General features: G+C 35.6%; 1 long non-coding RNA gene across 1 annotated transcript; it reads left to right on the forward strand.

Moving 5' to 3' along the window:
• The first annotated feature begins 21554 nt into the window (after positions 1–21554).
• LOC123573892 (uncharacterized) lies at positions 21555–101053 on the forward strand. The gene is made up of 3 exons (XR_006698599.2): positions 21555–21704; positions 98047–98224; positions 100953–101053. It is a non-coding gene; the product is annotated as an uncharacterized lncRNA (long non-coding RNA).
• The last annotated feature ends 43126 nt before the right edge of the window (positions 101054–144179 follow it).

Consider the following 144179-nt stretch of genomic DNA (forward strand, 5'->3'; position numbering starts at 1 on the left):
CCCCAAAGTCTTAACTCATTTCAGCATTAACTCAAAAGTCCGTAGTGCAAAGTCTCATCGAGACAAGGCAAGTCTTTTCTGCCTATAAGTCTGTAATTTTTTTTTTAAACCTCATTACTTCCTAGATACAATGGGGGTATAGGCATCAGGTAAACACAGCTGTTCCAAATGGGAGAAATTGGCTAAATTAAAGGGGCAATAGGCCCCATGCAGGTCCAAAATCCAGTGAGGCAGTCAAATCTTAAATCTCCAAAATGATCTCTGACTCCATGTCTCACGCTGATGCAAGAGGCAGATTCCCATGGTCTTGGGCAGCTCCACCCCTGTGGCTTTGCAGGGTATAGCCTCCTTCCTGGCTGCTTTAACAGGATCACACTGAGTGTCTGTGGCTTTTCCAGGCACATATTACAAGCTCTCAGTGGGTCTACCACTGACCTGTCGGTAGTCTGGAGGATGGTGGCCCTCTCCTCACAGCTCCACTAGGTGCTGCCCCAGTAGGGACTCTGTATGTGGGCTCCAACCCCACATTTCCCTTCTGCACTTCCCTAGCAGAAGTTCTCCATGAGGGCCCTGCCCCTGCAGAAAACTTTTTTCTGGACGTCTAGATGTTTCCATACATCTTCTGAAATCTAGGTGGAGGTTCCCAAACCTCAGTTCTTGACTTATGGGCACCCACAGGCTCAACACCATGTGAAAGCTGCCAGAGCTTGGGGCTCCCATCCTTTGAAGCAACAGGCCAAGCTGTACCTTGGCCCCTTTTAGTCATAGCTGGAGTGGCTTGAGCACAGGGCACCAAGTCTCTAGACTGCGTGCAGCACGGGAACTCTGGGCCCAGCCCAGGAAACCATTTTCTCCTGGACCCCTGGGCCTGTGATGGGATGGGCTGCCATGAAGACCTCTGACATGCCCTAGAGACATTCTTCCCATTGTCTTGGGGAATAACATTTGGCTCCTTGTTACTTATACAAACTTCTGCAGTTTGAATTTCTCCTCAGAAAATAGGTTTTTCTTTTCTATCACATTGGTAGGCTGCAAATTTTCTGAACTTTTATGCTCTGATTCCCTTATAAAAGTGAATGCCTTTAACAGCACCCAAGTTATCTCTTGAATGCTTTGCTGCTAAGAAATTTATTCCACAAGATACCCTAAATCATCTCTCTCAAGTTCAAAGTTCCACAAATCTCTAGGGCAGGGGCAAAATGCCACCAGTCTGTTTGCTAAACCATAACAAGAGTCACCTTTGCTCCAGTTCCCAACAAGTTCCTTATCTGCATCTGAGACCACCTCAGCCTGGACTTTTATTGTCCATATCACTATCCGGCTTTTGGTCAAAGCCATTCAACAAGTCTCTAGGAAGTTCCAAGCTTCCCTACATTTTCCTGTCCTCTTCTGAGCCCTCCAAAGTGTCCCAACCTCTGCCTGTTATCCAGTTCCAAAGTTGCTTCCACAGTTTTGGGTATCTTTTCAGCAGTCCCCACTCTACTGTGGGGGGACTTACTATATTACCAACTTACTATATTAATTCGTTTTCATGCTGCTGATAAAGACATACCCAAGACTGGGCAATTTACATAAGAGGTTTAATTGGACTTACAGTTCCACGTGGGTGGGGAAGTCTCACAATCATGGTGGAAGGCAAAGAGAAGCATCTTACATAGATGGCAGCAAGCAAAAACTGCGTGTGCAGGAAAACTCCCCCTTATAATAACCATCAGATCGCATGAGACTTACTATCATGAGAACAGCATGGGAAAGACCTGCCCCCATGATACAATTTCCTCCCACCAGGTTCCTCCCACAACATGTGAGAATTCAAGATGAGATTTGGGTGGGGACACAGCCAAATTGTATCAGTCAGAAATACCTTTCCAGGGAAGTGCTTTGTGCCTAGCTCTTGGCAACTGGGTTTAAGTTTGTGCTAGGAAAGGATCATAATCCCCAAAGATGTAATATGTGTCCAAACAATTCATAATAGGATTATTTTAGAATTTTCATTTATTCTGCTTATATCATATGCTGACTGACTTCTGCATCCTATCTATATTTTATCATGTGTCATTCATCCTTCCTTGCCTCTCGAATTTCAAAGTTGCCTTATTGTCTAATAAACTCCTGAATTTAGCTTGCAAGGTTCTCCACAATCTCATACTAACTCACAAATCTTAAAATTCAATAAAAGGAAAGCACACATAGACATTGTAGTTTTTTAGCTTTTGTGTATATGAGTTTTGGTCTTCACCTATCTTTGCCCATAAAAAATAATTTAAGACATAACTAAAATCCCATTTTCTTCAATAAGTTCTCTGATTCCACTCCTTGGGAAAAGCACTTACTTTCGAGAACTAAGAGGTTTATTTTTGTTTGTTTGTTTATAAAGTTAATTTGGCCCTTACCCTGAATATATTTCCTGAGAAGATTTCACTGACAGAATATATTTAATGTATAAAGTTATTTACCTGAAAAGAAAATAAGACTGCTTGAAAAATAAGTGAAAAAGTTATTTCATGTGCCACAATTACATTTTGAGCTCATTAGTGTTGGTGGTACAAAATTCAAACATATACTTTAACTCAGCTCTATCTCAAAAATTAAGTAACTCATTTTGAAGAATATAATGCACTATTTAATAGTATGGAAGTTTTATAACAGTTCTGTTTCAAAAATGATAAAAATTATGCTTTATGAAACTGTATTTTTCTATACATTTATTTTTTGGCTTCCCAGTTAAATTTTAATAAGCCCTGTGAAATAGGGACCTTTCTTCTTACTTCTCTTTCTTCCTCCTCTTTTTCCTTAGCTTTTTCCCCTCCCTCCCTCCCTCCCTGCCTTCCCTCCTTCCCTCCTTCCTTCCCATGTTTATTCAGTAAACATGTTTAAACTACAGATTCATTTAGGGAGCATTTGGATGCCTGAAAGAGGATGCTTTAAATTAAGGAGTCTAAGGAAAAGAACTACCAGGGCATGTCATGGAACCCAAGGGGAGGAAGTACAGCTAGATTTCGAGAGGTGCTAGAATTAGAAACTGGAAAATAGTTACTAGTATTAGTCCATTTTCATGCTGCTGATAAATACATACCTGAAACTGGGCAATTTACTAAAGAAAGAGGTTGAATGGACTTACAGTTCCACATGGCTAGGGAGCTCTCACAATCATGGCGGAAGGTGAAAGGCACTTCTTACATGGCAGTGGAAAGAGAGAGAATGACAGCCAAGTGAAACGGATTTCCCCTTATCAAACCATCAGATCTTGTGAGACTTATTTACTACCAAGAGAACAGTATGGGACAAACTGTCCCCATGATTCAGTTATCTCCCACCAGGTCCCTCCCACAACACTTGGGAATTATGGGAGTACAATTCAAGATGAGATTTGGGTAGGGACACGGAGCCAAAGATACCATTACTAAAACAGCTATTTGATCTCTTTTTTTCTCTCTAAGGGAACATAATTCTCTTACCTCTGGTTTTCTCTTTGTGTTTCCTCTGTTGTCTTCATTTTCCCTGTAAACGTGTCTTAACTAGCTTTTCGGCATACATGACTCAAGACCCCACTCTCTGACAAATATGACTTTTCTGATGCAGGACCACCACCAAATAAATGACTCCTAGGCTTTGTATCTCACAATTCAAATTCTGCAAAGAATCTAATCTGCTCAGCCCATTGTTCAGGTCCAAACAAGGGAGGTGAAGGATCACGGTTGTACGAACCTGGCAAGTGAAGCCGCCTCTTCTTGCTAGAATCATTGCTGCAGGAGGATAGGCCATCAAATGAGAGAATGGTCCAAACATGCCTGTTACATTTATTATGTATTAAGCACCCTGATAGGTATTATGAATGGCAAAGGATGCTATTTAGGAAGACAAAACTCAAACTAGAATTAACGAATGAGATTCAAAAAGAAATAATGAGCATAAAAATTAGTAAATTCATCAATAAATTTAAAGTCTTATTGAGACATTAAACAAAAATATGTAATTTGAGGAAAATAAAAGTAACATGAAATATATTTCTTTTATATTATTACTTGTAAGATAATATTGAAGAGTCTAAAGATGATTTGATGAATTTGATTATGAATAAAAATATGTACATCACCTAGCACATGTATATAATTATAATAAAGATTTCTTTGAGAAATTTAAAGACCATTGTAAGGAGAAAATCAGTAATCAGAAAATTACAGTGCAATATACCAAATTATGTGTAAGGGCAGGTTGATTATGAGATAATTTGTGAAGCAGCTATCTCCAACATTAGAGTCTGGGAAAGCTTTCTGAAGAGTATTCCATGTAAGTCGAGGCTTGAAGAATGTGTAGGAATTAATCAGAGAAGAGGCGGGGAAAGGAATTCCAGGCAAAGGACCTGCAAGTGTAAAAATCCTAGAGATTAAAGGGCCCATGATTGGCTTAGAAAACTTGATGAAGTTCACTAAGTCTGAAACACTGAGTGTGGAAAAGTAACAAGTTATATACAGAAAAGGGAAAGAAGAGCAGATCAGGCAGAGTCTTGTAAGACATATTAAAGTTAATATTAAAAACAATGTGGAGTCTTATGGCATCTTAATTAGGGGACGACACGGTTAGATTTGACTTTTCTGAAGAGCACTCGGTGCAGTCGCTTTGTCGCCCAGGCTGTAGTGCAGTGGGGTGATTTCAGCTCACTGTAGTCTCTGCCACCCAGATTCAAGCAATTCTCCTTCCTCAGCCTCCCGGGTAGCTGAGATTACAGGTTTGTGTCACCATGCCACACTAATTTTTGTATTTTTTGTAGAGACAGGTTTTGCCATGTTGCCCAGGCTGGTCTGAAGAAGTAAGTCTTGAGTCTTGAGAGTATTGCAGTCATTCTGGTGTGATGTGATTGGAGTTTATTAAAATAGTTGGCAGTGGGAATGGGGAAAGTAAGATGGAGTCAAGAGTATTTTGGAAGTAGAACCCACAGAGATTGCTGTTTGTAGGAAGTAAAGTATGTAACATAGTCAAGTATGACTCTCAGGTTTCCATCTTAGACTACTGTCTGGACTGTGGTATTATTCACCGATGCAGACACAGAAAGAAGAAAAGCAGGCTTGTGGGTGGGAAGAGGAAGACAATAATTTCAGTACTGAATAGATAATGTTTAAATAACCAGAAAAGCATTCAGATAGGTGTCTCCTTAGTTCTTGGCAAGTCATTGTTACCAACATTTAGTAGCAATTTCTCATTTTGAAGAAATAGTTCAGTGTTGACAAAGAAACATTAAATACCTTTTAACATTCTAATTTTAGTTAAACCACATACCACTCTTCAACTGATTTTTTCGAAAACCTATTTCTGATTATACTACTCACCAGTTCGAGATTTTAAATATTTAATACAGATTGTTGCCAAATGGAAATTGTTTATTCTTCTACTATTTTGTTGTACATAGAGGACACTCAGGTTTTTTTTAGAAGTTCATATTTGTTATGTAATTAAATTCACTTAATAAATATCTGCAACTTGCAACCCACTGTTGAGACACAAAAGCAAATCAGACATGGCAATGATCTTCAACAGGTTTTGAATCTGTAAAACATTCACTTGAACTTTATGTAGCTCTGTAACACAAGAGGGGAAGTAGGAATAATCGAAAGAAAGAGTGACAAGGTTTTGACTGCTTTAAAAAGAACCAAGATTTAGTACATCCTCAGAAACCTGGAAATGTTAGGGAATACATAAAGGAATAAAGATTAACCATGTGGGCATTGAGAAGATACTAAAAATATGAAATAATATAGATTCTCATTTATCTAGTGATGAAAAGGTCATTCATTACTTTTCTGAGGGCAATTTCAGGTGAACAGTGAGGACCTAAGTCAATCATAAGAGTATCACAGAGAGAACAACCATAGTCTACATTCAATTAGATTTTATATAAATGGGTAAAGTTGATGGATAAAAGCTGGAACTAACACTGTGATTCAGATCACAGTGTATGTGTGTGAGAGAGTATCCATATGTATGTGTGTATATATGTATATGTGTATTTATATATTTGTAAGTGTTTATGAAGAATTGAGGTAACTGTAGTCTCTAGAGATACTATTGTGGCAAGGTCTATCAATTTTCAAAAGGTATTTAGTCATATATACAAATAATAAATAAATATTATCTGTATGTGATTAGACAAGGGGTAATGAAAAATAAATTGCTGCATGGTTAAGTTAACCTAGAGGAGAAGAAAGGCAGAGATAATTGATAATTGATGATATTCTGTTTTTCTTGTGAAGATGCTTTCAAGAGTCTGATGAGGGATTGGAATCCAGTAAAAGACTGAGAATGCCATGACAAGCAGAAAATTTGAGTTTTTGATAACCCCATATCTGGAAACACAACACAATAGGGCTCAGGGCTGCCAAAGCAATCAGAACTTGAGAGAGCATGATCCTGGATAAATGGCAAGTACAAAAGAATGTCCAATGCTCATAATCTTCTCTCTTGAGGTAACTGATGAATTCTTAAATTCCTCAAGCTAAGAGGTATGCATAAAGATTCTGAAAAGCAGAGAGAGGTTTTTGGAAACTTCAAAATGCTGAGAAGACAAAAAATTATATAGATTAGGAATTGCCAAGGAAGAAGGGCCTTACTAAATGACCCATGCTTTTGGACCTGAAGGGTTATGTCCTAGTTGCAATATTATAAGCAATATGGAGCCCTTATGGCATTTTAATTAGGGGGTGACATGATTAGATTTGCCTTGTCTAAAAAGCATTCTGTACAGTGTGGCAAACTGGAAGAAGCAAGTCTTGAGTCTTGAAAGTATTGCAATAATTCTGGCATGATGTGATTAGAGCTCATAAAAATGTTGGCAGTGGGACTGGTGAGAGGAAATTAAATGAATCAAAAGTAGAGAATCAACCTTAAAAAAACTGCAACCTAACCTTGGGTCAGCATAGCTTCTGACTGATCCAAGAAGAAAACAGATACCCATATAAAAAGAATAAAAAGTTATAGGCCTGAAATATAAAACAACTGAATTGAATAACTCAATTTTTGTGTTTAATATAAAATGAACATGTCATAAAAGATGGCTAGTGTCAGCTGAAATGTCAGTTGTTATCCAGGATGAAGAAGAGGGAAAAATTACTGAAAAACCAGGAAAGAGGAAGAAACAACAGGCCACGGTTGGAGTATCTAACATATATTTAATTGGAGTCCTGTAAGAAGAGAACAGGATGTGGCAGATGTAATATTTAAAGATATAAAAACAGATGCTAAGCCCATCACACTAAAACACATTGAAAGGCAAAGACAAGGAAGAACACTCTTGATAGCAGACCGAAAGAAAAAACACATAAACTTCACAGGAGCAAAACTAAGAATTGCTTTTTTATTTTTAGAGATAGGGTCTTTCTCTGTGGCCCAGTGGCATGATATCATAGCTGATTGCAGCATCAAACTTCTGGGCTCAAGGGATCCTCTCTCCTCAGCCTCCTAACTAGCTGGGACTACAGGTGCATGCCGAAATGCTTGGCTAATTTAAAAAATTGTTTTTGTACACAGGGGTCTTGCTGTGTTGTCCAGTCTGGTCTTGAACTCCTGGCCTCAAGTGATCATCCTGCCATTGCTTCTCAAAGCCAAGTATTACAGGCATGAGCCACCATCCCTGGTCAGGACTTCCTTTTGAGTAGAAATGAAGAAAACCAGAAAACAATGGAACTGCATCTTTCAAGTGTTGAAAGAAGACAACTAACTACTTCAAATTTTATAAATGAGCACAACTATCCTTCAAAGATGAAGATGCAATGAAATATTTCCTGACAAAAAAGAGAGAATTATTTAACACCAGTTAAATCATATATATTAAAAATACTCAGTTGCATTCCTCAGGTTACAGAAAATCCATAAACCTTAGGATAAAAAACTAATATTTTTCAGGTTTTAGGGAACTTCTGCATCATAATTATTGTATATATAGTTCATGATACACTAGTATAATCAGCAAATTGTAAATACATCAGTTCAGTAATAATTGTAAACACTCTTTTTAGTAGAGAATATTTTCTTTTGGATTTCTTTTGGGCCATTTTATTAGTTGATTGTTTTTGTGTTATTTCCCTTTCTCAGAAAATATATCAAATGCAAGCCAACAGTGTGGGTAGAAAAATCTTTATTATTATTATTTTTTAAATCATAATTTATTTTGGCCTTATGTTTAGCAGTTAAATACAAAGTCTACAACATCTAACAAGATGTAGTATGTGACATACAGTATTACTATGGTCTGAGTGTTTGTGTCATCCCAAAATTCATATACTGAGATCCTAATGCCTAAGGGGTGGTATTGAGGTGAGGCCTTGGGAGGTGAATGCCTCATACTGCCCTCATAAAAGAGGCCCAGGGGAGCTCATTTGCCCCTTGTACTATATGATGACTCAATGAGACGATGCCTTCCATGAACCAGAAAATGAACTCTTACCAGACACGAAATCTACTGGTGCCTGAACCTTGAACTTCCTAGTCTTCAGAACTGTGTTAAATACATTTCTCTTACTTTTACACCACCCCATGCATAATACTTTGTTAAAGTAGCTCAGACTGACTAACCTAGGCATGTACAAGAATAGTTTTTCTTCCTACTTAATAATTTTTTAGTCAACCCTTCTTTAAAAACAAACAAGCTTAGCTTACTTTTCTTAAAATTGACATTTAAAAAAAATTTTAATCACTTTTTATAAATTTAAAATGTAGTTTTACACTATATGGTTTATAAACATATGCTATATACATATAATTTTATTTATGTATACACAATTATATATAATTATATACACATATACAATAGTTTAAAATCAGTTAAGAGAATAAGAAGAATAAATATGGATTTATACTATCTTTTATAATTATAGAATTACCTTTACTGGTGCTCTTTGTTTTTTGCATGGATTTGAACCTCCACCCAGGGTTACTTGTTCTCAGTCTGAAGAACTTTCATTAGTATTTCTTATAAAGTGATTCTACTAACAATGAATTCTCTCATTTTGTTTACCTGAATGTCTTTATTTCATCTTCAGTCTTCAGTTTTGAATGACAGTATTGCTGGATCTGGGATTTTTTTTTTTTTTTTTTTTGAGACAGTCTCGCTCTGTCACCCTGGCTGGAGTGCAATGGCATGATCTTGGCCCACTGCAACCTCTGCCTCTCGGGTTCAAACGATTCCCCTGCTTCAGGCTCCCGAGTAGCTGGGACTACAGGTGTGCACCACCACACCCAGCTAAATTTTGTATTTTTAGTAGAGACAGGGTTTCACCATGTTGAGCAGGCTGGTTTTAAACTCCTGACCTCAGATGATCTGCCCACCTTGGCCTCCCAAAGTGCTGGGATTACAGGCATGAGTCACTGCACCTGGCCACGATCTAAGATTCTTAGTGGAAATTTTATTTTTCTTTCAGCACTTGAATATGTCATCCTATTGCCTTTTGGCCTCCATGTTTTCTGATTACAAGTCAGCTGTTAATTTTATTGGTGTTCCCTTGTATATGATGAGTCATTGTTTTGCTTGCTGCTTTCAAATTTTCTATTTGGATTTTGCTGAGTTTCTTTTATGTGTGAATTAATGTTTTTCAGCCAATTTGAGAAATATTCAGCCATTATTTCTTCAAATGTTTTTCTGTTCCCTTTTCTTTCTCTCTTCTCCTTCTGTTCTTCCCACTATGTGTATGCTAGTGCTCCTTCAAGGAGTCCTCCATTTCTCTGAGATTCTATTCATTTGTCTTTATTCTATTTTTCTCTGTTCTTTAGATTTCATATCTGTCAGTACTAATATGTATGTACAATTTTCTGTTTCTTTTTCATGTCTCATATATTTTTGTTAAAACTTGGACATCTTAGGTAATGTAGCAACTCTAGACACTGATTCCCTTCCTTTCTTTTTGGGGCTGGTTTCAGTTCTTGTTTTCTTAGACTAATGTAGTAAAGTCTAGTTCCTCCACAGTGTGAAGCCTTTGGTGTTGCTACTCAGAAGGTGCAGTCTTGGGGTTTTGCACAGGCTAAGACAGTGGTTTTCATGGGTCTTTCTTCTACCGGTTTTTTGCTTACTCTGTCTTTTTTAAGGTGTCTGACTCATGTGGTATTATGCCCAGTACTCAGTCTCCACTAATTACAGGCTGATTATTTCATTGTTTTTGATAATGTCCTGGAACATAAATTGCTTGGTAGTTTGATCCAATTAAATTCTGGCAGAGGTAGTTTTTGAGGCCAGTCTTTGAGCTTTGCTTTTGTTAGCTTTCCTTGTTTCTCCTGGTGAACTGGCTGGTCTATGATTAAGCTTATTGCTCTTAGTCAAGTGAATCTATTGTTATCTACAGTACCCTTTAGCCTAACTTTCCTCATGCCATTTCAAATAAAATCAGTTCCTTTGGGGCACTCTATTTTTTTTATGGACTGCTTCTTCCCCTGATTAAAGTATCTAAGTCATTACTCTGGGCACTGGTGGTAGCCTCTGGTCTTCTTGACTTCTCTTTCTTGCATGCAGCTTCTGCTCTATAAAGGAGTTAGGGTGAGGGTGATCAGGTCCCCAGGGTTTCTTGGCATGCAATTCTTAGGGTAGAGCCTCTGTCTTATGGGTGGGGGCCTGGGTGGAGGAAGGGAGTCTTCATCCTCTTACCTGTACTCAGCAACTCAACGTGGAGCTGACTGAGGTGAGAAATGCTGGCTGCCTGGCCCTCCCAGTACGATAGGATAGTCTTTGATTAAGAACTGAGAGGAGATGGAGCTCTTTCTTCTTAGCCACACCTGCCCAGAGTGGGGTTTCATAGAAACTGATATGGGGCAAGTCAGATAGGGGATATGGAGAAAGTGCATTGTGGCTAAAAAATGGGAACATATTTAAAACCCATAAAATTACAATTTTATAGATTTTATTGGATAAATGTTTCTTGATTTGCCATAAGCTCTTAGGACAATTTCCTGATAATTTAAATACTTTTTAAAAATAGTTTTTGCCAACTTTGCTTGTTTAGCTGGGGAGCAGTCTACAGCACTCCTCATATTCCCATCCCAGGAGTGGAACTCCCGGAAGTACAGTTTTTGTAGGTATCATATAGCTGGGTCAGCTATATGACCCAGTCTTATATTATCCAGTCTTATAATTTCCACCTTTTAAATGGGCTTTTAATATTATTTTTATTTAATGTGATTAGTGATACGATTGAGTTTTATTATATTTTTATTTCTTTTCTATTTGTCCCATATGTTCTTTGTTTTTTCTTTCCTTGTTTTCTGTCTTATTTTGCATTAAGTATCTTTTCTGATTTATTTTATCCTCTTTTTGGCTTATTTCAGTAAACCAATATTTTATTTACTGACTATACTAAAATAATCACTCAACATAACAAACAGTTTCAGCACGATTGATTGTATATTTTAGTGATTGCTTTAATATTTATCGTGTTCATCTTTAGTTTATCACATTCTACCTCCAAGTAATATTACAGTATTTTAGGTTTAGAAAATAAAACCTTAAAAGAATATGCATTCATTTTTCCTCTCCTGGACTTTGTGCTGTTGTTGTTATGCATTTTATATCTATACATGTTATTAAAATCCAAGTGCATTGTTCCCATTTTTTATTTAAAGAGTCAATTCTATTCGAAAGAAATTTAAGTACTTGAAAAAAATCTTTATATGTATCCAGTTACCATTTCTGTTGATGTCATTTTTTTATGTTGATTTAGATTTCAATTTCACATTTTCTTCTGTTTAAAGGACTTTTTAAAGTATTTCTTACAGTGCAAATCTGTAATGAAGAGCTCTTACAAATATTATATATCTGAAAAAGTCATTCTTTCACCTTCATATTTGAAAGATATTTTGACTGGTTAAAAAAATTACAGGCCAAATTTCAACTCCTTTCCCTGCCCTGTACTTAAAGATGTTCCAGTGTCTTTTGTTTCTGACCAGAAATATGTTACAATCCTTATGTTTGTTTTTCTATATGTAACGTGTCTTTTGCTACAGCTATTTTTAAGATTTTTCTCTTTATCACTGGTTTTAAGCAATTTGAAGATGATGAGTTTCAGTGTAGTTTTCTTTTCATCTTTAATGTACTTGGGATTCGCTGAGTATTTTAGCCTAGTACTTTATAATTTTTATCACGTTTAGAAAAATTTCAGCCATTATTACTTCACATATTTTTTCCACCCTTTAACTTCCTATGTATTGTTTGAGAGATTCCAGTTACATGTATCTTTATCTCCTTGAAGTTGCAGCCTGGGAACTTTTTTCAGGAAATAAGTGAGGGGAATATAGAGCTTATCCCCACTTTTCATCATTTTTTACAATTCACTGTTCTTTTTGACTTGAGTTCTGATGTCTTAAGTGCCATTACTTCATATATTTTGTCTATAATTTTGTCATTTCATATGGAGTAAATCCAGTCCCTGTTACATCATCTTTATTAGAAACAAGCCTCTCGGTCTCTTAATTTTTAGTGAGAAAAATGTGTTGGATAGTTTCATGAGCCCCAAAGTTAGTTCTCTGTTTGAAGGCCAAACATGTGAGTCAAAATAATAACAATGTTGCTTGGTGACTGTGGATGCAGATCAAAGGGAAATCTCTATAAGTTTTAAATGTATAAAGACTGAAGACCTTGACAATTTCAACATTATATTACACAAAGAAAGGGAAATAGGAAACAAAAGAGCAAAAATATGGCACTTAACTTGTATATATAATTAGGGGAAACATCTGATTAATAGTCCCATCTAAAGAATTTGGAAGTGATTTCTTTTTCACAATACATAGGTACACTATCAGGGTAAGGGACAAGGGACACATACAACATTGTACATATATTTGTATGATAAAATTCCATAAAATAATGAAAATGAATGAAGCATATGTAGACATATACATATGGATGATTGATATTTTCAGAAATAAGTCTTTGAGTAGACAAAATACACAAGGCAGAATCAACAAGACCTAGAAATAGTGCAATGGTATAAAATATTTATTACAATGAGGAGAGTGACTTTTCACAGATCAAGATTTCTGACATAATAGGCAAATAAGAGATGGGTTGTACCTGTGGATCCTGAATTTGCCATGACTAATGATGGACCTAGAACGAAAGATTTAGATAGTTTATCAAATAAAGACATCTTCAATAAATTGGGGGAGTTGGGTGGAAGTAATGCCATGTTGAGTGACATAGGCTTATTACAGATGCTTTAGGAGATCTATACATTTTTGAGAGAAAAAGGTAGACTACGTTGTCAAAGTTATAGTAGAGGGATGAGGATGAAGGTTTGGTGGGTGATATAGGTAAGACCTGGGAGCACCAGAGGGAAATGAAATAGAGTCACATTAGCAAAGAAGTAGGACATTGAGATTATAATCCCCGACTCCATCTCCAAAGCACACACCATTTTAATGCAGAACTCATCAACTTTAATCAGCAGACTTCAGCAGAGGGTCACAGCACGGATTCTCAACAATAAGCAGGATCAGTGGTATTTTAGCAGGTGCCAGCATCTGTACTTGGACTGAATCAAATACCAAAACTCTAGAAACCACAGAAGGACCAGAAGTCATATCAGAAAATATCTTTAATATTTTCTATGAGGGAGGATGCACCTGATAGGTACCTTCCAGAGAAAAATATCAAAGATAGGTGTATTAGGCCATTCTTGCATGCTATAAATAAATACCTGATTCTGGGTAATTCATAGAGAAAAGAGTTTTAATTGACTCATAGTTCTGCAGGCTGTACAAGCACAGTGCTGGTATTTGCTTGGCTTCTGGGGAAATCCTCAGGGAGATTATACTCATGTTGGAAAGTAAAGCAGGATCGAGCCCTTCACATGGTGAAAGCAGAAGCAAGAGAAAGGTGGAGGGAGGTGACACACTTTTAAACAACCAGATTTTACAATAACTCCCTCACTGTCATTAGGACAGCACCAAGCTGTGAGGGCTCAGTACCCATGACCAAAATAACCTCCCACTAGGCCCTGCCTCCAACATTAGGGATTAGAATTCAACATGAGATTTGGTGGGGGGCATCTATTCAAACTATATCAGTAGGCAAGAAAGGTAATTCAGAAAATATTAAGCATTTAAACTATCTGACACTGAAAGAGACTTGGTTTTTTAATTAGAAAAAACTGTCTCAGCTTCATACTTCTCCTGTCTATACTCCCTCCCCCAAACAGTACAATAGGCTTTGATGACATTCAAATTCATTTGAGAAAATTTAGAAACTATATGTAAAACACTGCAAATATATGTTAATTATTTATCCCACACAAGTTATACACACACACACACACACAGAGAAAAATATGGTATTTCTCTCTCTCTTTCCCCACCTTCTTTTATTCATCATTGCATTCTAGTTACTTAAACAATTTGTGGTTCATCCAGATATATATTTGTTAATTAAATGAATATATGCATGAACTTAATATATAATAAAAGAAAATCACAAAACAAAATAAGGAGTTATGATGGCAAAATAATCAGGGATTTTCCTCTACTCTATACTGATATATTTCTGTATCTGGATGATTTTCTGGGAAAATAAAATTTTCTGGGAAAATAAAAATTTTCAAAATTTATAGCAAAAGAGACTTAAAACTCAAAAAGGGAAATTATATAAGATCAGAGACAACACTTTCAAAAGAGCTACTCCCACCCCAAAAGCATTACACCAAGATATTCCTACAGATTAATTCTACCAAAACTTAAAGTAACACATAATTTCTTCACTATTTAAAATCTTCCAGAATTTTTATAGTTCCAGGTCTTAGATTTAAGTCCTTGATCCATCTTGAGTTGATTTTTGTATAAGGTGAGAGATGAGGATCCAGTTTCATTCTCCTACATGTGGCTTGCCAATTATCCCAGCACCATTTGTTGAATAGGGTGTCCTTTCCCCACTTTATGTTTTTGTTTGCTTTGCCAAAGATCAGTTGGTTGTTAAGTATTTGGGTTTATTTCTGGGTTCTCTATTCTGTTCCATTGGTCTGTGTGCCTATTTTTATACCAGCAGCATGCTGTTTTGGTGATTATGGCCTTATAGTATAGTTTGAAATCAGGTAATGTTATGCCACCAGATTTGTTCTTTTTGCTTAGTCTTACATTGGCTACGAGGGCTCTTTTTTGGGTCCATATGAATTTTGGAATAGTTTTTTCTAGTTCTGTGAAGAATGATCATGGTATTTTGATAGGAATTGCATTGAATTTGTAGATTTCTTTTGGTAGTATGATCATTTTCACAATATTGATTCTACCCACCCATGAGCATGGGGTATGTTTCCATTTGTGTTGTCTGTGATTTCTTTCAGCAGTGTTTTGTAGTTTTCCTTGTAGAGTTTTTTTTACTTCCTTGGTTAGGTATATTCCCCAGTATTTTATTTTATTTTATTGCAGCTATTGTAAGGGGGTTGACTTCTTCATGTGATTCTCAGCTTGGTCATTGCTGGTGCATAGCACAGCTACTGATTCGTGTACATTAGTTTTGCATCCGGAAACTTTGCTGAATTCTTTTGTAGTTCTAGAAGCTTTTGGAGGATTCTTTAGGGTTTTGTAGATATCATATCATCAGAAAACAGTGACAGTTTGACTTCCTCTTTACTGATTTGGATGCCCTTTATTTCTTTCTTTGTCTGATTGTTCTGGCTAGGACTTCCAGTACTATGTTGAAGAGAAGTGGTGAAAGTGGACATCCTCTTGTTCCAGTTCTCAGAGAGAATGCTTTCAACTTTTCCCCATTCAGTATTATGTTGGCGGTGGGTTTGTCATAGATGGCCTTTATTATATTGAGGTATGTCCCTTGTATGCCAATTTTGCTGAGAGTTTTAACCATAAAAGGATACTGGATTTTGTCTAATGCTTTTACTGTGTCTATTGACATGATAATGTGATTTTTGTTTTTAATTCTGTTTATGTGGTATATCACATTTATTGACTTGCATATGTTAAACCATCCCTGCAACCCTGGTATGAAACCCACTCAATCATGGTGGATTCTAGAAGATAACGTCAGAAAAACCTTTCTATTTAATTTAATTTAATTTAATTTAATTTAATTTAATTTTATTTTATTTTTTGAGACAGAGTCTCGCTCTGTCACCCAGACTGGAGTTCAGTGGTGTGATCTTGGCTCAGTACAAGCTCTGCTTCCCAGGTTCTCCTGCCTCAGCCTCCCGAGTAGCTGGGACTACAGGGGCCCACCACCATACCTGGCTAATTTTTTGTATTTTTAGTAGAGATGGGGTTTCACCACATTAGCCAGGATGATCTCGATCTCCTGACCTCGTGATCCACCCATCTCAGCCTCCCTAAGTGCTGGGATTACAGGCGTGAGCCACTGCGCCCAGCCAAAAAACCTTTGTAGACACTGGCTTAGGCAAGGATTTCATGATCAAGAACCCAAAAGCAAATGCAATGAAAACAAAATTAAGTAGCCGGGACTTAATTAAACTAAAGCGCTTTTGCACAGCAAAAGAAACAGTCAGCAAAGTAAACATACAGCCCACAGAGTGGGAGGAAATCTTCAAAACCTATACATCTAACCAAAGATTAACATCCAGAATCTACAATGAACTCAAACAGATTAGCAAGAAAAAAACAAATAATCCCATTAGAAAGCGGGCTAAGGACATGAATAGACAATTCTCAAAAGAAGATATACAAATGGCCAACAAACTTATGAAAAAATGCTCAACATCACTAATGATCAGTGAAATGCAAATCAAAATCACAGTACAATACCATCTTACTCCTACAAGAATGGCTATAATCAAAAAATAGTAGATGTTGGCATGGATGCAGTGAACGGGGAACACTTTATACTGCTGGTGGCAATGGTACAACCACTATAGAAAACAATGTGGAGATTCCTTAAAGAACTAAAAGTAGAACTACCATGTGATCCAGTAATCCCACTACTGGATATCTACCCAGAGTAAATGAAGTTGTTATACAAAAAAAATACTTGCACACACGTTTATAGCAGCACAATTCACAATCACAAAAATGTGGAACCAACCCAAATGCCCATTATCAATGAGTGGATAAAGAAGCTAGTATTCATATATGATGGAATACGACTTGGCCATAAAAAGGAATGAATTAATGGCATTTGCAGCAACCTGGATGAGACTGGAAACTATTATTCTAAGTGAAGTAACTCAGGAATGGAAAACCAAACATCTTATGTTCTCGCTCATACACGGGAGCTAAACTGTGAGGATGCGAAGGCATAAGAATAACACAATGGACTTTGGGGACTCGGGGGTAAGGTGGGAAGGGAGTGAGGTATAAAAGACTACAAATTGAGTGTAGTGTATACTGCTCAGGTGATGGGTGCACCAAAACCTCACAAATCACCACTAAAGAACTTACTCATGTAGCCAAACACTACCTTTTTCCCAATAACCAATGGAAATTTAAAAAAATTTTTTAAATGTAGAATTTTTATCTCAAAAAAATAAACAAAATCTTCCAAACAGACTTAAAGCAAATAGTACTTCAAATTTCTTTGACAAAGTCTGCAAAGCCTTGATAAGAAAACCAGAAAAAAATAGCACAGAAAAGAATATAATGAACTAATAAATGTCAATTAAAATAGCCTTAATAAAGTATTAGCAAATAGAATACAGAAGCATGTTAAAAATACATGAAAAAACAGCCATCTGGGATCCACAGCAGAAATACAAAGATGGTTTAAGAGTAGAAATTCCATTAATATAATTTAACATATGAAGATGAATCGTTATCATTTTTCATAGATGCTAAAAATTCAGCATCAATTATTAATTAAAATTATTATTTATTTGTTCTTTATTTACTTTTTATTTATATAAACCTAAGGGATATAAGTACAGTTTTGTTAAATGGTTATATTGTGTAGTGGTAAAGTCTGGGCTTTTAGTGTATCTGTTATAAAGTAATAGTAAGTTGATAGCATGTAAAACATGTACATATCAACCCAAACTCAGAATTATGACTGATACGGTAATACAAGGAACATTTCTACTGAAGTCAAGTACAAGACATAGCTATCCAAATTACTGCTGTTTAACATTTTTCTGGGAGGACTAGTCAAAGCAATTGAAAAAGAGGAAAAAATTGATGTTAAATGTTCATAGGTCATAAATTGAAAAAACAAAACTAATACACTTGGTTGGGATTTCTAGAAAAGATTATTTGTACTCTGGTTCAAATGGTTGTGTAATCTAGAAAAAGTTACTTATTTGCAACTAATTTTTTTTTCATATAATGAGGTGACTGAGAGAGGAAGTAGTGGCATACATTTCTGAAATGACAGATTTTTTTTTGTAAGTAGCAAATGAATTTCTCTACCAGCCTTCCTCTTCCCCTCTTACTCCATTTGAAAACCATGGCTTAAATAATACATGGTATTTCCACTGGCTTTATATTATTTTTTTCTGTTTTATATTTGTATCTTAATAAAAATGGATCTCAAATGGTGGTGCTAGTTGGAGAATTCAGCTATTATTTGATATTAGTCTTAAGACATTTTCTTGTCAATTTGTAGAGGGAAATTTCCATTTAAGGGCACATTCTCAGAAGGGATAAAACATGGAGTGGTGGTGAAAGGAGAAAATTGCCTGACCAGCTAGACTGGCTTGTTTAATCTAATGGCAATAAATAACACTATCTATTTTTAAAAAAGAAATTTTAAGGACCATTCTCCAAATTTGAAGAGACTTAGAAAAATGATATTTTTAGCAGTTTAGAAAAATGATTTTTTCAATATAATCTAATATTTTGCCAACTTTTCATTTAAAAAGTCATATTTTTAATTTAGTGAATTTGAGAGTTGGTTTTCTCAAAACCTATATAAAATGCTTTATGAGTGTGAAAGAGAAAATAGATAAACTAAGACTTGTTGAACTTTAGCTAAGAAGATTAATTATTTTTCACTTTCAATTTAAGAGAAACAGCTCATTTGTTGCTTTGTTTTACTTCTAGAATGTAATTTATCTTGTGCCAAAGAGGCAAGAATGAATCCAAATTAGAAATCCAAATGTAGAACACATGTTTTTTTACTCAAATACCATTAAAATGATGGCATAAATAAAAAATATTAAGAAATATATAAGGCAAAAGAAAATAGTCAAGGACAAGAGGACAGAAAACATCATGTAATAAAGATCAACATAATATTTTAAAGTATATGTAAAATGGACAAGTGACAACTCACTAAGACTAGAAAAATCTGAATTTTAGTTCTGTTTTCATGCTGAGGATCAATCAACAAACAATTTGATTTATTCCAAGGATTTGGGGATTGGCAACAGCTGCATGTTGGATATGATGGTGGCAGGACAAAAGCAGGAAGAATGTTGAAAGCTGGTAACACAAAGCAATTAAGCCACTTACTCTACCTGCACTCCAAATCACCAGCAGAAGACTCCCTCCTCAACTCCAGCAGAGGTCTGGATGTTTATTTTTCTGGGAGGACAAACCAGAAGGACTCTGGGTTCAGGAACAATGGGCACGTTTGAACATGGTGGATCTGTACTCAACTCCTAGGTTTATATCTCCTAGTGTGTAGACTGGAAGGTTCCTCAGGGAGAAACTGGAAGAACCAAGAGGAGAGCTATTTAGATATTGCTCTCCAGTAATCCTGCACACTGAGGCTCTTCAGCTGATAAGCCCCTTCCCACCTAGAGTCATTTCCCTGATGAGTACTAGCTAGTAGGCCTATGAAAAATTGCTCAACTTCATTAGTCCCGAAGGAAATGAAATTTAAAGCCACAGTGATATATCACTACACACTTGCCAGAATATGAAAATGAAAGCAACAGGGAGGAGAAAGGGAGGAACAGAATTCTTACGTATTGTTGGTAGGTGTTACAAATTGGTACACTTGCTTTGGAAAACTGATAGTACTCCTATACCTAAATGCCCTATGATCTACCCTGGATGAAAAGGCAGTGAAAATGAGGACATATATTCACCAAAAGACATGTACAGTAAAGTTTATAGCAGTTTGCTTAATAATAGCCCAAGAAATAACATAAATGCCCAAAAACAGTTCAATGGATGAAGAGTGCTCTTTTCATATAACCAAATTGCTACACTATGATAAAGAAAACCATTCTGTTATTTGCAATATTAATGATGAATCTCACAGATATGTGGTTGAATGAAAGACATCAGATGCAAAAGAGTACATAATACATGATTCTATTTGTATGTTGTTCAAAAACAGGCATAGTTAATCTTTGATGATAGAGGTCAAATTGTTGGTTACCTATGAAGATGTTGACTGAGAGAAGGCAGCAGGAAGTCTTTGAGGTGTTGGAAATATTTTTTATCTTGATTTGGGTTATAGTACACAGTGTTTACATATGCAAACATTTATCAAGATATATAATTAAGTTTTATGCAGTTCACTGCTTATAAACTAAGTCTCCATAATAAGTAAAAAGGAGAAAATAAAAAGTAAATTACAGTATCCTTCCAAGAAATTGTTACAGTTCTCAAGGCTGTTAATCAAGATTCTGGCTGTCCTTTCAGGGACCTAGTGTGACTGCACCTCCTCTCTTTTTTGCAGATAAGCATGGGCCTGTGACTTTCTGTGACTGATAAAATGTGAGTAAAAGTGACATGAGTTCTTTCTGGGTGGAAGTTTTGAAGTAGCCAGAGTGTGGCTTGCCATGTTGCCTTTCCCCTACTTCAGTCCTGAGATCCTTCGGAGGGTGGAGACTCAGTTGCCTTAGCCTCTGAGTAAGAATGATGTGGAGCTGAGTACTTAGTCTCTTTGACTCATAGTATCAGTGAGAAATAAACATCTGCTGTATTAAACTACTGATATTTGGGATTGCTTTCTACTCCAACACAATACAATTCATTTTGACGGATTCTAGAGTCTAGCTTCCAAAAGGAGAGAAAGGAGATAAAAAGGAGTGAGAAAAATGTCAAAGAAATAAGGTAAAAACATTTCCCAGAAAGGAGTGGCGGGGGCGGGAAGGGGTGGGACGGGGGACTTTAATTTCGAGACTGAAAGACCCTCCCAGTGTTGAGTATAAGGAATGAATGGAACAAAACCCACATAAAACATGTTATTGTGGCACTGTAGAATACTGAAGTGAAGAGATTATACTAAAAGCTCATAGACAGGGGTACAAACAGATCACAAACAAAGAATTAAGAATCAGAACAGACTTGGACTTCCTGCAATAAATTCTGGAAGCTAGAAGGCAATGAAATACCTTTTAAAATTCTACAAAACATATACAATCTGGTTTTAAATCCCAGCCAATCTTTCAATCAGATGTGAGTGTGAAAATAAAGACATTTTAAGAGGCAATGCTTCAAGATATATATCTCTAGCTTACCTTTTCTCCCAAAGCTCTTTTAATATATGCTGCACTAAAATAATCTAGAAAGATGATATAGTATGATACAGTATCTCACAATATTGCCCACTCTCCTTTCTTAGCAACAGAATAACTGAAATAAAGACAAATTTCCTATCATGCCTTCCTTGAAGGTAGGCATGGCCATTTGAGGTAGTGAGTTTGACTTGCTTTTCCTTTCTTTTCCGTAGTATACACGTAGTGGCTGAAGCTCCGTCAGACATCTTGTATCACAACCTGGTGTCCCAGGAAATAAAAAGCAAGCACAGCAAAGCAACGCAATCTTAGGGTTCTTATTTCCTAACAATATAGTTTCCATTCTACTGCAGGACCATTCTTTTGTCCATGGTAAGTAGACTCCTGTTTCATTTAATCCTTTGTGTTGTTTTTCTGTTTTTCAGAGACGAGGGAAATTCTAACTCAAAGGGATTCTCTGAAAGGCGATTGAACACAGGGGAATGGCAGAGGAAATCCCCAGGAATGACAACAAAGGGAAATCTTAAGTTTTGAAGCAACAGTGTTCCAAAAGGGCTATATCTTATTTTTCTTATTATAGAAAGTCAATATATAATATCCAAAATTTAAAAATTGAGATTTAATAATATAAACATGTTATTTGGGAATATAAGCTAAATATCAGGGGAAACATTGAAGAGAACCAAAATAAGTTTCCTCTGGGGAATGACAAGCAAGAGTGAAAAGGGGTGAGAATGGGTGGCATAGGATAACACCGTTTTCTATTATGAGCTTTGGTGAATTATTAGATCCATTAAACTCTGGAAATGTCTTTATTATTTGCTGTATTTATAGTGATAAATGATATAAATAACTTTTTAAAGAAACTGAATATTTGTAACTGCAATTTGCATTTTCAGCTGCATGTGAACCAGAATGGTAAGGAAATTCTATTATTTGTGCTAGTTGACTTACTGGAAGGTGGTTGAAAGAAATGGCATTCTTAAATTGAGAGACAAAGGTCAAAGACAAGCAATGACTTCGCTGTTAAAACGTATATCATGAAGCACAACTCCTTAACGGCATACAGTGGCAGTCCATGGGGAGTGAGGAGCAGTGCCTTTGGTTTGTATCTGTGACTTATTGCTATGACATGATACTATTACATTTTGGTTTTTAGCATTTTTAAAGAGGAAGTAATAGTTATGAGAGATGAAGAACTCAGAATTAAGTACTGTAGTTATACACAGAAGGGTAATTTGGTTTTGATGTATTGGCCTGGGCCTGTTAACTAATAATACCAAATTTTAAGTAGCATCTCACCAGTATGAAAAAAAGGTTGCATCATTATTTATGTCTAAACTATAGTGTGTTTCACACAGGATTATGGTAAAGGTCAGGCCATGTTTCTCTGAATTAAAAGCTATTCTGAGCTATCGCATTCCTAATCAACTCAGACCTAAAGGTGCATAGCTCAGTTATAATGAGGCACAATAAATTTAAATAAACTGCAAGATACTGTATAGTGATTTATATGAGCACTGTGGTATCCTTTTAACTCATTAGCAATGAATGATACTATGTGTTTGCAACTGTTTTTTTGCTGTATAACTATTTTTTAATCACAATATTTCTTAGGAAAAGTGCCTTATGCTCCCATTTTCTTTCTGTATGTGTAAAGTAAAAGGCAAAGGGTGCTCCTGGCATGTACTCAAACATGAGTCACAGCAGAAAGAAACTGTCAAATATCCATGCAAATAAATTTCGTAAATTAACAATTTGTAACTGGGCTCACATGTTTATAGTTTCACAGTATAGAATTGCCATGGGACTTGGGAAAAGAAATTGAAGGTTATGTGCAGGTTTCTGAATTATACTTCAGATTTATCCTTGTGGAGGAATTTTTAAAAATCTATTGAACACATTTGGGCATTTATTAAGAAACAAAAATAAAACACCAATATTTAGCTAGAAACTATTCTGATTAACACATGAAAGGAGTTTTATTTACCATCTTTCGTTCTCTTATGTTCACCCAATAATTTTTATAAACAGCATATCACTATAGTTTGCTCATATGGCAAATTTACACAAAGCACAGAGATTTAATTTCATTTAGTAAAACTCTTTTAAAAAATTTCTGGATTGGGAACATCTCATGTATGCATGATCAAACATTCATTTAGAAAGGGAGTAATAGAATTGGTCAAATTCCTTTAATGGATGACTCAAATAACATTCACTTTTTGTGGTGATCAGAGGAGACTGGCTTAATATCCTGAGACCTGTGCCTCCTAATGCTTAAGAAATGTATCCAGATGTTACATTTGTCTTAAGTCCCACTCTTCATACTTGAAATGGTCTCACTATTGCTGGAATTGAGTTTCTTTTAAGCAGGGCTTTGTATTGAAGCTGGATTTCTTTCTTGGGGCCCAGCAAAAAATTTCTTCCTCCAAGGCCCTGACCTGGGGATTTCATCTGCCATTCTCTTTTGTTCAATCCCCTTCATTGCTTTTGGGTTTTATTATCAATTACATATCCTTCCCAATTTTTTTTTTTTTTTGGTTGGTGAGTTTTTACTGGATATAAACTTGGTCTTGTACTTATTAATTCTGTAATAATGTGACAGATGCTGCTAAATATCCCCCAATGTTTAGTTTTGTCTTCCTCCTTTTAGCAGTGGAATGGAAGTTTTATCTAGCTGAGTGACCATTCAACTACTAACTAATTTCTCAGCCTCCTTTGATGTTAGGTTTTATGGACTGAATTGTGTCCCCACAAAATTCACATGTTGAAGTCCTGATCCCCATTCCCTTAGAATGTGACTGTATTTGCAGATAGGGTCTTTAAAGAGGTAATTAAGATTAAATGCGGTCATTAGCATGAGTCCTAATCCAATATAACTGGTGTTCTTATAAGGATACTAGGACACAGACACACACAGAGGAAAGACCATGTGAAGATGAAGGAACAAGACAGACATCTCTAGGCCAAGGAGAGAGGCTTCAGAAAAAATAAACCCTGCAAATACTATGATCTCAAATGTCTAGCCTCTAGAATTGTGAGAAAATAAATTTCTGTTATTGAAGTCATCCAGTCTGTGGTACTTTGCTGTGGAACTCTACAAACTAGTATTCTAGGTGTGGCCATGACATTGAGTTTGCATTAATGAGGTATAAGCAGAAGTGATGTGTGTAGATTCCAGGTCATTTTCTTAAAAGCTAAGTCAAAATATGCTAGGTTGTCTCTTTACTTTCTTACAGGCTGGAACATAGATGTTGTGGGGGCTCAGCTTTGAGTTTTCAAATAAGGACAATACCTGGGGCAACAGGATAGAAGAAACCTGGGCCCCTGAATGACTTCATGGAGAAGAGCCATTCAGCTAGCCAGGACTACTTACATCTGGATTATTATGTAGGAGATACACAAACTTTTATCTTACTTAAGCTACTGAATTTTTTTGTGGGGGTGAAGGAGGGTCTTTGTTACTATAGCTTAGCCTTTCCCCTAACAACAACAAAAAAACATTTTATAGAGTATCAGACAAAGGACTCCTACTCTATTTCCATTTTAATTTTCACTTATATTCTACGCATAACGTAATACAGTTACACATCATAAGCTATAAACATTTATAATGTAAATATGTAAAAGTGATAGTATCTATATACTTTTTGATTGCATATTACATTGTGACACAACTGCCATTTTTATTACAATTCCATTTCCATTACAGATGTAGCAGTAATATGTTTAAAGAATGCTTCTGTCTTTCCTTTTATTAGTCATTATCAACAGGTCTTAATGATCATAAATAAACTCAATTTCATCCTTCCTGAAGATCATCTGACCACAGGTGTCACCTAATGGTCCTTGTAAATAAAAGAGATGGTGTCAACCCACAGTCTGGCCCCATACACCTGGTCGCCATTCAAGACCTTCTCTAAGGGCTTTCTGATTACATTTTGTTATTATTGTTACTTGTTAACCTTTTACTAAACTATGAGGCTGGAACATATGGAATTATTTTTCACAGGCTTATTGATTTTCTACCAGTTCCTTTATGATCATATGAAGTGATTTTTTACATTCACTGATGTTCATTGGATGTGAGTTTGGTGGACATCATACCCACCCTTCCATCTCCTACTCGTTTCTGGTCATTTCAGATGACTTCTACATTTTAGAGCATCAGTGTACAATGTTCTTTCTAAAATTGTTTTTGTAATCAGAAAGTCCAACCTTCTTTCTAATCTAACTTTATATAATCTTGCTGCTCTTTTTTGGTAATCTGTTACGTGTTGAATGGGTGTGTTTTAATGCTCAAAACCTAATAATTGCAGCAAATAGAAAGATAATGCCCCCTAAGTGAACTGGTGCATCAAATGGCACTAGTAGCCACTTGGAACTTCTTTCCATTTTGACTTATATGAAATAACTTGTAAGCAGAACAGCTTCACAGACGTGTTCAACTAGAGTACTGTTGGGAACTAAAAGATGGGCATTTTCTTGCTATCTCCCAAGAAAAGGATAAGTTTAGCTTGACTGAATGGTGGTAATTCCGTCTACCCACTCTTGCATTGAGTGATTAACCCACTGGAAGTCTGTGATCTTCTTTGAAGTCCCTAGCTTCAAAAGACTCCCCACATGAGGCCTATTCATATAAACTTGAGTTCCTCTAAGTAGTAAAAAAAAAAAAAAAAAAAAACTTCTGCATTTTACTCTTAATTTTCTTTTTCAGTTGATGAAATATCTTTGAGCATCAATAGGATTTTGAGATTATCATAATTTGTTCTCAGATGCACTACTGGGAGGGTAAAACTCAATGGTCCTGGCACGCAGTATTCTGTTCCATGTAAATCAGGCAGGAAAGTGACTCTACATTACTCTTTGGGTTTTGTTGAAGCAATAACTCTGTCTTGCCATCAGGTTATTGTTTTATTCTAAAGAACAATAAATTGAGATTGTGAGAGCATTTTAAATGCCAAAATAAACATTTATTCTTTGAATTTTTGAAGAGGAAATGCAAATTATTGCATTTTATTGACTTTCTGGACCCTGGAGAGTGTACTCTATTTGGTAATTTGAGATTTCATTAAGTAACCGGGCATAGTTCTCAGTGGAGAAGGGCAAATAAAATACTTAGATTGAGTGGTCACTTTAAAAAAGTAAGTTTCTTCCCCTCCATTAATTTTTGTAGAAAATAATTCATTTCAAATGAGAATTGAAATTATCCTAGTCCTAAAACATCTCATAATTGGCTGCCATGCCAAAAAAAAAAAAAAAAAGAAAAAAAAGAAAATTAACCCAGTAAGATAACGGAAAACATGAGGCCTAAATATAAAAATTTAAGCCCAATAGACAACACATATGTATTTAAGCTATTAATTACCATCAATATATTATATGCTGAGCATTATAATAAACAGAATAAAGTGGTGTGAAAGATTTAGATTTTACAGAATTCATAAGGTAAGGGCATGTTAAAATAATGACTTATTCAGATATGTTGTGGTTAGAAGTTTTCAAAGTCTGACTAGAGTCCTAAAATATTTAGGAGGTGTATTCGTTCATTTATTCAGCAAATATTTATTGAGAAAGTACTACATTTTAACCAAGATGGCCTTAAGATTCCTCTTCATTTCACTTAACTTTAGACAGGTTTCTTCCTGACTATAGATTCCTAAACATCTTTTTCCTGGAGCACGTACTTTAGGAAATTTGCAATTGTAAATTTTTTCTCTTTGATATATAAATCCTCTCCTAACTTCTTGCCAGTTTTACAACCGAGGAATGTCTTTCTCAAGGACCTGGAAGCCATCCCTTTGAAATGTAATTATCAGGAAAGAGCACCCGGTCTCTCAGTCTCTGTGGGACTGGAGGAGCCTTACTTAAATAAATGCCAATTAGCAAATATGAATGGCTTAATCACCATGGTCAGTCACCTCCCTAACATCCGCCAGTATTTTTCCATTAGCTCACTCTGCTGCTTAAAGTTTCTCCCCTCTTTGGTTTCAGGGTCTCAGCAGATGTGAGTTCAATCTCTCTTCCCTATTTTAATAGTCTTGATTAAATTTTTCTTTACCTATTTACCTTGTCCAGTGGAACCTTTCTTTAACAATTCCAAATGCTATTTTATTGGGGAATGTATGACACGATTGGGATAGGTATTGTCCTTGCCCTCAAAGAGCTTAAAACTATTAAGGTTATAAAAATTCCTTCCTTGTAAAGTCAAGTTCAAATCTACATCATAGATCCATTTAATTCATGTATTAGGCCATTCTCACATTGCTATAAAAAATACCTAAGACTGGGTAATTTATAAGAAAAGAGATTTAATTTGCTTACAGCTCTGCAGGCTGTACAGGACATGTGCTTCTGAGGAGGCCACAGGAAGCTTCCAATCATGGCAGAAGGCAAAAGCACATCACATGGCAGAAGTGGGAAGGTCGGGGGGAGGTGCCACACACTTATAAACCACCAGATCTTACTAGAACTTACTATCACCAGGAAAATACCAAGAGGATGGTCCTAAGTCATTCCTGAGTAATCCACCCCCATCTTCCAATCACCTCCAGGTTCCACCTCCAACACCGGTAATTAAAATTCATATCTACAAACTTGGCCAATTGAGAGGTCCTCTAGACTGAGGATGCTTATCTGAAAGCTTCTGGATCAGAGCTCATCTCAATTTCTACCCAAAGTCATGCTTATATGCAGGTTGAATAATGGTGTGATTTGAAGGGCAGTAGCATGATATTTTACTTAGAAATATCTTTTCTGTCAGGGTTGCTGGATGTTTGAAATACCTTATGTAAACATATGTTACTTTGTATTGACAATTACCTTTTCTCTCACTTTCTTTTCAAATATGATAAATAAACTGCTAACATCCCAGTATGAAGTAATACATCATATAGTCCTCCTCTGTGACATGAAAGAGGCAGAGTATCATAACTTTGGGAGGTTGATTTAGAGAGGAGCAGAGGGAATGAAGGAGAATGTTGAGAGTACAGTTCTTGGATAATTTTTGCAGAGCTAGTAAGTGTTGTCAGGGTGGGTTTTATTAAATAACTCACATAAAATAACTCGTAGAAATCAAACACATAAACATTACTTGGGAAAATAGAGAATGATCATGGTTAAAAAAAATGGCTGAGTGATTTGGGGTCAGAACTAAAGCTTCCAAAAGTAAATAAGTACATGTGCTATTTATCTTGATTTTTTCCTTAGGTATATATAGTTCTTTTTTTTTTTTTTTTTTTTTTTCCTGAGACAGAGTCTCTCTCTGTCACCCAGGCTGGAGTTCAGTGGCATGATCTCGGCTCACTGCAACCTCCACCTTTCCAGGTTCATGCCATTCTCCTGCCTCAGTTTCCTGAATAGCTGGGACTACAGGCACCCGCCACCGCACCCGGCTAATTTTTTTGTATTTTTAGTAGAGATGGGGTTTCACCGTGTTAGCCAGGATGGTCTTGATCTCCTGACCTTGTGATCTGCCCGCCTCGGCCTCCCAAAGTGCTGGGATTACAGGCGTGAGCCACCACGCCCTGCCAGGTATATATAGTTCTTAATATCTATCAGGGCAAACATGTTTTTGACACACCTAAAATAGCTACTAGGTATTTTCCTTTGTATTTCTCTCCTCGTTCTTACTTACCCTGTGTCCAACTGCTTTTCCAAAGATGAAATATTTTTAAAGTAATGTAAATATGTGGTCTGAAGAAATTCCATCTGATGGAAAAATTAGGCTAAAAAGGGACTTTGCATGTGTGATCATGTGGATCTGGCGTGCTCTGCTCACAGATCTACCTGTGATTTCTTTCTTGTTCATGACTCAATGCACATCATCTCTTTTTGAAACCCTCCCTGGCCATCAAAAATAAAGTAGCTCCCCCGCACACCCTGCCACTAGCACAGATAGATTCTGTCCCATGACTCTATTTTATATTTGTCATAACATTTATTACTACCTAGAATCATTATTTCTTCAGTTTATTTACTTATTTATTAACTGTTTTCTCCCATTAGGAAATAAGCTCCATGTAATAATGAATATTGTCTACATTGTTCAGTGTTATTTCTGCAGAGCCTCAATTATGACTGATGCATGGTGCACTCTCTAATGAAGAAAACTTCATATTACATTTATTTTTTTACCTAAGTATATTAACTCATCTCTTCCTCCTTTTGCCATGAATTAATTTTGCTGTTATTTGCTTTCCATATATTATATTTACAACAAAAATTACTCTTCGTACTTTGCCAATTAATTCCCTTAAATTCTAGTTGAGGAATGAATGTTTGTTCGCAATTGCGTTTATTTTCTATTTTGTATTTGTGTCCTATACTATTGGGAAAATATATGAAAACTAGAATGTGTCTTATTATGTACAATTTATTTCAAACACATGAAGGTTATATAAGGAAGAAGGCTTTATCAAAACTTAATTTGTAGGATGAAAGGAGTTGACAAGTTCCATCACCGGCTCATATATGCAATATACAAAGATTAGCCCCCATGAGAAGCCCTTCAAAGACATACTTTCTGGTTTTGTTTACTACAATCACAAGTATTCTCTTTGCTTTGTTCTGGAGGTTGCTTAATATATCATTTGGTTCTACATGTTTCTTTCTCCTGATTTTTTTTATACTGTCAGATTCTGCCATGTCCATTCAAATCTAAAATTGTCTGAAACTATCTAAGTCACAACAAATCTGCTGTGTGAATAAAATCTTTATGGAGAGCTGTGAGGTTTCCAAGGCACATGCATAATAGAAATTCAATATCACTTCATTTGAGTTCAGGCAGAACTACCAATAGCTGCATTTCACAGAGACCCACAAATTGTGCTATGAAAAGAATGATTACGACAGAATGCCAAGCCTGTGTATGGGGGCCTGGTAAATGTATTCCAGGGTCAGTGTGTGGATCACCTCAGGGTGGTGCTGATAGGGAGAGGGGTGCTCTCAAGTTCAAAATTATATTAGGAGCATCTAATAGTAACCAATTTTGATTGTTAATACACATTCTTTTTAGTATAAAAACTAAATTCAAGTAGGAAAAATGGCAATCTGCACAAGCTGTTTTAAAATGGAGAATTTGGCATTAGGCTATTTAACTTTAGTGCCAACAAAGCAGTTAGCCAAAAAAAAAAAAAAAAAAAAAAAAAAGCTCGTAAGTACAAAATTTATTTTTTTAATGCTTAAAGAGTTAATAAGAAGTAATTCTCTTTAGGACAAAAATTAAAGTATAAAGAATTTCTGTGTGTTCCTGAGTAAGAGAGGAAGAAAGAGAGAGGAGAATTCAAATAGAATTAGAGTAAATATTAGCAGGGAAACAGTTAAAAGAGAATTAAAATTATTTTAGGGACTATTTTAGACCAGCATATGATTAACTTTACCTATGTAGATTCTAACCTCTAAGGATATGAATAATATAAAATTAAATGTGCTGAATTATGTTTCCATCAATATTTTTCATTTTGGGCCTTTTTTTTTTTCAACTAACTTTTTACCTAATACCTATATTTAAACATACTTTAACATCAAAAAATCTAAATTTAATATTTTAGCATACAACTTATTTGTGAAAAAATAGTTGTCTAATAATACTCATTAGTTGGTTCACACATTATTTTCTAAAGAGTTAACTGAACAACTAAAATATGCCCCGTGCAATTTATAGTTCTTAAAATCAAATTAGAGCTCAAGAGTTAGGTCATTATTACAATTAATCTTAATTTAGCATGAAAATGTGTGTCTATGTAATGCTGTATTTTGATAGCTAGAGCATCTTTAGATGACTTAGGCATAATTAATATTTCTTTATAACTTCTAAAAGAAAAATTACTCATAATAATATATGGTCATAAACTAATAAGTAGAATATCTGTTAAGTGAAACATCCAAAATAAATTTTATCTACTGATCATTTTGAAATAGCCACAATTTCTATGAGATTACATACATTCAAGATGATTTTAGAAAGAAATAAATATACAATAGAGATGTTATTTTTTCATTATTAAAACATGATTGAGTCAACAGAGTGTATACAGATAACTAGAAAAAACTATTTTTGTTATGTTCACCTGATCTCTCCTGATGTCCTCCCAAAATCCATATGTTGAAACCCTAACTCCCAAGGTGATAGTGTTAAGAGACTGGGCTTTTTGACAGGCTGTGGCCTGATGAATAGCTTTAGTGCTCCTTTAAAACAGGACCAAAGGAACTCATTGGCCCCTTCACCATGGGAGGTCTCAAGGAGAAGGCACCACCTATGGACCAGAAAATGGGCCCACACCAGACACTATATCTGCTGGCGCATTGATTTTACGCTTCCCAGCCTCTAAAACTGTAAGAAATAAATTTCTGTTGTGTATAAGCTACTCAGTTTATGGTATTTTGTTATAGTAGCCTGAATGGACAAAGACTGACTACACATGAAAACAAAGCTGATCCTGAGTAGTACTATTGAAATTTTGTTTAAACAAACACTGAGAAAAAATTTCTGTGATGCGTTATCAAATATTTTTAAAATGTCAACCGTGAATGGAATATTTTGAGTACATATGAAATAAGTTGGCTTATAAAGCACAATACTTTATTCTAATTCAGTACTTTTTATTTGTTGACAAGTATTTCTGAACATCTATAGAATAATCAGGATATGCTAAGACCCAAACAATAATGACAGCTGCTGTTTACTGAACACCTACAGTTTTCCAAACATTGAGAGGTGGTATTGTATGGCATTTAAGGCTGTTTACTTTTTAACCAGAAGCTCTATTCAAATCCTGCTTTAGTCTCTTACTAGTTGTGAGGCCTTTGGAAGGTGATTTGCACCTCTGTTACCATTTCTGTAAAACAGAGACGATAGCAGTACCTACTTCATAATGTTCCTTTGAGGAAAGATTATGTGAATTCATGAATTAAACCCCTTGAACCAATGTTTGGTACACAATAAGTACTTACAAAATTTTGATTAGTATTACTTGTTTCATTATTTTATCATGGCTTTCCTTAATAATTCTTGGGGAAAAGATGTATTATGATTATTTTATAGATGAGACAACTGAGATTAAAGTGTTATATGCAAGTTTTCCCAATTCACATAGACAGTAATAGAGTTGTAAACTCCCAAGTTCATGCTCCTTCCACTCTATTGCTTTGTCTCCAAAAGTACTGGAGACCCAAAATTACTGGAGAAACAATGTAAACAATAGCTGTAGCAATAAAAATGGATAATAGATGTGAGTTCTTGGCAAGTATATTAAAACAATCCTCAAATCAACAACAACAATAATATTATTATTGTGGTTTTTTTTTTTTTTTTTTTTTTTGAGATGGAGTCTTGCTCTGTCACCCAGGATAGAGTGCACTGGCACAATCTTGACTCACTGTAGCCTCCACCTCCCAGGTTCAAGTGATTCTCGTGCCTCAGCCTCCCGAGTAGCTGGGACAACAGGTGCATGCCACCACACCCAACTAATTTTTGTATTTTTAGTGGAGATGGGGTTTCACCATGTTGTCCAGGCTGGTCTTGAACTCCTGACCCCAAGTGATTGGCCTGCCTCAGCCTCCCAAAATGCTGGGATTACAGTCATGAGCCACTGCATCTGGCCAACATTATTATTATCTCTATTTTATAGATGAGGAAACTGAGACATAGAAGAGATTCCTAACCTGCTCAAAGTCCTACTGCTAGTAAGTGGCAGAAGTGCAAATGCTCCTTGAATATCTCGTATGTCCCCAAGTGAAGCTCATATTTGCTCAGAAATGGATGAATTTCTCAGGTCTCCAGGTACTTACCCAGCACTGATGTGCTCTATTGCTGAACCACAGCTCCATGAGGCAACAGCAGTTCTGTTCTTTGCATCCCTTACAAACCCTGCTGCTACCCCACATTACACTGCACAGCACAAGTCTATGCTTCCTCTGCTTCACTGAGGTGCTTACAGCAGTCCTTTCCACTGTTGACTACCTTGGACCCAAACTCAGAGGTGATCTATGGTGGAATTGAGAGGACTTTCTTTATATTTTTCTGATGGTACTGTTAAGGAACCTGAGGGAATGATCCTGTGTTCCCAAAGTGTTACAGGTTTCCAATTTTTATTTTAGTCTTCTTTTGTTGGTCATGCATCCAGAAACTCTACTAGCAATGGATCAATTATGAGTGACCATCTTGTACTGAGTGCCTTCTTATCTGGCATGACTGGCGATATGATGCTGACTTGAATTTATCATGTCTGGTTCCCTAAAACTTTTCTCCATCCATCCCCAGTTTGTCAGACATGTAGCAGACATATAGCAGAACATGCCAGACATATAGCAGAACCCCAGAATGGGCACACTTTAAATTGTGTCCCAGGATTCTCCTGTGCATGCTTGCAAATAAAACGTTCCCAGTCTATAAATTTATCTATGCATGCTTGGATCTTGGAAGTGGCCAACAGAGGGCAATGATTCAAGGTGAGGACTTCACCAACCAAACATAAAGAAATTAATGATAATGTTATTTTAAAGATCCTCTTTTCTCCTTTTCTTTTCTTTTCTTCTCTTCCTTTCTTTCTTTCTTCTTTTTTTTTTTTTTTTGGTTGGAGTTTCGCTTTTGTTGCCCAGGCTGGAGTGCAATGGTGTGATCTCGTCTCATTGCAACCTCCGCCTCATGGGTTCAAGTGATTCTCCTGCCTCAGCCTTCTGAGTAGTTGGGATTACAGGCATTTATCACCACACCCGGCTAATTTTATATTTTTAGTAGAGACAAGGTTTCTCCATGTTGGTCAGGCTGGTCTCAATCTCCCGACCTCAGGTGATCTGCCCGCCTTGGCCTCCCGAAGTGTTGGAATTATAGGCATGAGCCACCGTGCCCGACAAGATCCTCATTTCTTAACCATGTCCAATAACAGACTAGACTATATTTTATTTTTTTGGTCAATACTCCTAAATTATATTCAGAACTTAGTAAGCTTATGATATTAATACATAGCCAAATGTAATATGGAAACAAAAATACTATTAATATGTTTAATATATTTAGGAAAGTGGGTACAGTCTTAGGTATTTTATGAAATGTAATGTTTATTTTCATTAAACAATTATGTATGTGCATAATCACCAAACAAAATATATAAACATCTATCTATCTGTAATATATATTTGATAAATATATATAGTTTGGTATCAATGTGTGTATATATACCTTGTGAGTGTGTATGTCTGTGTGTGTGTGTGTGTGTGTGTGTATGTATAAGCATGAGTCATATTAAGATAAAAGGTGCAGGTAAAACAAATTGGAAGTAAAACATCAAGGCTAACTTTTAAATTGGGAATTCAAGCTTCCCAATTTGTATATATGTATATACACAACTATCAATTTCCATGTGTTTTTAGAAATTATTTCTCTCTTATGTTCATCTTATTGGTGGTAATGTTTCTTTAGGTGGATCAAACTGATTTCATATGGTTGAGACAGGGCTGACCCTAGCCCCTGCTTGCAGACTGGTGAAATTCTCAGACCTGTCCAGTGGATATATTGTGTTACCCTCGGCACCACTTTGATTGGTTCAGGACTGGGTATGTGACACAAACTGTAAACAGTCAGAACTCTAGAACTTTTGCCTGAGCTACTTAGAGTACTAGTAAGTTCAATAAAGCCACTGTTGCCCATATTTGCCACCACAGAATAAGTGATGAATATCTTGAGTACACTGAGTTCCAGAGTTCTTATCTACCAGGGAACTTTTAATAATAAATCAACACCTTGTCTTTTTGCCTAGTCCAATTGTGTTGCAGCTTTTTCAGTCATGTTGTTTGGCTGTTGGGAGGGAGTGTTACAGCTCTTTAACTCCCACCAATGGTAAGCTCCGGGTTCTTGTCCCACAACCAAGAAGAAAAAGGTGCATGGACACCAGAGAGTAAGGCAGAGTCAGATTTATTAAGTGACAGAAAAGCTCTCGGCAAAGAGAGAGGACCCTAAAGAGGTTTGCTGGCTATGAAGCTGAGTCCAGGGTTTTCATGGACTGGGAAGGGGGAGGAGTGTGCTGATTGGTCTGCAGGCTGTCATGGAGAAAGCACTACTCAGAAAGAGGTATAATAGTGTAAAAAACCAATTGGAGGCAGAGATGAAGGCTTAACCTGGGACCTTGGCCCAGGACAAATCAGGGGCTGAAGCAATGATTCACCCTGTGTAAGTGAAAACTTCCCAGTTTCATGGTTCCCAGTCACATGGTTATTTAAAAAAAAAAAGAAAGAAAAGAAAACTCAGACTGCGGCCAATCACAAAAAGGTAGATATATGTAAAATACATGAAAAGTAAAAGACTAAGGCACACCAAGGAGATTGAACTGCATCCAAAAAGGAGTGGAATTTGTTCATCTGGGTTCACAGAGTAGATGTTTCCATTCAAGGACAAGGGCTTTTTCTTATCTGGGGCCTGCAGTTTGATTTTCAGGCTGTTTTTGGTTTGAAGGAGTTTTGCTAAGGACTCCCCTAACTGCCTGCCTGACTGGTTTATTCCTTCCTTCTCTGTTAATTGAATCGAATAATTTTAAAATCTCATCTTAGTCAGAAAAGTCCTAAGAGGATGGAATAGTTTGGAAAATTAAAATAAATTTAAGTCATGCACACTTAAAGGAAAAGCTGGCATTCTCAATTTAAATGTTAGACTTGATGTTTTATCTTAAAATATTTTTAATCTGTAGCTTTTGACTTAATATTAATCATGCTAATGATAACTTTTTAATTACATTTAATAAAACTTTTTAATTACACTTAAAAAGAAAAGGCAAAACAATTGATAACTTTTTAATTGTGTAATTATTTTGCCTTTTTTAATCTGCTAAATCTTCTTTTTTCATACAGGGAAAGTTAGGTTAACCTTCATGAATAATAAGGGCTATCTTATACTTTCATTTTAAAGAAAAATTCGATGTTTTAGCAAGTTATTCAGGCAAAATAAAAGCACTCTACCAAAATGCTTTTTTCATTATTTTCTCATTACTTTTGTTGTTGTTCACGTTGGACTGCTACTTACTTGTCTAATAAAGCATTATTTGCCAAAACTCTTGACATGAAAGCAGCCAACCTCAGGTTAGTCTTACCTCTTGAGACATACTTCATTGCTTACTACTTATGCCTGGCTTTTGAAGACTCAGGAATTTAGAAATAGACTGAGCCATATTAAATAACCTACAATTATGACACGCAATATTTGAGTACACAATTTGACATACAATTGTTTCAGAAGCTTCCTGATTGTGTTATTGTATTCTTGATTTCTATTGTGTCCTTTGAAAGTGTTGTATTCAGAAGTGTCTGATTTTGTCTCCTATTGTTAAGACAGTAAACATTTGTAAACATTCCAAGTCATCTGAGCTGAAAAAGTCATTTTATGTTTTTCTTGTAAAATATTTAATTGAAAGAGTTGAATACAGGTGTACTCCACTTTTAAAATGTTAAAATTACATAACAGTAATTACATAATAAAAGTAACTTGTAATGTAGCTGTTTGACTTCCAAATAAAATTTCTTAAGAATTTATTGAAATGGCAAGTTTTTGAAGAACAAAACATTTTACAGTAATACTTTGCTTTATTTTTCTCTCTATAATAGTTTTGTCTAGTCTTGCAAAAAATAACAGAACAAAAGGGAAATTTTGTTTTATTTAATTTTCAAACAGAAGCTCATGTATGTTGATTTTGAGCCAGAAATTATGCTAAGCATTGTATCATTCCTTAAGGTACTCACAGTGTAGATGAGGATACAGATAAATACATATCAATCACAATGTCCATGGTGTTTCTGATATATGAAGAAAAATAAATCTTAGTATCATCTCCCAAGAAACTCGTGATGTAGTATGGGGGAGAACTTATGCAAACAGTAAACTGTAACAAACAATGCTATAGGGTAAATTATAAACACTAATATATGGTGCTTGCAATGCTATAAGAAACCAGAGAAAGAAAATATCATTTTCAATTGAGGATTTCACAATTAGTAAAACTGTATATGCAGGTAGCAAATGGCAGAGTATTCAGAACTAGAGCAAATGTATATTAAAAGCCTCAGTGATGTAGGAAACCTAGAAAAAAAAATTTAAGAGAGAGTGTTTTTAGCTGACTGGAGGATGAAACAATTGGCAAATCACATGGAAAGTTGGAAGCGTTGGCCAGGTGTGGTGGCAGGCACCTGTAGTCCCAGCTACTTGGGAGGCTGAGGCAGGACAATGGCGAGAATCTGGAATGTGGAACTTGCAGTCAGCCAAGATCGCACCACTGCACTCCAGCCTGGGTGACAGAGGGAGACTCTGTCTCAAAAAAAGAAAAAAAAAAAAAAAAAAAAAAAAGTTGGGAGTGTTTCTGAGATGGGAAGTTGCAGGATGATCATGGTATTAAAAAAAAAATCCAGTAGTGGGTATATATACATAGAAATACAGAGAAACTGCCTAGAGGCAGGATGTTTTCTTTGAAGGCTATTTTAGTAACATTAAGGGATAACAATATGAAATAGGACAGGAGTAAGTGAGAGAAATACAGAAAATTGACAGTGGAATTATTATTATGCTACAGTTTATGTGCTTCTCTGGCTAACTCAGTATGAAAGAGAAATAGTAGAAATTATATTCCAAAGTCATGTTCAATATTACCAAGTTTAGTGTGTTATAGAATGGCAGTTATAAAGCTATGGCTGGGGTTAACGTCACACTCTTTAAAACTTCCACAATTACTGCTTATACTTCTAGGTTTAGGTGGTTGTCATCTAAACAGAAGCCATTTCTCTGAGTAGGAATCCATAGTATAGATAGGTCTAGGCAAAAGTGCTAGAATAAATGTGACATTTGGACAATAGAAAAAGATTGTTCACATATGAAGAATTATATAGTTTGTTTACATCACGATTTAAGGAATTATCAAAAAATAAGAAGGATATTAGTGTTTCTTTGATAGTGGGAGTGTAATTATTATACCAATCTGTAATTAAGAATTAATGAACTATTAACAAATTATGAAATATTTATGTGGTTCTTAGAAGTCTGCCTCTGTAAAATATTTTAGCCCTATTTTGCAATATTTATTTTTCTTTTATTGTATAACATGGTAATCATATACTTATTATTAAAGAGTTGGTTCATTTTAAAGCATGAAAGAGTTAAACTCTTAAAAACACCGGGTTGAATTTTCATAGCGATATTCTGATCGCACAAGAGTACTTTCTAACAAAACTTGAGAAATTCCTCTTGGGGTCTTTTTACACCCAAAGCAAAATTATTTTTCTCATTTGAATTTTTTTCCAATCTTTTTTTAACTCTTGAAAAACTTATCTAATGACTTTAATTTAAAAATGGTGACTTCCTATTGGTTTTTAATGACAATGTCAGTTTTAGAATAGTTCCTGGTTTCTTAGAAGAAGACAAAGGTTAATGAATCCTGTAAGAGCCAAGTAAATGAGTTTTGCTAATTTTTTAAAGAGAGAGTCTCTGAACTGTAGAATATATATATATGTATATAAAATGTGTGTGTGTATAAGTAATATGCATATATATGTGCACACACACTGTGTTTGTGTTGTGGGTGTGTTGTGTGTGTGTGTGTGTGTGTGTATGTGTTCTTGAAAGGCCACGTGTATCTGGAGCTATTCCATATAGGGAAGCAAGTAAAGCTTTGTGGGATGTGTATATAAACTCACTTTATATTTAGGTGACTCATGCATGCATACTTTTATTTCAATGTGTGATTATTTGAATTTCAATTCACACATTGAAGACTTTCTCTTTTAAATACATGAAATAAAATCCAGTGCCAGGAAGAATCTACTTTTACAATCTTAACATTTTCTATTTCAAATACCTTCCAAAATATTGTAATCAGATATTAATTACCCTGGGTAAATTTTTTTTGTCTTTGGATCAGGTTATCAACTCATATTAAAACTATTGCACTGCTATGTAATACAGAATATGCTGTTTGTGAAGAATTGCAGTCTTGATTTCCTCTTTGAGTTTAACTCTGAGATAGCTCTGATTAGATTAGGAACATAAATTAACTTCTGCCCTTACCCCAGTTTCCACTAAGCAGGTACACAGGTGAGGGAGCATTAGAAGTACCCTGGCCTTAGACATAGAGTAAGAATGCAGTGGAGGAGAAATGGACAAGAGGAAGGTAATTTTTTTCCCAAGCCAACTAGATTCTGGGTGTATTGTGAGAACCAGGGTGAGGAAGATTATTTGATAGTGACAGAGGGGTTCACTTGCAGAGAATAAAATATTTACCTTGCATAGATTCAATCATGGACAATTGTGAATTTCTAGGATGTGGCCACTTTGCTCTAAGCCCTTGGGAGACCACAATGAGCCAAACCAACGAAGTAGACTTAAATTTTATTGAGGGGTCCAATTTAAACAGGTGTTTTACATCTGATAGGGAAAGCACAAATCACCTTTGTCACTTACTGACTATGATGTGACTAGTACTCATATGAAATTGGTACTCTGTGTCCAATTTATAAATGAAAAAGAACCCAGGAAATTCAAGTAGATCACCAAAATCATGTAATTGTAAGTGATAGATTTAACACATCAGTCAGTTTCAAAAAGCGGGTATCCTTTTTACCATAGCACACATGCATTGAGAGGTTCATGGAAGATTATGAGCAGATGTAGTTCACCAAATCTGGAAACATGGACTTTAGAGGGGAACTCTCGTGACCCTGAACTTTGCCCTTTAACAGACCTGTGACCTTAGAATGGTTACTTAAAGCCGGAAGCCTTAGTGGGATAATTATATATCTGTCTCATCAGATTATTGGGTAATTATATATCTGTCTCATCAGATTATTGTGAGGATTAGGATAATAAATAGTAAACATTTAGCATAGTGACTGGAACATAATAAGTGTTAAAACATTATCTCTTATTATCATCATCATTATTATTTATGATATTTTATTATTCTTTCCTGACAAGGGAAACTATTTGCCCTTTTAAAATCTGTACCTAGAATGAAGGATTATGGCTGAAAATGGTAAGAAAAAATATGTATGAATTTAAAGGTATAAAATTTAGGAGACACAAGGTATATAAAGACTATTCTATTGGTTTCAACCTTATTTTAAAATTGAACTGAATTGTCTCCAGATACTTGGATCATTTTGGTGTTTTCCAACATTACGCATTTAAATTAGAGGTATATTTTCACTACTGAATTTTTATATGAAAAAAGTACATTTGATGGAATTACTAGAAACACAGGACATTTAACTGAAAACACAAATGCGTTATTTATTATATTTGCATAAATATATTTGTGCCATATACATTCCCTTTTTCTAGGTTCTAAATAGTGCTGCCTTGCAATTGCATATTAAGTTTACAATTATACACAAACTATGCAATTAAATGCTTACTTGGAATTAGGAATTATAAACTTTCCTGCATATATAGTAGCTCCTAAAGAATGTAATGTACTTGTAGTAATATCCACTATATTGTGTGTTGCTTTTCTGCTGTTAAGCAAAGGGATAGAGTGGGGAAATAATTTCACACTGCATATAATGCATCTGATATGAAGGAAACTTGAAAATTATTTAGTTACAGATTTCTCTGACCAGGCTTGCAAAGTGGCATATATTATGTTAATGGGCAAGCATTTGAAAATGAATTTGAATATTAAATGCACTAAGTTTGGGTTCTGACATGAAGGAAGGCATAGCTGGTATACAATTTACAAACAGGTTCTTGTTAACTCTTTCATTACTGTTGCTCACAATCATGCTTTGTGCTTAAAAATTGAAGAGTCATATTTTTCACTGAAAATTTATAAGAATGAAAATGATTATGGTATACAAGTGAAGTTCTGTTACGATATTAGATTGTAAACCATATTCTGTGTTCAGTTGTATTCTATGGAAAATAGTTGCTTATTCATTGAAAGTTTATAAGTAGAAACGAAATGAGCAACATCAATCACTGTATTAATGGCATACTATATTTTGCAGCTTTCATTTGTAAAGTAACACATTTGAGTTGGCATATACTGGAAGTATACTACCAAGCCACCATTGTACATTCAACCCAAATATCTTGTTCTCAGGTCCAAGCAGAGACCACAAATGTACTATTAGTGGATTCATAGTGTTTAAATTTACGGAAAATGAATAGTTAATAGTAAGTCTTCCAACCAAAGCATATTTTTATTGAAAGAGCAAAGCATTATAGTACACCGGATGTTTTAGGTCATTTATTTTGTTTTTGCTCTGGGTCATTTTACAAAAGCACTTCTGCTCTCTAGCGTTAAAATGAGAGCCACTCTACTCCCCAGATATTACCCAGCAGCACTTGGGGGCTCTTAATGATTAATACCATCACCGTCCAGCCACAAACCTTTCTGCCGCAGATAATGCCAGGCAGCAAGCGCGCTTGACACTTTTAATGTATAATTAAGTAGGAAAAGTCAGCACTCAGTATGCAAATTTTTCAAAATGATAAATGATGCCATACAGCAGTAGGGATTGATTTGGTGTAAATGAAACTAATTAAGGAAATGTCAAACATAATTAATAAAACAGGTTTAAGCTGCAAAACATTGTCAATTGAATGAATGAGGAGGCATTGGCTCCCATTGTTTCGGCTTTATTTAGGGCTTGTGTTTAGCTTGTACTCTGTTCCTAAATGCACTTTCGCTACCTCACACCCTCCACTACCAATTCCCAGAGAGGGGGAAAATAAATTTGCTTGTCTCTCCACTGACTGCAGAAATTAATTGCAGAAATCTTGTCCCATCCAAGTGTTACATTCACTCACAGGACATTAACATAACTAATTTGAAAGAGCCCAAATGACTGCATAATAGAGCACTGTCAGTATGCCTGACAGTCTTTGGTCATACCAAATTAGCTTGGTTTTCTAATTGAAATTTTTTCCCTTAGACTCTCTTTATAATTTTTTCCTCAGCTATTCATTTTTGATAAGAACAAAGGTTTTATAATTTACAAAAGAGTGCTTGACCTATAATTACTAGGAGGAAATTAGGGGAGGTAGAAAAGTCAGATTTAGTCCTGGTAATGATGCTAGAGACCTTGCTCCCTCTAGGGAGCCTGAAGAATAATGGAATCTTCTATTTTTACGGGCGACCTGTGCACTGGTGCTGACTCTAACTGTGAATCCACTTTACTTTGCAGATCACTTGCTTAACACTAAAAGTGCCAGCAGAATGGCAGGCCATTACTCCAAATGTCATTCAAATCAGTGCCATTTCCACATGCCCTTCCTTCTCAAAGAGTGAACTGAAGAGCACTGCCAGTCCTCTTATCACGCCTTTGTAAATCTTCCACGTAGAGTTCTGTGCAACTTGATTTGCGAACCATTTGGGTAAATAAGGGTGAGAGGAGGGTAAGGAGTTTGTTGAGAGTAAGAAATGTAAAGAATGATAAATTGATTCATTTGGAAAAGAATCCAATAGGCCCTGATTTTACAATCATGTCACCTGCATGCTATGGATGTAATCTTATCCTACCTGCTATGGTTTTCTAAGAAAGGAGTCCACTAATTATATCCTCAGTTTAGAGGTCTTTTCTCAGTAGCACTGCTTTTCTTTTGAGTATGTCATGAAATAACACTTAAGAATGGAGAAGTCAATTTTTTATACTTTATGAGTTATGTACTTAATGTGGCATTTCAGATTAACCGGGGAATTGGATGGAACTGAAGGCATAGAATCATGAGAAGGCAAGTGGGAGATATACACACGCTTCTTAATTCATGTGGTTTCTGCTGAATAGATGGGTGGAGGTATAAGTGCAAGGGCATGGTGGTGTTTGCTTAAAGTCTTGCTTCTGTAAAACCTCAATTTGTATGGCTTCTTCTTTAATTTGGTTCAGAAACAGAAGTTTATTTATTTACTTACATCCTAGGTGAGATTGTGAAGATACTTGATTTTGAGCTAAGTCATTTTGGGCTCATTTGTAGGTGCCGCCTGGCATATTATCTCTAGTTACTGAATATTGCGCATATAGTTGCCTATTGGTTGGATTGGTTGATTGCATTGTTCTTTATTGGTACCCTTGATATGGGATGTCTTGCAACATCTTGTGTGTTGTATACAACTTAAGATAAAGATGAGGTTGTTATACTCCACTTTTAAATGGAATGGATATGGAATAAATCAAGTGTATTCAAAATAAATTATTACTTCATCTCTTGTCTAAAAACGGACACAACTACCTTAGGTTTATTTTACATGGTATGTTAGCATCGATAATTTAAAGAACATTTGCTGATACAGATTGCATGTAGCCTAACTTCAGTCCCACCAAAAATTATAAAATGAGAATACACAAATTGGTCATCTTATAAAATGGAAAAGTCTGGGGTCAGTTTTCCAGAAGGATGATTATCTTAAGACATAGCTAAATGAACTGGCTTTAAAAATCTCATCAAGACCAGGTATTTCTTTCTTTCCCATTCATTTCTTCCCTTGGCTCTGCTTTCCACTGTGTTGATTTCATCTCCAGACTCCATCCTGTGGGCTCAAATAACTCCATGAGTAAGATTTTATCAATCCTCTAATAATAGTTCAGTAGAATGAGATGTAGTTGTTTTTCAGGCCCTTAAAAAATGTCCTAGGATTGGCCTTGGCTGAACCACCAAAAGTGATGTGCTCATCCTAGAATCCTGTCTAGCCCTGATTGATCCTGCCTCATGCAAAATCAAATGAACTGAGCATGAGAGGAATTATCTAAGAAAAATCAATGTGTTTTTATCAAAGTAAAGGAAAACTGGGAAAACATTGACAAAAACGATAAATATATTCTCCAAGAGTATACCCTAAAATCTCTAATGCAAGAACATACAGCAGTCGCCCCTTCCCCACACTTTCACTTTCCGCAATTTCTGTTACCTGCAGTACTATACTACTGTTCCGTAAGGTATTTTGAAAGAGAAAGAAAAAGACCATATTCACATAACTTTTATTATAGTATATTGTTATAATACTTCTCTTTCATTATTAGTTATTGCTGTTAATGTCATACTATGCTTAATTTACAAACTAAACTTAATCACAGGTATGTATGTATAGAAAGAAACAGTATATATAGGTTTCAGGACTATCTGTGGTTTCATTCCACTGTGAGCTTTGGAATGCATTTCATGTGGATAAGAACATTTCATACTGTATATGCAATACAAAATTCTTAGTCACTGTGGGATGCTACTAACTTAATTAAAATGGAAACATTTTAGTTTTATCTAAGGATTGTGTTTTACTTATAATTAACTCCTTTGATGGAGAATATAAGCAAAGAGAATTTTTTTTTGCTTTAATGCTTTATTATTTATAACTTAGAAAGGGAAATGTGGTTTCTTAGTCTTTTATTTTGAAATAATTTTAGATGTACACATTTACAAACATGGTACAAAGAATTAATGTATGCTCTCCATAAATCTTCCCAATTGTTAACAACATACATAACCATGGTGTATTTCTTAAAACTAAGAAATTAACATTGGTACAATCATATTAATTAAACTAGAGATTTTATTTGGTTTCTTCCAGTTTTTCTACTGATTTTTTATTCCCTGATTTAATGCAAGGTACCACGTCACATTTAGTCTTCCTATCTCTGTAGTCGCCCCAAATCTATGACACGTCCTTAATCTTTCCTTGTCTTTCAATGATCTTCACATTTTATGAGTAATGATCAGTATTTTGTAGCCATTTGGGTTTGTGTGACATTTTCTCATGATTAGTTTGAGGTTATGCATTATTGGAAAGAATCCCACAGATATGGTGGCCCTTTTCACTGCATCATATTAGGTACCTAATGTCACATGCCTTATTACTGGTAATGTTAACCATAAGCACTTGGTGAAAGTGCTGCCAGCCAGGTTTCTCTACTGTAAAATTATTATTATTTTTAAAACTTTCCATATTCTATTAAAAAGCGAGTCATGAAATCCAGCCAGCCCACACTTGAGAGGAGAATTGAATTTCACCTCCTGCAGGAAGGAGTATAAATATTTTTGAAAATATATATTAAGGCCACCATAATAACTTATAAATATTCTGAAAAGACACCTAGAAGTTGTGGAACTATCCTGTTTCTCCTTAAAGTTTCACCCAATAAAAATTATAGCATTCATTAGTGGATATTGCCTAACTAATGGTGATCTTAAATTTTACTCATTTCTTGTATCTCTATTAATTCTTCTGAAAAAAAAGGCTTATTTATTTATTTATTTAAACATTTATTTATACCAGTCAGGACATTGGTATTGTAAATCTTAAAATTAAAATTACTATAGCATTATAGTAAATCTTTTTAAAATTTTGTTATTATACTTTAAGTTCTGGGATACATGTGCAGAATGTGCAGGTTGTTATGTAGGTATACATGTGCCGTGGTGGTTTGCTGCACCCATCAACCCATCATGTACATTAGGTATTTCTCCTAATACTATTCCTTCCCTTACCCCCACCCCCTGACAGGCCCCGTTGTGTGATATTCCCCTCCCTGTGCCTACATGTTCTCATTGTTCAACTCCCACTTATGAGTGAGAACATGCAGTGTTTGGTTTTCTGTTCCTGTTGAATGATGATTTCCAGCTTCGTCCATATCCCTGTAAAGGACATGAACTCATCCTTTTTTATGGTGTATAGTATTCCATGGTGTATATGTGCCACATTTTCTTTATCCAGTCTATCATTGATGGGCATTTGGGTTGGTTCTAAGTCTTTGCTATTGTGAATAGTGCTGCAGTAAACATACTTGTGCATGTATCTTTGTAGTAGAATGATTTATATTCCTTTGGGTTTGTACCCAGTAATGAGATTGCTGAGTCAAATGGTATTTCTAGTTCTAGATCCTTGAGGAATCGCCACACTGTCTTCCAAAATGGTTGATCTAATTTACACTCCCTCCAATAGTGTAAAAGCATTCCTGTTTCTCCATGTCCTCTCCAGCATCTGTTGTTTCCTGACTTTTTAATGATTGCCATTCTAACTGGCATGAGATGGTTTCTGATTGTGGTTTTGATTTGCGTTTCTCTGATGACCAGTGATGATGAGCTTTTTTTCATATGTTTGTTGGCCACATAAATGTCTTCTTTTGAAAAGTGTCTGTTCATATCCTTCACTTACTTTTTGATAGGGTTGTTTGTTTTTCTTTTCTTGTAAATTTGTTTAAGTTCTTTGTAGATTCTGGATATTAGCCCTTTGTCAGATGGATAGATTGCAAGAATTCTCTCCCATTCTGTAGGTTGCCTGTTCACCCTGATGATAGTTTCTCTTGCAATGCAGAAGCTCTTTAGTTTAATTAGATACTGTTTGTCAATTTGGCTTTTGTTGCAATTACTTTTGGTGTTTTAGTCATGAAGTCTCTGCCCATTGCCTACGTCCTGAATGGTATTGTTTAGGTTTTTTTCTAGGATTTTTATGGTTTTAGGTCTTACATTTAAATCTTTAATCCATATTTAATTTTTGTATGAGATATAAGGAAGGTGTCCAGTTTCAGTTTTCTGCATATGTCTAGCCAGTTTTCCCAACACCATTGATTAAATAGGAAATTCTATCCCCATTGCTTGTTTTTGTCATGTTTGTCAAAGGTCAGATGGTTGTAGATGTGTGGTGGTATTTCTGAGGCCTCTGTTCTGTTCCATTGGTCTATATATCTGTTTTGGTACTGCTACCATGTTGTTTTGGTTACTGTAGCCTTATAGTATAGTTTCAAGTCAGGTAGCATGTTGCTTTCAGCTTTGTTCTTTTTGCTTAGGATTGTCTTGGCTATACTGGCTCTTTTTTGGTTCCATATGAAATTTAAAGTAGTTTTTTTCTAATTATCTGAAGGAAGTCTTTGGTAGCTTGATGGGAATAGCATTGAATCTATAAATTACTTTGGGCAGCATGGCCATTTTCACAATATTGATCCTTCCTATCCATGAGCATAGAATGTTTTTCCATTTGTTTGTGTCCTTTTTTATTTCACTGAGCAGTGGTTTGTAGTTCTCCTTGAAGAGGTCCTTCACATCCCTTGTAAATTGTATTCCTAGGTATTTTATTCTCTTTGTAGCAATTGTGAATGGGAGTTTGCTCATGTTTTGGCTTGCTGTTTGTCTATTACTGATGTATATGAATGCTTGTAATTTTTGCACATTGATTTTGTATCCTGAGACTTTGCTGAAGTTGCTTATCAGCTGAACGAGTTTTTGGCCTGAGACAATGGGGTTTCCTAAATATACAATCATGTCATCTTCAAACAGAGATAATTTGACTTCCTGTCTTCCTATTTGAATACCTTTATTTCTTTCTCTTGCCTGATTGCCCTGGCCAGAACTTCCAATACTATATTGAATAGGAGTGGTGAGAGAAGGCAAGCTTGTCTTGTGCCAGTTTTCAAAGGGAATGCTTCCAGCTTTTGCCCCTTCAGTATGATATTGGCTGTAGGTTTGTCATACATTGCTTTTATTATTTTGAAATATCTTCCATCAATACCTAGTTTATTTAGTGTTTTTAGCATAATGTGGTGTTGAATTTTATCGTAGGCCTTTTCTGCATCTGTTGAGATAATCATGTGGTTTTTGTCATTGGTTCTGTTTATGTGATGGATTATGTTGATTGATTTGTGTATTTAGAAACAACCTTGGATCCCAGGGATAAAGCTGAATTGGTCTTGGTGGATAAGCTTTTTAATGTGCTGCTGGGTTCAGTTTGCAGGATTTTATTGAGGATTTTCACATCGATGTTCATCAGTGATATAGGCCTGAAATTTTCTTTTTTTGTTGTGTCTCTGACAGGTTTTGGTATCAGGATGATGCTGACCTTGTAAAACGAGTTAGTGAGGAGTCTGTCTTTTTTTATTGTTTGGAATAATTTCAGAAGGAATGGTACCAGCTCCTCTTTGTACTTCTGATAGAGTTCGGCTGTGAATCTGTCTGGTCCTGGGCTTTTTTTTTTTTTTTTTTTTTTTTTGTTGGTAGACTATTAATTACTGCCTTAATTACAGAACTTGTTGTTGGTCTATTCAGAGATTCAATATTTTCCTTGTTTAGTCTTGGGAGGGTGTATGTGTCCAGGAATTTATCCATTTCTTTTAGATTTTCTAATTTAATTGTGTAGAGGTGTTTATAGTATTCTGTGATGGTAGTTTGTATTTCTGTGGGATCAGTGGTGATCTCCTCTTTATCATTTTTTATTGTGTCTATTTGATTCTTCTCTCTTTCTTCTTTATTAGTCTGGCTAGTGTTTTATCTATTTTGTGAATCATTTGAAAAAACTATCTCCCGGTTTTTTCAAATGATTTTTGAAGGGTTTTTCATGTCTCTATCTCCTTCAGTTCTGCTCTGATCTTAGTTATTTTTTGTCTTCTGTTAGCTTTTGAATTTGTTTGCTCTTGCTTCTCTAGTTCTTTTAATTGTGATGTTAGGGTGTCCATTTTATATCTTTCCTGCTTTCTCCTGTTGGCATTTAGTGTTATAAATTTCTCTCTAAACACTGCTTTAGCTGTGTCCCAGAGATTCTGGCACGTTGTGTCTTTGTTGTCATTGGTTTCAAAGAACATATTTATTTCTTCCTTAATTTTGTTATTTACCCAGTAGTCATTCAGGAGCAGGTTGTTCAGTTTCCATGTAGTTGTGTGGTTTTGAGTGAGTTTCTTAATCCTGAGTTCTAATTTGATTGCTCTGTAGTCTGAGAGACTGTTTGTTACGATTTCCATTCTTTTGCATTTGCTGAAAAGTGTTTTACTTCCAAGTATGTGGTTGGTTTTATAATAAGTGCTATGTGCTGCTGAGAAGAATATGTATTCTATCGATTTGGGGTGAAGACATCCGTAGATATCTATTAGGTGTGCTTGGTCCAGAGCTGAGTTCAAGTCCTGAATATCCTTGTTAACTTTCTGTCTTATTGATACATCTAATATTGACAGTGAGGTGTTAAAGTCTCCCATTGTTATTGTGTGGGAGTCTAAGTCTCTTTTTAAGTCTCTAAGAACTTGCTTTATGAATCTGGGTGGTCCTGTACTGGGTGCATAGATGTTTAGGAGAGTTAGCTCTTCTTGTTACATTGATCCTTTTACTATTATTTAATGTCCTTTGTCTTTTTTTGATCTATGTTGGTTTAAGTCTGTTTTATAAGAGACTAGGATTGTAACCTCTGCTTTATTTGCTTTTCATTTGCTTGGTAAATCTTCCTCTATCCTTTTGTTTTAAGCCTATGTGTGTCTTTGCACATGAGATGGGTCTCCTAATAACAGCACACCGATGGGTCTTGACTCTTTATCCAATTTGCCAGTCTGTGCCTTTTAATTGGGGCATTTAGCCCATTTACATTTAAGGTTAATATTGTTATGTGTAAATTTGATCCTGTCATTATGACAGTAGCTGGTTATTTTGCCCAATAGTTGATGCAGTTTCTTCATAGTGTCGATGGTCTTTACATTTTGGTTTTCTTATGCAGTGCCTGGTACTATTTTTTCCTTTCCATATTTAGTGATTCCTTCAGGAGCTCTTGTAAGGCAGGCCTGGTGGTGACAGAATCTCTCAGCATTTTCTTGTCTGGAAAGGATTTTATTTTTCCTTCACTTATGAAGCATAGTTTGCCTGGATATGAAATTCTGGGTTGAAAATTCTTTTTTTTAAGGATGTTGAATATCGGCCCCCACCCTCTTCTGGCTTGTAGGGTTTCTGCAGAGAGATCCGCTGTTAGTCTGATGGGCTTCCCTTTGTGGGTAACCCGACCTTTCTCTCTGGCTGCCCTTAACATTTTTTCCTTCATTTCAACCTTGGTGAATCTGACAATTATGTGTCTTGGGGTTGCTCTTCTCAAGGAGTATCTTTGTGGTGTTCTTTGTATTTCCTGAATTTGAATGTTAGCCTGTCTTGCTAGGTTGGGGAAGTTCTCCTGGATAATATCCTGAAGAGTGTTTTCCAACTTGGTTCTATTCTCCTGGTCACTTTCAGGTACACCAGTCAAATGTAGGTTTGTTCTTTTCACACAGTTCCATATTTCTTAGAGGCTTTGTTTCTTCCCTTTCCTTCTTTTTTCTCTAATCTTGTCTTCTCACTTTATTTCATTAAGTTGATCTTTAATCTCTGATACCCTTTCTTCTGCTTGATCAATTCAGCTATTGATACTTGTGTACGCTTCATGAAATTCTCTTGCTGTGTTTTTCAGTTCCGCCAAGTCATTTATCTTCTTCTCCAAACTGGTTATGCTAGTTAGCAGTTCCTCTAAACTTCTATCAAGGTTCTTAGTTTCCTTGCACTGGATTATAACATTCTCCTTTAGCTCAGAGGAGTTTGTTATTACCCACCTTCTGAAGCCTACTTCTGTCAATTCTTCAAACTCATTCTCAGTCCCGTTTTGTTCCTTTGCTGGCAAGGGGTTGTGAACCTTTACAGGAGAAGAGGCATTATGGTTTTTGGAATTTTCAGCCTTTTTGTGCTGGTTTTTTCTTGTCTTTGTAGATTTATCTACCTTTGGTCTTTGCTGTTGGTGACCTTCGGATGGAGTTTTTGCATTGTCATCCTTTTTCTTGATGTTGATGCTATTGCCTTCTGTTTGTTAGTTTTCCTTCTAACAGGCCCCTCATCTGCAAGTTTGTTGGAGTCTGCTGGAGGTCCACTCCAGACCCTGTTTGCCTGGGTGTCACCAATGGGGGCTGCAGAATGGCAAATATTGCTGCCCGTTCCTTCCTCTGGAAGCTTTGTTCTAGAAGGGCTTCCACCAGATGCCAGCCAGAGCTCTCCTGTATAAGGTGTCTGTCGACTCCTGCTGGATGGTGTCTATGGTGTCTCCCAGTCAGGAGGCAGGGGGGTCAGGGCACACTTGAGGAGGCAGTCTGTGCCTTAGCAGAGCTTGAGCACTGTGCTGGGAGACCTACCGCTCTCTTCAGAGCCAGTGGGCAGGAATGTTTAAGTCTGCTGAAGCTGCACCCTCAGCTGCCTCTTCCCCCAGGTGCTCTCTCCCAGGGAGATGGGAGTTTTATCTATAAGACCCTGACTGGGGCTGCTGCCTTTCTTTCAGAGATTCCCTAGCCGGAGAGAAGGAATCTAAAGAAGCAGTTTGGCTATAGCAGCTTTGCAGTGCTGACTGCAAAGTCACCCAGTCTGACTTCCAGGAGGCTTTGTTTACACTGTGAGGGGAACACCACCTACTCAAGCCTCAGTAATGGTGGACGCCCCTCCCCCCAAAAAGCTAGAGGGTCCCAGGTTGACTTAAGACTGCTGTGCTGGCAGCAAGAATTTCAAGGCAGTAGATCTTAGCTTGCTGGGCTCTGTGGGGGTGCGATCCGCTGAGCAAGACCACTTGGCTCCCGGGCTTCAGCCCCCTTTCCAGGGGAGTGAATGGTTCTGTCTCGCTGGCATTCCAGGCACCACTGGGGTACAAAAGAAAAAAAAACACTTGCAGCTAGCTCTGTGTCTGCTCAAATGGCTATCTGTTATTATTGTCATCAATAAGATTTTAACTTTAACTGAAAGGTCAAGAAAGGAGAATAAACTATATAATTATTCATTGGAAAATAATTAAATTTTTTAAATTTTTAATCCTACTGGAGACGGCATCTGGCTGGTTTCAGATTAGCTTGTAATAGGTTTGTTTCTATGACATTCTTTCTTGCCAACTTGTGAGCTTCTGCTTTGTAACAATTAATTTATATTTTCCATTTCAAGCTAATATATATGTTGATTTGTACAGTTTTCTACTTTAGCCTTATAGGATTGCCTTTTAAGTGATTTTTCCCTACTTACTACTCTATATAGTTAGATGCTTGTTTGAGATCCAAAGAAATATGTTACGACAACTACTTAATATTATTTGATTAACTTATAAAAAGCGGAAAATGTCTTTCTGCCAGGAATTGATACAATATTTTAAAGCATAACTAAGGACTACATAATTTATGTGGTTAGCATTAATTTGGATAATGAAATAATTTCTTTTACTTAGTAAGTGGAATACTAAATGATGTACCTACTAAATGATTGTGGTATAAAGTAATATTTATAAGTAAAACACTTAACATATTTAACAAAATGTTATGTGAGATAATATTTATAGAAGGATAATAAAACCTCTTGTGCTCCTGGGACACTATCCTCTTGAAAATAATGTCAACAATTCTAGGTATGATCAAAATATATTTCGGATTTGCAAATAGATTTTCATTGCCTTTCTTTAAGAATGTAAGTTAATTAGTGTTTAATACCTATTGGTTTTTTAGGAAAAAAAAAAAAAGAAAAACATTCATGGGTATGTGTGAGAGAAAATGTGTGTGTGTGTGTGTGTGTGTGTGTGTGTGTGTGTGTGTGTGTGTTTTGAAAACATGCAGGTCCCTTCTGTGGTGAACTTGTATGGCTTAGCTGCTACATCTTTTGGACATTTAGAAACATTGTTATTTGTGAGAGAACATGGTAGGATTGCTACAGACTATGGGCAAAACAAACATAAATAGTTTAATTGATGTTAACAATAATAATAGATTGTCTCTAAGACCACAGGAAAACATAGGGGCAGAGGTTCAATTTTTCCGTACAATTATGAACATGTTTTAAGATTTTCATGCTTTGATTTTTTTTTTTTTAGAAACAGTAGGAGTAACAGCTGTAAACAATAGTAATAACAACTGTAACAAGCATTAACCGAATCACTTCTTACCCTTCCTCTCCTCTCTAGCATTACCATCTTGATTCAAAGAGACATTGTTAATTGCAGTGTAAAAGTTTATTTCCCCAATGATCTGGCATGAATAAAAATCGACAATACCAAATTATTGGTCTCTCTTCAACCCAGTCTTCCCAACTCTAAAATAATGCCCAAGAAATTTTGTCTGTAATTATCTTAGGAAAATACTTTGAACATGGCATAGCTCTTACCAGAGATTTGAAAATCCTCTTGGAGTAATTTTGTTAGAGACTAAGATAAATGACAGAAGACTAGAAATAGATGAGAGACCAACATAAAAATGTTGTTTCGTAAGAATCTCAGGACTATCCCATAGTGAAGACCTTCTAGAGCAGCTGCAGTCTGGACTGTGCAAGGCTGAACTGTCCAACCTGGATTTATGCCCCAGGAGTAGCTCTCCAAGTGGCCCATTTTCTTTAGAAATCATCATTCAACTTACTTTTCACTTGTGTGTTGTGGGTCTACATGGACTTGCCAATAAGGGCAGTTCCTGGTGATTTTTCAAAGTTACAAAGAGTTGAAAGACACCATCCAGACTGACACCGACACTAACAAGATATCACATATAAAGGAATAAAAACTTTATATAATAAGACTGTAAAAAAAAAACCCATTATATATTTTCCAAATTGGAGAGAGGCAACAAAATCCATTTGTTTTTTCAAACATCATCAATAAACATCTCTTGAACAATTAATGCCTATGTATCAGGGATAATGCACAGTGAGTACAAATACTCTAGCAGACTCTCCAGCCAGTATACAAACACTGACTTTTAGGAATTAATTGGTCAAGCAGTTTCTGGTCTTTTTGATTTCCAGAGGTTGGAGCACATCAACTGATTTCCCAAACTCACTGAGTCAAATGAGATACTAGAATTAATAAAACACAGTCTCTGACCTCAAGTAAACTGACAAAATATTATAGCAGGACTAAAATTTTATGGTAGCTATAAATGCAAACACTAAAAATGTTACATAAGAGTAAAAATGAACTTTGTTGAGATTTAGCACATATTCTTTCATAAAAGACACATACCAACCTTGTGAGGGAAATGGCAGTATTCCATTTAGCAAATGAGAGAACAGAGGTGCAAAAATCCTCAGTTCAGACTCACACTGCAAATACGTAGCAGACTTAGGATTTCAATATGTTTTTTTGTCCCCTCAGCTCTTAAACCTATGTATTTCCATTATACCTACTAGAAATAAATATATACATATTTGAAAGTGAAAAAGGGACCAAACACTTCCTACATGGTTGCGGGTAGAATCAAGAAAGGTTTTGCATTTTAAAATACTTCAGGGCCAGGGGTGGTGGCTCATACCTGTAATCCCAGCACTTTGGAAGCCCAAGGCAGGTGGATCACTTGAGGTCAGGAGTTCGAGACCAGCCTGGCTAACATGGCGAAACCCTGTCTCTACTAAAAATAGAAAAATTAGCCAGGCGTGGTGGCATGTTCCTGTAGTCCCGGATACCCTGAAGGCTGAGGCAGGAGAATCCCTTGAACCCAGGAGATGGAGGTTGCAGTGAGCTGAGATTGCGCTGCTACACTCCAGCCTGGGTGACAGAGCAAGACTCCGTCTCTAAAATAAAATGAAATAAAATATAAAAATGTTTCAAAGTCTGAATAGGAGTTGAAGACAATGACAAGATGAGAAGCACTTTATTTTCAGGGCTCAGAGGGCACGCTCACACATTTTACAGTGATCCAAAATATGTTTTTTTCTATATTATGAAATATTCAGAGAATGAATCAATAATTAAATATACAAATAAGAAACAAATAATTTACCATCTAAAGAACGAGCTACTTCAAATAATTTCATAAGCAGGAAATGAATTACAATAAAATAAAATCATAAATGAAATGCCTTATTCCAAGAGCATTATTTTGTTTATTGTCAATAAGAGCGAAGAAAATAGTATTCTGCCTCCAAAGAATTCACTGTGTGTGTTTATTACTGGCAATTGCAGAGTCATTTGAAAATATCCTGGTGGTTATATTTATCCTCTCATAATTTTACACAAAATATGATGCAACTATTTTTCTTTTCTTTTTTTACTGTTAAGGACACTTAACATGAGATTACCTTTGTACCAAATTTTAAACTGCACAGTACAATATTGTTCAGTAGAGGCACAGGGTTGTACAGCAGATCTCCAGAACATATTCATCTTGCATAACAAAAACTTATCCTCATTAACCAGCAACTTTCCATTTTTCCTTTCCCTCAGCTCCTCGCAACTACCATTCTGTTCTCTGTTTCTATGAATTGGATTATTATACATACATTATATGAGTGGAATCAAGCAGTATTAATCTTTCTATGACTGGGATTATGTAACTTAGAATAATGTCCTTCAAGCTCATCTGTGTTGTCACAGATGGCAGAATATCCTTCTTTTTAAAGGCTGAATTATATTTTCTTGTAAATATACACCACATTTTGTTCATCTGTTCATCTGTGGATGGACATTTAGGTTGTTTCTAATCTTGGCTATTGTGGATAATGCTGCAATGAACACAAAATCTTCAAGATCCTGATTTCACTACTTTTGGATGTGTACCCAGAAGTAAGATTGCCGGATCACGTGGTAATTCCGTTTTTATTTTTTGAGGAGCCATCATACTGTTTTTTATAGTGGCTACACCAGTTGCCTTTCCTACAAGAATGCATGAAGCTTCCAATTTCTCCACATTCTTGCCAAAACTTGTTATCTTTTGTTTTTTGATAATTGCCATTCTCACAGGTGTTAGGTGCTATTATATGGTAGTTTCAATTTGCGTTTCCCTGAAGACTAGTGATGTTGAGCATTTTTTCACATACTTGTTGGCATTTTTATGTCATCTTTAGAGAAATATCTATTCAAGTCCTTTGCCCAGTTTGTAATTAGATTATTTGTCTTTTGGCTGTTGAGTTGTACCTTGCATATTTTGAATATTAACCCCTCATCAGATATATGGCTTTCAAATATTTTGTCTCATTCTGTATGCTGCCTTTTTACTCTGTTGATTGTTTTATTTGCTGTGCAGCAGCTTTTAGTTTGATATAGTCTCCCTTTATTTTTTCCTTTTCTTTTATTTTAAATGTAGGGGTACATGTGCAGGTTTGTTATATAGGTAAACTTGTGTCATGGTTGTTTGTTGCACAGGTAATTTCATCACCACCCGCTACCCTCCAATAACTGTGTGTTGTTCTCCTCTATGTGTCCATATGTTCTTATCATTTAGCTTTTCTGTTGCCTGTGCTTTTGATGTCATACCCAAGAAATAACTGCCAGGCATGATGTCGTGAAGGTTTTCTCCTATGTTTTCTTCTCAGAGTTTTACATTTTCACTTTTTACATTGTTGTTAAGCTTTTTTGAGACCGTTTTTCTTTTTGTGTAGTGTAAGGGCCATATTTCATTCTTTTGCATATGAATATCCAGTTTCCACAACAATATATGTGAAATTTCCCCATTGTGTGTTTTCTTCCCCTTTGTGTATTCTTGGCATTCTTGTCAAAGATCAGTTGACTATATACACATAGATTTATTTCAGGGCTGTCAATTCTATCTTATGTGTCTGTTTTGTCTTTTTATATCAGAACCACACTGTTTTAATTAGCATAGCTTTGTAATATATTATGAAATCATTAACTGTTATGTCTCCTGTTATGTGTTTTTTTCTCCAGATTGCTTTGGTTATTCAGTCTTCTCTGGTTCTATAAAAATATTAAGATTTTTTTTTCTATTTCTGCAAAAAGTGTCATTGGGAATTTGATAGGGATTGCATTGAATCAGTCGATTGCTTTGGGTAGTATGGACATTGAAACATTATTAAGTCTTCCAATTGATGAGCAAGATATCTTTCCATGTATTTGCATCAATTTAAATTTCTTGCATCATTGATTGTAGTTTTTAATATACCAGTCTTTTACCTTCTTAGTTGAGTGTACTCCTAAGAATTTTATTCTTTTTTACGCTATTATAAATGTGATGTTTTTCTTAATTACTTTTTGGATGGTTTGTTGCTGGTATATATAAATGCTACTGATTTTTGTGTGTTGATTTTGTATTTTGCAACTTTCCTGTATTGGTTTATTAGTGTTAACTTTTTGTGTGTGTGTGGAGTCTTTGGGACTTCCAATATTTAAGATCATGCTGTATGCAAACAAGGTAATTTTACTTCTTCCTTTCTGATTTGAAATGACTTTAATTGCCTAACTGCTCTTGCTAGAACTTCCAGTACAATGTGAATAGAAGTGGTGAGAGTGAACATACTTGCCTTGTTTTTGAAGCTAGAGAAATACTTTTCATTTTTTCACTATTGAGAATGATGTTAACTATGGGCTTCTCATATATGATCTTTATTGTGTTGAAGTAAATTCCTGCTATATATAGTTTGTTGAAAATTTTCATTAGGAAATTGTGTTAAATTTTGTCAAATGGCCTTTCTGCATTCATCAAAATGATCATGTTATTTTCATCCTTCAGTCACATTAATTGATTTGCATATGTTTAACCATCTTTGCATCCCAGATGTAAGTCCCACTTGATCATGCTGTATGATTTTTTTTTAAGTGCTATTGGATTTAGTTTTATATTATTTTGTTGAGGATTTGTGCATCTATATTCATCTGGGATATTGGCCTGTAGTTTTCTTTTCTTACATTGTCTTGGACTTTGGTATCAGGATAATGCTGGCTTCATAAAACAAGTTTGGAAGTTTCTCTCTTCTTCAATTTTTTGAAAGGGTTTAAGAAGGATTGGTGTTTGCTTTTCTTTAAATGTTTCATAGAATTTACCAGTGAAGCCATCTGGTTCTGGGATTTTCTTTGTTAGGAGGTTTTTATTTATGTTTTCAATCTTACTCATTATTGGCCTGTTCAAGTTTTCCATTTCTTCATGATTAAGTTTTGGTATGTTGTATGTTTCCAGGAATTTATCCATTTCTTCTAAGTTATCCAATTTGTTGGTATATAATTTTTTATAATAGTCCCTTATTATGCTTTTTATTTCTGTTGCATCAGTTATAATGTCTCTTCTTTAATTTCTGATTTTATTTTCAATTTTGTTGATTTTTAAAAAATTCCAGCTGTTTCACTGATTCTTAAATTGTTTTTCTGTTTTGTTTAATTTTGTTTTGATCTTTGTTATTTCCTCTCTTCTGCTAACTTTGAGCTTAGTTTGTTCTTTTTTTTTTTCCGTTCCTGAAGGTATAGTTAGGTTATTTTATTTGAGATATTTCTAATTTTTGAATGTGGATGTTTCTCACTGTAAATTTCCATGTTAATGCTGGTTTTGCATATATTTCAAATTAAGAGATAAGAGACGGAAATAACATTTTTCCATAACTGTTCTAAATATACTTATGTAGTAATTGTGTCTTAATATTTTTCCTCAGAAAGTTTACATTATCATATAACAAGAGTTGGTATGTAATTATTATTTTAGTTCTTTACCTTCTGTTCCACTCAGTGTTTAAAATGTTGCACAAATTGTGTAGTGTTTTATGTTTTTATTCTAAATAATATGTTCTGCTGTCTGACAGGAGCAGGTCTCTTTTTATTCAGTAATACTGCATATGTTCTTCTAAATAAACATTTTTCAAGTTTATTTTAAATCAAGAATTATATTATTAAGTTCAAGTTTTGATTTAAAGATTTAGATTAGAATGGTTTATATAAGATACTTGGAACTGGACATAGAGATATACACTGTGATTCATGCATAGATGTTGCTACTGAATGTAATACTGGCTTTCTGTTTAGCAAAGAAAAACTATTTTATTTCATATAATAAAATCCATTTAGTAGGATTTGGTTCTAAGTTTTAGCAATTACTTTTAGACATGCAGTAAATTATTTCTGTTATTTTCTTATTTAACTTTTTACCTTAATATTATGTTAAAAGAGTCTCTGATATTAATAATGATCTTTGGATTTCTAAAGGGGAGAAAATAATCAGTATTCGTTCATAATGTTAATAATATTCTTTTAGTAGAGTACTGCATTCAGATTCCTAGTACTTTATATAATTGCCAGTTATCTTTCTCAGTGAGATGAGTAAGAAGTTTGTTCTGTCAAAATAATGGACAAGAATGTGTTCATGTAGGGTGAGCAACTAGACTCATCAAGTAATGGTTTTAAAGAAAGACAGACAGGAAACTTGTCAAAGGAAAAAAGATAATGGTTCCAAAAGGCTAACATAATACATAAGAATTTTGCTTAGTGCAAGTCCAGTGAAAAATAGTCACAATATAATATACAGTCAACTGATTTTCAAAAAGAGTGCCAAGATACACAATGGGGAGAAGATAGTCTCTTCAACAGATGGTATTATGAAAACATAAACAAAATAAAATAAGATAATGATAGGTGCATTCAATAGTTAAAAATGAGCATTAAACAAGAGAAAAATTAGCAAGTAATGGGGTACAGAAATTAAAAATACTTTGGCAGAACAATTTTTTGTTTTGAATTAGGAGAAATTATGATGAAATATATATGCACATTCATTTTCTGGGAAATAAGAAATATGTAACCTAAATATTATTATTTTATAATAACATTGAATAATAATAATGTTTGTTGCATGTTATAGATATTTTCCTCAATATAAGGATAATATGTATTCAAATTAGTAGAAAAAATTCAAGATCCCAAGTAAATTAATGGGCAGACAATATCATAGTTTATACATGGGAAATACAATGGATAAATAAATGGGACAAATTTCTAGCTTCTTTAGTTATCAAAGAAATATAAAATAAGGCAATCTTAAGATTTTTTTTCCCACAGTAAGGATAGTAAATAAACAAACAAAAACCAAAACATTCAATGTTGGCAATACCGCAAAGAAATTGCCATATTTGTTTATTACTGCCAACTCTGTAATTTCATACAGAGTTTCTGAAAAGTAATATGGCAGAGAAGTTAAATTGCTTGAGACTTGAATATCATATTTTCATTCCTAATTTTATCCCACATAAGCAATCTAACAGAAGCTTAAATACACTTAAATATGCTCACTGTTGCTCTAGTAATGATAACAAAATATGAACAAAATAAAATATTTTACTAACATATAGTACAATCTATTAGAATATACATGCATACATATATTTGTGTTTACGTGTGTGTTGTATATCCATTACTATAAATATGAAGGACCTGTAGAGAAACCAAAATGTTTATGACATAATTCTAAGTGAAAAACAGTATATAATGCATTACATTAATATTGCAAATAAATAAATATAGGTGCCACTGATCATTAACAGTGGATAGTGACAGGTTAATCACATAAATTAACCAATTCATTGGCTTGCTAATGTTAACATTACAAGACAATACGTTTCTTTGACTTGTAGATCTCTTTGCCTTTTTGTGTACCTAACCTATTTGCTAGATAAACAGGTATCATTTATGTCCCGATTACTTACAAAAGGAATATATTGACCTAAATACTGAGTCAACAGATTTTGAAAAATAAAGATTAAGTTGAAAATTGTAGTAACGATTCTGGATGTATTTCCAATCTGATGAGCTTTTCTTTACACTGAAATGTTATGCTGGAACTTTGGTAAATTCAACCTGCATACAGGGCCAATTCTCATTAAAATGACAGTGAATTTACAGTAGGTAAAAGCATGATTGCTAATGCCATTGATTCAATTATTTATTCATTTTAATCATAAATATATCTTGCATCTCTAGTATGTGTCTGATATCATTCAGATCCTAAACAAGACTGAAACTGCAGTTGCTATTACAGAGCTTATAGTTTCTAGAGAAGAAAATCAGTTGCCACAGACTCATAGGCGCCATGCTTAGATTCCCTGGGAACCCTTTATTGGTTTGGTGTGTCTACTCTCAGCTGTCCTGATAGGATTTTGCTGCAAGGACACACATCTGTAACCTTTTCTGGAGTGTTGCTCTTGGGATAGTGGAGTCATCTTACTGGGAGAGTCTAGGAATTAAGCCCCACCTCCCTGCCTTAAGGAAGTCTGTATCCAATGACTGATGCTGTGTACAGAAGTCCAGTAACTACCTTAAGACAGGATATACTTTGTGGGATAACTTAAGTTTTGGAGCTCCTCTGTGGGATCAGATTGAAGCTCAACTTTATGCCAGCCATACTTTGCTGAACTTCTTCTTTCGCTGTCCTGTTTCCCTCACTCTCATGCAAGTTTTTTTCCAAGAGCCCTCTCAACGTAGGAATCTTATAACCTAGATTAGAAAGTCAGAGGCATCTTCCTTGAGAAAAACACACTTATATAAGACCCTATGTCTTTTGTGTATTTTGTTTTAAAAAAAAACATAACATGCATTCGTGAAATGGATGCCTGTGATCTTTGATGATGACCATCATGAAATTCATCAATTAATATCATGACTGAATCCTGTTTCTTATTAGCATCAAACTGTAAACATTGGTCATGGATGGGAATGAATCCACCACAAAGAGTAATGAGTTACTCAGGCACAATACCTATCAGGGCACATTACAGACTGCCATAGGAAACATCCATGAAACTGTACCATTGAGAACTCCCTTCAACCTGCATGTGCATGTTTGTGTGTATATATGTAAATGCAGTTCTCTATTATATATATATATATATATACACATGTGTGTATTTCATAGTTGGCCATAGTTACTTCGGTAATGAAAACTGGCTGGTAGAATTTGGGTGATAACCAAAATGACACTATGTTTAGCACAACTCTATTATGACCCTCTAGTTCTATATTTCTGCTTAATACCACAGACATAATGCTTTTCTTAAATCAAATTTTGGAGTTAAAGTCCTTATTTTGAATTTTAATAGGACGTTGATTCTCATTTATATCAGATGTATTCTGTTTAAGGCACAGACCATAAGTATAAGCTGCACCAATCGCTGAGATGTTGGTGGAGAGAAGAGGTACAACTTCAAAAAAAAATCTGCATGGTAGTTATGATGAAATCAAATAAGAAGGTAGACAGTCCTACTGCTTTTTAGTGTTTACTGTGCACTGCACACTAGAAAGCACAATTATGCTATATACAATTTTCAAGTGGTTGTTATCATGGCAAAACACATGAAAATATTATTGATAAAAGATAAGTGATAATAAAAGCCAGCAATTCCCATATACAATGTTTACAAGAAAAAATAAATTTGGCAAATATGTTTGTCATGATTATGTTGAAATAATTCTACTTCACAGTATATAATATGGCTTATTAAAGGGCACATTTATTTTAAAATTCTTTTCATGTGCATAAAGAAGAACTGAAAGTATCCAACAATATATTGAAGATATCACAGAGGCACTGTAGCCATTGTGAGGATCATAAGTGGATGTAGCTTCTCATATTGACATTATTTTTAAAAATGGAATTTTTAACTTTTGAGAAAACACTTTCGTTATCCTGGTACAATAAATTAAGCATCCAAATATAATGTTTGTCAAATTCTTTAGGAAAAGTTATGTTTTAACATGGATAGTTTGCCAGTATAATGGTAATCTTGGTTGATATCTATTATATTTTAGAGATTTTTAAATTCCATAAGTATACCAGAAGTAATAATAGTCTATTATTTGAAAAACTTTAGGAAGATATTTTATAAACATTGCCTTTTTCCATTTGGACTTAATAGTACATAAAATTGATATCACTGTTATTGAAAGCATTTGAAATGTTATAGTAGAAAGCATTTGTAAACATGTACAAGAGAAAAATAAAGAAAGGAAAAGAATTTCATTAAACAGTGGTTTAAATGGCTTTGTAAGTGGAAACTATGATAGGGGTTAAATATGCATTTATTTTAGCAAAGCTTCTTTTTTTTTTTTCTTTCTTTTTCTTTTTTAAAAAAAATCAGCTCAGGTAAAATCACTGTTATAACTCAACAAATTGTAAAACTGAAGGGCTCTTGGGTCCAGGACTCTTTGGAGAGAAAATACTAGCTCAATATTGTACTTAGCCCCACAGTAAATTAATTACTTAGGGCTTATGTGGTTTTTATGCAGGACACAACCATTTTGAAGGTGGGAGTTGTTTATTAAAGGTATATTAAAATCAGAATCTAGGCAAGAAAATAGTGAATAATATGCAAAACAAATGCTGAGCATAGTTAATTATCAATTAAAACATTTAAGAACATAAGGTTAGGTTAAATGCTGTAGAGATTTGGCTGAGACAACTGTATCCTTAATATTATTATATATCACCCTCTCATTAGTAAATCAGCTGATGCCTATTCATGGAGGACCTCCATGCCCAAGAGTTTAATAATTGAACAAGACAATGTAGAGCAAAGCAGGCTTATACTCTAGTTAAGAACATGAGGAATGATAAAATTAACAAATAAAATGTTAACATAGATGTATATAAGAATGTCACAAATAATCATGTGTTTAGTTTTACAGCATGGATAGAGAATAAGACACCCACTAAATTTAAATTTTCATAGGTGGTATTTATGTCTCACTCTGTCACCCAGGCTGGAGTGCAGAAGTGTGATCACGCCTCACTGCAGCCTCAACTTCCCATTAGTCAGATGATCCTTCCACCCCAGCCTCTCAAGTAGCTGAGATTACAGGTATGAGCTACCACATCCAGCTAATTTTTATGTTTTTTGCAGAAATGGGGTTTCATAATGTTGTCCAGGCTGGTCTTGAATTACTGGGCTCAAGCTCCTGCCTCGGCCTCCCAAAGTGCTGGGATTACAGACCTGAGCCACCTTGCCCGGCCAGGAATCAATTTTTGTTTATGAGAAAGGTCTTTAATTTTGTTACAAGGATCTAATGTTGTATTCAAAATGGATCATGCTCATACAATTAATTTGAGATTCTTTCTGTTTTTCCTTTTCTATAAAATAATTTGTAGAAGACTGAAATACCCGTTCATTTAGTAAACTTTCCTATAAAACTATTTGTGGCTTTCTTTGTAGAAAACTTTTGAATTACTTACTATTTTTCTTTTTGGTTATAGTACTCTTTAAGTTCTATTTTATGTTGAATGAGGTAATATAAATTTGTTTGGAAATTTGTGGAGTGTTTGCGTGTTTTTAAGTATATTGGGATACATTTTTAATCATGTGTTATTATTTAACAATCTCTACTACACCTGTGTTTGTATCATTTTGTTAATTGCCAATATTGTTTGACTGTTATATTTTGTTTTATTCTTTTTAATTAGTCTTGCCAAATAATTCTCAATGCTACTACAGAGTCTTTTATTAGGCCAGACTTTTGACTTTGTTCTTTAATCTTCTCTATTGTGTTTTCCTTTTTATATTTTATTAATTTGTCATATTATCTTTATTAGTTCCTTATCACTGCTTTTCTTGGGTTCATTATGTCATTTTTCTATTAATTCCTTACAATTGATGCTTAGTTTATTAACTTCAGTCATATACAAAGAGCTGTGTTAAAATCTATTCTGATCACGGGCTTGTCAATGTATCTTTGTAGCTGCCAAATTTTTTGTTTGCTTTACATATTTTGAAGCTATGTTTTTAGATGTACACCAATTTGGAGTTATTGTATCTTATTGGTGAATTAAAGCATATTACATATGTAGTTTTTCTTTATCTCTACTAATTCTTTTGCCCTGAAATTTATGTTGTCTAAAATTAAATGGTTATACCAGGTTTTCATCATAAACTATTTTCTTCAGGTGTACTTCCTTCATCATTTTACTTTCTGCCTTTCAGTGTCATGTTTATAAATACTTCTTAGAAGCAATTTATAGTGGGATTTTGTTTATATCCAATCTAACTCTTAAATAAATAAGAGTGTGGAATGCTTTAAGTCCCATCATCCTTCCTTTTATGTGGTATTGTTCTTTAGGATTTTTGTGCTATCTTGATTTTTTTCCCCATTTGTAACCTACTAAACTAGACGTTATTATTATTTAATGCTGTCAATAGTATTTTATATTTACCTATAAAGTCACCATTTTTTTGGGTTGATTTTCTTTCTTCCTAAAGTTCATTTTAAAATTTCCTTTAGTGAAGATCTAATATCATGCTAGTAAACTCTCAATTTTTGTTTATTCCAAAATGTTCTTCTTTGTTCTTGGTATTGAAAGATAATTCGGCCGGGCGTGGTGGCTCACGCCTGTAATCCCAGCACTTTGGGAGGCCGAGGCGGGCGGATCACAAGGTCAGGAGATCGAGACCACGGTGAAACCCCGTCTCTACTAAAAATACAAAAAATTAGCCGGGCGCGGTGGCGGGCGCCTGTAGTCCCAGCTACTCAGGAGGCTGAGGCAGGAGAATGGCGTAAACCCAGGAGGCGGAGCTTGCAGTGAGCCGAGATCGCGCCACTGCACTCCAGCCTGGGCGACAGAGTGAGACTCCGTCTCAAAAAACAAACAAACAAAAAAACAGAAAGATAATTCAAGGGTTGAGATTGTAGACTTATCTAATTAACTGGAGGATTTAGGATAAAAATATATCCCTATTTTTAAAAAAAAATCTTTGGTTTCAACATCTTCCTAATGTTTTTATTTGGACTGAGAGCCACAGCAGTCTTTTTGGTTATAAAAGTTCACTCTTTCCAAAGCTGTGCCAATCTTTTTAGTCAAAATGCCAAATGTTCGCTATGTATATGCTTTGCAAACTACTATATGGGCAAGAATGACTGCCACCTTGTAGAAACACCTCCTAACAACAAGAACAAGAACAATATCAAAAACCTCAGACTTTTCATCTCCCAAACCACATCTTGCCATCTGAGGTTTCCCAGATGATCTTTTGGCGATTCCAATTCGTCCCCTTTTTACTGTTAGCAGAGTTATTTCTCTAAAACGATCATCTGATCACTTTTCCCCTTTGCTTAATATTCTTTAATGATTCCCTTTATTCATTATGATTAAATGTAAGCCTCTTTGCCTTAAACACAAGTCTCCTCCTGATAAACTTCCTGTTGACCATATCTTGCCCTTTCCTTCCCTTTCCCCACATGTAGTACTTAGAAATTTCTTATGTGCCTCTTAGACTTTGCATAAACTATTCTTTTTTTGTGTAATGCTCCTCTGATCCCTGCTGCCCTTATCCTTAGCCTTATCCTCATGCTCCACCCTTTCCCCTTTGTTTTTCTCTCTGTATCTCCATATTTTGTGATTGTCTTAGAGAAACAGTCTGTGTATCTTCAGTCTGGGCTGGGTAGTTCTCTGAATTCTCTCAGCATAGCCAGCACTCACTGTGCCTTATTAAAATCATCCATTATTTGACTGATTCTCTTTCCTATTCTCTGATTATTAGAGTAGGAGCTAATCGAAAGCAGAGGCTGCACTTGTGTTCATCTGTTTCTATAGTGCCCAGTATAGTGACAAACATGAAGCACGTGAATAAAAAAAAAATCTGGCTCAGTTACTAGGCTTTAAGTAAATGGCTCATTAAATTAAGAAAACAATCTTTAAATGTACCTATTGCAGAACTTCTACTGTTCTGAGAACAGTATTTCCTGGCTTAGCTAAATAGGAGTAACAAAATTATCCTGAGTGTCAATACAAGCACAATCTTCTTAACTTCCCTTTTCTATTTATCTTCAATTGGGGAAGCTTATACAAAGTCAAATAGCTGATCTATGTCAAAACCCTTTCATAGTAACCATGGTGGAGTTTGAAATAATTTACTTATATGTAAAATTTTGGAATTTTGGTGCTTGGAAACAAATTAAGATGGGAGAGTACAGATTATTCTTTGTTCTGACTCTTCTCTTAATTATTAAAATCCTAATTCTATCGCTTCCTAGTCTAGGAAAGCTGATATAAAAAAACAAATGAAAACCAAAAACCTTGTTTAATTAAACACAGTATGTACATTTTCACCTCTGGCTAACATATTTACAGACATTTTATATAATTTACATAAATGGATGTTCATTATCGGTCTTGCAGTTATTCAGTTATGTCTTATCTGGAATTTATAGAGGAAAATTCTCATCAATTCAATTTATACGGTGCCTGGCTCAGTACCATCAGAGACGCATAATACATGTTTTTTATAATGATGTTAAAATGTTCAGTTGCAAAGGTGGGCTGTGGTCACATAATCTTTCTATTCCCTGTTCAATGAATAATTCAAGTAGTAGCCTTCACACTTCTCATAAGATTGAGATGATATATCTATTCCCAAGTCTTGTTTTCTATTATTGAGATGTAAGACGCTACTGCAAATGCAAAGTCTCTGGGGCCTTGTTACAGTGGCCAGCTTCAAGTTTCCTTTGTGAACTCAAAAGGATGTGCCAGGAGAAACTTCAGAATAGAATCACTAGTGAAAAAGCAGGCACAATTTTGGGGGCAATGTTCGTATTACATGGAAAGTATATGTGTATTTAGCAAAACTGTGTGTGCTTGGAAGGAAGGGGGTGTTCCTTCACCTTTTTTGTGTTTTCTAACATAAACAAGTAGTAAAATCTCTTAGTGGATATTTTTTGAAAATATATACTCTTGTATGTGAATGGCAGATTTTAAAATTAAGTGCTTTACTTATGATTATAATGTGGTACTGCACATTAATTTGATACTTGTAATTACGATATCATATAAGAATCCCCAAAAAATGTTTGTGTGTTTTTGTGTGGGGAGAAAACAGAGAAAATGTAAACTGAAATATAAAGCTACAAACAACTATCCAATTTATCTTGTAACAAACACCCCTTGGACAAAAGCAAAGTAAGGCATTCATTAAGTCTTAGACTGTGATCATTAAAATATAATGCTTATTACTTCAAAGGAAGATAATGTGAGAGGTAAGCTACATAAGCTACATTTAGTTTTAAAGGAAAATGTTCTGTCTTGAATGAAAATATTCTCATCTGTACAGTAGCTGAGACTTTACATTTTATTTCAAGTATGTAAAAATAAATACAGCAAAACCATTTATTCTGTTTCCCAAGGATATTAAGTGCTTCGTGAAAGCAAAGAGCATTAAACTCTAATAATGAATTTCCTATAATTATGGACAAACAACTTACTAAGTTTTTTCTTTCTAGATCCTGATTTAATGAAACCAACCATTTTCTGCACTACTAACTTTCTTATTTCAAGCGGTGCCTGGAAAGAAAATCCTAGGTGAATACTCTCAAAAATATTGCTTCATTTACAATTTTGAATAATACTTTCATAAGAATTCTGATAACAAAGACAGCCCAAACAGGAAAAACAATAGAAAAGTTTATGACGTATAAAATGAATTCTTCAAAAGAATTTTGTTTCGAAATGCCAAGGGTTATAAGTCAAATATATGCAGTGCACATTACTATTTATTACCTTGCATTGGCTGAAATTCATCTCTTCTGACAACTCTGGGTAAATCATGTTACATATTTCATAAAGTATGAGTGTTGGTCCTTTTCTGAAGATGCCACTTACTGTGTGAACTCACTGCCATTGGCTACATCCCGGTTGCTGTAAGCTCCCTTAAGACCACTACTTCTGCAGAGTCCTGTGGCAGTTGAATCAGAGAAGAAAAGGTATTTATAGAAAACATATGCAAAAGGTTGATAGCTCGTCCAGTTTTTAGTGCACAGACTGACAGCTAAATACAAATTGAGGTATGTAAGTTTCACTTCGAGCAAATTTACTGGGTGAAAACCTCATTTTTTTCATTTCATTTGAATATGTTCACTGCTTCTCAGAATATGCAGCTTTATAGTGAGCATATTTTTTATTCTTGAAGGCTCATTATTTTACAGTGAGGTTACTGAACCTAGACCACATAGTACAGATTACCCAGCATAATATTAATCAAAATATACATGGCAAATGGGATTCCAAACAGTGCCAAATAGGCATCTGCTTTTAACAGAGAGTAAAAAAGTACATTTAGCACCTTTATTAAAAGGTATTATGGGCAATTTATTTTTAAGCCATCTCTCTAACACTATTAACTAGCATATAATTTAATGTACTCCCAAGCAACTTGACTTTTACTGTTTCCTTCAAAACATTAATTTGTAAAAGCAAGTTAATGTAAAAGATGCCTTTGACCCAGAGAAAAGATTTGAATCATTAAAAATAAATTAAGTGATCTTTTAGACGCATGTAACTGTTACTTTGGGGCTTGCAAAATAACATATTTTCTGTTGCCATGTATGACATGATATTTCATAAGGAAAAATAAAGCTAGTGTTACTTCTACTGGAACAGTTTATAGCCTCTGAATGAATCAAATCAGTTTTGGAAGTTTTGCCTAAATTTGAACAGAGTTGCCCGATGCCTAAATATTCCTCAATGAACCAATTAGAGGAGTTCCGCCAAGTTTTTATAAGGGAGAAATACATTCTATGTCCATTTAGGAAGTTTTGGATTGTTTAGTGGGCACTTGGTTTTGTACATGTTTATAGTGTTAACTTTATAGAGAAAAGGAAACCAATTCACTGCTATTGAAATGTAGCCAGCCACTTTTATACTAAATAGGCAATGCAGATAATAATAGGAAAATAAAAAATGTTCTAGGTTAAGCAGTATAAGGTAAACTGAAAACTGTGACATGTTTATGTGGGCGAAATTTTTGAGTGGTAAGTGGCAAATAAAACTTAAATTAAGAAAGTAATACAAGGATGAATACTCCCTTTAAGGAAGTGAAAGTATTCAAGAATAATAGTACTACATGAAAAACAACAAAAGCAAAAACAAAATCTCAATGCCACCTGGATTGCCCGCAATAAAATTCCGCTGCCTAACTGTAGGTAATTGCCATGAACAATTTGGATAGTATCCTTCAAAGTCTTTTCCTATATATTTACATAATGATATATTTATATCTTGGATGCGTGTGTGTACATGTACATAAAATAAGTACACATTGCATATGTATATATTTTAAATAGTCCACAGCCAGTTTAGTTTTCACTTGATAATAAAATGAACATCAATACTTTGCTGTATACTTCTTTTAGTTTTCTTATTTTTTATGCTATTTTTGAGTAGGAATGTGCTTACATGATTTAAACCATTCGCTACTGATAGATATTTGGATTATTTTTACTTTTTTTGTTTACAAAAAATCTAAAGAAATCCTTATGCTATCTGGGAGATAAATTTCTAAGTAATTGGTTTTAATAAATATTGTAAAATGATCTGTGATAAATTTTTATTAGTTTGTGTCCTCTCTCAACAGTTGATAAGACTTGCTAAGACTTTCTTCATATTTTTATACTTTAAATTATTGATCTTTAATTTTTATTAATCTACTAGTAAAAGATATCATGATATTAACATGCATTTCCATTGTTACTGGTGAGGTTGAGCAATTTTACCTGTTTATTATACATATGTACACACACACAGATTCCATTCTTATCTCTGTTATTTATATTCTATAAAATTGTTGTGAATACGGAATTAGCAAATACTGTATTATTGATCCTAGGGAAAATACATACATACTTATATATTTATATATATAATCTTATATATATTATAGTTTTAAATCCTGAAAAACAACTCATCCTAGTAGATTCTTCTTTTTTTTTTTTTTATTTTGCAAAAGAGAAAATGTTCAGGAATGTTAAGTGGCTTACCTGAGGGTACCCCATACCAGGTGCCACAGTTTGATTTGAGGGTTCCAAACAAATTTTAGGGAATAGGTAAATTCTTAAATATGAAATAATAAATAATAAAGATCAACTGTACACACACAATAGACATATAATGTACATACATACATATCCATTTGAATTGTCTCTTAAAATATTTTATGGACGTATTTATTTTCTTTTGTAGACTCCATCTCTAGATTATGTCCGTTACCCTTTCTTTATTCTGTATTTTCCAAACATTTTCTCCCAGTTTGGACCTCCCATTTTAAGTCTGTTAATAGTATATTTAACCATTCAGGAGAATTACATTTTTATGTAGTCAAATATGTCGATATTTCCTATGTCTTATGTGTTTTATTTAGAAAGGACTTATTAACCAACTGATAAAACAGTTCTCTTTTCAACTTTCAGCACTTTAATCCACCTTGAATTAATTTTTGGTTTATATTATGATGTTGGTGTTTTTATTCATCTTTTTTCCAAGATGAAACTCAACTGTCTCAAAGATATTGCTTGAGTCATCTATTATTTCCCTCATTTCAAATGTTGCCTTTATTTCCAAATGTATATGCTTTGTTTCTGAGCTCTTTACTCTTTTTCATTGATCTATGTGTCTATACCCAAATCAAGAGACATCCTGTTTTAATGGTTTAATTTTACAACACATGATTGGAAATAAACCCTCTTTTTATGGCCCTTCTTTTTCAGAATTGTCATGGGAATTCTTTAACATTTTTCTAGATGCAATTTAATAGTGGCTTTTAAAATTCCATAAAAGGTTTTCTTGTATTTGTATTGGATTCTGTATTAGTTACCTACTGCTATGTAACAAATTACTCCAAAATTTAGTATCTTAAAACAACTACACTATTAACTGCATCAAATAGAAAAAATGTTATCTCAGAGTTTCTGTGAGTCAGGAGTCAGCCCCAAGATAGTTTTCCTGAGTGCCTCTGCTTCAAGGTCTTTCATACGGCTGCAATCAAGATGTCAGCTGGGACTGCAGTTATCTCAAGGTTTGAGTGGGATATGATTTGATTCCATGGTCACTCTTTTGGGTGTCAAGATACAGTTCCTCATGGACTGTGGGCACAAGGGCCTTACTTTATCTCTGAGTGTTAACCAAAGGCTGCTCTCGGTTTCTTGCTGCCTTTGCTCCTTAATAAACCAGAGTATAACATGGTCACTGGACCTCCCTCAGAACCAGTCACAGAATGAAAAAGAGGGAGTGAGACAACCAGAATGTTTTTTTGTAATCTAAAGTCAGAAGAACAACGCATCACTTGTGCCATATTTCATTCATTAGAAGTGAGTAACTAGGTCCAGTCCACAGTAAAAGGGGTGGGGATACTACACAAGGGCATAAACACCAGGAGGTGGCTGTTGTCAGGGGCTATTTTAGAGGTTGCCTATAACACAAATGCATAGAATAACTGCCAAACTGACAGCTTCACAATATTGATTCTTCTCATAGAAGAATATGGAGGATTTCCTTAATTCAATAGTTCTTCTTATATATGTTTTTATTATTTTGTTATTGTGAATAGAATTTTATGAATTTCTAATTGGAGTTGATATCACTTTTTTATGCATTATGGTAATTTTTTATTTTTCAGTGTACACAGCATTATACACATGGCAGGCACTCAAAAATTAGGTGAATTATATACAGATGATATAATTACAGCATTTTCAACCTTATGATACCACTTAATTCAAGTCCTAGTTTTCCAGATGAGAAAAATGAAGCCAACATAAGTTCCTGCTCAAGATCTTATGACTAAGATATAATTTAAAAATAATCCAAGCACATCATTTGCTTAGGAAATAGGTGTTTCATTCACGTTCTTATTTAACCTATTTGTTTAGTAGATAAACTTGCCTTTTCACCAGCATTGCAGAATTGTATCTCATCCCTACTACTGCTGGGATCAGTGAGGATGTGATATATTTGCTGTTGTCTTTAGAACACTGATGCTGTCATTAGTATGTATCAACACATTTGCAAATGCTTATACAATTTCTTTTTCTAACTTGATGGTTTTAGGCTTCATTGTGAAGTCTCCATCCTTTGCTGCAATTGGAACGATTGCCTCTCCGCTCACATAGAGCTTTGTTTCTGCCTGGACTTTATTGCTTACCACAATTAGACCTGCATTGTGATTTGGTGAATAGATGCTTGTCTCCCCTACTATTCTGAGGCTGTTTGAGGGTGGGGAATCACATAATGATCATCTTGGTTTCTCTATAGCACCTAGCCCAGTTCTTTGAATACAGTAGAAACTTCATAAATGCTGAATAAATTGTTCTGTTCAGTCTAATATAATGAAATGATAGTTACAAGACTGTGTTTCTGAAATCAGGCATTTTGCATGAAAATGCTAACCAGAGCCTCTTGCCCACTATTTGAAGAGGAGAAAGAATATAATATATGGCAACACAAAACAACCCACCAATTTCCTAAAAGATAACTAAACCCAGCAAAATGTGTAGGTAGAAGTAACTACCATGTTAGGAGTAAAAAGCTTAAACATCACTTTCTGATCACTAATTAATTAGGCTGTTAGTAATGACTGTGTATACAGTAATATGTACAGTTTTTATACCACATCATAAATATTTTGTTTATGATAAGGCATAGAAATAAACACACATCAATAAATAAAGCTGTTAGGGAAAAAACAAAAAGTTACAATAAGAGTTTGTTTCTTGTAATACATTCTTCATCATCTGCAGCTTGAAAAAAGTTGAGAATTGAACTGGGAGAAGGATTGAAACAGTGGTTTGTCAAAGGTTATGGAAAGAGGTGGTATGAGGAGTTGCTGTGCCTGGGTGACTGTGTTGGTCCCCTTGGGCTGCTGTAACAGAATACCATTGACTGGGTGGCTTATACACAATAGGAATTTATTGCTCACAGTTCTGGAGACTGACAAGTCCAGATTCAGTGTCTAGTGAAGGCCAGCTTCCTGGTTCCTAGATATTGCCTCTCACTGTATCCTCACATGGTGGAAGTGGGGAGGGCACTCTCTGGGACCTCTTTTATAAGAATACTAATCCTATTCATGAGGTTTCCATCTGTATGGCCAAATCACCTCCTAAGGTTCCATCTCCTAACCCATCACTTTGGGGGTTAGTATTTATTTATTTATTTTTTAATGCTTTTTAAATTATTATTATATTTTAAGTTCTAGGGTACATGTGCATAATGTGCAGGTTTGTTACATATGTATACTTCTGCCATGTTGGTGTACTGCACCCATCAACTCGTCAGCACCCATCAACTCATCCTTTACATCAGGTATAACTCCCAGTGCAATCCCTCCTGCCTCCCCCCTACCCATAATAGGCCCCAGTGTGTGATGTTCCCCTTCCTGAGTCCAAGTGATCTCATTGTTCAGTTCCCACCTATGAGTGAGAACATGTGGTGGTTGATTTTCTGTTCTTGCCATAGTGTGCTGAGAATGAAGGTTTCCAGCTACATCCATGTCCCTACAAAGGACACAAACATCCTTTTTTATGGCTGCATAGTATTCCATGGTGTATATGTGCCACATTTTCTTAATCCAGTCTGTCACTGATGGACATTTGGGTTGATTCCAAGTCTTTGCTATTGTGAATAGTGCCACAATGAACATATGTGTGCATGTGTCTTTATAGCAGCATGATTTATAATCCTTTGAGTATATACCCAGTAATGGGATGGCTGGGTCATATGGTACTTCCAGTTCTAGAACCTTGAGGAATCACCATACTGTTTTCCATAATGGTTGAACTAGTTTACAATCCCACCAACAGTGTAAAAGTGTTCCTATTTCTCCACATCCTCTCCAGCACCTGTTGTTTCCTGACTTTTTAATGATTGCCATTCTAACTGGTGTGAGATGGTATCTCATTGTGGTTTTGATTTGCATTTCTCTGATGGCCAGTGATGATGAGCATTTTTTCATCTGTCTGTTGGCTGTATGCATGTCTTCTTTTGAGAAATGTCTGTTCATATCCCTTGCCCACTTTTTGATGGGGTTGTTTGTTTTTTTCTTGTAAATTTGTTTGAGTTCTTTGTAGGTTCTGGATATTAGCCCTTTGTCAGATGAGTAGATTGCAAAACTTTTCTCCCATTCTGTAGGTTGCTTGTTCACTCTGAAGGTAGTTTCTTTTGCTGTGCAGAAGCTCTTTAGTTTAATTAGATCCCATTTGTCAATTTTGGCTTTTGTTGCCATTGCTTTTGGTGTTTTAGACATGAAGTCCTTGCCCATGCCTATGTCCTGAATGGTATTCCCTAGGTTTTCTTCTAGGGTTTTTATGGTATTAGGTCTAACATTTAAGTCTCTAATCCATCTTGAATTAATTTTTGTATAAGGAGTAAGGAAAGGATCCAGTTTCAGCTTTCTACTTATGGCTAGCCAATTTTCCCAGCACCATTTATTAAATAGGGAATCCTTTCTCCATTTCTTGTTTTTCTGAGGTTTGTCAAATATCAGATGGCTGTAGATGTGTGGTATTATTTCTGAGGACTCTGTTCTGTTCCATTGGTCTATATCTCTGTTTTGGTACCAGTACCATGCTGCTTTGGTTACTGTAGCTTTGTAGTATAGTTTGAAATCAGGTAGCGTGATGCCTCCAGCTTTGTTCTTTTGACTTAGGATTGTCTTGGCAATGCGGGCTCTTTTTTGGTTCCATGTGAACTTTAAAACAGTTTTTTCCAATTCTGTGAAGAAAGTCATTGGTAACTTGACGGGGATGGCATTGAATCTATAGATTACCTTGGGCAGTATGGCCATTTTCACAATATTGATTCTTCCTATCCATGAGCATGGTATGTTCTTCCATTTGTTTGTGTCCTCTTTCATTTCACTGAGCAGTGGTTTGTAGTTTTCCTTGAAGAGCTCGTTCACATCCCTTGTAAGTTGGATTCCTAGGTATTTTATTCTCTTTGAAGCAATTGTGAATGGAAGTTCATTCATGATTTTGCTCTCTGTTTGTCTGTTACTGGTGTATAAGAATGCTTGTGACTTTTGCACATTAATTTTGTATCCTGAGACTTTGCTGAAGTTGCTTATCAGCTTAAGGAGATTTTGGGCTGAGATGATGGGGTTTTCTACATATACAATCATGTCTTCTGCAAACAGGGACAATTTGACTTCTTCTTTTCCTAACTGAATACCCTTGATTTCTTTCTCTTGCCTGATTGCCCTAGCCAGAACTTCCAACACTATGTTGAATAGGAGTGGTGAGAGAGGGCATCCCTGTCTTGTGCCAGTTTTCAAAGGGAATGCTTCCAGTTTTTGCCCATTCAGTATGATATTGGCTGTGGGTTTGTCATAAATAGCTCTTATGATTTTGAGATATGTTCCATCAATACCGAATTTATTGAGAGTTTTTAGCATGAAGAGCTGTTGAATTTTGTCAAAGGCCTTTTCTGCATCTATTGAGATAATCATGTGGTTTTTGTGTTTGGTTCTGTTTCTATGCTGGATTACATTTATTGATTTGCGTATGTTGAGCCAGCCTTGCATCCTAGGGATGAAGCCCACTTGATTATGGTGGATAAGCTTTTTGAGGTGCTGCTGGATTCGGTTTGCCAGTATATTATTGAGGAGTTTTGCATCGATGTTCATCAGGGATATTGGTCTAAAATTCTCTTTTTTTGTTGTGTCTCTGCCAGGCTTTGGTATCAGGATGATGTTGGCCTCACAAAATGAGTTAGGGAGGATTCCCTCTTTTTCGATTGATTGGAATAGTTTCAGAAGGAATGGTACCAGCTCCTCCTTGTACCTTTGGTAGAATTCAGCTGTGAATCCATCTGGTCCTGGACTTTTTTTTTGGTTGGTAGGCTATTAATTATTGCTTCAATTTCAGAGCCTGCTATTGGTCTATTCAGGGATTCAACTTCTTCCTGGTTTAGTCTTGGGAGAGTGTAAGTGTCCAGGAAATTATCCATTTCTTCTAGATTTTCTAGTTTATTTGTGTAGATGTGTTTATAGTATTCTCTGATGGTAGTTTGTATTTCTGTGGGGTCGGTGGTGATATCCCCTTTATGATTTTTAATTGCGTCGATTTGATTCTTCTCTCTTTTCTTCTTTATTACTCTTGCTAGCGGTCTATCAATTTTGTTGATCTTTTCACAAAACCAACTCCTGGATTCATTGATTTTCTTGAAGGGTTTTTCATGTCTCTATCTCCTTCAGTTCTGCTCTGATCTTAGTTTATTTCTTGCCTTCTGCTAGCTTTTGAATGTGTTTGCTCTTGCTTCTCTAGTTCTTTTAATTGTGATATTAGGGTGTCAATTTTAGATCTTTCCAGCTTTCTCTTGTGGGCATTTAGTGCTATAAATTTCCCTCTACACACTGCTTTAAATGTGTCCCAGAGATTCTGGTATGTTGTATCTTTGTTCTCATTGGTTTCAAAGAACATCTTTATTTCTGCCTTCCTTTCTTTATATACCCAGTAGTCATTCAGGAGCAGATTGTTCAGTTTCCATGTAGTTGAGCGGTTTTGATTGAGTTTCTTAGTCCTGAGTTCTAGTTTGATTGCACTGTGGTCTGAGAGACAGTTTGTTATAATTTCTGTTCTTATACATTTGTTGAGGAGTGCTTTACTTCCAATTATGTGGTCAATTTTGGAATAAGTGTGATGTGGTGCTGAGAAGAATGTATATTCTGTTGATTTCAGGTGGAGAGTTCTGTAGATGTCTATTAGGTCTGCTTGCTGCAGAGATGAGTTCAATTCCTGGATACCCTTGTTAACTTTCTGTCTCGTTGATCTGTCTAATGTTGACAGTGGGGTGTTGAAGTCTCCCATTATTATTGTATGGGAGTCTACGTCTCTTTGTAAGTCTCTAAGGACTTGCTTGATGAATCTGGGTGCTCCTGTATTGGGTGCATATATATTTAGGATAGTTAACTCTTCCTGTTGAATTGATCCCTTTACCATTATGTAATGGTCTTGTCTCTTTTGATCTTTGATGGTTTAAAGTCTGTTTTATCAGAGACTAGAATTGCAACCCCTGCTTTTTTTTTGTTCTCCATTTGCTTGGTAGATCTTCCTCCATCCCTTTATTTTGGGCCTATGTGTGTCTCTGCATGTGAGATGGGTCTCCTGAATACAACAAACTGATGAGTCTTGACTTTTAATCCAGTTTGCCAGTCTGTGTCTTTTAATTGGACCATTTAGTCCATTTACATTTAAGGTTAATATTGTTATGTATGTACTTGATCCTGTCATTATGATATTAACTGGTTATTTTGCTTGTTAGTTGATGCAGTTTCTTCCTAGCATCGATGGTCTTCACATTTTGGCATGTTTTTGCAATGGCTGGTACCAGTTGTTCCTTTCCATATTTAGTGCTTCCTTCAAGGTCTCTTGTAAGGCAGGCCTGGTGGTGACAAAATCTCTAAGCATTTGCTTATCTGTAAAGGATTTTATTTCTTCTTCACTTATGAAACTTAGTTTGGCTGGATATGAAATTCTGGGTTGAAAATTCTTTTCTTTAAGAATGTTGAATATTGGCCCACACTCTCTTCTGGCTTATAGAGTTTCTGCTGAGAGATCTGCTGTTAGTCTGATGGGCTTCCCTTTGTGGGTAACCCGAGCTTTCTCTCTGGCTGCCCTTAACAGTTTTCCCTTCATTTCAACTTTGGTGAATCTGACAATTATGTGTCTTGGAGTTGTTCTTCTCGAGGAGTATCTTTGTGGCGTTCTCTGTATTTCCTGAATTTGAATGTTGGCCTGCCTTACTAGGTTGGGGAAGTTCTCCTGGATGATATCCTGAAGAGTGTTTTCCAACTTGGTTCCATTTCCCCCCTCACTTTCAGGCACCCCAATCAGAGGTAGATTTGGTCTTTTCACATAATCCCATACTTCTTGAAGACTTTGTTCATTTCTTTTTCCTCTTTTTTCTTTAGACTTCTCTTCTTGCTTCATTTCATTCATTTGATCCTCAGTCGCTGATACTCTTTCTTCCAGTTGATCGAGTCGGTTACTGAAGCTTGTGCATTTGTCACGCATTTCTCGTGTCATGGTTTTTATCTCTGTCAGTTCATTTATGGCCTTCTCTGCATTGATTATTCTAGCTATCCATTCTTCCATTCTTTTTTCAAGAGTTTTAGTTTCTTTGCGCTGGGTACGTAATTCCTCCTTTAGCTCTGAGAAGTTTGATGGACTGAAGCCTTCTTCTCTCAACTCGTCAAAGTCATTCTCCATCCAGCTTTGATCCGTTCATTGCTGGCGATGAGCTGTGTTCCTTTGGAGGGTGAGATGCGCTCTTATTTTTTGAATTTCCAGCTTTTCTGCCCTGCTTTTTCCCCATCTTTGTGGTTTTATCTGCCTTTGGTCTTTGATGATGGTGACGTACTGATGGGGTTTTGGTGTGGGTGTCCTTCCTGTTTGTTAGTTTTCCTTCTAACATTAGGACCCTCAGCTGTAGGTCTGTTGGAGATTGCTTGAGGTCCATTCCAGACCCTGTTTGCCTGGGTATCAGCAGCAGAGGCTGCAGAAGATAGAATATTGCTGAACAGCAAGTGTACCTGTCTGATTCTTGCTTTGGAAGCTTCGTCTCAGGGGTGTACCCTGCCGTGTGAGGTGTGGGGTGTCAGTCTGCCCCTAGTGGGGGATGTCTCCCAGTTAGGCTACTTAGGGGTCAGGGACCCACTTGAGCAGGCAGTCTGTCCGTTCTCAGATCTCAACCTCCATGTTGGGAGATCCACTGCTGTCTTCAAAGCTGTCAGACAGGGTCGTTTGCATCTGCAGAGGTTTCTGCTGCTTTTTTTTTGTTTTTTAGTGGTGCCCTGTCCCCAGAGGTGGAGTCTACAGAGACAGGCAGGCTTCCTTGAGCTGCTGTGGGCTCCACCCAGTTCGAGCTTCCCAGCAGCTTTGTTTACCTACTTAAGCTTCAGCAATGGTGGGCGCCCCTCCCCCAGCCTGGCTGCTGCCCTGCCATTTGATTGCAGACTGCTGTGCTAGCAATGAGGGAGGCTCTGCGGGCGTGGGACCCTCCCGGCTAGGTGTTGGATATAATCTCCTGGTGTGCCCTTTGCTAAGACCCTTGGTAAAGCACAGTATTGGGGTGGGAGTTACCTGATTTTCCAGGTGTTGTGTGTCAGTTCCCCTGGCTAGGAAAAGGGATTACCTTACCTCTTGTGCTTCCCAGGTGAGGCAATGCCTCGCCCTGCTTCAGCTCTCGCTGGTTGGGCTGCAGCAGCTGACCAACATCGATTGTCTGGCACTCTCTAGTGAGATGAACCCGTTACCTCAATTGAAAATGCAGAAATCACCCATCTTCTGTGTCACTGGCGCAGGGAGCTGGAGACTGGAGCTGTTCCTATTTGGCCATCTTGCTCTGCCCCGATATCACGTTTATACAAAAGTTTCTCTCTCTCTCTGTATATGTGTATATGTGCATATGTATTTATTTTACCTTTTGACTTTTCTCTGTTAACGTATTTTGTCTCTAAACAACAATGGCTTTAATTTATACCTTTTATATATTGATACTTCTTACTTATTTTTCTTATTTTATTGCCTTGGTTAATACAATCAAAATGAAGCCATTTAGTTGTAGTGGCAGCAAGCAGCTTGTGTTACTATTGTCTTCAGTGGAAATGTTTAATGTTTTCCATTAGCATAGTAATTGTTCTTTCATTATCACATTATAATGCTTTTCATCTTTTATTCTGATAATAAATTGCATTAGATTTTCCAATGTTGAAACTATCTTTCCATCTGTAAGTTGTACAGATTATTACACTGTTGAATTCAGTGAGCTGGTATTTTATTTAGGAGTTTTGTGTACACATTCAAATGCAAGATTGTCGTGTGTCTTCTGTTTTTCTTTATCATAAGATTTTTATCATAAGATTTTAATATGGCTTATGATATGCTGATAGAATACTTTAGACTACCATTTTAGCAATAATTATATAGTTTATAGAGTACAGGAATTAGTGTGATATTGTGTAATGATTTGCCTGCAGAATCGTGAAATTAACAAGAAGCAGTAAAGTGAAATTCTTTTTTTCAAACTTTTATTTTAGGTTCAGGGTTATCTCTGCAGGTTTGCTACATAGGTAAATTGTGTGGCACCAACATTTGGTGCAGAGATTATTTTATCACACAGATAATAAACATGGTACCTGATAGGTAGTTTTTCTGTCCTTACCCTCCTCCCACTCTCCACTCTCAGGTAAGACCCAGTGTTGTCATTTCCTTCCTTGTGTCCATGTGTACTCAATGTTTAGCTCCCATTTATGAGTGAGAACTTGTGATATTTGACTTTCTGTTTCTGTGTTAGTTCACTTACGATAGTAACCTCCAGCTCCACCCATGTTCCTGCAAAGGACATGTTCTTGTTCTTTTTTATGGTTGTGTAGTATTCCATGGTGTATATGTACCACGTTTTATTGACGTAGTCTGCCGTTGATTGGCATTTAGGTTGATTCCATGCCTTTACTATTGTGAATAGTGCTGCAATGAGCATACACGTGCATGTGTCTTTGTGGCAGAGTAATTTATATTCCTTTGGGTATATACCCAGTAATTGGATTGCTGGTTCCAATGGTAGCTGTGTTTCAAGTTCTTTGAGAATCACCAAACCGCTTTCCCCAATGACTGAACTAATTTACATTAACACCAGCAGTGTATAAGTGTTCTCTTTTCTCCACAATCTTGCCAACCTCTGTTATTTTTGACGTTTTAATAATAGCTATTTTGACCGGTGTGAGATGGTAACTCATTGTGGCTTTGATTTGCATTTCTCTCATGATTAGTGATGTGGAGCATTTTTTTATGTTTGTGGGCCATGTGTATGTCTTTTTTTGAAAAGTATCCATTCGTGACCTTTGCCCACTTTTTAATGGGACTGTTTTTTACTTGTTTATGTGCCTAAATTCCTTACAGATTCTGGGTATTAGACCTTCGTTGGATGCATAGTTTACAAATATTTTCTCCTATTCTGTAGTTTGTCTATTTAGTCTGTTGATAGCTTCTTTTGCTGTCCAGAAGCACTTTAGTTGAATTAGATTCCATTTTTCAATTTTTGGTTTTCTTTCCATTTCCTTTTGTGTCTTTGTTATGAAATATTTGCCAGGTCCTCTGTCCAGAATGGTATTTAATAGGTTATTTTCCAGAGTTTTTCTAGTTTAAGTTTTACATTTAAGTTTTTAATCCATCTTGAGTTGTTTTTTGTGTGTGGTAAAAGGAAGGGGTCCAATTTCAATCTTCTGAATATGGCTAGCCAGTTAACCCAGCACCATTTGGGGAAAAAGTCTTTTCCCCACTGCTTGTTTTTGTCAGTTTTGTCAAAGATCATATGATGTAGGTATGTGGCATTATTTCTGGGCTCTCTACTCTGTTCCACTGGTCTATGTGTCTGTTTTTGTACCAGTACTATGCTGCTTTAGTTATTGTAGGCCTGCAATATAGTTTGAAGTTGGATAATATGTCTCCAGCTTTGCTCTTTTTGCTTAGGATTGACTTGGCTATTCATGCTCTCCTGTGGTTCCATATGAATTTTAAAATGTTTTTATTCTAATTCTGAGAAGAATGTCATTGGTAGTTTGATAGAAATAGCATTGAATCTGTACATTGCTTTGGGTAGTATGGACATTTTAACAAAGCTGAGTCTTTCTATTCATGAGTATGGAATGCTTTTCTGTTTGCTTGTGTCATCTCTAATTTATTTGAGCAGTGTTTTGTAATTATTGTTGTAGATATTGTTTACCTCTCTAGATAAGGATGATCCTAGGTATTTTATTCTTGTTGTGGTTATTATGAATGGGATTGCACTCTCAATTTAGCTCTTAGCTTGAATGTTGCTGGTATGTAGAAATGCTACTGATTTTTATACTTTAATTTTGTATACTGAAATTTAGCTAAAGTTAGTTTATCAGATCAATGAGGTTCCAGGCACAGACTATGGGGTTTTCTAGGTATAGAATCATATTATCTGAAAACAGAGATAGTTTAACATTTTCTCTTCCTATTTGTATGCCTTCATTTATTTCTTTTGCCTGATTGGTCTGGCTAGAACTGCTAGTACTATGTTGAATAGGAGTGGTGAGAGGGAATATCCTTGTCTTGTTCCGGTTTTCAAAGGAATTGCTTCCAACTTTTGCCCATTCAGTATGATGTTGGTTGTGGGTTTTTCATAGATGGTTCTTATTTTGAAGTATATTCTTTTAATGCCTAGTTTGTTGAGGGTTTTTAATATAAAGAGATGTTAAATTTTATAGAAAGCTTTTTCTGCATTTGTTGAGATGGTTGTGTGGTTTTTGTTTTTAGTTCTGTTTATGTGATTAATCACTTTTATCAATTTGCATATGTTGAACCAACCTTGCATATCAGGGATAAAACCTACTTGATCATGGTGGATTAGCTTTTTGATGTGCTGCTGGATTTGGTTTGCTAAGTTTTTGTTGAGGATTTTTACATCTATTTTCATCAAGGATAATGGACACAAGTTTTCTTTTTTGTATGTCTCTGTCAAGTTTTGGTATCAGGTTGATGTTGGGCTCATAGAATGAGTTCGAGAGGAGTCCCTCCTCCTCATTTTTTTTGGAATAGGAATGGTACCATCCCTTCTCTATACATCTGGTAGAATTAGGCTATGAATTCATTTCATACTAGACTTTTTCTCTGATAGGCTTTTTATTACTGATTCAATTTTGGAGCCCACTATTCGTTTGTTCAGGAATTCAGTTTTTTCCTGGTCAATCTGGGGAGATGGTATGTTTTCAGGAATTTATCTATTTCTTCTGGGTTTTCTAACTTGTTTCCATGGAGGTGTTCATAGTAGTCTTCTAAAGCATTTTTTGTGTTGTTGTGTGGTCAGTGGTAATGTCTCCTTTGCCATTTTTGATTACATTTATTTCAGTCTTCTCTCTTTTTTTCTTTACCAGTCTAGCTAGTAGTCTATCTATCTTATTTATTATTTCAAAGAACGAACTACTGAACTCATTGCTCCTTTTAATGGTTTTTCATGTCTCAGTTTCCTCAGTATAGCTCTAATTTTGGTTATTTCTTGTCTTCTGCTAATTTGGGGGTTGGTTTGCTCTTGTTTCTCTAGGTCCTCTGGGTGTGATGTTAGGTTGATAACTCGAGGTCTTTTTAATGTTTTGATGTGGGTGTTTAGTGATGTATATATCCCTCTTAACACTGCTTTAGCTGTGTCCTAGAGATTCTTGTATGTTTTAGCTTACTTCTCATTAATTTCAAAAAATGTCTTGATTTCTGTCTTAATTTCATTGTTTACCCAAAGGTTATTCAAGAGCAGGTTGTATAATTTTCATATAATTGTATGGTTTTCAGTGATGCTCTTAGTATTGATTTCTATTTTTGTGCTGTGGTTTGAGAGTGTGGTTGACATGAGTTTGAGTTTTGATAATCTGCTGAAGTTTGTTTTATGCTTAATTGTGGGGTTGATATTAGAGTATGTACCATGCGATGATAAGAAGAATGTATATTCTGTTGCTTTTGGTACAGAGTTCTGTAGATGTTTATTAGGTTCATTTAAACAAATGTTGAGTTCAGGTGCCAAATATCTTTGCTAGTTTTATGCCTTGATATTCTGTCTTATACTGTTAGTGGGGTGTTGTAGTCTCCAACTATTATTGTGTAGTTATCTAAGTCTCTTTGTAGGCCTCTAAGAATTTGTTTTATGAATGTAGGTTCTCCTGTGTTGGGTGCATATATATTTAGGATAGTTAGATCTCCTTGTCGAATTGAACCCTCTACCATTATATAATGTCTTTCTTTTTGATGTGTGTGAATTTGATCTGTCATCATGTTGTTATCTGGCTATAATGCAGACTTGTTTGTGATTGCTTTAAAATGTCAATGGTCTATGTACTTAAGTACATAATGACTGGTAACAGTCTTTCCATATTTAGTGCTTCCTTCAAGAGCGTCTGTCAGGCAGGTCTGATGGTCATGGATTTCTTTAACATTTGCTTTTCTGAAAAGGATCTTATTTCTCCTTTGCTTATGAAGCTTAGTTTGGTTGGATATAAAATTCTTGGCTGAAATTTCTTTTCTTTAAGAATGCTGAAAATAGGCACTGAGTCTTTTCTTGTTTTTTTTTTTTTTTTTTGTTGTTGTTGTTGTTTTCCAGAAAGGTTTGCTCTTAGCCTGATGGGATTCCCTTTTTAGGTGAACTGTGCCTTCCCTCTAGCTGACTTTAGCATTTTTTTTCTTTCCTTTTGACTTTGGACAATCTGATGACTATGGTCATCTTGTAGTATCTCACAAGGATTCTCTGAATTTTCTGAATTTGATTGTAGGTCTTTGTAGTGAGGTTGGGGAAATTTTCATGGTCAATTTGCATAATCCCATATCTCCCAGAGGCTTTGTTCATTCTTCTTTAATCCTTTTTCTTTATTCTTATCTGAGTGAGTTATTTCAGAGAAGTGCTCTTCAAGATCTGAGATTCTTTCCTTAGCTTGATCATTTCTATTGTTAACTTGTGATTTTATTTTGGATTTTTAAAATATCTTTTGATGCTCTTGAGGTTTTGCTTGTAGTATAAGGTGGGTTCAGTCAACTGGCTTTACTTCTGAAAGATTTTAGGGGGCCAAATCTCAGCTCAGCACTCCTGGGTTGCATGTTCTAACACTGGGGGGCTGGTTTCAGGCCTTTGTTCTCTGGCTCCTCCAGGTTAGGAACCTGCTATGCTGGAGGAGATGAGGTATTCCTGGACTATTGGCCACAGCAGTCTGATGTATGGTGCCAACCAAAGCTCTTTGTCAGGGAGGTGGCAATGAGTTCTGTGCTCGTTCACAATTGCCAGCAGCACAGGCAGTATGGTTAGGTGCACAAGAGTTGGCTGGGGCAGGGTATCAGTGGGAGCGGGACTGTGTTGTTCCTATATGTGCTCACACAGGTGGCAGTGGCAGCAGTGGGGGTGGCATGGCAGGCCTGGGGCTGTCGGCCTCCATGTGTGCGCTTGTAGTGGTGGTGGTCACAGTGTGGGGTGGAGGGGCAGGGTAGTTTGAAATCCTTAAATATATAAAAATAAAGATAGCCCTGATTAAGGTCTTTAGCATGCATTCATTCTTCACATGTATAATGCAGTAGTAGGAGTTTATTTTAAAGTCGTACTTTTAACTGAAACTCTAAATTACAATTCAGAAAGTGCATTACTGTAAGATAGCATTTTTTAGACATTGGAAAATTATTTAAGATGAAAGAATTTTACTTTCCTAAAAAAAACAAACCCCATACTTGTTATGTTTTGAAGACATCAATGTTTTGTTATTTCCTTACTGTAGATGTTTGCTGTTTTGGTACAAGATGTATCAGAAATATCTATTACTTTATTCTGAAAACTAATAGACCATTTTTGAGCAGTTTTTCAGTTTATAAAAAGAAATAGAAAGACTTCCTACATATTCCCTCACGCACTATCCCCTGCCTAGTTTTCATTATTATTAACATCTTGTATTAGTGTACCACATTTGTATTACCTTATTTTTAATGACCTTGAATGCAATTATTAAGTAATCTTCTGCTGTGACTTGTTACTAATTTTTTTCCTGAAAATATCTTGCAATTTTATATTGGATGATAAATTTGGAAAAACAATAGTGGGTATTTATATTTTAAAATGAAAATAAGTTCATGATTGGTTGACAAACTAGTAACATGCTTAAAGAAAATAAATATTTCTATTTCTAAAAATTAATGGATTTTTTAACAATTAAGAAAATAGAATGTTGAATGTATAATGTAAACCATTCTTTTAAGTTGTATTTAAATATTGCCCTGAACAGGTGAGAAGGAATCACTCAATGTAATAAATACTGGTAAATATAAATATAAAACAAACACCTAACATCTATTTAAAAACTTTTAACATCTATTATTTATTTATTTATATAGACAGGGTTTTGCTCTGTTGCCCATGTCGGAGTGCAGTGGTGCAATCATGGCTCACTGCTGCTGTGAACTCCTAGGTTCAAGCAATTCTCCCATCTCAGCCTCCCTTGTAGCTGCGACTGCAGGTCCATACCACTACGCCTGCGTAATTTTTGAATCTTTTCTAGTTACAAGATCTTGTTTTGTTGCCCAAGCTTGTTTCAAAACCCTGGGCTCAAGCAATTCTCCCACCTTGGCTTTCCAAAGTGCTGAGATTACAGATGTGAGCCACCATGCCCAGCCTTATACAATTTAATGAGCGCTAGAGGTTTTCATACTCATAAATGTGAGTAACTATCTGATGTTTGTCTTACTTCTTCAAATATTAAAAAAAAACTTAACTTTTTCCCTTATAAACTACAGGTTGTAGTTGCTTTGCTTTGTAGTTTTTAACCATTTTCCCATTTAAAAATAAAAGGTGCAGCTCGCTACCAATGGTCATTTAATTTTACGCAAACACCCTCTTTGAGGGTGAAGCAAATCTGACTGACTTTCAATGTAAAAATAAAATATAAAAACTGTTCTTGGAGTTATTTCTAAACGGAACTAACATCAGAATCATCTACCTCAGAAAAATCAGATTCATCAAATCTTTGGGCAACTGTTCGAGAACGATGTTAACATCATATGTAAGAATGCTACGTTTTTTATAATTTGACATTTTCAGCAATCAAGAATTACTATATTTTTAAATGGAAATACCATTACTAAAATAGAAAATGTCTTTTGTTTCCAAAGTAGGTATACTAGGGCAATGAGAGAATCATAGTAAAAGTAAGATACTGTGTGGCAAAGTTATCTCAGGGTAAACGCTGCAGCTGCAACTGTCACCAGCAAGTATTCTCAGGGCGAATGAGAAAAGGGTTAGCTTTTCAAAACAATTAATTGTTATTTTTATTAGACTATTCAGCTGACAAAGGCTTTATAATTTTTTTCTTTTAAATATTTGAAAAATATTTTGTTTTGACATTTTGAGTTTTATTATTTCTTTATATTTTGAGCTATCATTGTCATGTAAAGAATACTACCTTGAGAAGGCCTATGTTATGGTTCTCCCAGGTAGCTGGAGATTTAAATTATTAACAACCATTTAAGGGAAGGTGGCAACATTGTCCAATAAGTAAGTGTGTGTGTGTGTGTGTGTGTGCATGTGTAGTGTTTGGTGTGGGAGAGATGTTGTTGTGAAGGGAAGGCTTCCAAACTTCCCTGTACATCATATGTACCCATCCAACATGACTTCTCCTCCAGACATATTTCTTTTTGCCCCCTTCCAAAAGATATTCAAAATAATAACAAGGGGGTAAATCAAAAGTAAAGGGAAAATAAATAAGAATTGATATGCTCATATTGAGATAACATAATGCTGGAACGGTTTGATTTCAAGTAGTCAATGACTTCATTGAGCATGTTTTAGAATCCTTCTGATCTTTGAATAGCCATGCTGATAGACCTCTCAAACATTATGAGAACCACTTTTCAAATGGTGGAGGTAAGAGTACCCAACAATCTGCTCCTCCATAAAAGCAAGAAAACAAGTGATGAAAAATGTTAAAATTACCTTTTTCAGAATTCTGTAAATTAAGTAAATATTTGTTACTACAATTTGAGGAAAGATAAATTTCCTTTCTACTAATAAAAAAAAAGACATATTATCTGAATTGCTGTAAGAACAGTGAGCTGTCTGGGTTCCCCATCCCTGTGTCCCTTACTGTAGCTCCACACTAGCCTTGAAAATCAACAGCCTCAGAACTACCGTATCTGTGAAAGGCAATGGCCTGGCAGCTACTTAAGGGGCTGAGAGGTTTCAAACTCCCCCAGAATTCTATCTCCAGAGAATATTACTATTTGCCCTGTCTGGCAGTTCCATGAAAAGCTTCCTTCTTGGGGTTTGTCTTTTTTCTTTTTTCTTTTTTTTTTTGAGACGAGTCTTGCTCTGTTGCCTGGGTTAGAGTGCAGTGGCATGATCTTGGCTCACTGCGACCTCTGCCTCTCTGCCTCCTGGGTTCAAGTGATTCTCCTGCCTTATCCTCCTGAGTAGCTGGGATTACAGGCACGTGCCACCATGCCCGGCTAATTTTTGTATTTTCAGTAGAGAAGGGGCTTCACCATGTTAGTCAGGCTGGTCTCGAACTGCTGACCTCATGATCCACCTGCCTTGGCCTCCCAAAGTGCTGGGATTACAGGCGAGGCTTGTCTTTATTAGAGTTCTCTCTGTGTACACAGCTTTATCCCCAACACATTGTTATAAAAAAGTCAGTGGCAGTTGTTTTACATCACAACTACCCGAGGAAGCAGTAACAGTTGGGGCTAGCAATCAGCTGATTGAAAAAAGAAGACGAAGAAAATGGGAGAATAAAACATCCATAAAGGGCTTTGTAAAGTGCCTACATATTTCTAGAAATCCATAAGGCCACAAAAATGTAGAGGACTGTATATATATCCAGGAATGATATGAGAAGGGGTTAATCTTTTACCCCTGCTGATTTAGAGGCTCTGTACTAGCAGGAATTGAAGGCTAAAGTAGAGTTGTAATCCTCCTGGCAGGGGTTAAAAATGTGTTATTGAACACATGAAGAATGCCTGGTCAAGGTTGGGAAGCTTACTGGATCAAGAGATCTAGAAAAATCTTTGTCAAATAATTAGCCAACCACTAAGCCAACCAAACAGAGACTTCAGTGGCCATACATAACAGAATACATAATTTTCAGATTTAGTCCAAAATAATGATTAAGCAAACAAACATCAGCAATGATTTCTTGCTGGGAGGGTACTAGTTGTGGGAATATTCAATTACATTTATAGAATTGCCACATTATTTTGTTTAAAATATCTAGTTCTTAAGAAAAGTTACAAAATGTGCAAAGCAACAGACAGGTATGACCAATACACAGGAAAAAAGGTAATCAATAGAACCTGTTCTTGAGGAAGCCCAAATATTGGACTTTAGAAAGATGTCAAATCACCTATTTTATATCTATATCTATATCTATATATAGAACTAAATAAAATAATGCATAAATAATTAGCAAAGTATGACAATGATGTATCAAAAGAGAAAATATGAATAAGGAGATAGAAATAATAAAAGAGAACCAAATGGAAATTCTGAAGTTGAAAAGTATAATGCCTAAAATAAAAAATTTAGTAGAAATGCTCTGGAACAGATTTGCGCTGGCAAAAGAAAGAATTAGTGAATTTGAAGATAGGTCAACTGAGAAGATTCAGTATAAAACACAAAGTAAAAAATGAGTAAAGTGACAAGAGGCTCAGAGACATTAGGACACAATCATACTAATATGTACATAACAGGAGTTTCAAAAGCAGAGGAAACTGGGAAAAGGACCAAAATAATATTAAAGAGATAAAAACCAACAAATTCTCAAATTTTAATATAAAATTTAAAAGGAGTTTTAATAAATACATCCAAGAAGTTCAAAAAACTCCAAGTAAGATAAACTCAAAGAGATTCACACCTAAGCATATCATAATCAAACTGTCAAAACTAAAGATAAAGAGAATTCTTGAATACTACAAGAGAAAGATGATTTGTTACTTGAAGATATTATAATAAGATCAGCATTAGGTTTCTCAGCAGAATCCATGATGGCCAAAAGGCAGTGAAATGATCTATTTAAAGTGGTGAAAAAAAGATTGTGAACCAGGAATTCTGTACCCAGTAAAACTATCCTTCTTGAAGTAAAGAAGAAATCAAAACATTCCCAGATAAACAAAAACTAAGAATGTTTGTCATTAGATGATCTTTTCTACAAAAATACCAAGAAGTCCTTTGAATTCAAATGAAAGGTCACTAGATACTTACTTGAATGTATACAAAGAAACAAAAAACATCAGCAAAGGTAGCTAGATAAATATGAAAGTATAGAAATACTTTGTAACTCTATTCTTTTTTCTGTATGATTTAAGAAATGACTTCATAAAGCAATAATTTAAAAATCATGTTCTTTAGATATTCTGAGTTCCTGGCATCTACATATGAAATTTAATATTAGTTTGTCAGTTTCTAAAGAAAAGCCAACTGGGGTTTTGATAGGAATTGCTTTGGATCTATAGATCAATTTGAGGTATATTTCCATCTTAAGAATATTAAATCTTTTGGTCTGAGATTATGAGGTATCTTTCCATTTATTTAGGCCTTCTTTAATTTCTCTCAGCAATATTTTGTAATTTTTAGAGTAAAATTTTGCATTTCTTTTGTTAAATTTATTCCTAAGAGTAATACCTTCTTGATGCTATTTTAAGTGGAACTGTGGTTTTAATTTCCTTTTCCATTGTTCACTGCTACAACTGATTCAGAACAGTTTTACAGGAATACTTTAAATCACTGTTTAGGTAACTTGGATAACAACTTTGGTTTTAGGAATGAGAAAAATAGATTCATTCAACTTTTTATAGTTACCATGACTAATGCTCCTAAAATTGGAAATGTTTTGGCCAAACCACAATTTTGGAAGAGGAGATCTGAGATAGATAACTATGTAAATGTTTCAATGCTGGAATACGTTTTTTATGAGGGTTGATAAGATCTTACCAGATGATTCCATGGGTTTGCAGACAAAGAAACTGGTAGAAATTCCATTCAGATTCTTGGAAAATGCAGTTGCTCTTTGACAGAACTCAATGAGAATTTTGAAGTAAACTATGAGAACTCTGATACCATTTGCTAGAAGGTTTTTCTATGAATTTTGGTTTTAAAACTTTGCTATCATTGGAATAAAACATTTTGAATTCATTAAATAAATTGAATATACTGAATATACTTTCAGCTTCCCATATAAGCCAAACAATAGCAGCTGTCTATTGAAATTAACTTTTATGCAGAAATAAAGTTTATATTTGGTTTTGTTTGTGCAGCTTTACTAAAGTTGTTTACAGGAAGTGAGTGTTATTTTGCACGAAAAATTAGAAAAAGAGGATCACACTTTTTTCAGCATTGTCTCTATGGTTTATGTAGATAAAATTATCAAAGTATAAAAATTAAATATATGCATATATTGTGTGTATATGTTCATGTGTCTGTCATCTGCTTCTGAAAAGGTCCCAAATATCTAGTAAATTAGAAACCATTGTTATATAAAATGGTTTAAACAATTCAATGTAGGCTTCAAGGACAAGTATGTGCTTTCATTTTAGAATTACTGATTTGTATTTTTTATTTTTCATTCTATACTCAGTCGCTTACTCAAAATCTATATTTAATTATTTAATACAGTTGCAAATTTAACATTTCCAATATTATCTCCTGATTTTCTCCTACTAAAGGTGTTCCTCCCACAGTTTCCCTCATCTCAATTATTGACAATTCTTTGCCTCCACTTGCTCAGGAGAAAAGCCCTAGTCATTCTTGAATCTGCTTTCTCATACCCCATGTTCAATCTGCCACAACACTGTGTTACTTTCTTTACATTGATTGTCTGATTTAGTGCTAACAAACCTATGCAGTAGGTATTATTTCTATATTTAAATAAATAAACATTAATAAAAGACAATAATAATCATAGCTTTTACTATGTACCAGGTACTCTTCAAGTCATCTTACTTATAATAGCCCAGATTATCCTACTAATAACTCTGTGTGGTTGTTACAATTATTATATTCATTTTACATGTGGAAAAACCAAGGCATACAAGGCTAAGTATCTTGTCCAAATTCTCATAATTCGTAAGTGTAGGAGCCAAGTTTCAAACCCAAACATAGTACACTAAAATACATTAAGCACTTGCAACTCTAAAGAGGAAGTTTTAGGAAAAGTTCCTAAATGAAATACTTCATAATTAACAGACACTAAATGTATAGGATTTTATTTTCCTTTCCTTACCAATATCCAACACACATTTATAGTTTTCCACACGTGCCAGATATTAATGCAAAAAGATGACTCCAGTGTGTTTCTTGCCCAGAGGAAGATCATAATCACATAGGAGAAGAGAGAAGAAATTAAAAAATGAATAAATGAATCAAGATGTCATTAAAACATGAAATATATGAGTATTTTTCATATATTATAAGAAGGAGTGCTAAATATATTGCAACAATCACTTGTGATACACAAATAAGTTTGTAAAATAGAAATAAAGTATTCAGGCTGAGCATGGTGACTCATGTCTGTAATTCCAACACTTTGGGAGGCTGAGGCAACCAGATTGCTTTGAGCTCAGGAGTTTGAGACCAGCTTGGGCAACATAACAAAATCCCATCTCTACAAAAATTATAAAAATTAGCCTGGTGTTGGTGGCTCTAAGTAGTAAGCCTTTAGAAACATTCTATTTTCTTTTCTGCTAAGAAACACAAGTACTGCATCTACAAGGTATGTATGATAGAAAATGAAATTAAATGAAAGGTCTGAAAGGTGTGTTTTGAACTAAACAAAATACAACTTTAGATTTTTGGGGGTATATGAATACATTGCATTTTTCTTACAGAGCATTTGGCAGATAAAATTCAGTTTGTAAATTGCATAACCGTAATGGTGTTATATAAGATTTAAATATATTAAATGCAACAGAGTATTTAACCAAAGTCCTTTCTCTTTTTCACAAAAACAAGTCACATGCAGAGAAAAGGTAACAATTGATAGATATATTTTGAAACATGGGTCTTAAATATTTACAGAGTTTAGAAAAGAATTATTTTTAAGTCTCAACTACGTAATGTTTAAGGCTTCTCAGATTATGCAAGTTATTGATATTTACCTCTGTTTCTATGACTATCAAACATGCAGTAGAGAAAATAAGAGAAATTGTTCAAAAACTGTATCCTCTATAAGGAAGTTCATTTTAGTAGCAAGTACATCTTGCTGCTTGAATACTTCCTTTTAAATGAACTCTTGATGATGTAAAAGAACAAGATTTATCCTTAAAGATGTAAAAGAACAGTCCAGTAGAATAAAGTACATGCGTTTTCTATGTAAATTGCAAATATGAAAAACATTTTACTTCATGGCATTAAAGTCACAGGTCAAAGTCAAGAGTTTATTGCCAATTTAGAAGAAAATTTCTTTTCAATGACATATGGCATGACCTTCAACTTCTACTAGTTGTAGAATGGTTAAGGTCAACGCTTCGTACATTCAGAAAATCCAAATGATGTACATGACAAATGGTAGAGTCTATTGTAACTGATTTCTGGGGCAAACGCAGTAAAATATTGCACAGTGGGATGAAAGGTTATTGACCTTGTGATATTATGTCTGACACTAATCATTATTTCCCAACTGAGCTATTTGAAAGGATAGTTAATATTTTGTTTATTTTTTCTGATTGTTTATAAGAATTGGAAATGCTCTGCCCCCTCCCTGCACCCCACTAAATGGAATACAGCTATTTCTGTTGGGATTTTGTCAACTAAGGGCAAGTTTAAGTGAACAAAAGAGTGTTTTAATTTACTTTCAGTACAGTTTTTCTTTTTTGCTTCTGTTTTAGTCAGACTTTTGTTTTAGCCTCACACAATAGGAAAAAATACGAACCTTCATGAAGAGTTAAAATTTCAGGGTTAATACTTTACCTTCCAGAAAGAAAAATAAATATTGAGTATTCACTCTTTATATACTAAAACTATCCTGGCTTTTTTTTTTTTTTTTTAAGAAAGCCTCAATAAACACTGATTTAGACATGCTTCATCTATCTCCTCTCTCAAATGTGCTCTGCTTCTGGGTTCTGTAGCCCTGCCAGTGGAATTGTTTTCGCTTTTCCCAAGTTGCCATGTTCTCATCTATTGCCCTTTTCTCCTACACTCCAGAAGTCCAATTGCCAATTAACAACTGCTACCCAGAGATTTTCTCATAGCACATTGGACTAAGGCTATTGTCCTTTTTCACTATATGTCCCATTCATTATAGGACTTTGGCTTCTTTTTGTATTTTGAAACCTTAATACATCTAAGCAACACATATGCATTCATCTGCTGTTCTTTCTGTGTAAACCATGGTCTAAATTTCTCCGCACTAAAAATGCATTAGAGATCATCATTTGAATTTACTTTAGGCAACTGGAGATAGGACAAGAAATAAGCACTACATAAACGAATTTGCCCAACTGTTAAACCTATGAAGGGCAGGAAATGTGTATCCCATGCATTATATTCTCCAAGTCTTCTTGACATGACCTAAAGCAGTAAACTTGAGCACCCAGAGTATCTGTGTAAGCTAAGAAAATGAGCTCACTCTGGGCCCACTATTCATGGGACTGCAGAGAGAAAGAATCCTAGAAGCTGTAGTTGCAAAATAAAATTCTTCTATATCTTTCATTATACAAGGTTTGTCTTTAGTCACTATCATTATTACTTTTGTTGTTATGTTTATTTTCAGGTTTGTTACTTTGCCTATACTATTAATCTACTAATATTTCTATTATTCTAGATTCAACCTTGCTATGCCCCTAACTTTGAAGCAACAAAGAAAAAAGATTTTCTATTCTAAAAACAGAGATGACTCTATAATAGGCTGTAAAGTGGTCCAAATGTGAGACCAAGTATCATGAAGAACTTTCTAGGTAACTTTGGCTTAAGAGCTGTAAGAAGTTGCACATCATCACTAACCAGTGAAAGTCAAACACAGAATATTTATGAGAATATGGTAAAAACCAGGCTAAAATTTTTTCTTAGGAAAGCTCACAAGAAAGGAACTCAAAATGTCTGGCTCATTTTTTAGGAAAAGTGTTCCAAGAACAGAAGTGTCCCAGGTCAGGAAACAACCTATTCCCATCACTCTTTTAAAGGTACATCCTAGTCTGCCTTCCTTCCTTTACAGCATCATTTACCCATGTAGGATATTTTGAGAAGCATCCGTCTCTCTAAAATGCTTTTTCCTAATAAGTTAATTAACCTATTGAAATAATTATTTTAAATGGTAAACTAGGATGTTGATGATTCTGAGGCCGTTTTCTTGTAGCAGGGATGACTGGGTTGTCATTGTTTTGGGAAAATAAGAGCAATTTCATTGTTCTTAAGAAAAGATAATTTAGTATATAATCAAAAAGGCGTATTAAAAAACTAAAAAGCAAAAAATGGTATGTTCTTCAAAATTTGGTCTATAACTAACCTTGTTCACTTCTTCACCATGAAACAAACAAAAATTTCCCTTCTCGTCATATATAAACATCCTTATAAAAAAGTGCAGTTTCTATTCTGCATTTTTCTAAATCTGTCTCAAGGCAGGTGAGTTTCAAATGAGTACCTTAACAAAGGAAACACTCGAATTTCCTCATCTATGTGGTATTACTTGTATTTTATGAATGCCTTACAAACAATTAGTTCTTTCTTTTTTGGAGTCAGGCATCTATGAGACAGATCAGTTACTGAATTTAAAAGCACTAAAGTTACTTGTAGAGTTCCTGCATTACTCAGGGTTATCCAGAAAAATAGAACCAAGAGTAGTGTGTGTGTGTATATATATATATACACAACCACACACACGCACACACACAAGTATATATATATATATATATATATATATATATACACACTTGTATATGCACTTATATACAAAACAGTGTGTGTGTATACACACACACACACACACACACACACACACACACACACATATATATATATATATATTATATATATAGAGAGAGAGAGAGAGAGAGAGAGGAGATTTGTTATGGGAATTGTCTCATGAGATTATGGAGACCAAGAACTACAAAATTAATTTGGGACGAATAATTGCAAACCACAGCTTGAGGTTACCTGTCTGATTGAGAACTGTGATGGTTAATTTTATGTGTCAACTTGAGTAGGCTATCAGTTGTCCAGATAGCTGGTAAAATATTCTTTCTGGGTGTGTCTGCTGTGAGGGTATTTCCTGAAAAGATGATAATTTGAATAGGAAGACTAAGTAAAGAAGATCATATTCACTGGTGTAAGTGCACAGTATCCAATCTGTTGTGGGCCTAAATAGAACAAAACGGAAGAAGAAGGGCAACTTTTCTGTTTCTATTCCAGCTGAGACAGGGACATCCATCTTCTCTTGCCCTCAGACATTGGCATTCCTGATTCTTCAGCCTCTGGACCCAACCATAGACCCTCCTCCACTATGCCTATTCTCAGGTCTTTGGATCAGGAGTTACACCAGGTTTTTGGACTTGGACTAAATTACAACCACCAGCTTTCCTAGTTCTCCAGATTGCAGACTGTGGGAGTTCTTGGTCTCCATAATCTCATGAGCCAATTCCCATAATAAATCTCCTCTCTGTCTTCTCCCCCCTCTCTATATATACACACACTGTTGTGTATATATGTATGTATATATATACACACACAGACACACACACACTTGATTCTGTTTTTCTGGATAACCCCGAATAATGCAGGAACTCTACTAGTGACTGTAATGTTTTTAAATTCAGATGGTATCTTAAATTATAGATAGAAAAGCTGAGATCCAAAATCTTAAGTTATTACTCTCAGGTCATAAAATAAGTATGTTACAAAGCTGAAAGTAAAACCTGAAATACTGATTCTTGGATTGGTACTCTAGCCTCCAGTATATCACACTGCTTTTCCAACCTCAGTTGACCAAACTCTCCCTTAGTTAGACTGTCTTACAAAAGCCTATTGTTTTATATATTAAAATGAGGAAATAATTTTTTAGTTTTGTTTTGTGTATGCAAGCAATATAGTAATTATTTTTATCTCCATTTCTAAGGTATGTAACCTGAGTCTTTATGGAATTTCCCAGGCCACATCTCACATCAAATTCTAGACTATGAATTTCTAGGGAAGTAAACTTTTATACTATAAGTAACAAACCTATGTTCAAAGACAGAAATAATTTTTGCAAGTTAATAAGGAAAGAAAATGTCAGAATCTGGGCATATTTCATGTGCTGTGATGGTGCCAATCTCATGGACTTTCTACTCCTGGTTTGGTCTGTTCTTACAATAAAAGTGTCAAAACCTTGGTCAAGTGCAATGCACAGGAGTTGCATCCACAACAGCAATTAGTCAGAAAGAAGAGGTATTATCCAAGGATGCTACAATACAGTATCTTTCCACTTGAATTAATCATTTTCAGAAAATAAGACTAAAAGTACTGTTAAGAAGCAACAAGGGCAAAAGGGAGATTTACTGCTGGTCGAAATGGACTAGTAATTCTTTGTTCATCCTCATAAAAATCATGCAGTGCAGCAGGGGGGAGAAATTAAAGAAGCATTTAGAAGGCCAGTGGCAATGGTATATCATTGTAAAGACGAAAGAATGAGAGCATATTAGGTGAACCATAGCACCAACGAAAGAGAAGTAGGTGCCTGCTGTCCTCCTTTGATCTTACCTTATTCATCACGGCAAACTTGTCTATGTAACATAGGAAGTTTCTCCTTACAGGAAAAGAAAAATATTTTGAAAGAGACATATAAAATCCTCTTGTGCAATTCTTTATGTATATGTAAAAATATATTTCTGCCAGAATTGGAAGATGAATCATATTTGTAGTATTTGCTAAAATGTAAAAATTTTGTTGACAACAGAGTTGACAACAGAGATACATGCTTTAGATTACTTTTGTGATTCTTGACAAAATTTTCTATAGAGGTTTTACTTTCTAAAGATATTTTAACTTTTCTGATGTGCTTTCATGCCTTTTTTCCCATTCGTTTATTTATTTACAGATATTTGTGAAATGGCTGCTGTGGCTGGACTGTATCCTAGATGCTGGTGATGCGTTGGTGAATAAGACAAACCTTGCTCTGACTGTTGGAAGCTTGTATTTTCATGATGGAAAGACAAACAATGCACAACTAAATAAACAAGATGTTTTTGGAGAGTGACAGAACTAAGATCAGATTGGTAAGAGTGTGAGTTCCTATTAGGAGCTAATCGAAAGTGGTCTGGGAGGATCATTGTGATGAGGGGACTCTAGAGTGAGAAGGAGCTAGCCAGGGGGAAGATTATTATTAATTTCTTTTAAGCACTCTGAGAGGTATTTTGACCCTGTGCTAATGCACCTATTTTACGAAATAGGAGCATGAGACACAGAGAGAATCGCTGACTCCCCTAGGGAGCACAGTGCATTAATAGCATAGCCAAGGCTAAACCCAGGCCTCCTCATTTTTCTATAACCATGTTTAAAATACGAGAAATACATGGCAGATTAAGATTTATAGTATGGATTCGTAAAACAAATGCAGAATAAAATGTTCATTATTCTGGAGTGATGTATATTTTTCTCACTCAGTGTTATTGGATTTGTTTTCTGTGTTTTTTGTTTGCTTTAGTGCAGCTTATGTCTGTTTGTGTATTATGAACCAGTGCTTCAGAGTAGTCATTTCTTTAAAAAACTGTAACTTAAATTAGCAATTATGTATGTTTAAAAGTACATATTTTACCAATAAAGAGAAGGATTTCGAATAGTTTTATATTAGCAGGGATTCAAGAATGAAATACATACACTTTTCTTCCCAGAGCCTTGTGCCCATTTCCTAAACTTCTGTATTTTAGGAATCCCCCACTAAAGATAAAACTGCCAGACACTCAGTCTCCCAGCATCCCTTCTGGCTTGTCTAGGACAATTGGATGCATCACCCCTTATTCTGAATTAGGAACTAGAAAACAAATGAGCAAGGGTGGGAATCCATTTTCATGGTAGATGGCGGCCAAGCATCAACATCATTCATATTTCAGGGGCATCAGAGAAGGCAGGGCCAGTGCCACGCAGAGTGCCCAGAGCCAGCCACAGCGGCAGTGCAGGGGCAGCATCTGGTACTCATGGGCTGGGAGTCTTCTCTGAGGTTTGGATTTTGGGGTATGACTTTGCTGCTGCTCTTGCTCTTGCCTAGCTGTTTTTAGTTTGTCCATTTCTGAGATGTTATCAGACTGTGGACATGTCAATATGTCTCAATGTAACATCAGTAAATGTCTTCTCTGGTTAAATAGGTCAGAAGTGATTTCTGTTATTTGTAACATTCAAATCATATCTAGATACAGCTTCTCTGAATAAAATTATGTGTGTGTGTATATATATATGTATAACAGATATTAGTTTTATTAGAAATCTCAGATTGGAGCTAGGTCAGAAGACAAATATATGAAATTTGTAATATCTCCACAGGAAAATTCTGCCCCTATTGAGAACCTCTGGAATTTTAAATTCATTGATTCCTAAGGCAGAAATCAGTGGTGGGGGAGGTGGGGGGTGGGATGGAGTGAAGAAAACATTTGGTTGAATTTTTGTCTTTTGTGGGTACAAGATTCTGAGCATTATGGAAATACATTTTGCAAACACAATTGAGGGAGCCTGAGAATCATGGGAGATGCCACATATATAAACAAAGCCAATCTGTTACAAATTAATCTTAAACATATATAAAAACATATGGATAAAACACTTTTCAAAAAAAGTTTAAAAATATTTATAGTATATGTTTTGTGAAAATTATATTGAGCAAAATGAGAGCGAATTTCTTTAACCAATCTTTTTCTACTGGTTTTAGTCTCTACATTCACAGAGTTTCATATTTGGAGGAAACAATAAAACTTCTCAATAAACTAAAAGTAAACAAACAAACAAACAAACATAACTACCCTATCGCTAAAAAAAAGGGAGGAAATAAAAAGTCTACTAGCCATATCCTGAAGGGTGAAATGCCCCAAATTTGCAAACATATTGCATAAGTGAAATATGAGTGCCAAGGTGTGAAATGGCTTGCATATCTTTAATAATTTTCTTGCATATCTTTAATAATCATTTTAATAAATTTCTTAGGAAGCATGGGTGGCTTTTTGAGGTGAAAAATAAAGGTTTTATTTTGCAAAAGCATATAAACCACAAACTCAAATTGAATTAGCAAAATATGTAGTTGCCATTTTTATAGGATGGCATCAGATACAATTTTTGACTTACTCTATATACATGCTATGACTATAACACCAGTGGGCATAGGATTTTACTTCAAGAAGCTAACAGATAATTAACCATCTGAACACCCTAATGAATGGCTCTCTTACTTGTATTGGAGAAATATATGCAGACGACATTGCAACATTGTCATTTCTACTTCGTTATTATTTATGTTTATTTATTTATATTTCCAGTCCTGGGTGATAGTGATTTGTCATTCAATATAGTAACCATCATCCTTTAAGATCCCAGTATGAAGTACAAGTATAAATTCAGCCTTATTTTAAAATGTAACCCACGATTATGCTGCTATCAAAGAGTTTAGTGCAATGTTCTTGTGATGCATTACAAATATAAACATTCCATTGTTTCAGCAGAATTGAGCTTCAAATAAGAACAGAGGGCACTTGACAGACAGGTATCAAAGTTTAGGCATAATTAATATCCTTCTCTGACCCATAGGTCAATAACTAGGCTTACATTAACACTGCATAATTTAGATTAACAAAGGTTTATCGAGTAAGCAGCAGGGGATCCACTGGAATGCCATAAATAACTGAATAGTGTTATATGGAATCAAGAGGATATCGATTGAGTTGTTGTCCTGGGAACACTGGAGTGGCTTCTAATTTTCTTCAGCACTGTTCTATAATAGGATATCCCTGCATGTGTTTCCAGATGGTGATTTTTCCTGAGTGCCAAAGTTAAGTCAATGCCACCAAGGAAAGTGGGAGAAGAAACTGCCCTATCTACATTTAGGGAATTCTCACTGAAGGTATGATTTCATCTCTCAGCATCTCTTAGTGACTTAATATTCAAAAATTTTAACTGATGTTTCATTTACCACAAGGTAGAAATTCCAGCAATGTAAATTAGTTGTTATTAATAAGTTCTAGATTTCATTGTTAAAAAGTTAAATTTAATGATTCTACAGGGAATGCATTTAAGGGAACAAAGTAAAAGTGAGAAGTAGTAAAACATAAAATTCAGTTTTTTAGCTCATGTCTTTCAAAAGCTTTGTAGACTTAATTCCAAACACTTTGCAATTGTTCTTGTATACCTCTTGTCCCCCCTTCCAAGTTTCTCACACTCCTCATTGGCTCAAAACCTGTCATTTGCCAAGTCCCATCCAAATCATCTCTAATCCTAGTTTTGGAAGACCATTTTCATCTTCCTCCTGACCTCCCTCCCCTTCTTTGTCTCTTGTGATTTTACAGTGTCAACTTCACCTATAAATAGGCTTTGTCTCTCTTCCACATCAGGCATCTGTGGTTCATTCCGTCTCTGCTGGTTCTCCATTTCCCCCTTTTAAAAGTCTAGGAATTAGCTTGACTGAAACAGCTTATCCGTAGAAGGTAGAGAAAGGTAGAGGAAACTTAACTGAGAAGACAATTAAGACTGGTGTGAAATGATAGTAGAAGTTGGGAAAAGGAGGCTGAGATAAGCAATGGGTAAAAATATATACATATTTTATATACATATTTTTACTGGATTTCCTCAAAAATATATGTTGTGATGCCATGAAAGGGAAGGATGTGTTGATTTTCTTTGGTTGTTTAAATATCTGTCACTTACCTTCTTGTATATAGTTTTGCTGCTCTAATTTCAGTTTTGATTTTATAAATCCCAACTTTCATTTTGTTTTTCATATCACAACAAAATAATTTCCCTGAACTTTGAACAGTAAAGTCAAATTACATGGAAACCAAATGTCTCTAGGTCTTTATAATCCTAAATTATGTGTTACTCAAGAAATGGCATAATGAATAGGTAATTGGCATAGGTAATTGTACATGTACATGTACATGTACATGGCATAGGTAATTGTACAACATGTGCATGCCTTAAGAGACCTGGATTCTCTAGTACTATGCTCTCCATTTAAATGCCCAAGTTTTGTGTTGCTACTTACATTCAAATTTATAGAAGCATCCTGAGAAAAACCTAAGTGAAGGCTGTATCATATTAATTTCCTCTCAGTGAATGTCCTATGGATTTTCCTAAAATATCAGTATGTACATTTTGACATATTTGAATATATAGCTCTGTAGTAGTCCATTCTCATGCTGCTAATAAAGACATACCCGAGACTGGGTAATTTATAAAGGGAAGACGTTTAATTGACTCACAGTTCAGCATCGCTGGGGAGGAAATGTACAATCATAGCAGAAGGAGAAGCAAACGCATCCTTCTTCATGTGGTGGCAGGAGTGAGAAGTGCAGAGCAAAGGGGCATGGGAGGCAAGACCTTTATAATACCATCAGATCTCACGAGAACTCACTATCATGAGTACAGTGTGGAGGTAAACATCCCCATGATTCAATTACCTCCCACCGGGTCCCTCCCATGACATGTGGGGATGGTGGGAACTACAATTCAAGATGAAATTTGGGTGAGGATACAGCCAAACCATATCATTCCACCCCTGACACCTCCCAAATCTCATGTACTTATTTTTCAAAACCAGTCATGCCTTCCCAACAGTACCCCAAAGTTTTAACTCATTTCAGCATTAATTCAAAATCCACAGTTCAAACCTCATCTGAGGTAAGGCAAGTCCCTTCTGCTCATGAGCCTACAAAACCAAAAGCAAGTTATTTACTTCCTAGATACAATGGGGTATAGGCATTTGGTAAATATGGTCATTCAAACTTGGAGAAATTGGCCAGAATGAAGGGGCTACAGGCCCCATGCAAATCTGAAATCCAATAGGACAGTCATTAAACCTTAAAGTTCCAAAATGATCTCATTTGACTCCATGTCTCATGTCTAGGTCATGCTAATGCAAGACGTGGGCTTACACAGCCTTGGGCAGCTCCACCACTGTGGCTTTGCAGGATACAGCCGCCTCCCAGCTGCTTTCATGGACTGGCATTGAGTGTCTGTGGCATTTCCAAGCACATGGCGCAAGCTGTTGGCGGCTCTACCATTCTGCAGTCTAAAGGACAGTGGCCCTCTTCTCACAGCTCCACTAGGAAGTGCCCCAGTGGGGACTCTGTGTGGTGGCCCCAACCCCACATTTCCCTTCTTCACTGCCCTAGCAGATGTTCTCCATGAGGGCCCTGACCATGTAGCAAACTTCTGCCTGGACACCCAGACGTTTCCATACATCCTCTGAAATCTAGGTGGAGGTTCCCAAAACTCAATTCTTGACTTCTGTGCACCCACAGGCTCAACACCACATGGAAGCTGCCAAGGCTTGGGGCTTATACCCTCTGAAGCCATGGCCTGAGCTGTAGCTTGGCTCCTTTTAGCCATGGCTATACCAGCTGGGACACAGAACATCTAGTCCCTAGGCTACACATAGCAGGGGGCCCTGGATCCAGCCCAGGAAACCATTTTTCTCTCCTAGGCCTCTGGTTCTGTGATGGGAGGATCTGCCATGAAGGTCTCTGACTTGTCCTGGAGACATTTTCCCCATTGTTTGGTGATTATCACTGGGCTCCTTGTTATTTACGTGAATTTCTGCAGCCAGCTTGAATTTTTCCCCAGGAAATGGGTTTTTCTTTTCTATCACATTGTCAGCCTGCAAATTTTCCAAACTTTTTTTTTTTTTTTTTTGAGACAGAGTTTCACTCTGTTGCCCAGGCCGGAGTGCAGTGACGCAATCTCGACTCACTGCAAGCTCCACCTCCTGGGTTCATGCTATTCTCTTGCCTCAGCCCCCCAAGCAGCTGGGACTACAGGCACCCGCCACCGTGCCTGGCTAATTTTTTGTATTTTTAGTAGAGATGGGGTTTCATCATGTTAGCCAGGATGGTCTCGATCTCCTGACTTTGTGATCCGCCCACCTCAGCCTCCCAAAGTGCTGGGATTACAGGTGTAAGCCACCGCGCCCGGCCTAAATTTTCCAAACTTTTATGCTCTGCTTCCTCTTGAACACTTTGCCATTTAGAAATTTCTTCCACTAGATCCCCCAAATCTTCTCTTTCAAGTTCAAAGTTCCACATAGCTCTAGGGCAGGGGCAAAAAGTCACCAGTGTCTTTACTAAAGCATAACAAGAATCACCTTTGCCTCCCAACGAGTTCCCCATGAGTTCCTCATCTCCATCTGAGACCACTTCAGCCTGGACTTTATTGTCCTTATCACCATCAGCATTTGGTTAAAGCCATTCAACAAGTCTCTAGGAAGTTCCAAACTTTCCCACATCTTCCTATCTTCTGAGCACTCCAAGTCTCTGGGAAGTTCCAAATTTTACCGCATTTTCCTTTATTCTTCTGAGCCCTCCAAACTGTTCCAACCACTGCCTGTTACCCAGTTCCAAAGTCAATTTCACATTTACAGCAGTATCCCACTCTACCAGTACCAATTTGCTGTATAAGTCCATTCTCAAGCCGCCGGTAAAGCCATACCCAAAAAATTGGGTAACTTATAAAGGAAAGAGGCTTAACTGATTCACAGTTTAGCATGGCTGAGGAGGCCTCAGGAAATTTATAATCATGGCAGAAGGGGAAGCAAATACATCCTTCTTCATGTGGTGGCAGGAGAGAGAAGTGCAGAGTGAAGGGCAGAGTGGGGGAAGCCCTGTATGAAACCATAAGATCTCATAAGAACTTATTATCATGAGAACAGCATGGAGGTAACCATCCCCGTGATTCAATTACCTCCCACCAGACACATGGGGATTATGAGACCCACAATTCAAGATGAGATTTGGGTGGGGACACAGCCAAACCATATCAAGCTCATTAGGCACTATGATAATTTTAGCTTTCAGAGTTTGAGACTCTAAAAATTGAAAATTCATACCTTTGGATTTACGCTTCAGGTTAAACTAGTGCCAATACGAGTGGATAGAGTTAGGTAATGGTTCTTGATCAGGAGTGATTTTGTCCCTCTTCCCCTACATAAAAGACATTAGGCATTACTTGATTTTTATAATTCTATGCGTGCTGTTGGCACCTACTGGGTAAAGGCCAGGAATGCTACTAAATAGCTTACAATGAACAGAACATCTCCCAAACAATTATCATATTTAAAATGTCAATGATGGTGACAAGGTTGAGAAACCCTTGATCACATATTTGTGAAGTGGTCTTACCAAGTTTTTTTCTCTAGGCCTTTGACAGCAGCCAAGACATGACTTCAAGATATGCTGCTCAGCACTACTTGTATAACTTTTGCTGAGATATAGGTTTTTTAAAAAATGTATCTTTTAGGCAATATGTCATAATGCAATCCAAGAGAAATTTAGTTAAGAACATTCTGACAGTGGCAGGAGGCAGTCAAATGCCTAGGCAGATTGGGGAGGGTCCCTGGTAAAACCCCACCTTCAAACCAAAGACAGCTTAAAGCCTACAAGCCAAGCTACAAGTTCTGGGTAAATCCACAGGCCAGACTGAGAACTTCTCTTCCCTTTTGGTACACTTTTCTCTGATTGATCCCCACCCTTCACCTATTTTGCATATACCTACCATTCACTGATTGGTTTTCACACTGTCATGTCTACCTTTCAGTGGTGCCTTTGCTTTAGCCTTTTTTGCTTACTCACAAGCAAATCAGCATGCACTCCCCCATTTTGGGCCCATAAAAGCCCCAGACCCAGCCACAGTGAGAGACTGACCACACGACTTTAGGTGGGGGACTACCCTCACATCCCCTCTCTGCTGAAAGCTGTTTTGTCACTCAGTAAAACTCTTCTCCCTCCTCACTCTTTGTTAGCGTAACCTCATTCTTCTTGGATGAGGGACAAAAACTTGGGACCCACCAAACACAGGAATTGCAAAGAAGACTGTAACATCATGGCCTTCTGCCCTCTGCTGGTGAAGGGCAGTCACCCCATGTGATGGGAAGCAGTGGTGGGGCCAATCTGTTCTTGGAGCCATGGGTCAGAGTGGAGTGATGGGACTGATAGAACTGTTAACACACTGCTGTCCATGAAGCTGTGGATGACAGGACTAAAAGAGCTATTAGCATACTGTAACACCCTCTCTGGGGCTTCAGGGTTGTGGGCTTCCTTGTTTGTGTGCCACCATATTTCCCTTGTCTGGACACTAGAGTCTAACATGGGAGTCAATTGTAACATGCTTGGTCCAGCCACAAGCCCTACACAGAGCCTGCTTCTGTGCTAGCACTTGCAGTGACCAGCCAGACCTCACACTAGCTCACCCACACATCCCCTGCAACCAGGGGCTGAGTGTACAGTTGCAGCATCTGGGGGATCTGCACTGGAGCACAAGCCAAGCTTTGCCTGGCAGGCCAAGTGGGTGGGATGCCTTCTGTGGTGAACCCGCGGCCAAGCAAGGCCTGGGCAGGAGCATTGCTGACTGGAGGTCTCTGGCTGGCAAAGTGGCTAAGAGTAATCCTATGTCATTTCTACTTCAATTATGATGGGTAATAAATATCAATTTTAATATTATTTTTGATTTTGATAAAAATACTACTTATGTGAATACTATTCTGTCACTTTATCCCTTTTTTTAGCTCAAATGTTATTCCAACATACCTTAGTGATAAATACTGTGAGTAAACTTTAATCTAAGTTTCAGAAAGGCTCTGAGTGCATATATTGACAAAGGATTCTAAAATGCTTTAGGTTATTACTTTTATCCTACAGATTAGGTTTTCACTTTTAATATTTGTTCAGAAAGTATAAAGCATTGGGAAATTAACTGTTAATTTATTAGAATTTTTAATTGCTTTTCCGAAAAGTATTTACTCTTTCATATATAGACCTAGAGTTTTTTTTAAGTTCTGCAATTGAATCAAAATACTGATAATAAAGGCTTACTTTATATTTTCTCCACTAAAAACTTATTTAGATATTCTACTTTGCATATATGTGTATGTAAAATAAACTTTTATTAATCATGTAAGGTTACTATAAATAGTTTAATTCAATTTAAGTTTTTGAATTATAGAATAAAAGTCTAATTGGAATTACAAAAGTTCACCTTCTGAATTGAAGTCCCCTATAAAATTGAGTTTGATTTTAAATATTTATTGAGCATCTTACATGTATAAAGCATCATATAACATGTATATCTCTACAAATAATCTACTTAGTCATTTCCATCACAGATCAGAAATGCTTCAAATTAGGTGTTTCCATTAAGATGTAGTAAGCCACAAGATAACAACAAAACAAAAACAAATCAACATAATATATAAAAATCATAATTTGTGTAAGGCATTAAAGAGCTGAGATTATAAAGCAATCAAATGAGCTGATTTCCAAAGGGTGACAAGACTCTCCAACAGAGAAGGTTCACACAAACTGTTTCATATTTGGCAGAGAATGAATGAAAGGAGAAGCCAACATAGAAGTGAGTAAGAAGAAAACAAGAAAAATTTTAACAAATTCTTAAGAACTGAATGTGGGCTAACATAACAGTTTAGAATCCCTGGGAGCCTCAGGCAGATGGGTAGTCCACATACATTTCTCCAGATCTTTTTCATAGTATTCCATTGGGTGTCAATGAGAAAAATGGGAGTAAGGCAAAATACTTGAGAAAGGACTATTTGGTGGTGCTCGGACACCAACTCCACACACTTCCTGTAAGCTTCTGTCATTTAAAGGAGCAGTCATAAGTCTAAGCCACTGGGGAGGAGTCAGGAGACCCTCTGACACCCAGGGTGCAGGAAAACATCAACTTTTCCTGAGGCAGAGGTAGAAACAAAAGCAGTTTTAGCACACAGGATTTGCCTAAAACTGAGGTATGAGCAGAAAAACGAAGAAAATCCCTGGCTTCACCATTATACTTGTCCCAATTATCAAGCAACAGCAGTGTGACACTGAGGGAAAAAAATGTGGAAGAATGTAAGAAAAGACCACCTCTATAGTACAGGAATGACTTATCTTCTGAAAGCTTAAGGTGAAGCAAGAATGCTGAGAATAATCCTCTGGCACCCCAGACCACCCAATAAGTTCAAGAAAGCAGCAGCCCACCACTGGAAAAATTTGAAATCACTGCTATACTCTACCAATAACAAGAAAAATTATGCCAGTAACAAATCCCAAACCTAGTTCAACTGCTGACTACATTGACTAGACCGCTGACACTGATAGCCTAATCAAAGAAAAGTCATGTCTTTTTTTTGGCCATAAGTTCTATTTACTTTAGTCTCTACTGCTCTTCTACAACAATTTCTAACATTACAATAAAAATACAAGACACGCACACAAAAGCAATTGAAGAAAAATGACCCCTTGTCAAGAGACCAAATGGTCAACCAAACCAGACCAGAACCAGAGATGACATTTATTGAGCTCTCTGTATCAGGCACTGTACTGCCTACTTTATGAATGAGATATAATTTAATGCTATTATTCCCATATTATATCCACATTATTTATAATCTATTATATATGTTACACATATGAAAAAATGTGTAAAGAGATAAAGACATGTTTCCAATCCACAGAACTAGTATATGCTGGAATTAGGATTTAGATACAAGTCAGTATGTTTTCAGTGGCCAAATCAGTCATACAATCTTCCAAATATGGCAGTATAAGAAGAAGTAATTGAGCACAGAAATTTGTGTATGAATTATTTCTTTATGTACTTTTAGAAAAAGATACATGACAGTTATTTTTTTCTAAAAATAGAATTAGAAGAGGAAGAATGTTAGAGAATAACTTTCTATGTGCCATTTCCTCTGCTTCTGTATCAGTTCTCAAGTTTTCTTACCTAAATATCTGCTGAGTCTCTGTCTATGGGTTATCTTGTTGAACAACATTGATATAACTATTTAGATATTTAAATATACAGCCTTGATAGTTCTGGCTGTGAGGGGAAATATTTTATTGGAGAATCTACTAGACTCCTGGGAATATTAAAGTTTCAGTCTTTCATTCTTTCCAAGGCAGCAGGTTTCAGAGTGGAAACATTGTTTCAGGTTGGCAGGAGGTCTGTAAGACAGGCAAATATTTTATCTTCATCCTGCCACTAGACCAATGGTCACATATAGAGACCATTTTTTTATAAATGTTGGACTAGGATATAAAAAGGAAACAAGAACATGAAAAAGGCAAAACACATTTTGGAAAAAGGTGCAAACAAGACCAAACCCTCCACTCAAAATTTAATGTTAAAACTCTCCCAATATTAGTGTATTTGGTTAGTACAAGGGCTAACCAAAGGACTTGAGGAATCCAAATAATTTATACAGGTCTAGTATCCCTTATCTGAAATGCTTGACACCAGAATTGTTTCAGACTTCAAATTTTTTCAGATTTTATAATATTTATATCTATGAAATAAAATATTTTGGGGATAAGACACATATCTAAACCCAAAATTCATTCATGTTTCATATACACCTTATACATATAGACTGAAAGTGATTTTATACAATATATTTTTGTTTTCTTTTTTTTTTTTTTTCAGACAGGGTTGTCTTTCTGTCCAGGCTGGAGTGTAGTGGCACAATCATAGCTCACTGCAACCTTGAACTCCTGGGTTTAAGCCATCCTTCTGCCTCAGCCTCCTGAGCAACTAGGACTACAGGCATGTGGCACCACACCCAGCTAACTTTATTTTTTGTAGAGGTGGGGTCTTGTTATGTTGCCCAGGCTGGTCTTGAACTCCTGGCCTTAAGCAATCCTCCCAACTTGGGCAATATGTTTTAAATGTTGTGCATTAAGCAAAGTTTGTGTTACATACTTATGTGTGGAATTTTCCATGTGTGGTGCTTTGTTGGTGCTCAAAAAGTTTCAGATTTTGGAGCATTTTGGTTTTCAAATTTTAGGGTTGGGGTGCTCAACCTGCACTTAGTTGCTTGGAAGACCTTGGAGAAAGGATTCATAGGGAATTGGATGTCATCAAGAAAAAGATCATGAGGAGACGATCTGTGTTAAAGCCACACAGATTCAGTTGTCCCCAAACATTTCATGAGAGGTTTGCCCCAGGTACCAGCTACATATAGTACCTGGATAATTGGTTCAGTTTTTTTTTTTTTTATATTATAAAGTAAGAAAAGAGGTGGTAATCTCTATTGCTTCAAGCCTGGCCAGCTGATTCTATCTCTCATAGTCCTAAAATCAAAATCTTGGGCATCATAAATCCAATTAAATTAAATTTAGTTAATTTAATTTAATTCAAGATGAGATAATTATTATAATTATGAGAACTAAGAATTCATGAAAAGAGGACATATGAGGTTCATGTAATATACTTTGTTGTTGCCTACAAAATATCTATTGGTTACTTTTTACTTTGCCTATGGTTTCTGTTTTCAGCCAACAAAAATGACTATAGTTGTTTTAGCTAATGATAATAGTTTATACTCTTGATGTCCTGAAACAGTTGCCATTACCTGTATGGGACTTTTGAGAATTTAAAATGTAAACAGTCCAAATTAAGATATGCTGTGAGTATAATGTCTCATCAGATATTGAAGAAGTAGTACAAAAACATTGTATAATTTATTATTATTATTATTAATACATTATTTATTTATTTGTAGAAACAAGTTCTTGTTATATCATCCAGGCTGGAGTGTAGTGGTGTAATCATAACTCACTGCAGCCTTAATCTCCTGTGCTCAAGTGATCCTACCACCTCAGTCTTCTTTAGTAGCTGGGACTACAGGCACATGCCACCATTTCCAGCAATTTCTTTTTTTTTTTTTTTTTTAATTTTGAGATGGCATCTTGCTATGTTGCCCAGGCTAGTCTTGAACTCCTGGCCTCAAGTATTCCTCCCACCTTGGTCCTTCAAAGGGCTGGGATTACAGGAGGGGCGCTGAGCCCAGCCTGTTGTTATTTTTAATAATTATGTATTGAAATAATAATATTTTGATTATATTACATTAAACAAGATACACTACTGAAATTAATTTTGCCTCTTTTTACCATTTTAATGTAGGTATTATGGATTAACAGTTACATATGTGGCTTGCCTTATACTTTTATTGGATAGATAGCAGGTTTTGAGTTGTTGTATATTTTAAAGAGTCTTTGTTTTGCCTTCATTTTGAATGAAGAAATGTTAAAAGAAGTCCTTCATGCAGACAAAAAAATAATACCAGATGGAAATACAAATCTACGTAAAGGGGAAGGTCATTAGGAATGATAATTGTATGGGTAAATATCATTATTTATTGTTTAAAATTACTTTAGAGGATAACTGACAGTTCACAAGAAAAATAGTGAATAATGAAAAATATTGTGGAGTTTGTAAATAGATGGAAACAAATATACGGCAATAAAACCAAGCCCAACAGGGAGGTATGGTAGTTGCAGTATACTGTGTTAAGGTTTTTGGGCTGTAAGTTAGGACTACTTGATGGTACGACTTGAAGGTAGATTGTGATAGCTAAAGATGTATTTTATCAACTCTGAAGGAGCCCATACAAATAGTATAGCTAATATGTCAACAAAGAACATAAAGTGGAATCATACAACATATGACATTAATCCAAAAGGAGGCAGGAGAGGAGGAGTACAAGGAAAAGGTGATAATCATAGCACACAAATAGCTATTTGGTAGATTCAAACTAAAAGTACCAGTAAAATCTTAAATGCAAATGGTTTAAGTGCCTCAATTAAATTTTCTTTTCTGATTTTTTTCCAGATAGATTAATAAAAAGCAAGACACAGCTTTGTGATGCCTACAAACATATAAAAATGTAAATAGGTTGAATGCAAAAGCATTAAGAAACCACACCGTATTAACACTAATTCAAAGAAAACTGTAGTGAATTGAAGACAGATACTTAAAACACTACTTATATATGAATGTTAATAGCAGCGCTGTTTATAGCTTTCTGTCTTCCAGAATAACTGTCAGTTGTTAAACATTTACCTGCATACTCCAATCTTCATAGATGCAGGAAAAATGTTTGACTAAATTCAACACCAATCCATAATTAAAAATACATTTCAGACTGGGCGCAGTAGCTCATGCCTGTAATCCCAGCACTTTGGGAGCCTAAGGTGGGCATATTGGCTGAAGTCAGGAGTTCGAGACCAGTCTGGCCAACATGGTGAAACCCTGTCTCTACTAAAAATACAAAAAAAAAAAAAAAAAAAAAAGCCAGATGTGGTGGCATGTGCCTGTAATCACAGCTACTTGGGAGATTGAGGCAGGGGAACTGCTTGAACCAGGGAAGTGGAGGTTGTAGTGAGCCGAGATCGCGCTGCTGCATTCCAGCCTGGGCGACAGAGCAAGACTGTTTCAAAAAAAAAAAAAAAAAAGGCATTGCAAACTAGGAGCAGAAGGGAGCATCCTCGTGTTGATAAAGGACATCTACACAAAACCCTTCAGCTAGCATTGTACTTACTAGTAAAAGACAATTTTTTCCACCTAAGATTGGGTCTAAAAAGATATTGCTCTCACAACTCATATTCAACATATTATGGGAGATTTTAGGCAGTTCAATAAGGTTAAAAAAATTAAAAGGATACAAGTTGGAAAGAAGAAATGAAACTACCTCCATTCACAGGCAACATAATTGCCTACATGGAAAACTCCAAAGAATCTACAGAAGAGTTACCAAACTAATAAGTGACTTTAATAATGTTTCAGGTTGCTAGGTCAATATACAAAAATCAATTGAATTTCTATATCCCAGCATTAAAGAACTGTAGATTGAAATAAAAATATGTATTACTTACAACTGCACACAAAATTATGTAAATCTAATAAAACATGTTACAGGCCTTTATGCCGAGAATTACAAAATACAGATGAAAAAAGTCAAAGACGATGCAAGTAAATGGAGAGTGATGTGTTTTTGAATTGGAAGATTCAACATTGTTTAGATTTCACTTTTCTCCTAAATAATCTATAAATTCAAAGAACTTCCAAAAACATCTGCATAATATTTTTTAGACATTATCAAGTTAATTCTAAAATTTATTTGGAAAGGCAAAAAAAAAAAAAAAAAAAACACTAGAATAGCAAAAAACAACAACGAAAAACAAAGTTTAGAGCTCACACTAACTTATTTCAAGACTTACTATGAAACTACAATAATTTGTCAATGCAGCTTCGATGAAATTACAAACAGACCGATAAGACAGAATATAGAATTCAGAAATAGCCTCACACAAATAAAATTAGTTGATTTTTGACAAAGATATGAAGGCAATTCAAAGGAGAAAGAATTACCTTTTCAACAAATGGTGCTGGAACAACCGGATCGCTATATGCAAATAAAAAACAAAAAACAAAACAAAAACTTTGATATAGAAGAAAAATTAACTCAAAATGGATTATGTCGCTAAATGTAATACATACAACTAGAAAAAAATATGAAACAAACTTTGTGAAACAAATCTTTGTGATTTGCCTTTAGTAAAGATTTCTTTGGTAAAATTTTAAAAAAGCACAATTCACTAAAAATTAAGAACTTGAACTTTATTAAAGTAAAATACATGTCTTTCAAAGACACATTGTTAAGAGAAGGAAAGGGCAAACCACAGACTAGCTGAAAATACTTGTAAATATTTGAATCAGGTATAGAATTTTAATTAGGAATATATAAAGGAATTTCAAAACTCAATAATGTAAAAACCTCAAACTATAAAAATCCTAGAAGAAAACCTAGGAAATACTGTTCTTGACATTAGCCTTGGCAAAGAATTTATGGCTAAGTTTCCAGAAGCAATTGCAACAAAACCAAAATTGACAAGTGGGGACGTAATTAAACTAAAGAGATTCTGCACAGCAAAAGAAACTATCAACAGAGTAATCAGACAGCCTACAGAATGGAATAAAATATTTTCAAACTATGCATCCATCTAATATCCAGAATCTATAAGAAATTTAAACAAATTAACAAGCAAAAACCAAATAATCCTGTTAAGAAATGGGCAAAGAATATAAACAGATACTTTTCAAAAGAAGACGTACAAGCAGCCAACAAACATGAAAAAATGCTTCACATCATTGATCATCAGAAAAATGCACACCAAAACCACAATGAGATACCATCTTATGCAGTCAGAATGGCTATTAATAAAAAGTCAAAAAACAACAGATGCCGGTGAGGCTGTGGGGAAAAAGGAATGCTTATACACTACTGGTGGGAATGTAAGTTAGTTCAACCACTGTGGAAAGCAGTTTGGTGATTTCTCAAAGAACTTAAAACAGAGCTATCATTCAACCCAGCAATCCCATTATAGGGTATATACCTAGATGAAAATAATTCATTCTACCAAAAAGACACATGCACTCGTATATTCATCACCACACTATTCACAATAGAAAAGACATGAAATCAACCTAGGTGCCCATCCATGGTGGACTGATTAAAGGAAATGTGGTCCATATATGCTATGGACTACTATGCAGCCATAAAAAATAATGAAATCATGTCCTTTGCAGCAAAATGGATGCAGATAAAGGCCATAATCCATAATCCTAAGCAAATTAACATAGGAACAGAAAACTAAATATTGCACATTCTCACTTATAAGTGGTAGCTGAACATTGAACACAGAAAGAAGAAGAACAGACACTGAGGCCTACTTGAGGGTGGATGGTGGAAGGAGGATAAGGATCAAAAACTACATATGGGTATTATGGTCACTACTTGTGTGATGTGATTCATACCCCAAACTTCAGCATCACACAATATACTTATCTAAGAAACCTGCACATGTACCTCCTGTATCTAAAATAAAAGTTTAAATTTAAAAATACAATGAAATAAAAAACCATAAGAAAGCAAACATCCCAGTTAAAAATATGTTCTAATGATTTGAACAGACCCATTACCAAAGAAGACATACAGACAGAAAATAAGCACACAAAATATGTTCAACATCATTAGTTGCTAGGGAAACACAAACTAAAGTCAAATCTCATAGAACAGAAATAATAAGTAAAGACAAAAACCAACAAACCATGAAGACGGGAGCAGCAAATGGAAAACTTGTCCATTGATGGTAAAAATGCAAATGGTACAATCACTTTACGAGTGTTCCCTAGAAAGTTACCATACCCTTACTACACCTAGCAATCACATGGTAAAATCATGTTCACACAAATATCTGTATGCAAATATTAATATGGTTTTATTTGTTATTCACATAAATATATACACAGGCCCAACTCAATATTATTCAAAGAAGTTAAACATTTTTTCAAAATGGAATACTGCTTCCAGCTATGATAATGATTTAAGTATTAGACTTAATCTTCTACTGTAAACAACGAGCAAGTAAAAAAACACATGGAGTGACTGTTTCGTGTGACAATGACAATGGACTCTTACCTTTGAGAAAAGCAAAACAAAGATGGTAAGCCCCAATGTCACCCAAGTTTTCTGCCCAGTGGGAGCTTCTAGATTATGAGCACAGTGAGGGAAACCTAAATAGAGTCTGTTGGCCGTGCTGAGTTGGAGCTGGAAACTGGAATTCAGGGAAACTGAGACAGCTAGAAGTTTCAGTAAATAGAGAATTACATAAAAAGTAGTTACAGATATCTGCATGGGGTGTCCTTCAGTATTTCATAAGAATTATACTGCATATAAATAGATTCAAACTCTACAAAATATGACTAACATTCATTTTCAGGTGAGCAATATTGGTCTTTAGTATCCACCAACTTCTCCTAGATGGACTCTTTGCCCTAATCTTGGAGGCCAGGTCCCATATGTACATTCTTTACCACACTAGCCATTTTCCCCCATCTCAACCAAATAAAAGATTCTTTTCACTAAGGGGTTTGATAGCACCAATTGACCAAATAGAACATGTTAAGCGAACTTACTTGATCAAAAAATAATTGATCGATATCCATCATGGACAGTAATAAAGACTGTAGTAACGGCAAAGAGATAGACACAAGAATCAAGGGAACTATATAGAGAATTTAAAAACTCACCTATAAAATATGGCCATTTGATTAATGTTAAAGATGCAAAAGCATCTTAAATGGAGAAAGATGAGCCTTTTAAATAAATACTGTTGGAACAATGGGTCATCCATTTGAAAACACATAAACTTAGACCTAAACTTTATTCCTTACGCAAGAGTTAATACAAAATGGATCACAGATCTATATTTAAAACACGAATCTATAAAAGCTTTAATAGAAAACATAGGAGTCAATCTTCCTCCTCTGAGGTTAGGCCAAGAAATTTTAGAAATGACACGGAAGGTATGATTCATGAGAAAAATTTTTGGAAAATTGACTTATTTTAAACTAAAAACTTTTTTTTTTTTTTTTTAACCAAAGACACTATCAAGAAAATAAAAAGACAAGCTACAGATTGAGTATTTGCAAGTCATGTCTCTGACAAATATGAGGAATTCCTAAACCTCAATAATAAGAAAATAACCCAATTAAGGGCAGAGTGTGGTGGCTCACATCTGTAATTCCAGCACTTTGGGAGGCTGAGGTGGGCAGATTGCCTGAGCTCAGGAGTTCAAGACCAGCCTGGGCAACATGGTGAAATCGCATCTCTAATAAAGTGTAAAAAAATTAGCCAGGTGTGGTGGTGCACACCTGTAGTCCCAGCTAGTAGGGAAGCTGAGATGGGAGAATCGCTTGGACCCGAGTGGCAGAGGTTGCAGTGAACTGAGATCATACCACTGTTCTACAGCTGGGGTGACAGAGCAAGACTCTGTCTCTAAATAAATAAATAAATAAATAAATAGACAAAAACTTGGACACTTCATCAAAGAGTTGTAAGTGTGAAAAATAATTACATAAACTATATTCAACACTATTATCCATTAGAAAAATTCTAATGAAATAACTACTAAACACCTACTAGAGTGACTAAAATAAAAAATACAGTATCAAGTGTGGTAAAGATGTGGAACAACCATAATTTTCATACATTGCTGGTGAGAATGCAAAGTGATACAGTCTGGAAATAGATTGGCAATTTTTAATCAGTTAAACATATACCTACCACATGAGTCAGCAATGCCACTTTTACCCATGTTCCTGAGACTAAAGAAGACTTACATTCACACAAAGTTATGTACATGAATGTTGATAACAACTTTGTAATAGTCATACCTCTGCTGTGGGTAGGGTCAGGGCAGAAAATAGCTGGGAATTTGGTTCAGGGAACTTGTTTCAGGAAGATGGAGAAGTGGCTACTAGGCACAAAGAAGGGCTTAGAGACAGCAGAAATGGAAAATTGAAAGTACTACTACGATTAGGAAAGCAGATGTTTTTGTGGCAGTTGGCATTGATTGATAACCATGGCATTCCTGCCAAGGGAAGTACAATAGAATGAGTAGAACTGACGTTTTCATATTTCAATGAGATGGTTGCTGATTGCGTGAAAATGATTTTTATTCACACATCTGAATGTATGGACTTATATTCATTACATATATAAATCTTAACTTTCTTATTCTTAAAAATGTTAACTCAAAACAAGTCCTTAAAAAAATACACAAACAATTTTCTGTATTTTTGGGGAAACTTTGTTATTCAGTTATATTGTCTTGCTTTTTATCTGCTTTGAGGGTTTATTTGACCCTATTCATACTTGAAAAACGAGGGCAGAATGTAATTTTTAATAAGGAGAATATTATAACCTACTAATATTCTATATGTCTTTTACTTCTCTAGTTCATTGACTGTTGAAATGGTATACATGTATGAATAAAAATTTATTCAACAAATGTTTAAGATTATTAATTAGGTACCTGCTAGATTTTGACACAGGTTTTCTAGCTCTTATTTCTTTTAGGAAAAAAAAGAAATAATGGAAATATGTTTGCTATTTTGCCTGAATACTCAATTATCTATGATTAATATTTGATAAAATACCAACATGGATTTTGGGATTCCCACTAAGTTACCTGTTTATGTTCAGTAATATATGAGAGTTGCCGGGAAAAAACAGTTACCTACTCTCAAAGTTAGATCTATCACTCACCTTTGACACAATAGACAGTGATATATTGTTAGATCTTCCAGAAACGTGAGTTGGAATTTCTGAGACAGCATTAAATTGGTTTGAAATGTAATTATCTTTGTCAGCAGACACAGCATAGTATATTGGGTACCAGTTCATCAGAAACAGTTACTGTAAAATGTGTTGTCCCTCAGGGCTCTATTCTTGTCCTTTTATTTTTATATTTATATGCTTTTCATGGCAGTATCATTAATAGATCTGGATTTGATTATCATATCTATGCCAGTCTTACTCAGATTTACTAACTGGTTCTTGTAGAACCAAGTCATATGACTTCCCAACTCCCTTTCTGCTTTATTAAGACTTAGAATTGAATGATAGGGTTAGTTCCTTCAAAAGGATGTTCGTAGGAAACCATTAATATTAATCTATTTTATGGATTTTTTTCATATTGCACTTTCTTTCATCTAGATTACATGACATCAATTAAAAAATTATATTAAAGGACACTATACTGTCCTTATTGACTGCATTCTTATTTTTGTGTGGCATGGGAACTTCACAAAATGTATTTTTTATTGTATTATGAATAGAAGTTGTACAGAATTATGATTTCTTTACTCTGGAATTCTATAATTTTTGAATCAGATGCAGACTTAGGTAAATCCAGTGGGACCATCCGATTCTATCACATTATAATAGAGGCACTAATAGAAATGTCCCTGCAGCAAATTTTATCATTCTCAAGGTTTGAAGTGATTACAAAAGTGTGATGGATGATATAGTGTGTTTTAAAAAATGATCTCACAGTGAAATGCTATGGTGGTCATCTTTGGCTTCCGGGACCAAGTTTCAACTCTTAAGAATGATCTTCAAGTCCCAAACCTCCCTTTTTAGCTGAATCACTCAGTTTATTGTTTGTCTCTTTGTTTGTATGTATGGGTTATTAAGTTACCTACCAACAGGAATGAACCAGAGATTCCCTAATTCTGAAAAATACACTAACCTTGCTTTTTCCCCTTTAAAATATAGTGTTAAATGAGTACCTCTCTTTTAGTTTTATTTCAGGCCACAAAGGCCATAATTGCAAAAAGAATTAGATATTCTCTTATCCTAAAGTAAGATGTTTTGTTATCCTTGCAGCACATGCTAAGAGACAGTAAGCTAGTCCTAGAACTGCCTCATCTCTCACATGTAAGCTGTAACAGAAGAATGTTGAATACTAAGGTGGGGAGAGATTTCTTCCAGATATTTTTCAAGTGTGCTCTGGATTCCCCATTCATTTTATGGAGCACAGAATTTCTATGCTGTCCTCTCAAGTGGATTTTTATAAGGCTACTACAAGGTTGGATACCTTTGTGGGGTCCAGATCTGCTTCCCAAGACACACCCACTTCACTTCCTCCAAACTCTGAAACTGAAGCTCATGCAAATGCAATTACTTCTCTGTGTTAAGTCTTCAGGAAGAGGCACCTTCAGCCAAATTCGATTTTCTTTTTAGGTATGGAGGTAAGGAGGTAACGACAGGTATTTTCTTCTCACCTCAGATCAAGTGAAAGAAACTTCAAAAGAATGGCTCAGGAAGTTCAACAAAATTTCACTAGAATTTGAAGGATCTCATGACTCATCCTCATTCATACCTAAAAAGACAAGAGAATCTGGCTGCAGGTGCCTCTTCCCAAAGACTTAATACAGAGAAGTAATCACATGTGTGTGAGCTTCAGTTTCAGAGTTTAGAGGAAGTTAAGTGGGTGTTTCTTAAGGAACAGATGTGAGCCCTGCACAAAGTATCCAACCTTGTGTAGCCTTTTAAAAAAAAATTCCACTCAAGAGAACCACACTGAAGTGTGCAACTATCTCAACAGAGGAGGTGTTGCAAATGGCCAGCCAGTGCCAGCACTGTGGGAGCTACAGTGGGAGAGCCTCATCAGAAGCATCTCTATGGAATCCACAAGATCACCCAATGAGAGAGAAAACAGTAATGACTAAACAGCCATTCAGAGGGTACCACAGTATAATCCTACCACCCATATCAGACTAAGTTTTTCTTCTTAATTTCCCTTACCTATGTTATGTTTCCCAGGCCCTGGAAGTAGTTTAAATTGGCTAGTAGTTTGATGTTATTAAAATATATTGGGCTGACCTAAAGTTATGGGGTCAGGAGAATGGTCAGACATTTCAATTATTTAAAGGTAACTGGAAAAATCTATGGGACCTGTCTTTTTATTTCAGGGATGGTGAAAAATGAATCCTCATAGTGAATCTGTAGTACTTACAGTTAGAAAAAAAAATAAACTTGCTTTTTTCTTCTCTCCAGTGAAGTCCAGCTTATCCTATAAATGAGCTGCATTAGTTCTTTTTCCATCATCTTCACCTGCACAGATCAAAGTTCAACTTCCAAAATGAACTTTCAAACCGAAGTCTGTTCTGACTTTATGATATTAATTTCTCTATGATATGATATTTTCTCCATGAAAATCCTTTCTCATTTCTATGTACTTCCAAGGCACTTTGAACTTCTTTCACACTGACCTGTCTTCATGAATTGGACTGCTTAATATAGTGTAATAATTAAACACAAATAGAAATATAAGGAATGCATCAAAAGAGTTACAATAAGGAGCCTCAATTGGATGCAGTTTTCCCTGAAGAAGTGACCTTCAGATGAGGAGTGAAAATGAGTCGATGTTAACCACCTGAAGTCAGAAAGATAGTGTGATTCAGGCAAAAGGAGAAGACTGAGAAATTGAAAAAAATTATGATTGCTAGGGTAGAGAGAGTAAAGAGAATGAAAATACTAGAGAGGTAGGCATAAATTTGATGATAGCCTTGCAATCCTTATATAACAGTGCTTGGATCTACTCAATATCTATTTACCCTTCTTTTTGTAACAAATTCCCAATTTTTAGCTGGGGATATCACCACCTGAAATAAGTGTTAAAAATTTTCAGCCTCCCTACTGGCTAAGTATGGCATTTTTATTTAATTCAGGGCAAATTGGTATGATGAAGTGAGGTGCATTAATTCTGAAATGTGTTCCTAAAGGGCGAGGCCATTTTGCCACCTCTCTCTTCTTCTCCGTCCTGCTGTTTGGAATGTGGTTGGGTGGGCAGCCATCTTAGATGGCAGAGCAAGGGCAAAACCTGAGGAATGACAAAGCAGCAACATAGAAGGATGCTGGATTGTTTGATATTGGAAGCAATGCTTCCATTCAGTCCAAAGCTGACTTCCAGACTTTTACATTAGGAAGACATTATTTTCTGTGTAATTGAAATCACTCACGTTGAGTTTTGTTACTCACAGCTTAGCCACATACCTAGTAAAACCACATTAAGGATTTTTCACTTTATCTTAAGGGCAAGCACTGAATTGTTATGCAAATGAAAGATATTAAAGATGGAAATGGATTGAGAAGGGGGCTGGAGAAGGCTAAAGAGTGTTTTTTTCAGATGAATGGATGATTTATATGGCACAATAAACAATGCCATTTTACAAAAGAAGAGGTATAGACTGAAGTAATTAGAGGGAACTTTAAGATGTAGAATTGGGACAGGAAAATAGGAAAAGAAGAAGATAGTTTTAGAAAAAATTTCCACTGTGTGGTGGAGAAGGAGGACAAAGAAACAAGGCTTGAGTGTGGAGAAGTCATAGGGACTGAGACACCAAGATAAAATGAAGGCAGATGACATTAAAGCTCTGAGAGCTAGACCGAACAAAATGAGTTTGTTTGGGAAATCCATAATGAATCATGACGCAAATGTTTGAGAGGGCTGATACATCTTTAGTAGGGTTTTGTGAAAATGGATCTGGTAGTATTAAATAACTATTAACTCCATCCTGGAGAGGGGGATTCATTAATCCCAGAAGAGTACCTAAATATAGTATATTGAAATGCTAGATAAAGATATAGTATCTATAAAATGTAATTTGTGTACAGGCTAGTTTTATTTGTATTTAACATGAGAATCAACACTGGCACCCACTCTTAAACAGAGAGTCACACATTACATAACATATGCAAAGCATTCTGGGACAGGAACGGTGTTCCCCATCATCTTATGGTACCCTCAGTAGTTTGCTTACTTTCCATGCCTTGTTACTTGTTATAGTTTAGGAGCATCCTATGAAGAAGATTTATAGATTACCCTTTCTGGTTTTATTTAATCTTATTTTCCAAAGAGTACTAGTAAACTAGTCCCATAGAGAGAGTTCACATCAGAAGCAATACCAATAGCACTGGCACAAGTAAACTACTAGAAAATTGTTGAGTTAGCAGTTCTTTCACCCTTAACTCAAGTTTCTTACCTTTATTACATAGAAAGTTTAAGTTTTTATATAAATTACATTTTATAGATGTTATATCTTTACCTAGCTTTCTAATACTATATTGGGTGTTCCTCTGGGGTTAAAGCACAGAGTCAAACTGATTAGACCTAAATCATCACTTTTTAAAAAATTGTACTTTAGCTTCTGGGATACATGTGCAGAACGTGCAGGTTTGTAACATAGGTATACATGTGCCATGGTGGTTTACTGCACCCATCAACCCGTCATCTACACTAGGTATTTCTCCTAATGCTATCTCTCCCCTATCCCCTCACCCACCAGCAGGCCCCGGTGTGAGATGTTCCCCTCCCCGTGTCCATGTATTCTTATTGTTCAACTCTCAATTACGAGTGAGAACATGTGGTGCTTGGTTTTCTGTTCCCATGTTAGTTTGCTGAGAATGATGATTTCCATCTTCATTCATGTCCCTGCAAAGGACATGAATTCATCCGTTTTATGGCTGCGTAGTATTCCATGGTGTATATACGCTACATTTTCTTTATCCAGTCTATCATTGATGGGCATTTGGGTTGGTTCTAACTCTTTGCTATTGTGAACAGTGCTGCAATAAACATATGTGTGCATGTGTCTTTATAGTAGAATGATTTATAATCCTTTGGGTATATTCCCAGTAATGGGATTGCTGGGTCAAATGGTATTTCTGACTCTAGATTCTTGAGGAATCACTACTGTCTTTCAAAATGATTGAACTAATTTACATGCCCTCCAACAGTGTAAAAGCATTCCTATTTCTCCACATCCTCTCCAGCATCTGTTGTTTCCTGACTTTTTAATGATCGCCATTCTAACTGGTGTGAGATGTTATCTCATTATGGTTTTGATTTGCACTTCTCTAATGAAGAGTGATGATGAGCTTTTTTTCATATGTTTGTTGGCTGCATAAATGTCTTCTTTTGAGAAGTGTCTGTTCATATCCTTTGCCCAGTTTTTGATGGGGTTGTTTTTTTCTTGTAAATTTGTTTAAGTCCTCTGTAGATTATGGATATTAGCCCTTTGTCATATGGATAGATTGCAAAAATTTTCTCCCATTCTTAGGTTTCCTGTTCACTCTGATGATAGTTTCTTTCGCTGTGCAGAAGCTCTTTAGTTTAGTTGTATCCCATTTGTCAATATTGGCTTTCGTTGCCATTGCTTTTGGTGTTTTAGTTATGAAGTCTTTGCCCATGCCTATGTCTTGAATGGTATTGCCTAGGTTTTGTTCTAGGGTTTTTATGGTTTTAGGTCTTACATTTAAGTCTTTACTCCATCTTGAGTTAATTTTTGTATAAGGTGTAAGGAAGAGGTCCAGTTTTAGTTTTCTGCATATGGCTAGGCAGTTTTCCCAACACCATTTATTAAATAGGGAATTCTTTTCCCATTGCTTGTTTTTGTTAGGTTTGTCAAAGATCAGATGGTTGTAGATGTGTGATGCTATTTCTGAGGCCTCTGTTCTGTTCCATTGGTCTATATATCTGTTTTGGTACCAGTACCATGCTGTTTTGGTTACTGAAGCCTTATAGTATAGTTTGAAGTGAGGCAGTGTGATGCCTCCAGCTTTGTTCTTTTTGCTTAGGATTGTCTTGGGTACACGGGCTCTTTTTTGGTTCCATATGAAATTTAAAGTAGTTTTTTCTAATTCTGTGAAGAAAGTCAATGGTAGCTCGACGGGGATTAGAGAGGATGCAAAAAAATGGAAAACTGATCCATGCTCATGGACAAGAAGAGTCAATATCACGCAAATGGCCATACTGATCATCACTTGTTAACCTAACAGTAAGACAGAAAATTAAAAATGAGCATATTCACTCATATGTCTCACAGATTGATGGTCAATGATAAATAGATGTATTTGAGGAAGAAGCAATGAAGGAACCTGGAGACTAGTGGAGGGGCTATTTCTGGCTATTTTTAAGCTTCTCGTTTTTTTTTTTCTAAAATTAAGTGCATTTATGTAGGTGCGTTTTGTGATAACCCAAAATTCAATGAAAAAGAACAAGGATTAGGATAGAAAGAGAAAAGTGATAGATTTGAAATGTATTTTAAGTGTTATTTCCTTTATGGTAATGCTCAAAATGTTTCATCTACCATAACTAGCAGTTTCTTGGATGGTGCATATAATATTTTAAACTTTTACCTTACATCTATTTGAAACTCTTATGTGATTTTAACCCTGGACTTTGAACTTTTCTTGTGTTCTCCCTACCTCTTTTAGATTAACAGAGCATTGTGACAGAATCTTAAAAACATAATAAAACTTTAGTCCTTTCTTGATTCAACAACACCCCCTTTCAGTTTTATAATTTTATTCAATCTCATGTCCCCCACTTTGTAGATTGGTTCCTTAAAAAATTATTTTCCCAATTGGTCATAGATATAGTAAGAATATTGTAAATTCAAATGCCCCAGTCAAAAGAGGCAAATATGTAAGATGGGATTTTATTTACAAAGTCAGGTATTCCATGAAAATATTCCTGAGTTAAGTTATGGCTACCCTTAGTTTGCTCACTTCCATTTTGGCATACAAGGAGTTAAACTACATATTATGGCTTGTTATGGTCTGTTGTGCTCATGAAATCACTCAATTTGGCTATTCTTTCTGCCTCTTTAGATACTGGAATTGTAAGTACAAGAAATAGTTAAATTATAAATATTTAATGTATTTGTGTTTTAATAATAATTTTGTTTATCAAACCTTTTACACAATAATATAAAGAAATACATAACACCAACCCATGTTTGTAGTCAAAATAAAATTTAGAAATCTAGTTGTAGGTGTATTTTAAAGCAAATAGAATGTCCAATGGCTCTTACTTTTTAGTAAACAGTAGCAATTGGTCATTAATTTGAGATGTATGAACCCTTCCTGGAGAGGAGACTGGGATTACTACTCTAAGCTAAAAGTACATTCACCTTCAAATTTGGGAAGTCCATTTCCTTTTCATAAATTAGTTTATATTAACTAAAAATCGATCTCAGAGGGATCCAAAGACAGGTTTCTCTTGGTTTTTAGCACCTTATTGGAGAAAAGTTGTAACATCAAAGTAAAACAAATTAAGTGCAACCAGAATCTTCAGAAACCATTTGGGAGCCAAAGAACATCTGACTTACGTCATTAAGAGAAGGAGCAATAGTACCTTGTGGACTTTTTGATACTCAGTCTTGATCTCTGACTTAAAAATTTACCTGTAAATTTTTGTTTTGATTATTTTTATGACTATGTTATAAAGACCTTTCCTAAAGAATTGCTCATGTAAGTGTGTGTGTGCATGCCTGTACGTGTATTGCCAAAATGAGCATTTTTCTTCCTGCTGCCTGGGAAGATCATACTCAATCATTAGTATTTACATAGCACTTGTTTCCATCGAATTCTAAGAGCAGAGGGATTCTGTTTTAAAGTCATCGGTAAGACAGTTTGTTTTTCTATGAACATACTGAAATTATGCACTGGGCAAATTAGTGAATTTTACCAAATATGTCTCAAGGATAAATATAGTAATTTTCACAGTGAATGTTTTCCATCTCTCAGGAAATCTATGTTTGTCATGAAATGACAAGTTTTTTTGGAGGGTTGGGGGAATGGGGTGGTTGTCTTTGAAAACTGATTTTAAATTTAATTAAATAACAAGGCAAACCTGAAAAATATTTTACATTTAATGGAAGAATTTAAGCATGATCTTTTGGTGGAATGCAAGTGGCAAAAAAATTTAACACATCTCCTGAAGAAACAGATTTTCCTTTTCCTGGGTTATCATTATAAACCGTAACTTTAAAATTTTAAATTATGAAAAATATCTTATCTTGGGAATGAGAATTTATACCAATAAACTATTCTTGTAACGTTGTAACTGAGAATTAATGTGCTTTTATAAGATTATAACTTTACTATTTTTCTGTGCAGTAATGCCAAAAAATAATCAGGCTTAAAATATGACTTGACTTGTAGTGTAAATTGGCATAAAGATTTCATATTTGTGTCTTTACTGCTATATTTTTCCTAAGAATGAAATGAATAAAATACTAGCTGGAGAAGTACCTAAGATTTTACGCCTACTAAAAGCGTATAGACAATATAAAACCCAATGTGTACAGATGACCTAAATTCTTCCTATGTCTTACCAGTAGCTGTCTGTATAGACCCAGATCTTCAAACCAGTTATTAAAATGATAGTGAGAGTTAACTTTGAGTATGGTCATGTGCTAATTATCTGATAATATTACAGGGATGTGAGCTGAGAAATACTAGAAAAGTATAGCTATAATAGAGTTCTTCAAATTATTTCTCTAAGAAGTATTCTTTCTGGTGGAAATTTAAAAAACAAAACAGAAGAACCACAACAATAAAACAGCAACAAAGCAATGGTGAAGTGTTTTGTAAATAGTTTCCCCAAATCAAATTAAAGTGGCAAAGCTTTCATTTTATGTCTATCTCTCGGGTCTATGGATTTTTTTTTTTTTTCTGTTTGGTTTGAGTGATCTATATAAGGAGGCTTTAACAATTAAATGCTGTGGAAGTGACCTGTTTGTTTTTCTTTTTGTGTCTTTCTCCTGTTTATGTGACACTTCGTTTAGGGAGCCCTTACCTATGGCCCTGTTTTTCTTTATGCCAAAGCTATGTGGATTTTAGTGGTTAGTTTAATATTTGCCATCATAGTGTAGTCTCTTTATGTCTTAAGCCACTCTCTGTTTAGAAAGTCTAATTAAGACAACACTTAATGTAGAAAGTAAAGGGCAAAAAAAAAAAAGGCAAGCATTTTTTTCTCGTAAAATTGTTGTCAATCAGAAATCATGTTATAAGTGACTCTTTTATCATATCCATGTGTAACAGAGCACTGATTGACAAGAAAGGTTTTATAAATTGATATGATTCATCGTTAGCTTTTAACTAGTTTTCTGACTGACAGTTTAACAAAACAAAAATGACACCACCTAGGGGTAAGAGTAGTCATAATAATAACTTTTTTTCTAGAGGATATTAGGACAACTGACCACACATCTGTTAAGTTATATATTATCTCTCACTAATCTACTACTAATGTTTAACTATCTCCTATAAAACTGATGCTACCAATATAAAGTAACTTATCATGATTGACAAAAATTCCACAGTGGTTGTTTCAATAATTTATAAGCTAATTCATTATTGTTTTCCTACCAATTGGCAGGATTTTGTGTTTGCACCTGGAAGATGTTTGAGATTCTGCATAACCCAGGTTTATTTTCTGTGTTTGCAAAATGCAGGATGTTCCCTTTAATAACCTGAAATTTTAATAAGGACCTAAGAAATAGTTGAAAAAGTGAGTGAACTTGTATTTAAATTAGGTCTTTGAGAGCTTGGAGATTCTAACTTGGTGAACTCTAATTAAATCCCTTAAGGCCACTGGGTCTGCCTCCCTAGTTCTTGATGGTGAAAATAAGGTCTTCAAAAAGAGTCCCTTGGCAGTATACAAGTGGAGGGGAAAAAATCCTGCAACCCTTCACTATAGCATTTTATAAAGCCGGAATTCCAGAAGGAGTTCCAGACAAGGAAAACAATAGAGACTGAAACCCGAGAACTAGTAAAGCAAGGAAGGTAAGGGAAATAGAATTTGGACAGAGTGGTTATTCAAGAAGAACATCACTCATTCAGATCAGAGCATGAATGTAGAGCAAGACAAAGGGGCAAATAAGATATACTAGTGCTGGTAACGACATAGCAAATCTTAGTTGGCACATTTTGCAATTAACATTTCCAGTAAGAAATGCTCAAATACAAAACTGCCATTTTTCAGTTCTGACATTATAGTGGCTTTTTCCTCACGGCACATTTTCCGTATAAATATCTAAGCATTTTTGTTTTTCTTTCCAGCTAGATTTCAGTACTTATTTGTGTGGGTGAATTTAACTGTGATGGTGGGAACAAAACAGGTATTGAATCTACTTAGAGCCAAGAGGAGATAAATAAAAGGTAATCAAAATCTGGATATTGAACTTGAGCGTATTTTCAGCATCTTTGCCTATGTAACAATACAGATATACGAATTGAATGGGTGCTGCTTTATTTCTGTCAATATGCTAGAAGGTGAAGGTACAGGGAGATTTTGTACTTCCTCCTTAACATTTAAAATACATTCTAAATAGTGTTTCTTGGTATCATAAAATTAACAGTTGAACCTCCTCATCCAATTATGAACCAATAATCTAAATCACCTCCTAAAAAGAAGAAAGAAATATCAACTTTGCAGATAGTTTCCCCTGGCTCGCAGATCTTCAGTTAATACCAAAATATCCGGTTTGGCTGCCAACATGTGCATCATTTCCCCCATATACCTCAGTCTCATTTCTTTTCACGTTTCGGCATTTGCACTCTGTTTCTGAGTCTTTATTTCAACAGATTAAAAGAAGATAAAGATCTGCTAGTGGTGGCAAAATACCCACAGAGGTTCCTCACCCAGTGGACTCCTGTGAAAATCGACAGAAAGCTAATTGAAGAGGAGAGGCACGCTGCTTGGCTCTCATTAGTCTATTCCTGTGCCATGCCCACGTGGACCAGTGCATTCTTTCATAGCTGATTGATATGTGATGCCCTCACACCCCCCATCCTGACCAAATGTTCTACAAAGTAGGAGCGATGTAGGAAAACTTGGAATTTATACTTTTGTAGTTTGCTCTACTTTTTATTTCAAAAGGCTTTTAAAGTTCTATGAACACTATTTAGATCACTTGTATGTCTAGATGGAAATACTGATTCTTGATGCTCTGAATAAACCCCTAACCCCAAAGGGATATTGAACTACTGGGTGCTAGCTTTGTTCTTAAGTATAAGTTCCAAAAAGTTTTATTTACTTTTTGAACTCTTTACTAGGATGAAAGTATCACAGTGCTTTTGTGGTCTGCCACTTAAGTGGCTTCATCTTTTCTTGGGGGAAAAAAATGAAAGTAACAAGCAAAATATAGAGGAGATTTTAGTTCGTTCTTTGATCAAAAGGGTCATTTATTGATCTGGGGCTTAAAAGGAAAAGATCTGTTTTGGGGAAAGTCATTGTACTACCCACAGTTTGAACTCTTCTTTTTTACTATCTATTAGAGCATGATAAGTCTACATTTTTTTTTTTTTGAAGAAGCAAAACTCACAATTAAAATAAGAACTCCATTATCACTATGATCATATGACTGTTGCAGTAAACTTGAAAAACAGTATCGACATTAATTGAAATGCTGGTAATTTATAGTCTTAAATAGAGATAATTTCTTTTAAATTGTGACTTTACATGACTTTTTTTTTGTTTCTTCTTTTACTTCAACTAGAAAAGGAAAATGAGTTGTACTTTAAAATTAAACATCATCTGCTTTCTTTTCTACCCCTTCACTTTTCAGACTCCAGGAATCAGCTTGAATATTCTACAGAGGATTGTCCAGTGACTATAAAATAAACTGGAAGCAGAAATTTCAGTAATTAGTTCAACTATAGAGTCATTACGTGAACTAGAACAAGTTAGTAAGTCCTTCCTATATTTGTTTACTTCTTGGAATATTCTAATAAGGGAAATAAAAAAATCAGTGTTTTGAATTAGAATTATTTCCCTTCTAATAAGGGAAATAAAAAAATCAGTGCATTGATAAAGTGAGGTACATAGGATATTTTATAGAAAAGACATATGACTTAATAGCATCATACCTAAAGATTTTTGGATGGGTATATAATATATCTATATAAAGAGACAGATACATATCTATGTATGTGTGTGTGCATATGAGCTACTGTCATAAATTATGTACTCCAGCATGTTACACAAATATTGAGTAAATACATGGAAATTTGCTGGCACAGCTTTTCCAAACTTTGTTCTTTGGACTAGTGTTTAATAAGATATTGATGTGTATACTTTGGAGGAAAATTGTACCTGTTGAAATAAGAGGGAAATTATTTTTTATAGAGATTCACACTATAAATTGGAATATTAATGACTCTGAGAAGGAATTTAGAAAGTCTTTGCTTCTAACACTTACTTAATCTCATTATAGTGTTTAAGGTAAAACCTTTATTAAAAATTCAATCACTGTTCCAAATATACATTCCAGAATAAAACTGTATATGGGCAAAAATACACATTTTAAAATATCACAACACTCCTGTTTAAATATTATATCAATTGTTTACTAACTGTAATACCAGGGGAAAATATTCAGCCCTTTCTTATATGTCAATCCTTATTTGCAAAATGAAGATAATATTTATCCTGTGCTTGTTGTAAGTGTTTACAATATATGGGCTGTGTGATATATCAACTTGCTGTGCATTCCACTCTGCTCTGCTATTTTAGTTGAGTTTTCATTTTAGTTCCTCTATTTTGATATAATTGGATTCAATGTCATCGTTAAGTGAGTTCCACATGGGAATCGTGGGTTTCAAGAGGTTGTCAAAGCAATACACAAAACTAAGCATCTATGTCAGCTAATAATGTATTTGCCTACAAATGACAGGAAATCTAACTACAATGGCTTAAACAGTTTTTGTTTGTTTTTCCATATGTGGGAAGTCCAGAAAAAAGCACTCTTGGGATATTATATACAGCAACAATAGCATTGGGGACCAACACTTCTATCTTTCTGCTCTTTCATCCTGGTCATGTTGACTTTCCTCTCCTTACTTGTCACTTTATGGTGACTAGATGGTGAAGTTGTTGAAGCTGGTGAATAACTGGCGATTGCACCTTCAGACATCATGTCTGCATTCTGGAGAGAAGAGTTCAGGAAGAGTCAGATACTAAGCCAGGCCCGTCTATTATGTAAAACAAAACTTTTCCGGAACCATCTAAGTCAGAACTGGTGCAGGTGGCATCTCTTGCTTCAAGGGAGGCTGGAAAATTTGGCAAAAGTGTTGTAGTTGAGATAGACCAATCATCATCCATTGCCCAGCTGTAAGCTTATCGCTGACTGTAACACAATTGTAGTTTTCTTAGCAAGAAAGAGAGAAGCAAAATGACATTATTTGCACAAATTGACTTATGTCATAGATTCCCTTTTAAATGCATAGATTAATATGATTCAAGGATAGCATCCAGAATTAAATAATGACCCAGAAAAGTTTTCATGTTTAAGGTGGAGGAAGTCAACATTAGGGAATTTGCATTTTTAACAATCCCACGTGGTAATTCTCACCAAATGGCTTTGCTTGCCAAGCTCTCTAGAACATGGAGCCAATGCACCTAATGTCAGTGTGCAGGGAGAGTGAGGAATAAGGGCAAGCAGGCAAGGAACAGATGTGGAAAATAAATAAATGGAATGCTGTGTTTTTATGTCTGGCTACTGCTTCCCAATAGGCCATGATGTTACTAGGCAGGTGTAACAGCTCAGCACACAGTATATTCCTGGACATACTGTATGAAATTATTAAGTTGGAGGGTGAGGAAAAAAGAAGACCTTTATCTTCTTGGGTTCCCTTTTCCTCTCTTTCCTGCTGGTCAAAGCTTTCCCCACAGGGAGTTAGCGCTCCATCAATTCCAAGTTATATCATTCTGTCTCTTTGCATGCCAACATCTTTGATGCAGAAGATGGTGTGTCAGATCTCATGTCCTGTGATGAGACATTCCATTAAAATCCAGAAGCAGAGGGAAAGGATAAAAACTCCAGGAATGCAGCTTGTCTGCCTAGCTGTGTGGCAACTGCCAAGGGAGAGAGGTGACGCTGACAGAGGGAATGCTTGGTTGGGCCCCAGTGGCAGCAGCACTGTCCAGAATGGGAGAACCACAGGAGTCTGCAAATGATAATAACATTTTTTTTTTTTTGTCTGACGCACTACATTTGAGAATTGGTGCTTTAGAATTTAATTTATCTCTGGAGTCTAGATTAACTTCAAAGTCAAAAGATCCTCATGCCAATAAGTGCTGCCCCATATAACTTCTACAAAAGTCTTAAGGCATAACACGTTTCCTAAACCTTCATTATAGGCTGTATTGCTGGTAGATAGTGGATCACACTGGCTAATAACAGGACTTTGTTTTCACACACAATGAGACTTGAATCTGGGCTGTGCTGATGTTTATCTTTGTCACTTTGGCAAGCCATTTTTTAACCCAACCTCAAATACATATTTATATATGTAATTTATATATGTATTTATATATGTAATTACATATATAAATATGTATGTATATATATATTTCACTAAATAAGTGAAAGTATTGACAATGTTTTTCTTTAAGGCTTGGGGAGGATGGTATCTGACAGTCTGTTTAATGAATTTGGTATACAACTTTTTGTCAGATATAACTATTTCATTCACTTTATCCTTCTTTCTTGAAGATAATTTCTAAAATTTCAATAGCTTTGCTTGTCAGGTCGATCAAACTTCAACAGTCTGGAGAGCCACAGTGAGTCGGGAATTTCTGGGTTTTGTCTTGCTCTCTGGTCCAGGTAGACCAGAAGAGACCACACAACTCCCAGACCAATTCCACTTTGAAAAATGCAAACTGCTGAACACATTTTGCTCTCCCTGGGGAAAAGTCTCAGGTAACATATGAGGATGTTGAAATAACACCACACCCACCTCTTACCAGAGCAGCTAATTTAAAATCACTCGCAATCTGGGAGAATCTGTCTCAATATCTTCTTGTAAGAACCTACAGCTAACTGTTTGCTGAAAGGTTTCCTGAGAATAGGATCTTATCCAAGGCTTGTGACAGTGGTAACTTAGAATGAGGCTACAGAGATCTAATTAAAAAGGTGATTTCCTAACATATGGAGTGCCTATGTGAAATCAAGAGAGTTTTCTGTGCTGGGGGAGAGGCTGACCCTGTAAATTCTTATGACATTAGGCTTAAATCTTAGCTGCTAAACACCTTTCAAATATTTATCTCTTCCCAAGTAAATGTACTCCCTGCAAAGCTCTATTTGTTGACTTTTATCCCAGTTGGATCGACTGTGGGGACTGTATCACTGAGACCTGTGCATTAAGTGGTACATATGTTGAATAAACAGCCAGACAGCTACCAACTGTCAAGCTGCTTTACTAGAGTAGAAAAAATAAGCACATATGCCATGTTGAAAAGCAAAAGAAAAACAAAAGTTTATAATAGAACTAGGAAGTGGTTCAGGTAAAATACAGTCACGTGGTTATGTACATGATTATTCTTGAAAATACCATTATAATTTTTTTGGAGGATAAATGAAAATCCAGGAATGATCTCAAATGTAGCATTAGATATGAAATCTCCCCTGGTGGCTCATAATTTATTAGCAAATTAATAAATGGAAAGGGACACCAGGTATGTAAATATAAGCAAAAGCTGGAATGTGTGCTCAGTGAGGAAATGCAGGTTTGATTTTCTTACAAGTGGCAGATGGAAATAAGGGGACAGGTTGTTCTTTACAGGTATGGATGAAACAACAGAACACACCAGCTTTTCTGGCAAGGAGACTGGAAGTATTTATAGATAGTTTTCCATCTTGTTGCCACCAGCATTGCTCTCCTATAATACCATAATGCAACAACATTGACTACACATTCCAGGTGGCCACCTGCAGAATAGAAAGGATCCTGGTCACCAGCAATTGATTTGTGCAGGAGACATAGTAGCCCTGTTACTTTAAAAGTTGTCTCAGCTTATTTTGGTAAGGAAATGAACTGAAGTTATGAGTGTCGGTTCAGGTGCTCTGGAAGCAGGTGGCAAGCAGGTTACAAGTGCAAAAACTGTATTGGAAGTAATATGCATTTGAGATAAAGAGGAGAGGGGAAAGATGATGAAAAGACATCAAACGATGATGCAGGTTTAACACTTAGAAAAGGAGCAGGGAAAGGAAGGAGAATTGGATAGAAGGGACCTCAGAGTACAGTGTTGCCCTGACAAAGTTTCAGTCAACTCATTGATTGCCCTAGAGGATTCCATGATAGACAAAAACAGCCAGGCCCTAGAAGAGTACTCTGCCATCATTGGTGAGAGCAGCCCATGGAAAATATGTGTTCTTATATTACATACCAGGGCAGATTCCAAAGATGGTACAACCAAAAGTTGTTGGCTGATTGCTCTTCTGTAGCAAGTTGCCTCTTGATAGGAGAACTGAGTGGAACAGCTCTGTGGCTGAGACAGTAGACTTTCCAAAGATGACATTGGAGTAGACTTCTAAGAAAGAGTGACTTTCACACATTTATTTATAATAAAAGACAAATATGACTTGGTCAGTGTGGATTCTTTTATGAGTTTTTATTCATAAAAAAGCCTCAAGGTAGTAAAACACTTTGTGTCAGCCTCTACTCATTTTCCCATCCGTTCTTTTTTGCATGGTTTGGAAACAAAATATACTAGACAGTCAGGTAGAAATTTTCCTAGGGTGGAAGAACACTATCAAATTATTATTTTTTAAATTTTACTTTAAGTTCCAGGATGCATGTGCAGAATGTGCAGGCTTGTTACACAGGTATACTTGTGCCATGGTGGTTTGCTGCACCTATCAACCCATCATCTAGGTTTTAAGCCTCACATGCATTAGGTATTCGTTCTAATGCTCTCCCTCCCCTTGCCCCCCATTCCCCGACAGGCCACAGTGAGTGATGTTCCCCTCCCTGTGTCCATGTATTCTCATTGTTCAGCTCCCACTTATGAGTGAGAACATGCAAACACTATCAAATTCTAAGAACACAAATGCACTTTGCTGGTTTAGTGATGAAGAGCCAGGAGAACTGAAGTCGAAATCCTAGTTTTGTCACTCCCTAACTAAGAAATTGAGTAACTTAATTTCTCTGTGTTTCATTTTCTACATAATAAGAAAAAGCAAAAAGCAAACAAACAAACACACAAGCAAACCAGTATCAAGTAGTTTCATTTGCTGAATGATTTTTTGAAAGATTTCCTTATTCTAGAAACTTTTATTTTTATAAGATGTTTGCTATAGTTTGTGTTAATCTTAAACACTGAAGAAGCCCATCTGGCTAATTCAGGGTAACCTCCCAGTATCAAGATCCTTAATTTAATCTCATCAGCAAAGTCCCCTTTGCCATGTAAGGTGACAGAATTCATATGTTCCAGGGATTAACACAGGGACATCTTTGGAGGACAAAGAATGTGGGCAGCCTGGAGAAGCTGGAAAAGGTAAGGAATAGCATTCTTCCCTATAACCTCCAGAAATGTAAGCAGGAATAGAAAACTAACATGCTACCCAAGCTGCCTGAGTTTATTCTCACTGCACTAAGTTTCACTGTCCTGACAGATACAGCTGTCCTTCCTCTTATCCCTAGGTCGGGTATGCTGATCTGAGTGACTAGCAGATGTCATATTCAATTAGTCTCCAGAATGTCTCTTGCACAGCTCTTTTGTTGCCTGTCTCTACGCCTTTGCTCGTGCTCTTTCCAGTTTTGGAAATGACTCAGTCATTGGCTCTGCCTATTCAAATCTCCGGTATTACTTAAGGTTCTGATAATAACCTGTGTCCTTCCTGAAGACTTTTCTACCTACTCCAACTCACTCCAAATGCTTACAACTGAGAATTCCAATTATTTAGAATCAAAGACTGGCACTTTTGCTCAGAATGTTTCATATTAGCAATATCTCCTCCAATCCAAACAGTGTCAAACTCCTCAAGAGCAGGGACAATCTGTTATATATCTTTTGTGTCTCATTCAGCCTCAGCCAATGCTACACAGCCAGTGCCAAATCAGTGGTAGATTAGTACTTTGTTTATTGAGAAATAGTAAACATTTAAAATATAAATACCTCTGAGAGTTGATTACATCCTTTTAGCTATGAACATTTCACTGTAGTTTATATAATAAACGGAAGTAAATTCTTTTGTATTAATTAAATTTTAGTTGACAAATAAAATTGTATTTATTTATAATGGACAACATGATGTTATGAAATGTGTATACTGGGGAATGGCTAAATCGTATTAATTAACATATGCATTACCTCCCATTATCATGTACATACACATCACTTAAAATCTACTCTCACCAATTTTAAAGAATACACTATGTTGTTAACTACAGCCACCATATTGTACAATAGATCCAAAAGATCTTTTGAATTTTTTCCTCCCATCTAACTAAAAATATGTACCATTTGTCCAACATTTCTCCCCACCCCGGAGCTGCGGTTCTTGGTAAGCACAGTTCTATTCTCTGCTTCTAAGAGTTAAACATTTATAGATTCCACGTATCAGTGAGATTATGCAGTATTTGTTCCGTGCCTTGCTTATTTCACTGAACGTAATGTCCTCCAGGTTCAACCATGTTGTCACAAATGACAGGATTTCCTTGTTTGTTTGTTTGTTTGTTTGTTTAAGGCTGAAGAGTACTGTATTGTTTATGTACATCATATTTTCCTCATTCGTCCATCCAGTGATAAACCCGTTGATTGGTTCCATATCTTGGCTTAGAAGGGGGACTAGTGGGTTTTCTAGGAAGCCATAAGAAGGCTTGGAAGCACTGCTCATCAGGGGAGTAGGTGCAGGCACCAATCGGGCAGATAAAGGTAGGGAGAGGGAAAGTAGAAAGGCCAGTTTCATCGATTTCACATTTTACCTTGACTGTCCACATGTTTAATATATCCTTGCATTCACAGAGTCTATGTTCTGAGAAATGAGGTAGTTGATATGATCGAAACTGGAATAAAATGTATATTTCATCAAGAAACAGATGGATCTTAAGAATTTGGTAAAAAAAAAAAAGTAGAATTTGGCATAGTTTGAATGTTTGCATGTAGAAAGAGGATATTACATTGTGGCATTTCCCATTTCTTTTTACATGTGTAATTACAGTGAACTTATAAAAATCCCCCTCTGTCTTTTTCTTTTTTTTCTTTTTTCTTTCTTTCTTTTTTTGAGACAGGGTCTCACTCTGTTGCTCAGGCTGGAGTACAGTGGTATGATATCAGCTCACTGCAACCTCTGCCTTCTGGGTTCAAGTGATTCTCCTGCCTCAGCCTCCCAAGTAGCTGAAATTACAGGTGCATGCCACCACACCTGGCTAATTTTTGTATTTTTGGTAGAGATGGCATTTCACCTTGTTGGCCAGGCTGGTCTTGAACTCCTGACCTCAGATGATTCACCTGCCTTGGCCTCTCAAAGTGGTGGGAGCCCAGCCCAACTCTGTCTCTTTGTACGCACATGCGTACATATTATGTGTATATATTTAACCACATCATCTATCTGTCATTACTTTCCATTAATTACATTTCTAAAATATGTGAATAATTTAAATTTAAATTTTAAACTTTAATACTTACGAAAAGGATAACTGCATAAAGGTTAAATTAAAAATACAACCATAGGCTTATGTTTCCAGACAGGTTTTGAAAGAGTACATGTGTTCAATCATAATACATTTCCTTTTCCAACAAATAGCTAAAATTTATTCTAACTCTAAATCATTAATATTATATATACAAGATTGAGCTCTGAGAGTTTATTAGGAAAAAAGTTTACATTTCACTCTCTCTTCAATGCTTTCATAAACAAAGTTACTTTAACATGACTTTCAATGAGCAAATATAATATTTACATTTCTGCTCTGCAAAATTTCTTTAACAAATTGGAGTGTAACTATACTGCCAGTTTTTATATATTGGTGAATAAGGTTTGTTTTAGTTAATTATCATCTTTCTATAACTGAATAACTCAGAAAAATTATATATTACCAACACAACCAAATTAAAATAAGATTATTATTATATGTCCTCCAAATGTTCTTAAACACTTTTTAAAAAGTGTTTATTTTGTTATGCTTTATGAGTCAATGCATTGTGTTATATTCTGAGTATAAAGAGTTATTTAAATAGGACTTGCTTTGATGAACCAACCACGAATTCTGAGTTTTAACATGTATGCTAAGTTTTATAAATTTGGTGTGAAAATGAATGGGAATTCACGTGGGTTGTAACACAGAGATTCATAGTATCAGAAATTGAATGAATGCTTCACTAAGACTGTTTAAATTTCCATTGCCTCTTCCAGTACTCTCTTGTATTTGACCTGAATTCAAGAACTCACATGCCATTTACTTAATTGTGTGTATTTCTCTGCTTATAGTCCATATTTCAACTTGGGAATGAATTTCACATTTCTTTGTGTCCCAAGCACAAAGCATGTTGAACATGAGATTCTTAGTAAACAACTGATTAACTGCTTCAGGTTTAGGTCCAGTCCACACTGAGACCAGTCTGTGATAGATGATCTGGACATCCTTATTCAACCCAAGCATTTGGAAAAATGAAGTCCTTCCGGTGCTTTTTTTGACTATCTCCAGGAAAGGGATAGTTGTCTAGTTATCTGGAGTTAGCCAACTAGTCTCTGATTTTCAGAAATCATCCAGTGTAATATGAAACTCATTACATCACAAATAACCCTGCTTTGAAATGAATTATTACCTATACAGATCCAATTTAATCTATACTTCACTTTTCTTCTTGTGGATGATTACTATGTTATTCCTATTGTCTATTATTATTGTTATTCCTATTATGTTACTCCTACATATTGGGGACCTTAATAAATATTAGTTGAAGTAAGAAATAAATGATGTATTAATGTTAATGAATCATCAATCCAGAGTTAAACAATCCTACAGCATAACTGGCATTTGCTAGGACAGTCCTTGAGAAAAACCTTCTGTTATTTCAGGAAAAGGAACAAGGCCCCAGAGGTCTGTTACACTGGAAACTGCCTACCATGGGTAACCACCCATATAAACTGGTCCCAGTCAGCATATTCAAGATGTTTGTGCTTGTGGTGCCACAACCTACTCTTCGGCCAGAAGACCCTCTTCTTTTATAATTCAAGAATGCTTAAGACTTTCTCTCTAAAGTGTATTGACTTAAAAAGCTAGACGTCCTAGAAGTGGCTGTACTATAAAAGAGAACCTCCGATAGAACATGATGTGTTTCTAATGGAGGAATTTAGAAATAAATATGGGACATTTGAGGCTCTAGACTTCACAGAAACTTTTTGTATTATACTTCTTTGTCTCCAAAGGCAAAAGGTTGTGGCATATACATTTAAATGAGTTATTGTTACTGTGAGAGGGATTCTGCCACAGTAAATAGTTGTTGAGACAGTAGAGAGGTGAATGAAATCAAGTTACAGCTGATACTGGGGTGTGCGCTTTTGGTTCAAAGTAAAAGACTGTATATTTTCTAGTCCATGTGATGCTGTTACATTGGTTTATACATTTAAAGGAAAATTAAACAGTAAATATGATACTATCTGAGCCCTTTCCTGTGGCTTCTTTAAACTATAGGGTTTGGTAGGTTTACACACGGAAGTCTGGAGAATGGGGGTGGGACATATTGCAAAGAATAACATGTCCGAAAGTTAAAGTTACAGTGACAGTAGTAGGAGCCTTTAAAATCAAGCTGCAGTGTTCTTTTCCTATGCTAGGGTCGCAGATAGAAAGATGATGAAAGTGAAGCACACGCACACACACATAAATATACTCACATATATGTGAAGTCAGTAATTAATTCAGTAGTAAATCTGCTTAGGCCTTCCTCTTCTATTTTCAAAATTTCAGGGCTTTTGTCTACTATTTTTTAATTCCAAATTTCACTTGAAAATAAAAACCTGTAATCTTTCAACAATTTTTATCCACAAAATAAAGTTTAGGAGAAGAAAAGCTAGCTGTGAGAATGACCTGAGACATGGTCATTCCTATCATTTTAGTTTGAAATTCAGCAAGTAGATCACAAAAACAAGTACGCTCCAGGGAAGGAAGAAAACGTGCTGTCCTGTGGGCTGTCCTAATACCCCTTCGATTCCTTGAAAAGTCTTTCCAGTATGTATAATTAAGAGGACATTCTCTGCCTCATAAAATTCTCCAAAATAGCTTTTTTTTTTCTTTTTTCTTTTTTTTGCTGTGGCTATTTGGTTTTGCTGCTTATTTCTACCTAACGATGAGTTTTGCACATTCTGCATCTTTGTCCTAGCTATGCAACAGACCTAACTGCCCACCTTTCCAGGCTCATTTTGATGAGGTAGAACCAGAATTACAGTTCTCTGGTAGTTCGAGAATAAGCACTGCTGTAATATATAACATTTCTGAGAACACAGTGACCTTTTCCCGTTAGTAAGATTCTTTGAAATCTTGGGGATGTTTCCATTGCTATATTGATACATCTTATGTACTTTGCCAAAACCAGGCAGTGATATTTCCATTTCTGTTCTCTCTTTTTCAGCCACCCTCTGGGCTTGCTTTGCACCCCACACTATAAACACTGAACATGGTGTCTGAGTATGAGACAGGAATGGTCTAACCACCTGGGAGTCTAAACCTCCTCCATTCATTTTCAAAACAGGATCACAAAAACTGTGCTACACCTGCTTGTTCCACACAAGGACTAGATTCCCTAGTTCTTAGATAGTTTTACAGACCATTTCCCTACATATTCAGCTGTCAGCTATTGTTACTTTTTACAATCCAGAAGAATATGCTAATTATACTGACACATAATGCAATATGCTTAAGAACATGCCACTCAAACGTGTGGCTCTCAGGAGAATTCTACCTTCAAGAAACTTCATCTATAAGGAAATACCCCCTTTGAGATAAAGGCAGTTCTTTTGTAATAACAGAGGGGAAGGCTAAAATGTGATTTACAGCACATCACAACACTCGATAGTGTGATTTAACTGTTGTATAAAAACATATAGATTTAGGTTGAATTTAAATAGATGGGTGAGAAAGAGAGAGAAAGAGAGAGATTAAAATAACAGATGACTTCCAACTATAAAAAGTTCTCTAAGAAATGACAGAATAGTTAATGCATAGATTTCAAAGAAAACTACTGTTTCATACTATTGAGTATTAAACCTCTAATTTCTATAAAAATCTCTAATTTTTCCACATATTAAGTCAAGGAACTAAAAATGTCTTCTGTGGATATTTTTATAATAATATTTTCTGTTATAAAAAAGGCATTGCCAGACACTACCATCTGTCGTGTAGACTGACAGTGTATGAATCTGATGTCTTTCTGTGACTTCCTATCTTATATAATTGGAGGTTTCAGCCCAGAATGATGCTTCGTTTCCACCTAAGGACAACCAAGTTTGAGTTCGCCTGAAATATTTTAATCATTTCCCTGCTATGCGCTGATAAGACCAGTATTCTGCATAGTTAAAAGCTATAAATGTGTCTATTGAGAGGGTGTTAAAAATTCTCCTCTGAGCTTCTGGCCATCATCCAGAATTATTACCATAATACCTTCTGAAATGAGACAGAAAACATAATGCATTATAATTGATAAATGTTTCATTTGTACTTACTTTATTTTAGAAATTTGAAACACTCAAAGTGTCTTGGCTTCATCAACATGGGGAGAGGTTTATTTTACTATTTTTTGATGAAAAAGCTGTCTTTGCAAATTGTTTATGTAAAGATTGGAATATTTGTCTACCATGCTTTAAAAAGAGTTCAAGGACATTGAAACTACTCTATTGACTCAGATGTGTGCATGTGTGTGTATGTGTCTAAGGGTACATGTAATCATCCTAATCCCAGTCAAGGAGACAAGATTATGGATTCACTTTTGTAGTTTTTTATTTAAAAAAAAAAACCTTTTTCAATAAAAGAGAAATTGTTATAGTTAAAACCTGTTAATTGGAGATAATGTCTGCGTAACTGAGCATTGTCCAAGGGTAATGACCTCCTGCTGCTAAGCCCTGAAAATGTTGACAGGAAGCCAACACATTTGTTTTCAAAGCAGGAGACATAGGTCCTTTGACATGATTCTATTAAAATGGCTTTATTTTTGTCGCACTACGTAATAGACAGAAATCTAATCATTCTAGTTTATATAATCAATGCGCTCCCATTTTTCTACCTCCAAATATCTTTGTAGGTTAGGTTTTCACTGCTACTAAATGCACCAATTAGCACCTTTGCTGCTGCTGAGTAGCTGATCTCATAATAATACAGTCAGTTAAGTTAATTCGGTAGGTTGTCAAAAAGCACTGAAACGAGTTAGTATTCATTAAGGTATGCCACTCAATACAATGTAATAATCAATGCTTTGTAATTCATTGTAGCCGAGGAAAGAGGCTGGGTAATTTATAAAGAAATAGTGACAAGGGCTCCCCACTTCCCTGCCCCATACTTCATTTGGCTAATGTTTGAAATTTCATTTGTCTAACGTATAAAATTTCACTTAAAAACATTCTTCTGGGTTGACTGAGATTTTTATCAGTAAGAATAAAGGATCTAAGAAGTGGTTTCCTTATGGGATTAGATGTACATGAAGGAGTGTTAACCTGAGGTAGGGAAAGAGGGATCTTAAAATATTAAAGCATCCATAATGTGAGGACTGGAGGAGCTTAGAACCAATTCTGAATGCTCTTCAGAGACAACCTGGGTGGTGACGGCTGAACCACTTGCATTATGGTTGTGTGGAAAGAATAATTGCAATGATTCTTTTTCTGGCTATAGAGGGAAACTTTTGTCATATTTTAAAAATACTTATATTAATGTCCTGGCCCTATCCTCAGTGATTTTTAATTCAATTGTTTTAGGATAGGGCCCTGGTAGTCACATCAATATTTTTTAAAGCTCAATAGGTGATTCTAATTCATAGCCAGAGTCTTCTGTTCTGTGGTTCTGAGAGTCACCAGGAGGGCCTGTTGAAACACAGTGGGCTGCACCCCTACCCCTCCAAAGAGCTTCTGGTACAGTAAGTCTAAGAAACAGCCTGAGAATTTGCATTTCTAATAAGTTCCCAAGTGGTGCTGATGCTGCACTAGAATGTACAGGAAGCCATCTAAATTATGTCACCTTAGTCATTTCTTTATTCCTGATGACTTTCAAAGGAAGAAAAGGGAAGACTCAAGACAGCAAGAGTCAAGTGGGGGCCAAGGTAGACTGTGTTTTCCCCTTATGCACCACTGTGTTGTGGTAGTTCTAAAATAGCTTTTTGATTCCTTCAAGTTTTCCATTTCTCTGGTTTATTTAAAATTTGTTATTTTTATAGATTTTTTTAAAAATAGTAACTTTGTAGCTAATACTTATTGAAAATTCAGTAACCATCAGGATCCAAACTAAATGTTATATGTTACCTCATTTAATCTTCACCACTTAAACAGATGCTTTTATTATCATAATCAGTATTTACTTTCTTAAGGTCACACAACTAATAGGTAGTAGGTTTGGAATTGTAATACAAGCACACTGACTCTACAGCCTAAAACCTTAATTTCTCTATACTGCTTCCGCATACCTAATGATTTATGAAACATGATCTTACCACTCTGTGGGGCTAAGTATATCATTGTTTATTATCAAATTTTTCTTGATGACAGAATAACGATAAAGGAGCCTCCATTTATTGAGTGCCTGCTTAGGGCCATTCACTGTGGTAAGCCCTACTATAAAATTCCAAAGTGTTTAAGGGATGAGACAATTAAGTGGTGAAATTAGGGGTTAAATCTATGCCTTCTGGCGGGTGTTGGAGTTCTGCCCCCCAAAAGGAACTATTTAGGTTCCTGATAACATTCCAGTTTTGGATTCAAAATCCTGAAAAAATGCAGCTATGCTCCTAACAACATCCCTGTATAATTCTGGCAAATTTACTTTTGCTTAAGAATGTCTGATATGACTTCTGTTACAGTTATAAAAAAAAAGCTTTGATTAAAATGGTGGTCATTTTGGTGTATGAATATGAGGTCCCTGAGGCTTGAAGAGTTGAAGAGTTTAAATGACTTTAACTAAGATCACCCAAACTAAACAATAGAAGTAGGGAATAGATAACTTTTAGGCTTATTTCCTTTCTGCTGCAACAATTTACTCCTTATGTCTGGTTTTGCACCTTTTCTGAGATCACCTGTGTGAGAAGATCACAGTACAGA

The sequence above is a fragment of the Macaca fascicularis genome, chromosome 6, assembly GCF_037993035.2.
Source record: "Macaca fascicularis isolate 582-1 chromosome 6, T2T-MFA8v1.1".
Lineage (NCBI taxonomy): Eukaryota > Metazoa > Chordata > Mammalia > Primates > Cercopithecidae > Macaca > Macaca fascicularis.